The 109,512-nt window shown below is 39.6% G+C and overlaps 2 protein-coding genes across 4 annotated transcripts; one reads left to right on the forward strand and one right to left on the reverse strand.

Annotated features, from left to right (window-relative positions):
• Positions 1-5,752: 5,752 nt before the first annotated feature.
• Positions 5,753-59,459, reverse strand: CRYL1 (crystallin lambda 1). Its single transcript, XM_033052810.2, has 8 exons — positions 59,343-59,459; positions 56,612-56,719; positions 49,500-49,626; positions 37,612-37,773; positions 33,470-33,664; positions 24,660-24,765; positions 10,610-10,716; positions 5,753-7,983 (listed from the first exon to the last, which is right to left on the reverse strand). The coding sequence occupies exons 1-8, from the start codon at positions 59,372-59,374 to the stop codon at positions 7,870-7,872; spliced, it is 951 nt and encodes a 316-aa protein (XP_032908701.1). The 5' UTR covers positions 59,375-59,459; the 3' UTR covers positions 5,753-7,869.
• Positions 59,460-64,054: 4,595 nt separating this feature from the next.
• IFT88 (intraflagellar transport 88) lies at positions 64,055-108,491 on the forward strand. 3 transcript variants are annotated; one of them, XM_033052022.2, is made up of 26 exons: positions 64,055-64,338; positions 65,126-65,219; positions 66,219-66,281; positions 66,407-66,463; positions 67,914-67,967; positions 68,331-68,394; positions 68,472-68,541; positions 69,539-69,629; positions 70,676-70,780; positions 72,877-72,979; positions 73,627-73,741; positions 73,840-74,071; positions 75,604-75,674; positions 76,359-76,445; positions 78,951-79,050; positions 83,134-83,220; positions 83,846-84,032; positions 84,629-84,737; positions 86,023-86,173; positions 87,343-87,458; positions 90,103-90,155; positions 90,679-90,744; positions 92,442-92,548; positions 98,207-98,261; positions 106,734-106,829; positions 107,503-108,491. In XM_033052022.2, exons 2-26 carry the CDS (start codon positions 65,130-65,132, stop codon positions 107,622-107,624), a joined length of 2,451 nt encoding a protein of 816 aa, XP_032907913.1. In that variant the 5' UTR covers positions 64,055-64,338; positions 65,126-65,129; the 3' UTR covers positions 107,625-108,491. The 3 variants fall into 3 exon arrangements, with proteins under 3 accessions (XP_032907913.1, XP_032907912.1, XP_032907914.1); XM_033052021.2 differs by lacking the exon at positions 64,055-64,338 and adding an exon at positions 64,363-64,459; XM_033052023.2 differs by lacking the exon at positions 64,055-64,338 and adding an exon at positions 64,370-64,481.
• Positions 108,492-109,512: the final 1,021 nt, after the last annotated feature.

Consider the following 109,512-nt stretch of genomic DNA (forward strand, 5'->3'; position numbering starts at 1 on the left):
TATCCCATTGCTGGGGAATAGAAAGAAAGAATATGAAGTGAGAGCTGGAGAGAGTGGGGGTTCAGAAAAGCTACATCAGTGAGCGCTGGTACATCCAACACACATAACCTGGGTGGGGTCTCTGCTTCTCAGGAGTTGAAAAGGCAACAAGCAGGATCCAGGGGTTGGAAGAGCTGCCCTGTGAGGCTAAAAAAGGAATATAATGTCCACATTACAGGGACTGTGCTGACTACAAGGGTCTTACTTCTACTGCCCTGTGCCTTCCAGATCCAAACAAAATCTCTGTGAAGGTCTAAAAAGACCTTCTGCCAATAACTCTATTTCAAGGCTCACAGAGCAGTTGATCACCAATGATCTCAGCAAGCATCAAGTTGACAGATAAATACTGAGTCAGACGTAATGTAGAGAGCAACTTCATCTCGGAACCTATAATGAGATTAAATTGGAGAAGTCAAACATTGCTGTCAACAGATAGGATTAGGAAAAGGCTGTGTTTGGCACTCCTGCACCTGCAGCACACAGCACTGTCCTAGGAGGGATGTGAGTCAGAGGAGTTTCTGCCAATGGGCAGCTGGGCTGTGCCTGTGGAACTGCAATGGGGATGGCCAAACACACCCTTGTGTGATATCAGCCATGATGAAATCAGGTCTAGATGGCCAGACCCAGAGTTTGGATCCAATCTACTGAGTGAAAATAATCAGTATTCACCACAGTTTGCTTGTAGAGGCCAGAGTACAGCATCTGGGTAGGAGTTAATCCCCATGTGTAGCTTTGAAATTAAAGATGATCCTCTCACCAGCTGAGAAACATCAGAAATAAAGGATCACCAGAAGAAACTAATGTGGAAAGAGAGGCAGATAGTGAATGGACAATTCAAAAGAAAGCTAAAAAAAAAGACAAAGAAGAAATACAACCAAGTATAGAATGTACCCACATGGCTACATGAGCTTGGAAATCATGCCCACGATCATAAAAAAAAAGAAAAAGGCTAGTAAATACAAGGTTTTGCTTCCCTCAGAGAAACTTCTTGAGGAAATGCACACTAAAACGATGAGAAGCAACCAGAATAACACAATTCCAGTGCCACTATTGAAAATAAGCTCAATGAGTGTTGCCAAAATTAAGAGACAGCTAAGGTGTTAATGCTAAACAAACCACTCTTCCCATGGTAGCTTGGTTTTATTCCGTTCTGGTCTTAGTGCTTTCCTGCTATAAACAAAGTGATCATGTGTTGTCCTAGAAGTGTCTCAACATTGCTTTAATTAGGCAGCTTACAAATGATCTGTTTTTTAAATTACTCATAAATCATGAGCATGGTCATGTTAAAGCCCTCCTTGTAGGCTCTAACATCCGGTGGTGATCACCTCTACCTTTTAACACAAATTTCAGAATCTTTGACACAACCATCAGAGGAGGGTCCTGCAACTACACATTTGGCAAAAGAGTCCTCATGCTGCTGACAGATGAATATTTACCTTATGGGAAGTTCTTCAGCTTTGCTCAGACTATTGAAGTAATGCCATCAGGTAGATGGCAGCTGGCAGTAACCCACATCAGGGAAAATCAGAAAAGCTGCAGCATGGATAACAGAAAAGAGCTTGGACCATCACAGTACAGGGCAGATGGATATCAGCTATCACAGGTAAACCATCTTGGAAGGAAAAAATTGATTTTATAGATGAATAGTCCAAGTTTGCTAGCCTGGACAATGGGTAAATGCAGATGAGCTGTTAATGTCCACTTCCAGCTTTGCAACAGGCTGTGGCTGGCTTCCCAGGAGCTGGGCAGACTGGCCTATACAGGCAGTACAGCCAAAAGCCCTTTGCTACAGAAACAGGGCAGCAAGCCATGCTGGAGGCCAGCACAGACTGACCTAGCCTAAGAAACAGAACAAATCCCAGGACTGTGGGCAAGGCTGCCCACATGGCCTGTTTACTGACCTGCACCAGCATAGCCAGCAGCAGTGTGTCAGAGCAAAGTCCTTTTAGTGACAGACAAGAAACTCACCCACAGCTCACAGGAGAGGTGGCAGCTGGAAATTACACTTTGTTTTGCTCTTCACAGGCATGGGGACAGGACTGCCAACAGGCTAGACATGGCAGTAACTACCCAAGGCCACTGTCAGTGGCCACTGTCTGGACAGTTGTTTACAGGATTTTATGGCTGGACTGTAGATTTTTAAGAGACCTGAAATTGAAAGCTATATTCAGATGCACTAAGCACTGTTTACAAAATACAACAAACATGCACCTACCTCACTTTTACTGATGATTAAATATGTTTGCATTATTCCCTACCAACTGGATCTCCCTTATAACAGACTATTAGGACACTAAGATCAGATTAAATCTGATTTTATTTGTCATAATATAAATAATACCTGCATCTTCATAAGAAAAATTGTATTCTCTATTTTTCTCTCCAGTCATATCCTTATTTTTAATAGCTTTCGTTCTGTAAACAACACACCAGAGTAGTATGAGATGTCTCAGCAGTTGAAACTACATTCAGACTTCTGTATTCACCCTTTACTATGCACTGATACAGATACTGATAGAGAGCAGATGATATTTGTAGTTAACTTTTCTTTCTAAAGAAGGAAAATCAAAAGCAAATGGAAACATTTTTGGTTGTAGAAGTACAAAATGTGACTTCATGCTTCCCCATAAACTTCAGTACAACATGGACAACAGAGGCACCGCTCATTCCATGAAATTATCTAGCTATGCAATTTTCTGTCTCCATTAGCCTGTGTGTTTGAAATGGCACAATTACATCTTTCCATTAATGGCACAATTACATGTTTCCATTACTGCACGGCTTTAAAATGGCATTGCTGAGTAATATCAGAAAATCTGGTTTTGTGGTTGCAGGGTGCTATGGAATGTGGAAAACGACACACTTCTGTGACTGCTGCCTTTGTGTAATACTGGCAATTCCAGAAGTATGTTTTTAACTGCACAGAAATAATTTCTATATTACTATTAAGGACTTAGTATGCACCCCATTAAGTAGGGCTTATTAAAAAAAAAACAACTAAGCTCTACATCAACACAGCTTGCATAAACAACAACCTCATTTTTTTTCAGTAATATCAGAGTTACATTGAAGATTTTCCAGGTTCATCACTTTCTCCTTGGGATGCCAAAAAATGCCTCCATTGTATTCCTTAGGAGCATTACCTATTTAAGCAGACCAAGAACAAGCAACTGTGGCTTGATGTGGAACATAGGTACCGTTATGATATTGGAAAAATTAGTGCAAGACCTGATGTTAAAGTTTAAACACAACGTGAATAGAAAAAAGGGTTGTCATAGTGTTTCAAATTACAGAGCCTTTTTAATGTTTTCTATTGGAAAGCACATCCATTGTGGTGATACAGAGGTGTTGGACCCTTGTGGAGGCCTTGGACAATCTGTTAAAACTACAACAGTGTCATCATCTAGGCTTAAGCTAAACAGGCCCCAATTTAGGGCAAATTTACAGCTCTTATTGTATAGAATCTTCTAAAAAAAGTAAGTTCAGCATAAAGCTTTCCTGTGTCCGCATGAAACTATGGACTCTTAAGTTAACTTTTCCATGTTAGACTATATTCTACCACAGATAAAAGGAAACAAGTTTCTGGATAATTCTGCATCTTAAACATCTTTGCTTCTTGTGAAAACAGACGTGAAATCCAAGTAGCTGGAAGGAGTCTACCAAATCACATGTTAAAATCTCCATTTCACAGCCACATTCAAGGAGAAATTTCATACACACTGAGTACTGTTTTATTCCAAGCATCTCTCCATTTAAATGTCTGGTGAACAGCAATCCATTCTTGCAACCCCATTAAGTATTTCTTTGACTATGTTAAGAAAATAAGTTATACTGCTCCATAGAAAACAAGAACACTGCTAGTTTCTTATGACCTCCCATTTATAAGAGAAGCAAGAGGTTTGTGTAGCCTTTCTAGAGAAGAAATGAACAGCTACCAGTCTATAGGTAACTTCCTTTAAGTGATGTGTTCTAAGCTCTAAGCTGCACCCCTGCTTAGCTCTGCATAACAGGGGAAGAACTTTCTCTTTCTGAAATTACAGAAAAAAACAGAAAGAAATCTTTGGCTGTTGGATTGGTACATACAAAGCTTTATCAAGTCAAATGTGAGTTTTCCCCTGGGGTCAGTTTTTGTCTTTCCACTCTGCAATAGCACCCACACATCCATGCACACAGACACTCACACTGAAGCTTGAGGGAACATAGCAAGAGAGCAGGCAGCTAGAGCAAACATATTCATTTACACTTGTTTGCTCTAACTAGATCCAAATGAATTTGTGAAAAACTCCCTTTGGGCCTGGTAGGCTGCTGAAAACAAAAGTCCGTTTGGTTTTCCTCCAAATACTTCTAGTGTTAGGTTCACATATGCTGGGCTCCTCTTCTCATGGAGAGCTCCTGTCCTCCTTATCTCCATCCCTGCACGGGCACCATAGTTACAGGTTATCAAACACCTTTTTGTAACTCCGTATTATGGCAATGCAATCCTGACGTGGAACTGTACAGGCACTGGCAGCAGATCTCATCTTTCAAGAAACTGAGATTGACAATGACATCACTTTGTCTCAAAAGGATTTTTTCTGTTTTTATACAAGCACCACAATCATTTCTCCTGCTTCCCTAATGAAGCACAGTTCACTCTTCGCCTAAAAGATGGCATAGATAGGAAAACACAGTTTAATACCATTCCAATTGGATAATAGTGCAATCAGAAAAATGCTCACATTTTAACTTCCAGACTTATCATGACTTAACAGAAGAATAGGGAAAAAACTACAGAATAGGGAAAGTAAATTAATAAAGCTGCTTTGCAAGTTGCAAACTACTCCATTACACTCAGAGATTTAGGAAACAGAGGCACTGGAGACTTCCCTCAGTGAAACAATTGAGTGTTTCCCTGCATCTGTCCTTTCTTCCTATCACACATCATAGATGGTTTTATTTTTAATGGCATTAAATCAAAGGCTTTGGTATGAACATATTGGACACTGCTTCCAATAAGCAGCAGTGACTTACAGTAAAATACATGCAATAAGGAAAACAATACATATCAAATTGGTGAAATAGGGAAAAACACAGTGCAACAAAGTTTGCCTTAGAAAATTCTATAGGTGTAACCTGAATAAAAAAATAAAGGCTTTTAAAATATACAATTGCATAAAAACGAAACCACAAGATAAATTATTCCAAAAAATCTCACAGTTTACCATAAAATAGTTACTTCAACATTTAACTACTGCTCATTCTGTTGACAATCAAACAAAATAAATATTTGACTGTGTCTGGAGCAACATTTCTGATGCAAAATTATCCAGAATCAAATAAAACTCAAAATCAGAAAATGCAAACCAGGAGGAAGCTTAGCTGGTCTCTGCTGTAACCTCCTGCTCACAGCAAGACTGAGCTCAGACCAGGCTGTTTAGGGCTTCATCTAGTCAGGACTTGAAAACCTCCAGGTTGGGAAACTACACCACCTCTGTGGACAAGCTGTGCCTCTGCCTGACTAATCCTCATGGGACAAAAAGTGGAACTCCTATGCAAATATCAGCTAAAATACAATTTTTGTCAAGAATTGTTCCCCTCCTCAGCTTACAGACATAAACCTATGTGGGAGCTGATGCTCCAAGGTGAGATCTGCTGTAACCCTGTGGAGCAGTTGCTCACTGTACAGAAATCCTCTGTCTCTAAAGTATCAATCACTCTGGAGCACAAAAGTTAATACCTTCCTCATTAAAATATTTTATTAATAAGCAAATGATAAAGACAGCAGCAAATATTTCATGACATGATCAAGTTTTAAAAAATCTCAGAGTAAACAGAAGTACTGCTAGCTAATTAGTTATGACAATGTTATATGTCCACAAGAAAAACAGGTCAAATCTTGAAAGTAATCAGAACCTTCTTCAGCTTTGTCTGAAATGCAAAACCATACACAAAATGAGGAAATCAACCTCATAATTAATTTACTATTGATTAGTAAGGCCTCAGGAGTGAGGACTGACCGCTCAGATATCTAAATGCAGGTTGGGCCAGTCACTGTGGCATATAAAACAAGAGAAGAAACATGAAAATTTTAAGTATTGGGATAAAGCAATAATTTGAGCGTACAAATTTCCTGTTCACTCCATTTATTGTAAAGAAGCACATGCCAAGCTCTGCACTATGCCTCCCATCCTATGTTTTACATCCAGAGATGTGTTCTTGGCCCACCACTTGTGTCGAGCAATACAAATTATCTTATGTCCCTTTTACTGTGACCTAAGCACATGTAAGTGGGTTTGGTATGTTCATGCAGACATTTCTCCTAAGCTTTAAATGGTGAGTAGTAAAGTTAGAGCTTTACTAAACAACAGCTTGTGTACTGCATCCTCTATTAAAAAAACATATGAGAATTAGCAGAATGACAGCTTAAAACTTTGGCATCTGTACTGCGAAGCTGCATGACCAGCTAGAACAAATTCAGAACTGCATAATTCAAGCAGGGTGGGTGCAATGCACTGTTTCAAGTTATTCCTACTATCTGCATTAAACAGTAATGCCCCAAGGTTCCAGCTAAGACCAAAGTCCAGCTGTATTACAGAGTACAGATGTTCATAATAACACTTTGCAGTGGATCAAAACATGCCACTGCAGCACCTGAGGTTGACCCTACTTCCAGGTGTATCCTGTGTTTTCCTATGTGGAGGTGGTGTGTCTCCTGAGGGAAGGGCAGCCACATCTAAGTCACTGCATCTTTCCTTCTTCCTTTGGGGACCAAAAGAGCAAATCTCGGACTCATCAAATGGCTTGGGTTGGAAGGGACCTTAAACATCATCTAGTTCCAACTTAGATATCTGAGTTCCTTCAGCTACAGCTGTTTCATTCACTACAGCTGAGTCCTAAAGAAGCAGCTCGTGCTTCAACCAGTATATAAAGCAGATGTGGCAGCAGAGAGGTGAACTGGTTTCCCAAGATCATTCAGAAGGTCATGGAGAAAGCCCAGACAGATGCTCTACACCATACTATTTCCCAAACCATCTACTAAATCCAGATCTTTTATTTCTCACAGACAAATCATAAAATCGGGTGCATACTTAGGCAGCGATGCCAAGAGCCAGCATCAAACATCAGTGAGCAAAGCCATGGGCTCTGAAGTGCATGGTCTTGAAGACCAAGTAGGTCTCTGGTAACCAGGGGGAGGGGATGAAGAGGGAATTCTGCTCTATTTACTCACATTTAGATCACCTTACAGGTACAGAAGTGCCAAGGGGAGGGAAAGGAGGAGCAGTTCTTTCCCCTACATTGTGAAACAGTAACAGACACGAACTGAAGTGACCCTTAATTGAGGTCTCAGTTCACCACTGGGTGAATCCAGGCTTTGCTCAATACAACCTTCTCCTATCTGCAGTCGCTGCTTTACAAATTAACCTCACTGTCACAGTGACTGGTGGGGGAGGGCTTATTTTCTCCAGTGACAAACAGCTGATGTTTGCCTGTTTCAGATCCCTGCATTAGCAAATATTGTTCAAGTGCTGAATTCCTAAGCAAGTTGAAAAATGCATTATTTAAAACATGATTGTGTTCCTGCATTGCACAATATTAATGTTGCTAAAGCTACTTAATGCTTACACGTCTGATGCATTTGTATAGTAATTTGATAAATTTTAACTGAACTTTTTAATAACTGTTTCTAGTCATTCATGAATTTGGCAAATTTGGACCAAATGTTTCATTGGTCTCCATGTGCTTATTATCATTGGTTGCCCATTCAGTCTTCTCTTCTGCATGACCAAAAATCTCAGCTTTTTTATGAAGATCTGCTCTTCATTTGGTCTCTCCTGTTAGACAAGGTGCACCTCAGTCAGATTTCATTTGTGTTTTCAGTTTGGCAAGACCGGTGAGACATTCATCTCTCCATTTTCTCCTGGCATCCAGGACTTTTGGAACAACTGGAATTTTTTCAGACAGTGCCTGGAAGAGAAAATTTAAGATGACTAAATTTCACGTTCTGAGTGAAAAGTTCTTCACCAGCATTTTTTTCCTGCTTTCCCTGTGTCAGACCAAGTCACCATCCACACAAATTATAATTTAGGCTATCACAAGAAATGGGTCACTAATTCTTCATGAGTGACTGGAAAGGAACCAACTGGTATGGGAATAAAAATGCTCCCACTTGGATAACGTTATCCTGAATGTGGCAATGAGGATGACTACAGAAACGACAAAGCACCAGCCTCTTCCCTCATTTTGCTCCACACACTGTCTAGTGTCTTTGATAATAATCTTGCATTAAGTAGAAGGGAGACAACCTGGCCATTTATGTTGCTGAAAATAAGTTCTGAACCAGATTCCTGTGTGTGCAGTGACAGATATGTTTATAAAAACATTTTGTGTTAAGAATACCAGTTATAATAAAAATGACAGGGGAAAACACATAGCAAACTCAGGGGAAAGAAGTATTTCTGAGTGCACAATCAAAGTTGTCTTAATAGTGCCAAGGGAAAAAAGTTGTTTTCAGAGTACGGATAGAGACCACAAGGTCACCTTTGCCAAAATAGGACCTGAGGTCTTAGGTTTAAAAGGCAGGTGTTGAGAAACTGGGCAAAACCTGGACCTGCTACCAATGACTGGCAAGCCGCAGTCACTCCAGAAAAAAATCAGAGGGAAGGATGAGGAATAAGATAAGAAATGTTTAATTATTTACTCTAAGAGAGGATCCCTGCAAGCCCATCTTTAGCACTGAAGACTGAAGATAATAAAGAGGCAGAAGCAGATGTTGAAGTGGAATCTAACCTTCTATGAAGAAAGCCAAACCGTTTCATACTGATTAAAAGCTTCTGATGGTGAATGACTCCAAAATTACTATTGATTGTTATTATAAGCAGTCTGTGTTATTTAAGCATAAAATAATATCTTTCATCAAAATGCATTAACTGAATAGGAACACAAAATGGTATCTTCCAGACAAGCTGCCTCTGTATTTGGGGTTAATCTCTGACAGCTGATCAGAAATTACTCATACTCTACACATGTTCTTCAGTGAATCATTTAAAAAGGCACCTTTGAGGAGGCAGAGTTAGAAAATTACAATACTTCAGTTGATTCCTATGGTCATTGAAAATGACTACAGTAATTTCACGAATACAAGCCGCACTGAGTATAAGCCGCATCTCTGGGTGTTGGCAAACATTTCGGTTTTTGTCCATAAATAAGCCGCACCCGAATATAAGCCGCTCTGTCGTTCGCAGCGAGGACCCGCGTGCAATTAGTAACAGAACCGCGGGAGGGCGGGGTTTACTGGCTGAGCTAAGGCTGTGCAGGCTCGGCCTGCTAGGGGCTGCTGACGGGGCCAGGTGGCCCAGCCCGGTGCTGCCGCTCGGGGCCGGCTGCTGCTGCCACTGGGCTCGGTCACCCCGGGTCGGCGCTGCCCCGCGGTGGCAGGCAGGGACGGAGCTTTCCCGCGCCCGTGGCGCCGGCGGCGGGCGTGGACAAAGCACCCCGCCTCCTTCCCGAGCCGCGGCAATGGCTGCGCGGGGCTCCCGTCGGCTCCCCGAGCCGCGGCAATGGCGGCGCGCACTTCCCCCCCCCCTCCCCGGGCCACGGCAATGGCTGCGCAGGGCTCCCGTCGGCTCCCGGAGCCGCGGCAATGGCGGCACCCCCCCCGCCGTCGGCTCCCCGAGCCGCGGCAATGGCGGCGCGCGCCCCCCCCCCCCCCCGGGCTGCGGCAGAGGAGGGAAGAAGAGAGCTCTCCCGCCTCTCTCCCCGCCCCCCGTGCTGCCTGCAGGGAGCCAGGGCAACACAGTAACACTGTAACAATTGCGGAATGCCGGCTTTTACTGGCAGGTGCTTGGCTCGGCACTGTGGCTGGCATGTCTGGGGTTGTAAATGTCAGAAAATTATTCACATATTAGCCGCCCCCGACTATTAGCCGCACTACCGGGTTTCCACCAAAATTTTTGTCAAATTGCTGCGGCTTGTATTCGTGAAATTACTGTACATAGTAAGTATAAAAATATTCTGGGCTTAGAAATGTTAATACATAAACTAGATCCAATCCAGAACAGCATTTAAACACATTTTATCTTTAAACATGCAAATAACCTTACCAGACTGCTCACATGCTTCTCTTAAACACATATTTGCACACATTACAAACTGGAACTCTGATTTGTAAAGTATGAAAAGGACACCCAGAAGGAAAAAGCTACAGGTTTACACAGGAAGATGGAGTAGGAGGAAGACACAGGATGAATGTTCATGTAGGAAAGGAGGCTGAGCATAATATGATAAGAGGAGGGAAGTGGTAAGGAATAGCATGGAGGATTAAATGCCAATAACCCACAGTTGTTAGCAGCTGACTCATTTGTCTACTGGTAAAAATGTGACTGCTAGGTCACTTTCCCATGATGTATTGTCCAAGTCTTTCAAAAGGGACTCACAGGCATGCTGTACTGATCTTTTCCCTTAAAGTACCCATTCACACAATAAATACAGACTACAGATACCTCCAGCAGTAAACTGAAATAACAGAAATGTTAAAATAAAAACTAAAGTTCTTTATTCTGAATGTCACTGTTTTTCTCAACTCCGTATTTACCTGATTGACTTTCTGTGCAGTTTCACCTGAAAATTCTGGAACTGGCCCAAAGGTGTTCAGAACAAGTCTCATTCCTTCGGCGTATCTTTCACAATAATTTGAAACACCTGAAAATGAGAGTGAAAAGTTACATTTCAACAGAAATTCCTAGTTAAAGTCAGTAAGGCTGCCTATGCTTAAGCATTGTCTTAAATCAGAGTCCCAAAAAATGGTCTGCTCTTATGATTAAGAAACCTAACTCTCATCAAGGAAAAATGGATTCTCTCCACCCCATTTCCATTAAGGTTCACAGAAGAATTATTTAGGACACGTCTACATCGCAAAACCAATGTCACACACCAGCAGGCAATGCTGTGTGAGGGTGTAGTGCATGACCACAAATATACCCATGCTGTGTTCCTTGTGACTAGAAAGCTTCCCTGACCGGGGTCCATGAGGAGAGTACTCTCACCTCTCCTCCCGGTCAGTGTGTGTCGGATCTTGAAGCATTCCTGTCATTATTTTTATTTATTAACCTGGAGTGTATCAAGAACAACATGGCACAGGTGGAAAGCATGGAGATACGTGGTGGCCTCCAGTGAAGGAAAAAGGCTGAAGGAGGAACAGACGGATCTTGCAGATCAGTATCTTGCAACCCCTAACTGGGTTAGAGACAGGGATTTGGCTTTTATAACGCTGTCTGATGGTTGAGCACTTCTAGGGGGAGACAGGATTCACCTGACAAAGTGGAGAAAAGGCATCTTAGCCAAAAGCCTGGCCCATCTGGTGAGAAAAACTTTGTATCAGGAGAAACTGAAGTGTGTGGGGATGGCTCACACAACTGGAGAGATACACACTGCAGGAAAGACAAGGAGGGGGTGTGCTGTCTCTGTAACGGGGCAGCTCAGATCTGTGGAGCTATTCCATGGGAAGGATGACTGGCTGAGTGAGAGCCTGTGGACAGGTCAGTAAAGCACAGCATCCTCCAAGGGCAGGAACAGTCCATCCTGACCTTCAGGAAGACAAGTACATGTATCAAGAGATTTGCTTGGGTGAGCTCCAGTGCAAAAAGATGTCATACAGCAGGTGAAAGGAGGGACAGGCTGTAAAGAAGAAATAAAAAAACATCACGTAGGCATGTAGGAATGCTCTCAGGAAAGCCAAAGATCAGCTCCAGTTGAAACTTGCAAGAATGTCAAGGGCAACAAGAAGGACTTTTACTGTTAGTATTAGCCCTTATTGTTACTAGCACACCATTGCAAGTCTGCTTGCTACCATACTTTAAACATTAAGGCAGTCAATGCATCAATGTCATCACGAAATCTTCAGATGACTGAAGGCTAATATTGCACCCATCTTCAAACAAGGTTAAAAAAAATTCTGGGATACTACAGGCCAACCAATCTCTCTTCTGTCCCAGAGAAAATCAAGAAGCAAGTCCTCTTGAAAGAAATTCCTAGACACAGGAATGAGAGTGTGACTGTGACAATCAGCACAGAGTCTCCAATGGGTACACCACGGTGTAAATCATACCTGACATTGTTGCCTTCTGTAATTAAATAATTGTTCGTGAAAAATAGGAAAGAAATTGATAACATTTATCTTAACTTTAGAAAGGCATCTGACATGGTCTTTCATTATATTCTTATATCAAAGTTAGGACATTAGGGTATGTCTGTTTGGACAGTTACAGGGACAAAAATGTGTTGGACACGTAGGCTCAGATGTAGTGGTTAATGGATTGCACTCCACCTGCAGGCCAGAAAAAATGGAGTATTGCAGGAACCTGTCCTGAGACCTGCACTGCTTTACAAACATGCTCATAATGCTTGTGAATAATATCACATTGGGTAGGAGTGACAGCTAGAGGGGTATGGACCAGCTGATACATTGAAGGGCAGGACTGCCATTAGAAAGGCTGGAGGAATAAGTCAATATAAACTTTGACAAGGACACGTGCAAGATCCTGCACCTCAGAAGAAGAGATCCTTTCAACAACACAGGCTTGTGAACTCCAAGAACTCCTGGCAGTGGCAGGCAGCAAGCTGCACATGAACCAACAGTGTGCCCTGGCAGCAAAGAGGGCACACAGCCTAGGCTGTGTTAACAGAATGAAGTTAATTAACAGTAGACTGAAGGAAGTGATTAACACTCTTTACTCAGCACCCATTAGACTGCATCCAGAATACTGCATTCAGTTTGGGACTCCCCAGCACAAAAAAACACTGGTAAAACTGAGCAATTCCGGCAGAAGCCATCTAAACAGTGGTGCCTGGAGCACTTGTCCTGTGAGGAGAGGCTGGGGGATCTGGGTTTGTTCAGCCTGCAGGAGAGATGGCTTTGGGGGAACCTGCCAGCAGCTCCCCAGTGCTGCAGCAGAGCCTGTGGGGAGGTCAGTGAGCACACAGAACCAGGCTCTTTACATTTGTTGGACAGCAGAAGTACAGGGGGTGACAGGCACAGTTTGATGTGAGGGTTTCAGACTGGACACTCAAGCACTGACACAGGTTGCCTACAGAGGTTACGCAGTCTCTGACTCTGGGGGTTTTCAAGACTGTATGAAACCCTGAGAGTTTGGTCTGACTTCAGGACCCTCACTTGGGATGTGTGAAGCTCTTAAACACATAGTCAAAGAACCTGAGAACCAGCTAACTGGCAGTAACAGGTAAAATGGCAGTCAGGTAGACCTTGGCTGAATTACAGAAAGACCCAGCTTCTATCAGTTCCAGTAGGAATCTCTAAACAATTATTGTTGAGGCACCAGAGAGTATGAAATCATACATACACCAAGAAGAGAAATTAGTCACTTAGCCAGATATACATATCTAGCAGAGTTTTTAGTGCAACTAACTACCACATAATCAAGAAAGGATAAGGCAATCAGCCTTATCAGCACGTCAGGAACTGCACCACAGTAAATGAGCACTGCTTGTCTGGCAGTAAGCAAGCTGATACTGATAAAAATCACAGAATCAACTCGGTTGGAAAAGACTTTGAGATCATTGAGTCAACCTATGATATTGATGTGGATTATCCTGATGATCACCCCAGATCTGAGAAGTTCTGGACATCTTCTAAAGGCTTCTGAGAACCATAGAGACTGAAAAATTTGAATACTTAATTCTATTTTTATTAGCTTGTTATCAAAGCAAAGAGGAGAAACATGTAAAGGACAAAGGCAAGCAGTTAGTTACAGTTACCAACTCTTCCATGAAGACTCAGGACATTGTACAGACTGAGAAGTACGAACAAGAACTGCTCATGGTCTTATCAAACCACAAAATGCAGGAAATATAAAGTGGGTAGGCCTGACTATGACACAAAAGAATGCAAGTCAGGTCAAGAGTCATTAAGTGATCTCTTTCCTCAGCAGATCCCTGGAATGCAATACAGTATGATATCAATACCTTAGAAATCACACCTGTCTAAACCTAAAATGGCTAAGGTTGGAATGAATGAATGGAAACCTCTGATTGCTGCCAACTATGTATGATAAATAACACCGCTTAGACAGCTCAACATGCCTGAAATCGCTGAAATACAGGGTTTCTGAAAGGCCTCTGAGGTCAGTAGGAGGATGGAGAACACTCTTTTTTCTGGGTCAAAGAAGAACTTTCAAAGGACAAAGCCTCAAGGAAGTATTAAATTTCCTTCAGCACTCTGAAGTCATGAATGACCATCAGCTGAACAACTGAAAGGACAGGAGAGTATGTCCATTGCATAAGAGCAACGTGGGGAGATTTGAGAGTATTTCACTCTTTTAAAAATGGACTAGAAACATTCTCCAGTATCTGAAGGAAGGAGGAGGCTCTGAGAAAAACAGCAGCCTTGTTAAAGAGCTTGAACCTGTATTTGGTGCCAAGAGTGTGACAATCAGTATTCAGGCTGTTTCCTTGTGTTATCTACCCATGGAGCATGTGCATTCCTAGAATACAACCTGGCACCTTCTGGCTTTCCCCAACACAAGAAGGAATGCCAATTAGTCATACAGGTATATTGGTTTTCTAATTATACAGAAAATTAGCATTTTGCCCAATTTTCTTGACTGACAGACAGACAGAAAGACTGCCTAGTGAGCTTCAAAACATCCCAGGCAGGAAGTGAGATTCAGGAAGAGAAGCATTACTGTGGGATGTGGAAGAGGCTGTGATATCACCCTATCTCTTCATTGGGGGAAGAAACACAGACCACCATCCACTTCCATAACCACTCTGGAAAGGACCACTGGTTATCAGGGATTTTGACCATACCCCGCCTTAAGCATAATTGTTTGCCTATTACATTTTAACAGTTGGGCTCACACACTTTGGCACCTGAAGCCAACCTGGACTGACCTACTATGCTATCCATGTGAGCAATCCTGGGAGCCCAAGACAATGCTGTACGAGACTCATGCACCAGCCACAAGATAGAGATAGTTACATGCAATTTGCTCATGTGAGCTTTGTCTTCTAACAGTGAGGAGTCTGAGTAAAAATGTTCCCACATCATGCAACATCACAGAATGTTCCCAGATGCAGAAGTAGAAATGACTGAGGAAGAAGAGTGCAGATTTATTCTGCCAGCAGCTGTTGCCAGCTGGACAATGACAAAATTTAAAAAGGCAGCTCAGTTGAACGTAGCAATTCAAGCAAATCCCCACGAGCAACTGGCAACAGAAGGAATGGTAAACTGAATAGTGTCAGCTACCAGTTATTCTGGTGTTTACCCAGCTGACACAGGTCTATGACACTTAGACCGAATAGTTTAGATTTGGTACTTTTCCAAAAGTCAATGGGAACCTTTCAAACACCTGGCAAGCTTGTGCAATAATGCCATAGATATGAGTATTTTTAGTTGTGGTAGTCATGCGAAGGTAGAATAGGAGACTGTGCACCAGAAATCTTTTTTACAAGCCTCAAGTGCATTAATATCTTGGGAAAGCTGAATGCTTGGATATGGCTGAACAATTTATCTGCTGAGTATGAACTCCTGAGCTGGACATGGCCTTTAAAGCTCACTCAGCCAGCTAGACCTGGAAATCAAGCTCCTACTGGCAGTTCACCTACTACTTGAATGAATCAGAACAATTTCTGGGTGGGTGTAGCTGATCGATGCAGCAGAGACGTGCCAAATGCAGGCTGGGTAACACAATTCACAATTGCGTGTAACGTCTGAATAAAAAGAAGCCTTACACAACGTCAGCAAAAGAGGAAAAAGTGAAAAAAAAGTTAAGGGTCTAGAGAAGAGCAGCAGCATTAGTACAGCTGACTTCAGCATTGTGGCTGACATGGTAACATGCAGGCACATATGCTGCATGCCAAGCAGGGAGTGGGCACTGCAAAATCTTTCAAGTCCCAGGTGAAGTCAATAGACTAAAAGTTAGAATACGGACAATTTCACTCAAGGATTTAAAAAAATCAACAGCTCAAAATTAATAACTCAAGATAGTTCTCCCAGTGTGAAATGCAATTTTAATTTGATTCCAGTAATCACGATCAACTGATTGAATGCCTTCTTGAAGCTGGCACTTGAGCAATGGGAAATATTGCTGAAAAAATCACTTTGCTTTTCAACTGCAAACTCATGGCAAATATTTGACTCCAGGCCTTTAGACTTAGGAGTCCTTTGGTTCAAGGATGAGGGTTACTGCAAAGGTGGATGAGAAGAGCCCTTGGCTGGAGCATAGGGACAAGAAGGAAAACAAATATGATAGAATCTCTTTAATCCTTGATGATACTACCCAGGGAGCAGCTTAAGCTGGAAGAATTAGCATTGGCAAACAGTGTGAAACAGAAAGGAGCCCCTGGGAGAAGGACAAACAGCAAGATGGTAAATAGGGTTGATAAAAACAACCATCTCTCTCTGCGTGCCACTGCTGTGCCCATGCTGTGCCTCGCTTTCTCCAAGTGGAGAACAAGAATGACACAAGATGCATCTTGGGCAGAGGAAGAGGATCATAGCTTCCTCTGTCTGTGTGGTTTGCTGGCTCTGTCTAAACCTTCACCTTTCTTGTACACACTCACCTTGTCAATGCTGGAGGAAAGACACCATAGGAGGACGCAGTTGTTGCAGCAGGCAACTGAGAACTGAACACAAAACAGAAACACCTCCAGGAGAGGTGGGAATTTTCTGAATTTCCCTTCCACCACTTAATTACAGCTGTGGCAGGGGATGAAAGAAGAGGAATGCGTTACAAGAAGTTCTAAGGGGGCAGTATATGCAGGATTGTAGAGATGAAAAGGAGAATATCTTCCTTGAAAATCTCAAACTCTCTCAGCATTTCTGACTTTTACAGTCTAGTTACAAGAATGTGTTGCCACAAGCTAGACAAAGGTATTGATTCAAGGCTCTTCAGCTGCCCATATGTATCTAGGACACACAAGGCTCCAATAATGGAACAAGTTGATGTTTATTAAGCTTTGATAGAATCCAGGCAGTTTCAAAAATGGCTAATGAACTGTCCCACAAGAATTTGTTCTAATAACCACACTTAAGGTTTGCAGATCCTTACCTGAGAACTTGCACTGGTGCAAACATGATTACTGATGCAATGCCTCTAGTTGCATCACCAAGATGAATACAATATTGATGAAGGAAAAGGAATTCAGGACAGATATTTAGCTTAGAAACATGCACAAAATGCTTCACAGCCCTGAGAGAAGACACAAGTGAAGTTCATAAAGAGGACAATGACTGTAGTAGGAGGGGAAGAGAAGTGAAAATACAACATTATAAAATGTATTATATTCATGCATTATAGTTAGTAAGTATCTTAAAGTATCAGCTTCTTGTATGCTGTCTCATCCCTTCCTCTTCACAAGAAAGACATCAGGCATGAGGGCTGAAGAATACAAGCAAGCAGACTTGGTAAACCAGCATGGCAAGGCACTGAGACACATGTTAGAGAGAATGAGAGTCAGGAGCAAGTGTCACTGGCATGGACAGCGAACATGTCAAAGAGAGGGTGCTCCACCATACTGAGTATTAACTTGATTAACTTGACTTTCAACCTGATAAACAGCATTTTAAGACACTGTAATGACTCAAAGAGAGGAGGCACGATGGTCAAGCCACTGATGCAATAGCATCAACAATTTGAAAAGACTGGGGTGGGGTTGACTTTAGCACATAAAATCTAAGAAGAGGCTGCAGTGAAAGATGAGTATGGATGACAACAGAAAAAAACGGCATATTTTAACAGAGAAAAGGGAACATCATAGAGGAATCTGACATAGTTGGATTACATTCAGAGAAACAAAAGTCCCAAACCTTTTTCATGATAGAGGGATTACATTTCTAGATATTACAGCTCCAAGGGCAACTTTCTAAATGTGATCCTATCTTCATCAAGGGTGTGTCTGAACATAAATGCATGCTCTCAGTTAGGGTGTGAATTGACAGGACATTTTGTACACTACATTAATTGCCATATGAATTCACTTATGGCTTCAGTCACACAAATACTTGGAACGACATTGAAACAGTGGTAGCACCAAAAAAAGTTTTATTTTCATTGTGCCAGTGTTTCCATCTCAACAGCAATGCACAAGTATTTCTGTAGCCCTGCTGTGAGCTGGATCAAGGAATTAAACGGAGTCATAATGAACTTCTTATTTGTTAGATCAGTTTCAAACTTGGGATGAATTCCTCCGTCTGAGCCACTTGGTAATCACACATTCTTTCATTAATGCATCAAGATGTGTTCTTTGGGAACCACCTATAATGACTTGAGGAGTAAGGCATAAAGAATTCCTGCGCAAAGCTATGTGCTCCTTTCAGAAAGCAGAGGGAACTACTTTACACCTAAGAGCCCACAGAAGGAAACTGGTGCACAGCAGCCAGTATCCTGAAAAATTCCTATCTTGACTTATGGAAATTAAACTCATTGATACAGAAAAGCCCTGCAGCTCCACAGAGGCAAACAGCAGTTCTAGAAGGGCTATAAACTGCCTTCTTCAGCCTGTTGGGAAGGGAATTGAATGCATGTAAACATATATGAAATATATGGTGCGTTTATGAAAATTAGAAGGGTTTGTATGATCATATATGACTGTGATACTTCATCTCAGTAGTAGCCTCTTACAAGTATCTGAATTGGGTTGAGATATTTTATTATCCTAAAACATAACACATAGACTGGACAGAAAGAAGGCAATCTTCCCTTTCTTAGATATTACTACCTTAGAGGTACTCACACTCGCTGATTAGTTTGCAGTACAAAAGCTCCTGAACTGGGTTAAAGCTTGGTTTGCTCCGGCTACAGCAGCACTGAAGTAGTGGCCAGAGCAGTGGAAATAATCTCTGCTCTTGAACCAGCCAGCATATCTGTTTAGAGTACAGTAATTTCACGACCATAAGGCGCACCGGACTATAAGGCGCACCCGCCGGGAGTTGGCAAAATTCGCAACTTTGTAGATCAGATAAGGCGCACCGGACTATAGGGCGCACTTTTTTTTTGCAGCGAGGCTCCGCCCCCAGCTCCCTCCGCGCGGTTGCTGGCTGAGGCCCCGCCTCAACCCGGCAGTCATTGGCCCCCGGGCCCGCCTGTACCTGGCAGGGGCGGTGCCGCGGGGCCCCAGGCCCGCCTGCATCCGGCGGGGCCGGGGCATGGCCGCCACCCCTCCGTGCTGCCTCTCCGGGGCCGGGCTATGGCCACCACCCCTCCGTGCTGCCTCTCCGGGGCCGGGCTATGGCCACCACCCCTCCGCGCTGCCTCTCCGGGGCCGGGCTATGGCTGCCGCCCCTCCGTGCTGCCTGCACGGGGCCGGGCTATGGCTGCCGCCCCTCCGTGCTGCCTGCACGGGGCCGGTGGGTGCCTGTGGAGGGGCGGCTCCGCCTCCACGGGGCTGGAGGGTGCCTGTGGAAGGGCGGCTCTGCCTCCACGAGGCCGGTGGGTGCCTGTGGAGGGGCGGCTCCGCCTCCACGGGGCTGGAGGGTGCCTGTGGAGGGGCGGCTCCGCCTGCACGGGGCCGGGGGGTGCCTCTGGACGCGCGGCTTCGCCTGCACGGGGCCCGGGCGTGCCTCTGGACGGGCCGTCCCGCTTGCACGGGGCCGGGGGGTGCCTCTGGAGGGACGGCTCCACCTGCACGGGGCCGGGGCGTGCCTGTGTAGGGGCGGCTCCGCCTGCACGGGGCCGGGGCGTGCCTGTGTAGGGGCGGCTCCGCCTGCACGGGGCCCGGGCGTGCCTCTGGAGGGGCGGCTCCGCCTGCACAGGGCCGGGGCGTGCCCGCCCCTGCTCCGCCCCGCCTCCACCTGGCAGCCATGACCCTGCCGGCTCCCCCCGTGGCTCGCAGCTCGCACTTCCGGGTAGGCAATTTTTTTGAACTTTGTCCATCAGATAAGGCGCACCGGACTATAAGGCGCACTTCCGGGTTCCAGGGAAAATTTTAGTCAAAAGGGTGCGCCTTATAGTCGTGAAATTACTGTAATTCTTAGAAACCAAACTTGGCTATGTCTTGCCCAACAAAACAAGTAAAATTTCCTCCCTTTGAACTATGAGTTATGATTTTCCACTCTTTCCTTTTCATACTTTGTGCTTTTCACACAGCACAATCATTCTGCTCCTATCATCCAAAACCAATTCACCTGGCAGGTGCTTCTAAGATGAGCAAGTATTCCCACTTTCTGTAAGAGAAACACAATTTTGATCATGAAGACTTATTTCTAGCTTACTGGATATGTGTACATGTTTTGTGGGGACCATACATCAGCCCCCATTTCCACATAACTCCAACAGACACCTCAGTGACTGATAGGTAGAATACTATCCTGGAATGGTGCTTATGTAAATGCAGGAGAGAAAACAGCAACAAAGATCTTTCAACCTCTCCCTGCATCCAGCTCTTCTGCTAATACTGGCAATTTAGATCAAGTTCCAATTATAGATCACTAAATAACCTATTAATAAAATAACTGATCTAAGCCAATTGTGAAATATATATGAAGAACATTTGCTGCAAACCTGTAAAACACAGGATATGATCATTTAGCCTCTGCTTCTACACATGATTGCTTGCAAGGGCTTAAAAAACAGAAGAAACGAGATTTCTCAAGAAACAAGAGATTAGGAGATACAGTCTCACTGAGGCTGGGCCTTCTTCACTATATTCACAGTTTGCCCAGTACATGTACAGGTGGGATGTTGTGTCTGATAACATAATCCCACAATAATAAACAAGCAAACTGACTGTAGTGAAGTCTACTGATCTTCCTTGTAAAAGACTTAACAGCATTTGTTGTGATGCTGGCATGTGAAATCACACAAGGACAAACTCAAAATCTGAAACAGATATCAATATTAATTTTATTTGCTGAAATCAACAATCAACTTTATATTATTATGCAATTTGGGTATGCTGTTTTCCTCCCCAAAGCAGTTTCCTTCCTGTCTGTTGCAATTCAGTCCTCAAACTGTTGTTGCTGTCTCTGCTCCTTTTAATGATTTGACGCTGTCATTTTGTTCTATGTTCAAGGCTGTTGGCTCACTGCCATATAGCCAGCATTTCTAATATTCATGCACTGATTAAATAATAACCTAAAGTGGCCTAGATAATAGGTTTGATAGGATCATTTATGAATATGGAGGAAAGGATGCAAGAACTAACAGAGGCAAAAAGTGACATTAGCCCATAGGAAGTTCATGGGAGGATCTTGATGTATGCATCCCATAGGGAAAGAAGAAACACTGATCTCAGAAAAAATAATTGGAATAAATTTATTCAAATCCAAACAACAATATCACATTACCAAAACAAAACAAAACTGAACAGACTCTCCCACAAATAACACTATTTTCTCTCACATGCTTCCTTCATCCTTCCTCACTGATTAACAAAGAGTTTAAGACCATGGTCAACTAATATAGCTGTAAAAAAAGGCAGCTGCTGTGAAGCTGAGAGGCTAATGAAAAGGATAGAGGCAATTTCTTGTATCTACCTCCACTTACTTCCACTAATAAAAACAAGACAATATTAGTACAATGTATAAGAGAAGGTTGCCATAGAATCATAAAGTGGTTTAGGTTGGAAAAGACTTCTCAGATCAAGTCCAACTGTTAACCCAGCACTGCCAAGTTCACCAGCAAACCATGTCCCTGACTGCCACATCCACATGTCTTGTCAATACCTCCAGGGATGGTAACACAACCACTTCCCTGGGCAGCCTGTTCCAATGCTTAACAACCCCCTCCATGAAGAATTTTTTCCTAATATCCAATCTAAACCTTCCTTGGTGCAACTTCATGCCATTTCCTTTTGTCCTATCACTTGTTACCTAGGAGAAGATACCCACCTGACTACACCCTCCTTTCAGGCAGCTGTGGAGTGATGAGGTCCCCCCTGAGCCTTCTTTTCTCCAGGCTGAACACCCCCAGCTCCCTCAGCTGCCCCTCACAGCACTTGTGCCCCAGACCCTTCCCCAGCTCCACTGCCCTTCTCTGGACACGCTCCAGCCCCTCAATGTCTTTCTTGCATTGAGGGGCCCAGAACTGAGCACAGGATTGGAGCTGTGGCCTCAGCAGTGCCCAGCACAGGGGGAGGTCACTGCCCTGCTCCTGCTGGCCACACCACTGCTGATCCAGGCCAGGATGCCATTGGCCTTCTTGGCCACCTGGGCACACCCTGGATCATGTTCAGCTGCTGTTTGCCAGCACCCCCAGGTCCTTGTCTGCCAGGCAGCTTTCCAGCCACTGCTTCCAGTCTGTAGTGCTGCCTGGGGTTGATGTGACCCCAGTGCAGGACCTGGCATGGCCTTGTTGAACCTCACACAATTGGACTTGACCCATCAATCCAGCCTGTCCAGATCCCTCGGCAGTGCCTTCCTGCCCCTCCAGCAAATCAACACTCCCACCCAACTTGGTGTCATCTGCAAATTTACTAAGGCATACTTGATGCCTTCATCCAGATAAGATATTAAACAGGACTGAACCCAACACTGAAGCCTGGGGGACACCACTAGTGACCAGCCCCCAGCTGAATGTAATTCCACTCCCCACCACTATCTGGGCCCAGCCATCCAGACAGTCTTTTACCCACGAAGTAGCCAGTTTCTCTGGGAGAATGCTGTGAGAAAATGGTGTCAAAGGCTTTACTAAAATCCAGGTAGACAATATCTTTTTCCTCATCCACTAAGCAGATCATCTGCTTTAGAAGGAGATCAAGTTAGTCAAGAAAATCCTTGGCAATGAAGAGGAGGTCCATAGTATTCCACATTATGTGAAGCAATACTGGGCAACCAAAGAGAAGTTGGCACTGCATGGAACTATGAACATAAGCCATCACATGTCCTGACATCAGCAATTTTGATTTAAACTGTCTCTGAGAGCAAGAGCCTGAGTCACTCTGTGAGCACATCAACAGGAGCAGCTCTAGACTCAGAGACAATGTACCTGCAAGTACAGAAGTGAAGCAATACTTCTCATAATCCAAGTTACTGAACCAGCCCACAAGGTGCTACTGTGGAAGAGGTTCAGTGCACAAGTGTACTGCAGCATTGCCTAAAAGACCCAGCAGCAGAGCAGGAGCCTACCATGCCAGGGACCATAAAAAAGCAAAATAAAGACACAGCCCATAATATAAAGAGCAAATATTTAGTTGATCATAACTTTTTAAAGTTTTTGTTGTTTGTTAAAGTCTTTGCTCAAACTTTTGTGATGCTGATCTATAATTTTTATCTCATTTTACGCAATTCACTTTTTATTTACCTGGGATTCACATACACTATTCCAAAAAAATCTAAAAATCTGCATTAACAATGCAAGACAGAAGTCAAACTGTTATTTTACTGCTTTGTCAAGTCAGTTTTGTATGCACAGGATTTTGCTGACAAAAGCAATTTTATTTCACTCAGGATATAAGCTCAAAGCACAGCAGCTCTGGGGATATTTGACCATAGCTTTGCTACAAATTCATCAGCAGGGGTGTACTCATCTATGGAAAGTGATTTTCTGTTGATACTGGATTATTAGCTAAACTTTTTCAATAGTTTTTTTACCTGACACTCAGACAGTTCTGAACTATGGCTACAGCAATGTTATCAAAGTATGATGGGATGAATCTTGGAAAAAATTTATTGCACAGCTAGCGTTTTAATAGCTTGTCATCTTACATTTGAGCATTTGTAACAGGATAATCAATACCCATTTCCTTCCACTGACTTCACATTTTAAATAAGTTTTCCTTACCATTACAGTAATTTCACGATTACAAGCCGCACGGACTATAAGCTGCATCTCCAGATGTCGGCAACATTTCATACTTTGTGCATACACAAGCCGCACCTGATTATAAGCCACTCTGTCGTTTGCAGCGAGGACCCGCGTGCAACAAAGTTGCCAAATAGTAACAGAACCGCGGCAGGGCGGGGTTTACTGGCTCAGCTCGGGCCGTGAGGGCTTGGCCCACTTGGGGCTGCTGACACGGCCAGGTGGTCCAGCTCGGTGGCGCCGCTCGGGGCTGGCCGCCGCTGCCGCCGGGCTCGCTCACCCCAGCCTGGCGCTGCCCCGTGGTGGCAGGCAGGGATGGAGCCCGCCGGCACCCACAGCGGCAGCGACAGGAGGGGAAGGAGCCCCCCAACTCCCGCGGTGGCGGCGGCAGGCGGGGACGGAGCCTGCCTGCTCCTGTGGCGGCAGGAGCCCCTGCCTCCCCCCTGGGTCATGGGGATGGCAGCACAGAGCCCCCTGCCTCTCCCCCGGGCTGCGCTGCCTGAAGGAGGGAGCTCCCGCCTCCCTCCCCCCCAGCATTGCCGGCACAGAGGCCGCCTGCACACGCCGCGCAACAGAGTAACCAATTTGTAATAATCGTGCAATCCCAGGTTTTACTGGCAGGTACTGGGCTCAGCACCTCAGCTGCACTTCCGGGGTTGGAAATTTCAGAAAATTTTTCACATATTAGCCGCTCCTGAGTGTAAGCCGCATTTCCAGGGTGGGAGCAAAATTTTAGTCAAAATGGTGCAGCTTATAATCGTGAAATTACTGTACATTAAAAAAAAAAGACAAGTCATAGTTGCAGCAATCCTAACCTGTTTGTTACATAACATTTCCAGAGTCTTGTGCAAAGGAAGCCTTCCCTTCATAACATTTTACACTACCTACCTTCTGCATTAAGGTGCATGGTTTCCAGAGGTCCAATAAATGCGTATCGCATCCCCAATCCATCAGACATCACAAGGTCTAGATCAGTAGGAGATATTACTCCTTCCTAAGCAGCGAAAGAACAACAGGAAGGAAGACTGGTGAATGTTTGCTTTTAATGCAAAATTTCCCTTTTTTTTGGGGTATATAATTATAAAATTAGGAAAGCAATAAAAACTAAGGCTAGAAATAGCAGCTAGGATCGCAAAGAGAAAAGCACAACTGTTTGCCAGAAATATCCATGTATTGTGGAAGCCTTCCTATGGTTCAGCTCTAGCACTGTATTTCATAGTCCCAGAACCGGAGAAGAAAGCAAGCACAACACTGTTAATAGCACATGGCCAAAAGAGTTTATATCAAATCCAAGTACCATACCAACCTTTTTAAATACAGAAATTTTGGCTAAATGTTACATCTCCCTTCATACTCTCTTAGTTCCAGATTTTTGGACAGAGTCCCAATTAACAGAACAGCAGTGCACCAGTGGATACTGCTCCTGACGCCACCTGCAAAAAAGGCCGGGTCCAAACATGCAGGCAATGCAGTTGCCACTCCCTCCCATAAAACTCACCAAACATTCAACATACCCAGCCTCAACCTGCCCAGGGTTCTTGAGTTCGTTGCCAGCCTGACATCTCAAGAGTTGGCAGGATACAGAGCAAGCAAAATGAAGCATTTCTCGTGTTAAAAGTTGAGCATTGCTATTCCACCTACATGTAGCACTTACAAGAAAGCCAATGCCTCCATCAGGTTGGGGCAAGCACAGAAAGGCTTGTAAAAAATTATTCACAGCTCTTTACCTGAACAGACTTACTTGAGAAGAATACAATTTATTACATGAGGTAGTTTTCCACCTACTAGAAAGATAGGAATTAATGAAGACTTGTTGTAACCACTTTCATCAGATGAAGCTTGGTTTCAAGAACTTGTCCTCTTTATTCTCAGAGACATGAAAACATTTCCTTCTGGGTAGGAAGGTGGAAGAGATGCTGAACTGCTTCTAATTATCTTTTCACCCTACTCTGAGGTGCTTGGCCTACTCAGTGCCTCTTCCTTAACAAGCCCCTTTAAGCTTCAGAATATTCATACTCATTTACTTATCTGCTTGGAGAAAACCACATAATTTTCTTTTAAATTTCTCTCTTGCAGGGCCCTGTCTGAATGCCCCTTTGTATCACACAGTCATGGGCTAGAGTTACAGGATGCAGGACAGCTCTTCTGATTTGTAGTAGACATTGACATCTGAGCTAGACATCTAGACTCTCTTTATAATCACCAGGGAGAAAAAGGAAATCAGCATCCTAAAGCAGGTATCTAGAGTAGGTAAGATGAGTTGTGTCCTAGAAGGGCCTAATTCTCCTCACTGATTGAAAGGTGAGTAAGAAGTTCAGATATCACTGCCTACATTTTCGATATCCCATCTTAAATGAACTGAATCTCATCCACAGTGTCTTCCTGTGTCCATCATTTACATCATCTACTTCTACTTTAAAAGAAACTTAAAAGCCACAAATCAACATAACTTCTACAGCTGGCTGCAGACATGGAGTTTCATCATTTCAGGCTTAAACTGAGACTTGGTAAGACAACCTCAAGGCTCAACCTGTTAGTAGGCATTGTTCCTATCAAATCCCAGCCTGTCTGAATCCCTGTTGCAGAACTCTACCTTGAAAAAATTAACATAATTATTAAGATTTATGTACCATATGTGGAACACAGTTCTCCTAATTAGCCATAAAATGGCAGGGACAAGAAAGCATTTTCTTCAAATTAAAGGTAAAGCATAGGCATGGTAAAGTAACTCATCTAGAGGCAGACAGGTCTGCATAAAGACAGGACTCAACAAAACCTCAGACAGAATTCAGATTACAGACCAGCATCAGGGTAACTAACACAGGCACCATACGTTCTGTTAAAGCTTTTTCCCCTGACATGGCAACACAACTTCTCTGAACAACATCAGCAAAGTCAACAAAAGTGTTCTTCTGTTGGGAGTGCTTCATCCAAACAATGAGTTGTGCTGGTAAAGCTGTGCTTGATGAGTGGTCCCCCCCTGCCCCCACCGTTTGACATGGATTTGTGGACAAAAGACTAACCACAAATTCCAGACAAGCATTTGAACTACAGCAGCAGTTCAAAACTGTAAACATAATGTTAAAAGAGTTAACAGGCTCTTGAAACACTTCAGAATCATTGTAAATTAATTTCCAAATTAATAACTTGCTTTCTTTGGATACCACAGTCCTCAGCTATTATACTGATATTTGAAGACCTGGTGCCCTCAGAATCACGAGATGAGTGCTTTGCTCTTGGCCTTTTGACTATAGCTGCAATTTGATGTTTACAGCTGCTGAAGGGCAAAAATTGCTGCTACCAGAAGGAAACCATGACAGATCCCTTCAGCTGAGGGATACAATGTTCTATACAAATGAGCTCAGCTTCTTCCTGTCAAAAAGACCCTCCTGAAAAAAAGCTTTTTACTTCTTCTCTTCATAAATTAAGAACACATAAATGATAAACAAGTTAGACCTTCCTACCCTAGGGAATAATCCTCCTCCCATTTATGATAAGGACATCACAAACTGGTGGAATGATTCACCAGGCTGCAAGGTCAGCAAGGTGTCTTCCACAAGGATTGGTGTTTATGCAAAGAACTAAACAAGAAAGAGCTCCTATCTGGTTTCACTAAGTGTAGGTGTGAATCAATCTTCCCAAGGGGATTTTTCATCCTGGATTACCCTTCTGGTAAACCTCTGCCTCCAACACTTGTCAGAGGGAAGATGAAGCATGTTAAGAGTTTACTAGAAGCTCTGAGAGCTACAGAATTAAGACTTAAAATAAATTCCACCAAAATCCTCAGTGATCTCAATGGCCAGTCAAATTGCAAAACCCAGACTATCTCAGAGTCCTTCACACTTCTTACAACAATATTTATATACCACAATCTCATTTTCCTAGAGATTTTAGCCTCCAGTGATACCACAGAATTATCCTAATGAGCCCTTGGTACTTTATTAGTGCTTCTCCCTCTGTAGGGACACTTTTAACCTTTCCAGAAACCTGTGGTGGTTCTGCAGTCTCCAGCATTAGGCTCTGACCCAACCTGCTTGGTTTTAATTAGCAGTCTTTCTTTGCATCTCTGAGTCACGCCCGCATCGCAACTTCTGTCACGGACTTGGTTTGTAATCATACCAAATGTAATGGCCAAAAAACACCACAATCTTAGTTTTTCTGATTTCACTAATTCACCCTGTTCTCCTACTCACTCTGGTCTGTTACAGAGTTATTTTGGATTTTACTGCCTCCTGGACCACATAATTTCTGTTTCCAAATCTGCTGCTTCATCGTCTGTATTTCCCAAATCCTGTATCCTTTTTTTTTCTGATTGCCACTAATATATGCATTCTGTCTCAGCAGTACTTGTTACACCCTCCTCTTCACTATCACTCCAATCAAGTCCCTTACATCCACACCCTGATGACATCTTTTTCCAGTCCTGTCTTTTTGAGCATATGACTTTTCTCCTATATCCCTCCACATCTTTCCATTTCATAATGTTTCAGAAACTTGTAGCCTACACACTTCACATGTCCTTGCTTTGCTGGCCTTTATCTTCCTTCTTCCATGCCACCCTCATTCAGCTCACTCTATAAGAAACACTTAGTATCAACACTATTTTTCTTCCTGTCCCTTTAAACTTCGTTTTTATGATATTCCCCCTTTTATGGGGCACTGTAACTAAATGCTTAATCCTATACTTTATTTTCAATCTTTTGGAAAAGTCCTCTGAATAACACTGTAATATAATAATTAATAGTAAGGAATTTGGACTTTAAAAGTCTTGCCAGCATTTAAAGTCTGTTAAGCTAGTCACTTGAGAAAGGAGATGTACATGAATTAATGATTGAAGCCGATGCACCTGATTGCCACAAAAACAAACTAAAATGGACACATAGCCAAACCATGACTTTATTTTCCAAAAGGTTAACAAAAAATCAAGAGCTGCCCATTCTTCTCATGTTTTACAATGACTACAACATAAAAGAAAATCCTCTTTTAAAGAAAAAAGACCAAATTAAGACAGTATTAAAATCCTATACAGAGATGAGTAGAGGACTTACACAATCCATCCTGTAACAGTTTTAACATGTTCCTAAAAGCAGCTGAAACTCCTAAATTATATCAAGGTTAAAAAACTGTTATGCTCCACTTGCTATCTCCACTGCTGTATTTTATGCCCTCCTTGCAAATTCCAGTTGATGCTTAGGAAAATATTTCAAAAAGGTAAGATTTCACTCAGTGATCCACAGTTAAATGACAACCATAGCTACTCAGAGTAAGGCTTGAGACTTCTGAACTGAAGCGTTGGTGAAACTGTTTGGTTGTTATTTTCTGGGTAATGTTAACCAAAATTTTACCTTCAGAACAAGATAAAAGTCAAGCTATTTAATTATTACCCTTTGCAATATAATCCTAAACTACTCTAAAGTGTACTGCTACTGGTAAAAACACAAAAGTAATGATATCTACAGTGCACAGTGTGCTTTCCAGGCAAATAAATGCAGTAAACTTCTGCTCCAAGAGTTATGAACAAAATCAGACACACCAGTGACCACTGGTCAGGGAGATGTGAGAAAATAAATAAATGGCAACGAATAATAACAAAGCAGTTTCAGGTATTTTTCCTGTTACTGGCTAAAGGTTATTCTAATGGTTCCAAACTGGTAGTATAAAAATTTAGGGTTGATAAGAGAGGAATAAAGATCTTCAACCTCAACATCTCACAGTACTTCCTTTACTCTCATCATTATCAGCTTTGCAACATTTCTACCAGAGCCCTAACAACTGAATACATAAATAAGAATGCCAGTCTCAGATAGGTTATGACTCTTACAGAAAGTTCTCAGATACATACATGACCTTAAAGAGACAGATAGGACTGCTCCCATTATCTGCTTTATCATGGAATACCTGTGGAACAGGAGGAGATGGAGATAACCGATACAAAAATTTCCTGCCACAAACACCTCCACTGCCCAAATCCTTGTGACTCGTAAGTCAAAGCAATCTTTGAAAAGACACCTTGCTGCAAAAAGACCAATTCAGACCCAAAATAAAACGTCTCTTTGTAGCCCTCTTGCCTCAAAGAGAAGCACTTGCTCAAATTACATCTTTTAGACCCATAAATCCATGGTCTTTGCTTCTATGTTCTTGTAAAGTCAAACTTCTGCATTCTGTAATCTACACTCCTAATTATCCACATAAGTAAAGTTCTCAGCATTCAACTGTACATCTCCAGATGAGTTTTCTTTCTCCTACTGTCCTCCAAATTGGATCTCAACTTGCAAGCCTATTAATTTTTTACCACTTTACTGCCACACTTCCCACTCCCACATTCAGTCCAGTCCTGCATTCACAGCACTCATTTTGTGCCCAGTTGTAAAATCCCAGCCTCCCTGTGAGTGCAACTGGGAATCCCAGCACCTTTGGTAAAGACAAACTGTATCCCAATACTCAGGTTTCTCATTGCTATTTTAATCTCTTTGCCCTGAATTATGGTTCTCTCTGTGCTCTGGCACCCATGCCATGTACAACTGGAGCACCATGTGGAGTCTTGAGCCTGCACCCAACGTGCTGGCAGAGCTTTACGTCAAATTTCTGGCTGTGTTAAAAGTGTATCCTACTCTTGGACCCACATGGCAGAAGTCAGTGAGCCCCATACAACATTGAGCAAGCAGATTCCTTTACCACATTTCATTCTACACAGCTGCATCTTTACTTCCATGCTCTGTATCAGAGCCTTTCTCCCATCACGATTCCTTGCCCATGTCTCATCCATCCCAACACAGCACTGCTAAAGAAAAGACAAAGATTGGCAGGTTGTCCATTTCCCAGATAGATTTGGGAGCTAAAACATATTCTGGAAGCTACTCAGCCTACCTATTATAAAGTTTTCAAGATAAATGCTGTAAGTACAGCTGTACTGCATGTCTGTCTTACCACCAGTGACTTTAACAGGACATTAGCAGGTCTACCGGGGAAACTTCCACTAGTGTCTTTAACAACATGAGCTCAACTGACTGAAAAAACAAAAAACCACAAACAAAAAAAACCCAACCAACCAACAAAAAAAACCAACAAAACAACTCAACAACCCCCCTGTGCTTCTCAGAATAATGAAAACATTTGTTCAAGATGTTACCAATATGAGGAGTCTCTCAAAAAAAGAGTTGGGGAGATTTATGTTTTCAGCATTAAGAATTGGAAAGTGACTTCACTATCAGAAGCAAGAATTATGTTTCCTCATTTGGAAAGTGGAATATACCAAAAGAATATGACTTGCAATAAAAATTAAAAAGTTGGCAGCGCAACAGTAGAAAAACACAAACTGCCCCAGGCCTGCAGTTCTCACCTATCTGCAGTGATTCTCCTCCCATCAAAGGCACTGTGCAGCCTGAAGTCACACAGCTGAAAACTACACACCTTTGACAGCTGCTACTGTTCAGGCTTCTGTAATGGAAATATGGCTACCAAAGTTGTTACTGTTTAAATGTGTATTTGGCTACAACACAATAAAATTATACAAGAACAGAACAACTTGGAAACTTTGATTTACAACAAAACTAACTTTCTTTATCTGGCAATCCTTCAAGCCCTATTTTGTTACTGTTCACATAACCACCACTACCACGAAAGCATCCATACAACAGGTTCATACTAAAGGTTTGCTCAGTACTTCCTTTCCAACAGCAGCCCACAAAGTATTCTTAAATTCCTTCCACAGCAGGACCAAACAGAGAATGATACTTTCAGGGATATGTACTGTACTGCCTCAGCTCCCAGCAGTCCAGTCTTTGAGACTGAAGCTGGAGGTTGCTTCTACACAGTCCAACATGAATGTGTCTAAATGATCTCTGGATCCATTCAAATTTTTAGCACTTTAGGTTACTGTGGCAGTGGCTTCCACTGAGTTTATGCTCTCAGAGATGTGAAAGAATCCTGTCAGATTTCTGAGGCATTACCTGAATGCCTGTGCTGACCAAGGGTGACTAGTCCACAGTTTCCCAACAACTCCCTGAATTCTTATAAAAGAGGTAAGGTGTGCTGACTTCCATTTTTGCAGTATTATGCTAGATAGTGTATAAAAAGGTACTTAAATTAGTATTTAATCAACTTCATATTTTAGTTTTGTGATCCTCGGGTAAGTTCAATTTCTCCTCCACAGTCTGTATTATTCATTTACCTTCACCTCCTTCAAAAATATTGGTTTTAGCATGACTTACTTTATATCAGATCTCTTCCTTTCAAGGAAAGGTTACACTGTTGGAAACTCTTATTAATGAATGTTGAAGCTGAGCTACCTTTTTCCTCATTAACTTAACCTTCCATGCTCACGATTTTTAGTAGTTGTTTTTACACTTTTATTCTCAAAGATAGTTTTTCACCAGTGATCTTATGGTTTCAAAAATAATTTAGAGGCTAATTTGGATAGGGCCAGACTCGTCAGTGGTGCCCAGAAACAGGACAAAGGGCAATAGGCACGAACTATAAACTCAGAAAGTTCCATCTGAATAGGAAGAAAAAAATTCTTTACTATGAGAGCGACAGCATTGGAACAGGCTGCCCAATGAGAATGAATATTCTCCTCTGAAGTTATTCAAAACCCACTGAGACATAATCCTGTGAACCCTGCTGTATTAGGGGGGTGGGATAGATGATCTCCAGAGGTCCCTTCCAACTCAAACTATTCTGTGATTGGATGTTTTGTCTTTTCTATCCTATATTTTCCAACATGACTACAGCTTTCTGAAGGTGTTTTTCTTATCATAAACTTAAGACTCTGTATTAAATGTTTAATGACAGAAGCCATTTTAAACACATCTAAAATGTGTTTAAAACTGTCACAACACTGTTTTACTTATTGTTATTCACCATTTCCTTTATATTGTTGTATTATGTTGCTACTGAAAGCCAGCTACAGGTAAGCAAAGTTAGTTCAGCAACTATGTTTAAACACTTATTTGGAAAGAGTCACTTTGTTTACAGTAATATTCCCTTAGTTTTAAGATCTTTACCTGTATTTATGTGCATGGTTGTTTTAAATAGCTTGAAAAATCAAAACATTCCACAACAAAAAAGTCCTATTAAAACCCAGTTGAAACTCTTCTCAAGAGAATAGCAACAGATTCATAACTCAGCTCCTGCTGATGAAAGATCAGACTTTTCAGCACAGAACAGCCAACTGTGGGAAAAGCTGAAGGCACACAAACAAATGATTCTCAGCTAGAAGTCTGAATGGGCAGGAGGAGGAGAAATCTGTCTTTACCTACAAGTATCAAGTAACAGTTAAACCTGTGAATGCAGTTCCTGAAAGGCCAAAGAGAAAACCATTTAAAATATTTTCATGACCATTGTACAGTAGGCCAAAAATACTAGAAAAAAAACATACTGAAAATTATGAGAAGCCTACAAAAAGAAAAATTAGTATTTTGATTCCTGTGCTTTTAAAATTATTCTTTTGATTGCCCTGAAAATAACAGCATTCTGAAAAAAAAGAAAGCAGGATAAAGAATAGTTTTTACCATTGCATATCACCTTGTTTTTGTAAGTCTTTGTTTTTTATAATTGATGTCAATTCTTACTGGGCTTAATTTATACTTAAATAAACATTTTATGTTTATAAGGGACAGCTGAACAAATTTAAAGGATGTCTAAATATACCATCTCACTTATCACATCTGACCAAGTACTGAAAAAAAAGATATACATACACCCACAAGTCTCCAAGCTTCACTGATCACTGCATACTGTAGCCGATTCAGAACAAACCCTTCGATTTCTCTGTTTAGCTTGACAGGAGACTGACCAATCTTCTTCATCAGGGCATAGGTTCTCTCTGTTGTAGAAGGATCTGTTTCTGGATGAGGAACAATTTCAACCAATGGCACAAAGTAAGGTGGATTTACCTCAAGAAGAAGCACAAAAGAACAACATTAGCCACCAACAGAACAAGTTAATAATAAAGCATCTTTATAGTTGGCACTAGCTTGGGTAATTTCCATGAACACAGCAAGCCTGACATTCAGACCTTGAAAGACTTCACCAATCCAATAAAAGCTGGTGCATTCATTCAAATTAAAATAAATAATTAAACTTGCACTAAATCAAACTCTGTTTAACCCCAGCAAAATTCATGGAGCTACACCAGAGATGACAGTACTCAAACAGTACTGGAAGACTTTATTCTGACTTGAGGAAATGTTTGCTCAATATTCAGGCTGCTTGTTGTTCTAAGACATATGGTCACCACCTGCCTTTCCAAATTAAGCACGGCATTTCCTTTTAGACAGTCAGGAACTTTATAACAAAATTATTGCTAAACACCACCTGTAAGATGCAACACTTAACAGATAAGCAGCTACTGACCCAAGCCGGTAAATATATGCTAAATACAGTAACAGATATCACATAAAACATACTTTGAAAATGTTGCAGAACAGGTTACCTTAAAACACTGTACTTAGAAAAAAATTAATTACCTCTCCCTGTGCCTCTTCCCAAATGTAATTTCTTATCAAGTCAAGACTTTTGTGTTACATATTTTTGAAGTATAAACCAAAAAATCCTAAAGAACATCCCAGAAACAGCTGAAAGTTCTTCAGGTCATAGTGTTATTACAGACAGTAACACTGCATGCATACTCTTTCCAAAGTAGCAGTCCTTCAGCAGCTGTACTCTTAAAGGTGGTAAATTCAGCTCTCCATCTAGTTCCAGGCAATAGAAGGAGCTAACATATAATAAATTACTACCAGAAATAACACTGATATTTAAGGGATGGTAAGTAAGAACAGATTTTTTTTATCATGCTCCCTTATAGTCAACTACTCTTAACATTGCTCCTGTAAATGCAAGTACAGGATTTAGTCACAGGAATGTGCAAGTAGCCTTTCCTCCTTGCCTGTTCTTTCTTTTCAATATTTACATGGTTCTCTCTCCTGCAGAGTCTGGCATCTGCTCTAACTACTGATGTAACACACTTCATTCCTATTAGAGGGCCTTGTGCCCCAACATAGCCTCTCTCACATCAGTGTTTTTGGCAGTGCCACCACCGATGCTGAGAACAGTGCAGTGGATGGACACCATCGCCAGGCAATTGAGCAAGACCCAAAACACTGCAAGCACCAAGAAATTCTCTGAGGATTTTCTAACCCTAAAGTATATTGCAGGTTCCAAACAGAAAGAGGACAAGTTAATTATTGAGAGAGACTAAGGCTATTAAAAATTTCTTCAAAGATAAGTGTTGACAGTGATCTTATTGAAGTATTCAATTTCATGAACTTGGCACAGGGAGCATATGGGTGTGTTCATGAGCACACCGAGGAGACACAGGGAGACAATTTTTCAGGAGTGAGATAATAGATATTGGTAAAAACTGAAATGGTAAAACATAGATGAAATAGGGAATGGGGGAAAGTTTCTAAAAATGAGAAGCATGTCAGGGAACAGAAGGTCACCTTAGTGTAACAAAGTGACAGCTAAGAAAGGAGATGACAAAGAAAACACCAAAAAGAATTAAGTTATACAAAAGCTGTCAATAAACACAAATATTAATTTTAATGGACCAGTAATAAGATGGGAACAAAAATCAGAAGACACAAATAATTTCTAACAGGACTAGTGGAGTTAAAAAAATAATCTGAGAGAGTTTAATGCAGTTTTAAAGTTATTTGATTGCAAGCTTTCCTGCGCAACAGGGGACTTCAGTGTCACAGTCTCCTCTAGCTCCATATTTCTAGTTGTGTGGCCTAGCAGGCATATACAGTACATGAGAAGAGAACCACCCTCAGCAGACATCTACTGATCTACTGCCTGAAGCTTTCAGAGAACAGCTGTACCTGTTTTGTATTGTAAATATTGTGTGCATTTCTATCACACAGCTGTGCTGTGGGGTTTTGTATTTTTTTTCTAATTACTGAACTATGTTAAGCAAAGGGATGAGCTGCTTCTGCCCTTTGGCACTTCATTTCATTTAACCTCAACACCCTCTCCTGTGCCAGAGACTCTACAACTTCAGCTTTTGATTTTTCTGGTATATCAAATTCCACATTTCTTTTCAGTGTCTTGCAGAGCTGCTTGCTTCCTGTAGCCATCAAATCCTACTATTGTGTTCAAGATCTTAGTAAAAAATAAAACAAAATGAAAAAAAAAAGCACCAATTACTACAAAAGCAAGTGTGTTTCTGCAGATGCAGAAAAGCCCCTAGAAAAGTACACTGGTTTACAGCTTCTTTGGTACACTCAGGATAGCTGAGATTACTAAGAAAACAGCCACTCTGGAACAAGTGGACATTTTTAGGTACTCCAGAGCGTTTGCTTTGACAAAATTCAGATCTTTACAACAGAAATAGAGAAAATGTTTATGCAGAGACTAACTACCTTTCCAGATCTGATAAAATCTGTTTTCAGGAGTGGTTCCTACAAAGACTGCAGTTCAGACTAAACAAAGTCAGCTGGTACAGACCAACTTGGGAAAATCAGTAAAATCAGAGACTGACAAACAGTCAGGCAGCCATGAACTGGTTAAAAAAAATTTGTATAGTCACTTAATATAGAAATGTTAAAGAGACATTCTCTCTTCTCTTGCACTAGAGAAAATTACAACCCTGGAAATAAGAGATAAGGAACTACTGAATTTTTAGATTGAGAAAGGCTAGATCTAGGCACAGATAAATATTTTGAATTTTGATTTTTTTTATAATTAAAAGGGATTGAAAACTTATTATACAGAAGCAAACTAAAGCAAGCTTTTTGTTCCTCTTGCCACACAGACAACCCCAGGCACAATGGTGGTGGTGGAGGGGTGTCAGAAAGGCACTGACCAACTGCTTTGACACTACAGCATTAGGCTACAGGTAGCTGTAGAGACACTAGAGTAAAGTAGTGCTGTATTTCTGTACTCTTGAGCAGGCCCAGGGAACTGACATTTACTTTACACTCTGAGGGATGCCCTGGAGAGACATCATACAATTACCAAACTGCAGAGACCAGGGCAGCCCCTTTTTTCATGACAACAGTCCTCTTAACTGATCAGCTGACCAACCAGACTAACATTGGGTTAACAAATTAATTTAATATTATTCTTGAATAATGGAAAACAGAAGAAACACAGTGATGATCAAGATAAAACGCTCTTCCATACTGAGAAGAGATGTGATAAACTGCTGTCTGGCAGTTCCAAACAGACCTCTCAGAAGCTCACAAGTGTCTTTGACCATTTGCTGCTGCAACCTCCAGTCATTCCATCTTTGCATCATTGACCTGTCCCAGCTGGTCATGAAGCATGCAAATTCAGCTCCAAGTCAAATTTGTTCCATTCCATCATTCCTTAATTCCTCTTTCAGGGATTAAGGAACACTGCTTCTGCATCACAAGTCTGAAGAAACTGGAGTCTAAATTTCCCATATTTTATCAATATAGCCCGATAAGCACATGCAGCTCAGTGTTTGGATTCTTACTGTTACCCAACAGAAGCTAAAAAAGGATACTAGAAAGGACTAACATGACACAAGAAGAAAATAGCAATGTTATGAGTTTGTACCCAAAACATAGAATTCCTACATTTTGAAAGCCAGTAGTTTGAGAAACAAACAACAGTATGAGCGTAACAGCTCACACAGAACATATCATGAGCCAACAGTATGCAACATGCTACATCTTCTCAATTTTGTAAATTAGTGCTGCTGCTTTCAGAATAACCAAACTAAAACTTTTTTGAAAAGCTGGCCCTGCACACTAACAATGGCACACAAGATTACCCAAATCTCGTGAGTATAATACCATTCTGAGTCTTTCAGTCTGCAGGAAGGAGCTTGGGATGCAGTTTACACAAAAAGGAAACATGCCATCATACTTACAGGATGTGACACGATGCACTGCTTGACATGTTTAAGGCCAGTGAACAATTTGCTGGGTAAGAGACAAGAGGTCGAGCTGCTCAATATAACATTGTCATCCACAATAAGATCCAACTGACTGAAAATCTTCTTTTTCAGTTCCAGGTTCTCTGGAGTACATTCCTGGAATAAAACCAAAAAACAGTATTAGAAGTCATGTAGTTCAATAGTATCTATCCTTATATCTCAGACTTCACTGATCCTACACTGACACCTAAGAATCCAGCACAAACCATCAACTTTAATCAGCCTAGATATACCACTGAGCCATTAACACAAAAATATCTTCCCACAGTTAAAGAAATGGAAAACCCAAGAGTTTATGTACAGCAGAAGATGGACCACCACATCCTACAGGAGATTCAATGCAAAAGAAAATATTCTGCTTTCTCTAAAATACAGACTTTAACTCTCACAGGGAGAAAACACAATACAGAAGAGTAAGACCTGGTCACTACTTTTTTTTTAAAGAGAATCTCACATGATAGAGGTCAGTATTCTCTCTCAGACAAGATGGAAATGAACAGATGTATCTTAAGAGAAACTTGCAATCTCCAGAATTATGACAGGAGATTCCAAGCTACAGCTCTGCAACCTGTGCATAAACAATTCCTAAAGCTGAAATTAATGAAGATACTTATACATTTCAAGTGTGAGGCTCACTGAGAAAGACTTATGAAGACCATCTGAAGCAGAATGAATGCTATCAAAACTTCTCCCAAAGCTACTGAGCACATTCAGCTCTACATCACTATGTGAAATTTCACATGTGTGAGCCAAGAGCCACAACCTACAGTAACTAGAAGGAGAGCATAGAGCAAAGACCCACTAGTCTGGGAGGAAAAGGACATGGGATAATAACTACAGTGGATCCCACGAGCAACAGAAAAGTCTTCAGCCTATGAGAAGAATGGAGGAAGAAGGCCAGCCTTCTTCGAGGGTTTTTGGAAAAGTTTAAGAAAATCCAAACAGGACCCCAAAGTTGCAAAACCTCAGCCTTCCCCTTAAAATACACAGAAAATACCTGCTCTTTTCCAAGTCTAACCTTGTCTTACCTGTCAGTACTTTATTCTGTCCTTTCTGTTATGCTGAACTACACACAACAAGGTTAGGGGGAAAGGTTACACATTTGACATGATCCAAAATGTACATTTTACATGTGCTGCTTCAGACAGGCTCTGTGGCAAGAATGCCCAGGGCCAGAGTTTTAAACCAAAAAAATGGGTTAGAAGTAATTTGAAGTCTTAAAAAATAAGTTGCATGGAACAGCACTAAAGGTTCTGTGATGAAGAAGAGGTAAATAGGGTCATTTAAGAACTCCAGATAGAGTCCAAAGTATTAGATGGCTTTATCAAAACAAAATGATACTCTGCTCATAGTTCCAGAATCCCTGCTTGTTGGTTAAGTTTAAATAGTTTCTTTTAGAGAAGCCAAAGATGACGAGAACTCTGCAGATACTGTTCAAGCTAATAAAAGAGCTGCTCTGAATAGGTTTGTGAACTTGAAACTCTAAGCCTGCTCTCACATCAGATGATAATCAAAAAGGCAAACTCAAATCTGCTGGAAACTCAAACCTGCCATGGTTACGTAAGGTTTCTGAATGGGCCATTTGCTTGGAGTTTCTTGTATAGTGTCACAATTGTATTCAGGTTGTTGGACCTCTGCAATAAAGTTTCTGTTCTCAAGCATGCAATTATTTTCTCAGAGACACCAATTCCCTGAAGAACAGGGGTAAAATTAAGCTCTAAACAATCCATTAAACAGGAACCTCACTTGCTGTCAGTTATGGAGCCTGGAGAGGTCTGAAGCTATTCTGTTTACCATGAGAAAGAGAAGATCAAACAGAGAGCAGATAAGATATGGGTTTAAAGCTACCACAAAGAATCAGTGCAAAAAAAGGTTAGCATGAACCACTATGCATTTTAAGTGACACTGTATATTTGTGTGCCCTTTTCTTGGCGAAGATCATTCTTCTCATTTGCAGTGAACAGTAAACCTTTATTCCAGGGTCTGGTCACCTAAACAAGGTTGCTACAAATTTGGTTTCCAATTTAAACTTTATTAGATGTCTCTTAAGAGCCTGATCAGAACATGACAGCTGTTAATTTTTAAAACTCATCTCCTGGAAGTGTTGTATTGAATCAAAGGCTAAGATGTAATAGGAATTCCACTATTCAAATACATGTTCAGAGAACACACAGAAGCTACTTGAACCAGTTTATGAACTCTTAAAGAACTACACAAAGATAAACACATGCTAGGCTCCCCCCCTAGCTAACTGATACACCACATGGTGATTGAGGTCTTGGTGCCCCTAATTAAGAAGCTGCACTCACATGACATAACCCCTGAAATGCCAGTACATGGAAAGCCAATCAGTTTTACCTGTTTAAATCAAGTGTCTCTGTGTTTTTGTACAGTCCTTTCTCACCATGCCATCCACCATCTGTGTTTTCACATGTATCCATGCTCATCTAAATTCACAACCTCATTTTCCTGTATTTAAATGCTGGCATCTCCCCAAGTTCTTCTCATCCATTCTCAAATATGCTAAAGTAGCAACTCCTCTCTAACTTCTCTGAAAAACACTCCCCAAAACACTGTCTTGCAAAATATGTTTTCCTTATACTATCAATGAGACTTGCTGCTGAGCAATTTATTAGTACTGGGAAGCAAAAGAAACAGAATATGGCCTGAAGCAAAGCCCTGCAACACAGTGGTATGGTCCTAAATTAAGTAAACATCCTACACAAGCAGTATAAGATGAAAGCCATATATTTAAACTAGCATGCAGAAGGTCAAAGATTAGCAACCACTCAGCAACAAGCAAGCCACTTTCTATAAGATCATCTGGAGATGCTGTCATAAGGAGCAGCATCAAGCCTTCCCAAAAACGAATATGGAGTCTGATGGAGTCAACTGCACTAGGAATTGCTGAATAAAGAAGTCTGCAAGCTACAGCTGCACAACAATGAATTCCTACCTCCTGACTAGATGCTGTCTGCTGCAAATTCAAAATATAAATAAGAAAGTGTTTCTTCCCTGGCAATCTTAATATGAAGGTTTATGATAATACATATATTCCTGAAAGTGAAGATAGATTGGTCTTGAGCTCTCCTAGACCCATCTTCATTGCAGGAGTGTATCCCATACCATGAGATTCTTCCAAGTAGATTTTGGCCCAACAGGCCAAAGTTGTCCCTCTTCAAGTCTAGGGCTGTAATCCCAGTTTTTGTCTTGCTTCTCCTCTCAGGATCCTCAGTTTCACCATCTCATGGTCACTATAGCCAAGACTCCCCCCGACCTTTCCATCTCTGACCAGTTCTTCATTGTTTGTGAGGTCCAGCACAACACACCTTCTCTTCTAGTCCTCAACCACCGTGTTAAAGTTATCATGAATGCATTCCACAATGCTTCTCTATTCTTTGTGCTCTCCTGTGCTATCACTCCAGCAGATACTGATGTGGTTGAAGCCCCACCATGAAGACGTGTGAACATGAGGCTTCTGAAGAAGGTCTTTTCTTCCTGATCAAGTAGTAGCAGACATCTAGCACAGAGTCTCCCATACTGGTGGTCCTGCTAATCTTAACCTGTAAGTTCTCAACTGGCTCCTCAACCAAACCAAGGGAGAGCAAGAAACACACTATGCCCCTTCAACAGCCATTTCCCTCCTACAGCTATTCACCTTTGTCTTGTACCACCTAACCCACATTTCACTGCCATGCTACAGCTGCTACAGCAAGAGCACCCTGTGCCCTTGCCCAACTATAACTGAGGCAGAAAATTGTTTTCTAGAGTTCTGCAACTTCCCCTTTCCCAGTAAATTCAGTAAGGTTTTAAGCAGCAGGTAAATTGTTTAAAAGCCATGACCATTTTGACTGCAACAAGAATGCTCCCCATCTTCTGCAGTCAAGTGAGGATCTCCAATCGTGCCACAAGCCCCTGCTCTGTTTACACACATGTAAAACTCACAGCATTTTAAGGGGCCTCAGCTTGTCAGTGCTGTGATTTAGCTGACATTTTTAAGGTACTGCTGTAGAACAGTTCCCAGAGTCAACTGAGTGACAGCAATCCTCTCCTCTCATAGAAGGAGGCCACAGCAGCAGCTTTCAAAGCACCCAACTATCCCACAAGCTGGACCCAGACTGTCAGCACTCCTGCAACAGGAACCACACTGCGTCCAGCTTTTTGTGGGAAGAAGAACTTCACAGGATTAAGAGACAGAGTTCTGCATGTCAGAAAAGGAGCTTTTCTGAAAGTTTGGTGCCTAATACATTTCTCCAAATACTTCCATTATCTTCTACAGTTCTAAACCACTAGAAAAAGAACTTCACAGAAAAGACAGGCATAATTGTTTTACTTTCAATCTAACAAGTAATTTGAGAATGTCTTATTTCTAAAACAAAGCCTGATTAATATAAACCTACAAAAAGCTTTGCCCTGTGGATTTTTATACACATAACCTGAATGCTGTTTAAGACAGACATCAAAAATACCTGAAAAGGAGACTTGAAAAATTGATGAAATGAAATACAGATTTCAAATCACTGTCTATACAGTCAAATACAATTATTCCACAGAATTTTATATCTAGAAATAATATAATAAAGGATTCTTGTAAAAGCCTCTTTGAAAAAAGTACAGATGCTAAAATAAGCTCTCTGCAAATTAAACCCTGACATTTGACCAGCTGTTTCCCCCAACATCACTGGTAAAGTTGAAATTACTGAAATTATCAAAGCAAAGTTCCATCTCTTTGCTCTATCTTGCATATAGATTGCTGTGTTTTAGTCACTATTTTATTGAATCCAGATCAAATTATATTTTAAGCAAAAGAGTATTTAAAATATTCATTTCTATCATTAGTATTCCAGTCCTAATTATTATCATTTCTATTTAGGCTTTTGTGTTGACATGCTGGTTTGTTCTGCTCCTGCAGGGTTTAAGCATGTATCTCCATTCTGGAAGAGTGAAGATGCACCTTCTGTTAAGGAAACTTAAGCTCTTTTTCTGTTGTATTCCATGTCAGACACTAAAGTGCACTCTAGTCAGTAAACAAGGGTCACACACATGAGCCCAGGGAACTTCACCACCTGCAATTAAAAAATGTGACATTTTGGCTGCAGAGGCTGGGAGTTCAGCTAGTGAAACAAGCAGAGACATAAAACTGTATTTTTAATATAAAAACAAATTATTAAATTGGAGTATCAACTTCGCTTCTGATATTATTAACCAATAGAACTTAAATAAAATATCCATTTTTAAAATACATTGAATAGGTTTGGTGATTCTACGAAACTCTAAATCATTAGATATTTTAAGTGCAAATACTTGACTTTGAGTATTTTGGATTTTTCTATCATGCTCCCTTCAAAAATAGTTTCAGATACATATTTTGAGGCACTTTACAGATGGATAGTATGTGCATCTAACAGTATACCAAGACATAATTAAGACAAGGTGACAAACAAAAATTCATTACTTCAAAGATGGTAAGGGGAAAACATATTTACTTCAGTCTCTTTTTGTGAAGTGTTGCTATCCTCCTTGAGGATAAAGGCAATGCCAGCAGCTGGCTAGGAGCACACACCTTTGCATGGCTTTGGGATGAGACATACACACACATAGCTGTTGTGGAAAGAGGCCCCAGGCTGTTGCACATCTTTCAGTGCAGTGTCTGAATTTCGATCAGTTAAAATGTAGTAGAAGGAGGAAAAAAAACAAAACAAACCACCACAAAAACCCTGAAACACTTGGATGTGAGGCAGAAACCCAGCCCAGTGGGATACACACAGCAGAACAGCAGCTCATCACGCTGTCTGCCCCTTTCCCACAGCAGATACTCAATCCTCTTAGTGGGTGCACAACTTCCTCCAAGACAATCTCAAGCTCATGAACAAAAACCACATCATTAACAAAAATATCGTTTGCAACAAAAGCCTCCTTGGGTGTAAACCAACTCTAGTTGTCCAAAACAAGCCACACAACCTAGGAAACCAAGACTTTTATTCTGAACCTGAACTATCTTACTGCTATCCAGCAAGCCAAGGGTAAGAAGGCATAATAAGGGCAGCAGCTCCCTTAACTGAAAAGCAGACTGGCTGTTTGTTAGGAATGGGAGGGCCACATTATCACCATGTGCCATTATTATACAAAATATGAATAAAGTACAGGCATGCAGGTTTCACATCCCAGGGCTTCAGTTACAGACTTTCTATGGGTTATGTATGCACTGGAGCAAAATGCTAAACATGGGAGAAGAAGGATTCACACCACAAGGGAATTTTAAGAACACGTTAACACATTTCTGACAGACGGTTGTCAAGGTATGATTGATCCTGCCTACCTTTGGTCTCATTCACTAGATGAAGCTTATTGTAAAAGTGGTCATAAAAGATAATGTAAAGCACCAGCACTTTCAGGCTAATCTAATTTTAAACAATTATTTAGGGCTATAAATCACTTTAAAACTAGAGTGATAACTTCTTATTTGTCTTGAACATATGAGCTCATAGGAGCGTGAAATCTGATGCTCCATAAATCACTACCTCTTGAGTGACATGAAAGACTGTAGACTGCAGGATACTGTGCAAGTAAACAACACTGAGGTGAAATCCAGCCCTTGGATGGAAACATTTTGTACTTTCCTACATTTCATAAACATACTCTGTTAAAGAATCTGACCAATAAAAATATCAAGTTACTGCCATTTTATACTGCTCAGAATAAGTGATTGAATTACAAGTGTCCTTTCAACCTTTAGTAGAAAAAACAGGATTTGCAGAGGTACTAGTTTTCAGAACTACGTTTTCTAAAATCAGATTTGTGAATTTGGGAGGGTTTAGGGGTTCTGTGAGGGGCTTTTTGGCTGGTTTTTTGTTTAAAACAAATACAGCAAATGAAGACAAGTTTGCTTCTTCTCCTGTTAGCATCATGGCATGAAAAGATCCATTATTTTCCATGATGTTCACATGCCCTACAAAACTTTCAAAAGATAGACAAGTTGATCAGGCTGTTACAGATGAAGATCCTTTTTGTTCCCTCAGGAAAGGGCAGTAAGATCTCAAACTAGTTGACTGACATCCTCCTCTACCCTGATCTCAGGGTGATGACACCAGTTGTTATATGCACAGAATAGATGGGAAATAAATGTTAGAAAATTTGGAAGGATGTAAGTCCATTCAGCAACAGCACAACTGCAGTGACACTGGCAAGCTCTTTACCTAAACACCATCTTTCAGTTCAACTCAGACACTGACTTCATAAAATGCTTCACAGCAAGTCTAAGATCTGATCATTTCGATCTTTAAAATTAGAAACAATTTTCTCAAAACTTCTACATGGACAGCAAGTCAAGTCTCATGCCTAAAACATGTTCCCTCAAAAGCCAAAACACAACTTCTGGTGCCTCAGGCCAGTGTTTAAGCTCTGTAGGGTAAGATCAGGCCTAAGGTTATATTTGCCCAGCTGAGAGCAAACAGAGCCATGTTTGCTCGTCCAGGGCTCAGTTCAGAAGAAGCCAAGTTACTGCAATGCTTGCACACTCTGCCTGCCAGCAGTTTTGTTTTCACAGAGGTCTGTGACTAACAGAGCCTCTGAAATGGTATGGTCTTCCAGCCTATGAGCTCAGGGCAGCTGAAGATATCTTCACCCACTGTCTCCAGACATTCCCTCATCCCCAGAAGTAAGAAGGTTCTTGAAAGCTGTCAGGAAAGTCAAACAAAAGCTACGAGCAGAAACTGGTAACAAACAGTCAGAAGCTAATTTCTATGACCAAAGAAACAAGACACCTGTTGTCAAAGCTCCAAAGTCAATGTTGGTTTTTCACCCTGAAGGCACCACGAGGCTTTTTGAAAGCTGCTAGCCCTGTTTTTTAAAAATATATCTAACTGGAAAAAATGAAAGAGCCAGCAAGATCTGAAAGATACCAAGTTGAGAATCTATTAGTGTTGTTATCACCCGCTCAACAGTCTGTGCAGATGTAATGCGGGGGAGGAGGAGAGGGGGCAGAACACCCTCTCTTTTTAAAGGTGTGAGCAGGAAATGAAGACACTGCTCTAAAGCTTTTAGGGAGAGTTCTTTCAAAAGTAAAAATGATAAATACTTCAAGAACACAAGGTATAAGTTAAAAGTTTAACTTCATCCCCTTGCCCAGTCTGCTCTGTTAAATGCCACAGCACAACAGATGGGTTCAGAGATCACCTCTAAGTCACCTTTTGTGTCCATCTTCAACCAGCCCAGACAGCCCTCACAACTCACCAAAATACACAGCAGCTCAAGTGTCAAAAGTAAGATCTCAGCAATAGTTAGCTATGTTATCTTCCTCTGACAGCTACTAAGCTTTTTTGTTCAGTTAGTACATTGTTCAATTCAAAACCTTTGGTTTTGTTTTACTAGTGTTGTGGTAAGAGGTCATACAAGTGCTTCACTGACTTCTGTGCAACTTATATTATTTATGAACTAGACACATATCTGCTAAAATCTGGTTTTAATATTCAAAGGAATACTAAGATGTTCAATACCCAATAGCCACATAAAGACAGAAGACAAAAGTCATCATATATTTATGTAGGAAAGCTAAGAGTACAAAAGTAAGAAACATTTAACTCGCCCATGACAGGAACATTATAGTACAAACATATCCATGAATTATCTACATGGAGTTTTTAGCTAATGGAAAAGCTACTTCAGAATTAAAGCTTTTACTGATATAACAATTTGCAGTGTACATTCATCTACATGCTATAGGTTATGCACTTATTCCAAGTAGCATAGGAAGGTTCTGAGAAGTTAACTTGTGTGAATACTCAGGTTGAGAGCAGAACACAGACTGATTTCCTTCTGAAGTTGATGTAAAGCACACTAATCAAGGCAAGTTACTTCATTAAAATGTTCAGGAGAGAGAATATATAACCTTTTAAAAGGTTCAAGACATTACTGAAATTATAAATGTTCTTCTTGGTGCTTCTAATTATCTCTTGCATCATTTTCCCTTTTGTCTTCACTGATACAACTTAAGAAGTTCCATTTTTTACTACTTTATCTCATCTGTTTTCAGTTATGTCCTATGAAAACTACATAGAAAGCAATTGTCTGAAGAAATTTACTCACAGAGGGCAAACATCAAGAAGTTTTTTTAAAGCTTTAAGTGGACTTATTCTACAAAGGTCAGATTTGAAAAGAAGTTAAGATTTAACCATCTGAAATCCAGGCTAAAGAAATGCAGGTCTCATGAAAATTTTGAAATAAGCTAACCAGTAGGTTATATCATTAAGCATGAAAATGGAGTCCTCTATATTCAACCAAGATTAATGCAACCAATATTTTCTTTTTTAAGTAACTGAAAGTCAGAACATTTGTGCTCGTAAGTTACAATTAGTACATTTTATCCTTCCACATTCAAAGCTGCACTAAGCAGCATTTCTTAAATTAAATGTTTCAGTCATAAAGTAGTCTGTTCACTGCTAAAACAAGGTTGTGAGCCTAGATTGTTCCATTCTATTCCACCACTCTCCTTCAAGAGAAAATTAAAGTATCTTTAAAATAAATTGCCTGCCCATTTCCACTGTGCATTTGTTAACACTTTGAATCAAACTAAACTTTAAAGCTAAAGTTTGGAGAGTTGATACAAATAGTGCCAACCATATTTCACACACATGACTTGTTGGCATGGGCATACTGTAGCTATTTAGCCTATTTGTATTGATATACTAAACAACTACACGTTTAGAGACATCAAGAGGGCTAAGGGAACATAAAATAGTGCCAGAAGGCTGGAGTTACCCCAGGCACACTGTTGCTGACTACCAAGACAATACCTTGTCTGGTTTCAGCTGCCTGAAAGGAACACACAGGCTCTCTCAGGTATGGGCTGGTAGGACAGGAGGGAAGAGACTGAAGTTGCAAGAAGAGACTTCCAAATAGACATTAGGGAAAAGTTGCACAATGACAGTAATCAAACATTGTAACAAATTACCCAAAGACACCAGAAGTGTTTATCCAAAAGTCAACTGCACAAACTCTGCCAAGTTGATGCAAGTTGGTCCTGCAATGGATTTGGCCAGATGACATCCACAGGTTCCTTCTAACAGAAAATTACTTTGATTTTGCAACATTTGCCCAACGCCTATTTTGTAAATGAACTGATAGTGGTGGGGAAGGATGCAGCCCTTGATTTAATCTGATGTGGCATGCTAAACTTCATTCAAAAATCTTAAGATTTTGCCGAAGACCCTCTCTTAGGGGTCCAAAAGTATACCAAAACTCAACATCCCTGCCAGAGCAACAAGACCCAAGAACTGCATTACAGATATGTTCAGTTTCAAAAGAAGATGGTAAAATAGAAGTCAGAATGCTAAAGAGATACAAAGTTGGCCCTAAGAAGGATCAGGTCCTTATAGGAAGCATACAGAGAAAGTAAGGATACTATAGGGATATACCAGATCGCAAGAAATGTTTGAAACAGCAAAGGAAAACAAGAAGACATATGAGAATACTTGAAACAAGAAGGCAGAGTTCACAAGCAGAAGGTAGGAAGAACAGTCATTTCTTACTCACTGGAATAGGCTGGCCAGTGCTGTTTCACAGATAGCTGTGCCCTTTGTTACATCCATTCATAAATGAACTGAAAGTTAGCTCATGACATTTAAGTTCGCCATCATTATTACAGTCACAAACATTTGCAGAAGGTCTTTATAAGACTGAGTGATTAGACAATAAATTTGCAAATTAAACTCAGCAGAAGTAGGCAATGCATGCATGAATACAATACTATGAACTAAAAAGTTCCAAGCTCATTAATGATGAAGGAGTAAGATACTGGGGCTGACAAAATATAGTTTCATGCTATGAAGAAAAGGGGCAAACACAAAACAGTGTAACACTGTAAAAATCTAGAGTACATTCGCACCTTGATTCTGCGTGAGGCTTCTCCCTGCCTCCCATTTTCTCCTCCTCACATCACCAAACTGGGAGGAATAAAAGATCTGGAAGTCTGCTCTTTCAGTTCAATTTGTTATTAGGGTTGTGTTGCAGCTGATCAGACTTGGAATTTATAGCCTGAAATAGTGTAAGCTGTAAACTCGAGTGCAGCACAAATAAAGGTAGGGACAGCTAATGGTATAACACTGAAATAATACTGGGGAGCCATATAGGGTAGAAAATGCCAATCCTAATGAAAACTCATGCATACTTTATCCCAGATTATCTTATTCTCTGCACTATGTCCAATCCAGTGAGCATATTAATAATTAAGCAGCCAGAGACTATCAGGTCTAGTAGTTCAGCTTGTTCCTATTCCAATTTTACTTAGCAGCATAGATTCCAAACCTATGTATCAACCTTGGTTTTAATACTCTAACACTCAGGGATAGCTGTGTTTGGCTACAGCACTCCCTCACAGCCAGAATAGTCACCCCACATGTCATACTCCCTGCCTTCACTAGGTGCCTGAAGAGGAAAAAACACATTTTAGACCCAGGTCTAGAATGTGTGGTGTTTCCTGTAAGATAATCTGTCCCCCAAAAATCTCCTGTCAACCTTCACCTCACATTCATCTTTCTAACAGGTACAGTCATTATTACAGACGGAGATCAGCAATTCCCTCTCAGTTTAGCTGCCAGCCTCTCCCCTCATAACTCAGAATAAACTTACAAGGACTCTAGTGTAGGGAATTCTGCAAAGAGGCATGATCTCCCACATCAGGATACCAGGCTAGAAAGAACTTTAACAAGCTTGACTATATCCTTATGGGGTCAGATGTTGAACTCTCCAGTGCCCACTTACTGTGCATCACAGCTTTTAATCATCTTTCTGAACCATTTGCTAGGAATTGGCAAATCTTTGCTTACCTGAATGAAAGTAGCACCCTCTACTGCTGCCTTCAGGTCTGTACAAACGCTAATGAGAGCCAACTGCTGTTCCGCACTCAAAGCTCCTTTCAGGACTCCCAGCTTCTCCATCTCTTTCATTTGTTGGCTGACAGAAACAACATAGACACATTTAAACACTTTATCATTGTTAAGCCACCACCAATTTCTTAAAAAACCTTATTAACAAACCATGTCACTGTACACATCTCTGTACAAAAATATAAAGGTCCATTTCAGTCATTTCTCCTTCCTCCCCATCTTATCAAAGGTTTTTCTTCTCTTCAAGCAGACAGCTCCAAGATTTACAGCTAGATGCAAGATTGTCAACACTTCAAATTTGTTTTAGCTGGTGCACAATCAGCAAGAGGGTTTTTTGCTCATATTTAATGGGAAGCAAGGTGTCTTTAATGTACTTCATCTAGTTTTACAAACACTTCCTTTGCTATAAAGCCTCACTGTAGGAACACCTCTTTTCCAGTATAGAAACAAATAAATACATTCAATACAGGCAAGATTCCTTCCTAAAAACCATGCTACTACATTTTGGGGTTTTTTTAATGACTACAGAACAAGTGTCAAAAAATTCAAATGCTTACTAAACTTGAAATGAATGCTCAAGTACATGCCACAGCTGGGACTGGACATGCCATTTCTTCAGAAAAGTTCTCTACAGCTTGAACATCCAGAACAAGCAATCCATTTTTCAACACCATTATAAGCCACTTAGAGGAACAATTAGGTGGGATTAAACTGTCTGATCACAATCAACCTAAAGCTTTTTGATGCAGTCCTTATCATGGTTAAATCAGTTCCGTTTGCATCAGTTGCATGAAGATATAATTCCTCTGAGCCTTTGGTTATTATTCAGCAAAACCTGCTCATCCTCATGAAGACATGAGGAAATTGACCTAATGAATAGCAGCAGGAAAAAAAAATCCTTTATTCTTCCTGCCAACTTAATTAAGGACACAGCAAATATATGGCTTCTACTTATACTTCTGAAGGAATTTATGGCAAGGAATAGGAAACACAGATCTTCAGCTCCCTTTCCAAAGGCGACAGGGAACATACAGTGTGCTGGGCAGAAACTTCATCCAACACTTAAGGTTTCTAGCATAAAAGGTGGCAGTGCTTCATCTGGAAAGAAACAGGCACCCTAAACAACAGAATCCAAACCCCTGGCTCCCTCACACCTTGTGAGGTAAGATGAATAATTCAAAACATCTTTGATATCTATTCATTAGAAGTTCATTTCCCAGGTGCTCTTACCCAAATCCAGCATACTCTTGCTCACATGCTTAAAAATCCCCAAACCAAATTAAAAACACACACAACACAAAAGTTACATTTGAAGAGATAATATCAGAATTACTTCCTTCTTTGAAGAAGAAGGTGATGCTCTTGTTCACTCTCATTGCAATAAAACATTTGTCTCATACTCCCAGGTTCTCCAAAATCAAGTACATGACTGCTGACTGAGGGATTAAAAAAAAGCTAGAGTCATAGACTAAGAGATGTAGCTTCTATTTTTCTTCTCCAAACTCATACAGAAGCTTGTAGCAGTCATCTCCTGTTTTGTGTCTTTCCTTCTCTGCCAGTGATAACCATCCTGAATTTCTGCTTTTCTGTCATAAACCACTAACAGCACACTGTGCACTCAGAATACCATTTCTTCCTTAACCTTCAAAACTACCATCTTCATCTTTGGGATTTGAGGCTGGATTAATTTTTTTTTTACTCCTAAACAAAAAACATTCTTTTTAACATAACCAATCTTCATGTTAGCCATTATTTAAGTCAATTAACACATGGAATAGGAAATATGTGCATTACTTCAATTTTGGCTTTCCATCTTGGGAAATACTAATTTTTTGCACCCTTTGCCAATCTACTTATTGCCATTCTGGTTGTTTTGTTCCACAAATAAATGTTAGTCATTCAAACACTAAACCATCTTTATATTCCCATGAGGTATTAAATTGCTACAGAACTGTGGGAAACCATTGTTCCCTGATACTTACCATACATTAAGACACAAAGGTTTGTACATACAGCAGTACACCACTGACCTCTACTGGATGGTTTTTTAAAGCCTAAATTTTTAGGAGATCATATCTAGGATGACCCTAGACTGCAATCATTGCAGCCATGTCCATAGCTCCACTCGGTAGCTGTATTGTGCAGGCAGCTCAGAGAATTTCACTCAATACCTGTACTGTCTTTGAAGAATGAAGAATTCACATCCGTAAGAAAATACTACTTCCATTTTGAGCTTATGCTTCATCTACCTCCAGAGTTGCACTGTTGCACCTATCTGCCCATGTTGGCACTATTCTGGGAACTGGGCTAGGATTTGCTTCCAATCTATGGGAATAAGGCATGGATAAAGTATCCAATCTATGGGAACACTCCCATGGTGTTATAGATTGGGAACACTCTCAATCACATAAAATGCCTGGAATGCTTCTGGTTACAAATCCTACTCTAAAAGTCTTTACAGAAGGACCCTGAGAGCAATGCTAACACTTAACTCGTTCACACCCCACTTGCCTCATCTTTATCCACAACCACTACTGGGCAGTTGTATTCAGCACACACTGTTGCAACCAGTAAATCCTTACCAGAATTAAAACTGCTTAATCACAACCATATTGCCCACACTGACAAGAAAGGAGGGAAAAGAAGAAATCTTCACAAGTTCAGGCAGCTGCTGTTGCCCAAAGACTAGAACTATTCACCAGTCAAAGCACTAGAGCTGTCTGATAAATGAGAGGGTAGCTGGCATGGTGAAAACAAACCAACAAACCAAAATATCACCGGTCCATATATTTAGCCTGAGACAGAACAGACCAAGTAGGTTTTGCGTAACTAAGCTTGAAAGCTCTCAGGAAAGAGATTTCTCTGGAAATCTCCTTGGACAACCTGTTACTCAGCATACCAGGCAAATGTGAGCATCGTAACTGTTCTCAGAACACAACTTCAGTAATTACACAAATAACCCTTACTGAAATTCGTATGTACCAGCTGCCCAGGGGACTGACTACCATGCAGGAATGAGGCGGAAAGCCAACATTTCTTTTTGGAGGTATTTTCGACTCAGTCAGACAGAAGAGTCAGACAAAACCTTTGTAAAGGTGGAATCTATTCCCTTCCAAAGCCTATCAATAGGTTCTCCAGTTAGTTCTGCAAGTGAAGCAGTTTTGCCTAGCTAGTTAATGGCACTTTTGTGCATGGTGGGTGGGCAGACAAAATCAAACGGTAGAATCCAGCCTACCTTTTAGCACAAGCTTGATGTGCCAGCATCCGGCACTCAATATCAAAGTGTGTTCTGAAAAGAATCATCTAGTTAGAAGTTCTCCCCTCAAAGGAGATATATAAAACTATCCAAGAAGACCTAAGCTAAGATGCATTTTGCCCTTCATATTTACAGAACCAATACAACAAAGCAATGCATAAGACAGACTGGAACACTAAGCCAGTAAGCGTGGTAATTAATTAATTTTTATCAGCAGAATAATTATGTTTAGAACAATAGCACAGTAATTACTTGGAAAAGTTCACGTTACAAGAGGGGCATGCACTAAAGCATTTCTGCATCCTATGTTTTATGACTGCTTTCAGGAATAGGACACTCCTTGTTCTTCTAATTCTTGCTATTTCAAAATTTATCAATTGTTCATTCAAAGCAGAATCACACCGATGCAGAAAAAAGCATGCTGGATATGAAAAATTACATTTCCCAAGGCAGCCTACTAGAGCATGCAATTCAGTAGGCCCAGTGTGGTATAAGGGTGTTCATTAGTTTGTTTCCTCAGCAGAATAAAAGGTTGTTCCGTTAGAGTAGACCTTGAGATGTTCTGAATTTGTATAAAAGGCAATGAGTTATGGGTCAACAGAATGAAAGGCAACAACATAAAATAATTAAGCATCACTTCTGCCATCAAAGAAGTATCACTGCAAGTGAGTGTTGCTTACTACTCAAATCCCAGTTTTATTTGGAAAAGGGAAACTACAAATAGTCATCTGTACACTTTAGTTTCTCCCTAATATGCAGTACTTCCATACACTAGAAGTTTGTGGACTGCAGATTAGAGTGGAATAAATATGTTCTAATACTAAAACAAAATAAACCACAAAACCCCTAAGCCTAAAAACTTCCCTAAAAGTATTTGATATTTGGAGGGAAAAAGGAAAACAAATTACATCAAGTTCAGAGAACCGGTCACCAGCTGGCTCTATCAGACAGACATTCCCTTGCTGCTCTCCTGTGAACACACATTACCTGCTCAAGCTCCAACTCTTACAGACGTATCACATCAGTAACTCATTGTGATTTACTGCAGGTTGTGTGATATGAAATGCAAAGAAGTTTGACCATGTTTTGATAGATACAATCATTTAAAAAGTGGCTAAAGAAACTGTGTAGCTTGTATTCTTGTCGCAAAAACTATGTTTTCCTGAAACTAGGCTTTTTAACTAGAGTGTTACAACAGCCAAAATACACAAGTTAATTATAAGTTAAGGACATCTTATGTAAAAGGCAAAACCTGCCTTGAACTCAGCTGAACTTGCCTTGAATTTATCAATGACTTGGATGAAGGGGCAGTTGATGGCACTAAACAGGAAGGAGTGGCCAATACCCCAGAGAAGTCTGTGCAGCCCTTCACAAGGACCTAGACAGGTTGGAGAGATGGGCAGAGAGGAACTGGCTGGAATTCAACAAAGGCAAATGCAGAGTTCTGCACCTGGGGAGGAATAACCCCAGGCACCAGTACAGGTTGGGGGTGACCTGCTGGAAAGCAGCTCTGTGGAGAAGGACCTGGGAGTCCTGGTGGACAACAAGTTGTCCATGAACCAGCACTGTCCTCCTGGCCAGGAAGGCCAGTGGGATCCTGGGATGCATTAGGAAGAGCGGTGCCAGCAGGTGGAGGGAGGACATCCTGCTCCTCTACTCTGCCCTGGTGAGGCACATCTGGAGTGCTCTGTCCATTTCTGGGCTCCTCAGCACACAAAGCCACAGAGCTCCTGGAAGAGGTTTGAAGATGATTAAGGTACTGAAGCATCTCTCCTAAAAGGAAGGGCTGATGGAGTTGGGCATGTTCAGCCTTGAGAAGAGACAACACAAGGGACCTCAACAATGCCTATAAGCATCTGAAAGGGGGTGTCAAGAAACAGATCCAAACTCTTCTCAGTGCTGCCAAGCAATAGGACAAGAGGCAATAGGCAGAACCTGGAATACAGGAAATTCCACAAGAGGAAAAGCGTCTTTACCGCAAAGCTAACTAAACACTGGAAGAGCTTGCCCAGAAATATTGTAGGGTCTCCTTCCTGGAGCTATTCAAAAGCTGTCTGGATACAAGGAGCTTTTGAAAACCCTGCTTGAGCAGAAAGGCTGGACTAGATGACCTCCAGTGCTCCCTTCCAACACTACCAATTCAATGATTCTGTGAATTCCTACAGAAGAACACTTTCAGGCATATGACAGTACAGACCCACTCAAATAGCACTCTATCCTGTTACACATAACATTCTATGCTTCGTGTTTTCAAGTTGAAAATCTGGATGGCTAACATCCTCATCTTGGTATTAGAAAAAGGAAAAAAATCTGGGGCAAGTGCTGGTTTTAGTAATGAACACCAAAAAACTGCCACCTAATAATCCAGAATCTCATCATGGCTACCATTATGACAGTAACTCTGAAAAAGTTTGTGTCATCTAGGTGATGCAACAGAGATGCTTGGTCTAACATCTACCTGGAAAGAAAAAAAGAAGAGATGGATTTTCCCACTCTTTTGTTATAAAGCCTTTTTTAGCAGATCCCACTAGACATTACATACTGTTTAACTTCTGAACTCTAACGACTGAACTGATCTACAAGAGGTTCCTGAAGTCACTCTTGTTTGCTTTAAGGCTTGTTACAGAAAGCAATTAGGACGCAACACACCACAACCTTTTCTCAGGTGCACCTTACACCCCATACAGCTGACATTATGTCATCCCAAGGCATCATGAAGGGAGAGCTGATGTGTTTAGGTTGATGCTAATTGTGAAGTCATCTGAAGTACAGCATTAAATGCTGATACAGCAACATAAGGTTGTGCACAGAAACGCTTTATAAATGTACTTTCACCCTCTCTCAGATAAAAGGCAGGAAGATAAAAGCTGTATTTTCAGGCCCAGGAAGAAGAGGATGCATAGGACCAAGCAGACATGTTCCTTCTAACACAAGAACTAGGGGTCAATCAAAGTAACTTAGGAGCCAGGTTCAAAACAAACACAAGGAACAGCTCTTCACACAGCAAGCAGTAAATCTGCATAACACAAAGTCCTTTGGTAAGGAAGCCACAGAAGGATTTATATCAGTTCAAGGGAAGGTTAGAGAAACACTTGGAAGAAATCCAGTTAAGAGTGACTGAACAGATTAACTTGTTGGCACTGAAGGCTGGGGGAGGGGAGCAGACAGGCAAGACTTGAACTTTTAGCACTCACAGTACCAAAAGCACAAGGCTTTAGCCACAATGCCATGGGCAAAAGAAGAGGGCTGGAGGCTTCCTGGACTCAGCTGGTGCAAGTGATATTGTGTTCACATCCTCAAACTGGCACTCCTTCTAAAGATGCTTCCTACTTCAACTCTAACTGATCAATGACACTAGTAACTTGTTCTTCTAACACTCAAAACCACCAGTTTAAGAGTTTAAAAACTAGTTATAAAACGCTAACAATTGTAGCAGGACTTCTCAGCAATCCATCTCAACCTACCTCCACTTCAAAAGGGTCTTCGTTGCCTTTCTGTGCAAAAACTCTTACATTCATATATTTTAAACCTAACCTATAAATAACCTAATGGTGGTAAGCATTATTTAAAAATATTGAGTTTAAACTTAAGATCGTGGATAACTTAAATTTCTCTTCAGAAGTGCCAATGACTCTTGGAAGTATAGATATTCTGATTTTAACCTGTACTTTTAAGTTAAAGCCTTCTTCAAAGCCTAAAATCTATGCTCCCTGAAATAACAAGATATGGCCATTCATAATTACAAAAATCCCACATTTTCATTACAACCCCAGTTATTTCCAGTCAGGTTACCTACCGAATATTTTCCAGGGCACTCATTAGCTGCTGTTGCGCAATATCATAAAGTTTCACTTTGAAGCCTCCAGCAGCAAACACCATGGCCCAGCTGCGACCAATGAGTCCACTGAAAAAAAAAACCAGCCCATTAATAAACCAGCATTTAACAGGAGGAAGGAAATCTTGAAAGCATTGCAAAAACCAAACCAGAGCTTGGATTCTTCAATAGGTGATAAAAAGATCAGTTACATACTGATGAGAAACAACTCTCTTTAACAGAGAAATACCTTTCGCTGGCTGTGTATAGCGGCTCCTCTGAAAGCTTGAATGAAAATAATGGGGAAGAAAAAACCCAAAACAAAACAAAAAGGAGAACAGAATTCAAGTAGGAAGAACCACTGCTTTGGGATAGATACTGGACTCAATCACCAACAGTTTTGTCAGCAACAATCTTAACTTGTAGTTGGTTAAGTGCATTTATATTCAAGAGATAAATAAAAAAAAATTGTTCAGCTCATAGACTGAAGACAGGCAGCAGTCCACTGATCCCAGAATGCAGGATTCTGCTTCAGAGGTGATCAGAAAACCCAAGGCCCAGCTACTGAAGTCACAGGTCCTCAGCAATTCAGAAAGTACCACAAGCACATGAAAAGGGAAAAAAATCTCAACTGAGCATGGGTTGATACTATTTTTCCACCTAGCACTATCTTTATTTTTAGATTAAACACTTTATCATGCTGGATACACACAGGAACAGTCTGCCTACATCTTTTGGTGAAATCATATTACTGAGCAATACAAGGACAAAATCTGTAGTAACTGACAATTTTATTCTCTCTCTTAAACCAATGCAGGTTTTAACTTCATTAGATGCGTAGCAGGCAGCAGTCTTTTCAAATGGAAGCACCATGGCACAGTGTCACAAGTCTAAGTAACCTGAAATTAGAAAAAGATTAGGGGAAAAAAAAATCCATAATAGAGACAAGATCAGAACTCCATATCCATAACTGTTACAGCGGGAGTTTTGATAATTACGTGCATTTCCTCTCACTTCCATGATCATTGTATTTGCAGCATTAAACTTTAGTGATCTCTAGAAATTGAAAAATTCAAGGCCACTAGGGCATCAACAAAAGATTAAAAGGGGAGCAAAAGTCAGAGATAAAGTAATAGTGCAGATGAGAAAAGAAGGAAGAAAAAAACAGGAACATGCTCAGCCTTTGGTTTAACTATATATTTCAAAAAAAGGATCAAAACAGGAAGTTTTAGAAAATAGCAGGAATCAGTGGAAATAACTGGCACCAAAAAAAAAGTGCATTTAGTGTTGTTAATCAGACAGTAAGGTCTCACTCAAAACCTACCATTATAAAGTAAAAAGAAACAACTTCTCTGTAGTAAGCCCAGAGTTCATCAATTCTGAGGCAAGCAACAAAACAGTCTTACAGAATAGGTATGGTCAAGGTTTGTTAGCTATTGTAGCCTCCTGGCTAATGAGTATTTGTAATATAAAAGCATTATTTATATTATAAAAGTATTTCAATCACTTCAATCTGAGTTACCAGCATCTTTACAAAGTAGCATAACCTCTCTAAATTGCACTTGTAAATTAAATTATCCTAAAAACAATTTCTTTCATTTTAATACAGGTTTTTAGGATTGTGGGGTTTTCCTTTTGAGCCACAGAGCACACAAAGCAGTGTAGGTATCAGGCTTGCACCGTTACTGCATTGTGCATGACAGCATCGTTACAGCCTGATGTTAGCATATTTGACCCCAAGACAGTGCTTTTTGATGCTTTGAACTCTATCATTTTGGCACAGGGATATTAACAAGCAGATCTGCTCACACAGCTTCTGCAGGAAGCCACAGCAGGCAAGAGCCCAACCCTCCTGACCCTCCAGACACACCTACAGTGTATTTTACAGTGTAAAATTTCCGTGAGTACCAGCAGTAGGAGCCAGCTCGGTCCGTGTCACACAGCAGCACCGAAACTCCCATCCTGAGGCTTCAGGCAGTCTTGTATTGAGTTTGCTGCAGCCCACACTTGCAGCACCAAGGTACAGCGGTGCACAGGGGCTGTCACTATCTGGCACCTATTTTCTCTTCCCTCCAGACTCTTGCCCAAGTAAAGAACTTTGGGTTCAGCTCAGTGAGAGGATGAAACAACGTATTCCCACGCAAGCCAGAAATACTGTTGACTTTTGTGGCAAGTCAATATTATTTCAAGAGTGTCTAAGACTGTAGGAGTTTGCCGACATAGCTGACGTTAAGTGTGCTTGGATTTCTCCACTCCTCTCGCACTTACACACACACAAGGCATTGCAATGAAAAGGGACAGCACTCCTTCAGACCTAAAGGGTGACTTACTTTGCTAAAGATGTTTGTTTGCCGTTTGCTTTAAAGTAGCACAGAGCTGTCAGGGGCTTAAACAAAGGCACTCTGAGTAGAGCCAAGCAGGTGCATCCCCCACTTCCCGAGATCCAGCAGCAGCGCGCCCAGGAGCTGGGCAAAACCCAGCGCCTGTCCCGAGCCAGCACCTCGCTGACACATCCGACGGCTGCAGCAGTGCGGACAGCTGAGGCAGGGCACGACACTGAGTCCCCAAACCCCCTCCCCGCGGGCCGGGCCGAGCCAGGAGACGGCGCCCGAGCCCCTCCGCATTCCGCCGGCATCCGTCCCACAGGAGCCGCGCCGGGCTGGCACCTCCTCCCGGAGCGCTGCCCCCGCCCGCGGGCGGCGAGAGGCTTTACCTGCCGATGATGGCAACCTGCGAGGGCTCCATGGCTGCGGGGGCCGCGACCGGGAGATGCGGGATGGGCAGCGGGATCAGCCACCTCTGCCCTGTGCGGGTCCGCCCCGCCCGCCGGTCCCGCCATGTCACGGCCGCCCATTGGCTCCGTGGCCAGCACCTCCCCGGGGCCGGGGCCGGGGAAGGGCCGGGGCGGGACCGAGACCGGGGAAGGGCCGGAGCGGCTCCCACGCCCACAGTCCCCGGGTCCCGCCCCCGACGCTCCCCCGGCACAGAGAGAAAACCTAACACTTAAAATGCTTACTTAATATCGAAGATTATATTAATGTGCTCTTAATATATCCAATAAATACTTTTAAGTTCCTAGAACATAAGTGTAATTTTGCCTGGGCTTGAGAAAAATGGTCTTCAGAAAAACTTCACCATCGCTTCCATTTAGAAGCACTTCTCAGATATTTTAATAGTCTTTGACCTCCTGAGATGTGTATTTATACCTTGTCATCAGCAATAGGCCATTGCAGATCTACAAATGGATTCAGGGAATTAAAAGCTCAATTCAGGGTTTGAGAGCTAATCACAGCTGTTACAGGGAATTTTAGTTCTGGGAGTGAACAGAAAATCAAATCAATGGCAATGAAATCTGAACTATATTATTATTGGTAGTGGTGGTATTGTTTTTGTTGTTTTTATTATTAGTAGTATCTGTCTATCAGTGACAAAGCCCCATAGCTCTGCATTACTTAATCAAAATTAGGGTATGCAGCTATACTCCCCAGCACTTGCAATGATCAGACACACAGATAAGTCCAAACTAAATCAAAAGAGGAGAGAGAAGTTTGCAAGAAGAAAGGAAAATATAGATCATTAAATTCTGAGAAGTGTAAGTCAAGGGAAAAATTATTATTTAAAAAACAAAGTAGAAGTTTAATTTTTGTGTAACAGCATAAGAGTTCTAGGCCCAGTTCTTGCACTCTCCACAAGTTAGGGACAGTGATTCTCCTCTCTCTTCTGCAATTCACATGGGAAGGACAGAAGGTGCTGTTAGCCTGGAAACATCAAAAACCATAACCAACCAATAACATGGTGAAAGGATTTGGGCTCCATTAAGGAATGAAAAGTAAGGCTTGTACAGGCAGCAGGAGAGGCCCAAGTGGAGCAAATAAGCACTCGCCAGCATATGTATTCTTTCTTCAATGCCAAATAGGCATAGAGGCAGATTTGACTTGTGTTGGGAGCTGCACAGCTGATCCCTCTATGTGTTTAGTTTCTTTCTGTGGAGTGTGCTCCTCTGCTGCCCCGTAAGTGGAGCTGAAATCCGCTACTGGCCACAGAGGAGTGAATTTACTGCTGGAGAGAAGCAGGATGATATAAAAGGGTTGTGTAACAAGCAAGGGGAAATAACTCTCTCTAACTCTGAGCTATGGGGACATGGAATATGAAGGAGATGTGAATTCCCTCTTGGAGAAAATAAAGGAATGGTAAAATACAGAGAGTTCTACCCCAAGCTTTTAGTGTGGAATAAAAACAGAGGCATAGTTCACATTGGTTAAGTATTAGATCTGTTTAATATATCACTTGTTCGCCAGAGCAATCAGAAAGTACATTTATTTGGTAATGGACTATGGACTGTTGCTACTACATTCCTAAAGGTTCATGAAGTATAACTCCCTAAAAAGATAGTTTTAATTAATAACTTTATTGCTGTTCCATAGAGTTCTAACTAATGATTTGCATACTGTGTTATAACTAGCGGTTATATTGAACTGATGTTATAGTTAAATCTATAATTTCAATTATTGTTAGTAGTTTGTGCTGTTAATTTGGGTGGATTTTCAAAGTGCAGATGGCCTGATGCAAATACTACCAATATTGTTAAAAATACTACCAATTGTTAAAGTGCTGATTCTTAAAGAAGTAATCTGAAGGGATAAGAAAGTAAACAGTGGAAAAGTACTATTAGATACTATTAAAGCACAATTCAGCAAATCTAGATAGAATTATTTGGTTCAGTAGTAAAAATACCTGTTAAGAAGACGATTTTCCTGTTGCAAATGCATTTTAAACCCAAACTACAAGATCTGGAACAACACAGAAAGGCACATGGTGTGATCCTTGGGGTGTCCTGTGCAGGGCCAGGAGCTGGACTTTGATGATCCTTGTGGATCCTTTCCAATTCACATATTCTATGGTTTTATATACATTATGTGTAACATATGTATCATTCATAATGAAGTTCTTCCATTCATTTTGTTTTCAAAATGTATGTTGCATTAGTTCCCCAAGGAGCAGTTAAATGCAGCTTCACTGTTTGTGGCAGTCGAGCTACTTGAATGGTTTCTGCATGATAGCAGGAAATCCCATAAACCTAGTTAGTCCAGATTTCAGTACTAGAAAATTGCTTTTTAAAAGATTACAGTGGGAGAATTACAATTCAGAAAAACACCAGTTAGTGCTTGATCAGATGAACAGTTCAACTGGCAGAGCAAGGGTAAGGTATACGCTAACAGCAATTATAAAAGGTACACACTAACAGTGATTATAAAAGGTACACACTAACAGCAATTATAAAAGGTACATACTAATAGCAATTATAAAAGGTACATACTAATAGCAATTATAATAGGCAGACCATGGCCAGTAACCCCTGAACCCAAATTAGTAGGTCCTGGAACAGTTTGTCTGAGTCCTTATTTACAAAGCTACCACTGGAAAAAGACAGAAACACCATGTATTGAAAAGCAAATAAATTCCTATTTTAGAGTATAGCTTCATGGTCTCTTTAATCTGTTCTAAATTTTCACTGAATTCACTGGATCAGGTACTTGATATCTTGAATAGTGACTGAAGGAAAACATCAGATTAGCAGTTTACTTCAGCTGCACAAGTATGTAACTTGATGCCAGTCAGAGGGCATTTAGTGACAGTCATGGTTTAATCCAATCAAAATTATCAGGAATGTAAAGCATACAATGCTACTTGGACTGTATACTAAATATACTTTTTTTTTTTTTTTTTTTTTTTTTTTTGGTGGGGGCAATTTCACTTTCTAGGTTGCCCTCTAGATTTAGCCAATAAAGACAATTACATCATCTTATACCATTACAGTGTTTCTTATTGTAGCATCATCTTGTTAGAGGATGTCTTAAAGGCCCTGTGTTGCCACAAAGGATCCTGAGATTTTGAGTGTTTGTGTGAAATCTTCATGTATTGAGGTGTATCTATACTTCACAGCACCAGAAAAAAAAACAACCCTGTTGATTGACACAGCTCTTAGAAACATGAACAAAGTCATTGAGACTGGGTAAGTCAAAAGTAGCAGCTGGAATGCAAGGTCTCAGGACTGGGCCTGGATATGTCAGAGTCCATACAGGCCAGGGGCCACTTAAATCTGAGTGTATACACCCAATTTTGGAAGGTAAGGAAGTTTGGCAATAGGAACATAGTCAGATTCCAGGGCTGCCTTGGCACCACCTCATTTACAAACTAGGTGCACTACCTCCTTGACACAGTGCCTTCTTTTCACTGCTCTAGATATTTGGGCTGAAGCACTGGTATGCCCAGGTCCTCAGTACAGACAAGCTGGATAGCAGAGCTAGGTCTCTTACCACACAATCTACCTATCGCTCAGGTACATATTAATGCATCTGGGGAAAATGAGAAGAATCTAAAAACCACAGGTTCAATTATATATGATCAGTCACAGGCAGGAAAAGAGGGGCTAAAAATGTGTATATATTTCTTATGCTGAAGTTTATGGTTTGTGACAAGTATTGCAGCTGAAAACTTTTCCCACCCCAAGTCTGTTATTCTGCAAACTACTTGTACTCCAGAAAATTCAGGTATGAAGATTCTCATGTCCAAAGGTCTCCGGTCTCAAATTTATGTGGGAAAGTGGTTCATGCATGGAATGTGAACAGGTTAATGCAGCAAGTGATAATATCTTAATAATTCCTTATGTTATCTTTGTTTCTCTTGTTGGGAGCCAGAGTAGAAAGACCTTTCATTCATATCCTCTGCACTTATCTCTTCAGAAAGGACTTTGAGGCTGAAAGGTGAGCAGCAGAAGATCCTGACATTGCATAATGCGCACAAACCCTGACCCTAAAAAGGGTGTTCTGACTTCGCTGTATATCGTCTTTGCAGCTTTCTTATGCTATTGGCATAAGGCAGTGGGGTTTCAATTAGTCTCATGAAATGTTTTCTCTGTCAAAAACACTGTAGGTGTGTTCAGAGATCCCTTCTCTATTCTGTTTTGTATTTAGGCATAGGAAACTTTCTCTAGAGTATAATGATTTGCCGTGGGCAAATCAAAACACTTGTCAGGGTTTCCAAAACACCAAGAGAAAGCAGTAAAGATGGCAGGGAGAATCGTCTTTTTATAAGACATTAGAGATTTTTTAAAATGAAGGTTTCTCAGCTCATTGGAAGAAATGCTGACGTTATGTATAGCTACTGGATTGGAAAAGAAGCGTGTGCCCAGGCGTTTGACAGCGCTTTCCCGTCGCTCCCTTCGCAGGAGACAGCAGAGCGGCTCCCCCGAGCCCCGAGGCCCAGCCCGCCCCTCACGGCCGCACCGCCCGCCCCTCACGGCCGCACCGCCCGCCCCTCACGGCAGCACCGCCCGCCCCTCACGGCAGCACCGCCTACCCGGGGCAGCGCACGCCCCGCCCGCGGCTCGCCCCGCCCGGCCGCGGTGCATGCGGGGAGCGCCGCCGTGTCCCGGGCAACACCGCCCGGCCCCGAGCGCCGAGCGGGCCGAGCTGAGGGCGGGAGTGCTGCCCGTGCCTTGAGCCGCCCCCGCTACGGGGCACTTCGCCGGGACCCCGCTGAAGGAACCCCCGCCGGGAGCGGCACGGCCGCGGGGCACGGCCGGGAAGCGACGGGGAGCATCCTTCTCAACCTCCCCATCTTCTTTATCATCCTCATCTTGGTCATCCTCCCGCTGCCGCTGCAGAGGAACCGTGCGCTCCGTCCTGGCTGAGCTTACTTGCTGAAGGGCATGTACTTCATGTTATCCATGAACGCAAATGTTGCCTTCTTGAGGTTTTTATGGAAACAGGTAGCCAGGCACAGTGACACACCCTTAGTGTCTGCCCTCCGTGAGGGAAAGGCCACCAGGTGAACGCACCGTATTAGACAGGTGGAATAAATAAAAATATTGGTGTATATAAATATAAATAATGTAATAATAATATAAATATAATATACATATTGGAATATATAAAAGTATTGGTGGAGAAAGACTTTGGAGCGCGGGCCTCTTTAATGCTAACTTTTAAAACCCGTTTTAATTGAAATGCCTTTGTAACTGTAGCTGTGTTGATGTTAGAATGCAGAAGGAAAAGGAAAGGAAAGGGAAAGGAAAGGAAAGGAAAGGTTCAAAGCAAGTTGAAATACTTTTCATTAGACTTACTACTACAGTTGGCCTGTAAAGACGAACTTGAGAATATTTAAAAATATTGTCTTAAACATGAGTTAACTGACAGTGGAAAGATACCCTTCTAGAAGTAGTAATGCAGTTACTTGTTATCATTTTGTTTTAATGATAAATATCTTAAGCAATTTTCATAACAGGAATTAAGTATAAACAAAAATAAAAATGAGCAATAATGAATAATTAATAAACAAAAATAATTAATAAAAATGAAATGATGCTATTTAATATTGTTTATAGGCAAGTCCTAGTTTTTATGACTAAACAAACTACTACTATTTATATTTTGCATTTTAAAATATTTATTTAAAGCCACCCAGATAACATTTGGCATGTTAAATGTTTCACAGAAAAATGATGCAAAATGTGCATCCAGCTCCTGAGAATAATGAAGATGATCTCTATTCTGGCTACAATGATTATAATCCCATGTTTGACACAGAGGTAAAATATTTGCTGCTTCCCACCTTTCCCATACATAGAATTTTAACTTAAAAGTAAGACAAGAATTTATAAGTGCAATAACATACAAGTTTACAACTGCTTTGAAGTGAAATTTACATTATTTAGCAAGAAACATCTGAAGTTTCTCAGGGACCTTCTTGAATAGTTAATTCTTCAATAGCTTTCTATTCCAACTAAACACTCGTGCAGATCTCAACAGATCTAAGATGCTTAATGGTTAGAATTTTTAAAGTATAAACTCATAATTATTTGTAGGCACATTCAGTGTGGTGTTTCCCAGGCTGTGTGCAGCAGCAAGTTTTCTGACAAAAGAGGCTCCTGAGTGGTCAATAGGTCATTAATTTCCTGCTGTGCTGCTGCTGGAGGAGCTCACAGTAGAATGGAATCCTGCAGGTCTCTGTGCAATTGGGTAGAACATCCGGGGTGTCTTAAAGTAACCCTCCAGACCACTTTTGGTCTGCTGGTGTGGTGGAGTTGGGACAACAGTGGTGTTATTTGGTCCAAACCTACTAGCAAGACTTGGCATCTTGTGTGAAATCCCAGTGCCCAATTCATTGCTGCAGGACCTCAGAGACATGAGATGTTTTAGTGTCTTGCGTTACAGTTGTTAATGTCAAAATTCAGAAACAGCATAAGTAATAGGCATTTGGAGGAAAAAGAAATTAATGTTATATTTTATGTTACATTATATTTCATGTTGTATTTTATTTAAGCTCTGCTTCCTCTGTGGTTTTAGAAAATAAGTTTTTACATTTCCTAATCTAAAATACAAAAAAAGATAGACAAATAATATAATTGTAGTTTGTTGTGAGTAAATCCTGTTGTTCAGTTATCTTCAAGTACTTTCTGAAGAATTATTGATTTTTTACCAATCTACTTTCAGTAGTCTGAAGGTTGTGGAATTGTGAGGTTGGGTGTTGTCATTTTAAAGGGTTAATATTTTGTTGGGTTGTTTTTGTTTTTTTCTGTTTTCCTTAGGATTTAGAAAATGATGTAGCTTTTCAACAGGCAGCAAGAACAAGTCATGGAAGAAGACCCCCTGTAAGTACCTTTAAAACACTTTGCATTAATGTAGATCTTACTATGTGGAAACATTAATAATTGACACATACAGGTTTTAATTGACGGGGGGTTTTTTTGTTTGGTTCTTTTTTTTCCCCACCCAGGTGACAGCCAAAATTCCTGGTACATCAAGTCCAAGACCTCTAGCTACTGGATTTGGTGTAGGTTTTTGTTCTGTTGTATCCTTAATGAAAATGTAATTTACAAAATATAAATGTACCCTTTAATTCCATGCACAAAGTGAGCCCTTCTAAATTAAGAATTTCATTCCAGTGAACTGCATCTATTCATTAGTTTTAATTCACTTGGTCAAGACATGGTTTACTGCTTGTATTTCTTTTCTCCTGAACCATGCTGCAAAACTTCTGTACTGCATAAGGCATTAGAGTCCAAGGTATTAATTGGATTCACTTGCAGGGGGAGCTGAATAGGTTGTTATTTGGGGTTGGGAAAGTTTTCTGGAAGTTATGGTGAAATCAAGTCTTGAAGAATATGGGCTCTGAAACATTTCTAGCTGAATCAGGAAAATCAGGTTGTGTTCTTTGGTATACTGTAATTTCACGACTATAAGGTGCACCCTTTTGACTAAAATTTTGGCCCAAACCCGGAAGTGCGCCTTCTAGTCCGGATGCGCCTTATATATGGACAAAGTTTGGAAATTTACCAACAAGGAAGTGCAAGCCGTGAGCTGAGCTGGGACCCGTGGGAGCTGTGGCTGCATGGGGGGAGCCGGGAATTGCGGGAGCCGCGGCTGCCGGGCGGGGGCATGCTGGGACGCGGCGTGGCTGCCGGCCGGGGAGAAGCGGGGAGACGCGGTGCGGCCATGAGCCAGGGGGATGCCGGGACACAGCACGGCCGCGTGGTGGGAGCTGTGAGCCGTGCCAGCCGGTGCCAGGGGTGGGCGGGAGTGCCGGGGCACGCGGCATGGGGAGGGCGCCTGGGGCTATGTTTAAAGGCTACACCAATCTGTGAAAAATGTTTGCAAATTGAGCACCTGCCTGTAATTCGTTACTTTGTTGCGTGCGGCGCAGCTCCTCACTGCAAAAATAGGGTGCGCCTTATAGTCCAGTGCGCCTCATATAATGTACGAAGTTGCGAAATTTGCCAACTCCCAGAGGTGCGCCTTATAATCCGGTGTGCCTTATAGTCGTGAAATTATTGTACTTAGATGTATTGATAAAATAAATCTGCATGAAAATATAACTTAAGAGATTAATACAGTGACAGATTTTATCAGCACTGTACAGAATTTTACCGAAGTATTTTGTGTGAATTACTTCTTCAATTTCAAGGTAGCAATTTCAATAATTTAATAAAGGAAAGTATGCTGCCTCAGATAATTGTCTATGTACTTCTTTTAAGAAGAGCTGATGGAAGTATCCAAATACATAAAAAACATTTACTGTGAATTTGTGCTAACTGAATTATTCAACATCTTTAAGTCTGCCAGGCACTGTCAGTATATTGCATATGAGTAACATAAATGGGAACTTTGCTATGAATTTATGTAAGAGTTAGCTCAACTTCTAAAATTTAGCGTTGAGAAGACCATGCATAGGGCTTCTTATGCTTCGTGAATGACAATTTCAAACAACTTACTTATTTTTGTAGTCAAAGACAACTTTAACTTCATCTATGGGAAGACCCATGACAGGAGCTTTACAGGTAAAATTTCCAATATTTTATATTCATTTGGAACAATAAATTTTTCTGGTAAGTGTTAGATACGAGTATTTAGAAGTTCATAGAATTAATACAAATTACTACACTTTTAACTTGTCCTTTTTTGAACATAGTACTGTCAGAAAGCATAAGGGTAGTGATGTGTGTTTTATTTGAGCACAGATTTGGAAGCAGTAACAGTGTTGTACTTTATAACACTTACTGACATGCAATGAACAATATGTCATTAAAATAATATATATAGAATATATAAAAATTATATATGGAAATACAAAATTATGTCTGTATTGTCTACAACATAATTTTTAGTGAGATTATTTTGAACTATCTTCTTCTTTATTTGAGGATGGGGTTTCTCGACCAATGACAGCAGTGCAAGCTGCAGGTTACACTAAAGCAGCTGTGAGAGGTATGGTTCGTAGAAATCACCAGCTGCCACAGGGAAATGTTGTTTTACACTTTTTCAGTACTCTGTTAATTTTTCAGGTTCTTCATTTGATCCTCTTGGCCAAGCAAAAGGTCCTGCTTCACCTCTGGAAAAGAAAACTTCAGACAGGTTTGTTCAGTTCTGCATTACATTCCTTCAAAGCATTGACAGTGGCAGAAAACCAACCATACACAGAGTTTAAGAAGGTCCAGGCAGTTACAAAAACCTTGAGGGGCCAAACTCTGAACTTGGTGGAATAATGCCACGAACATTTGTGCATGTGGTTGGCTGACTTTCATGAACATCTGATTTCAGTGATTCCTGGTTCTGACTAGCTCAGCAGCCTGGATTTAGCTGTTCTCACATGAATGCTTTGATACCTACGCAGAACTGTGCAGGACCATGAAAGTGTGTGTGACAGGCAAGGAATACCATGATTCTTGCAGCTCTTTGGGAATAACTTGGGGGAAGTTGCCTGTTCTTTCTCCCTGTTCACTCCGACCTTAGCACTTGAGCTGAAACTTGCAGGCTGGTGTGAACTTGCAGGCTGGGGAGTTCACTCAGAAAATCATTGGGCTTTCCAATACCAAAGTTCTGTTCCCCAAGTGTAGCTGTACAGGAATAGGGAATCCTGCTGAAATGTTTGGTTATTTAGCAGCAGAAAACGTCTATAAGAACCACAACTTTTTTGTTATAATCTGCGTTTTCAAGCAATGCTTTTGAGTTATATAGGCAAATGAAAGTTCATTTAATTACATTTAATGTGGTATTTAATTTCATTAGTGTTTGATATGAAAGCTCATCTGTTGTTTTGCTGTTACTGCTCCTAAACAAATGTGGTTTGTGAAATTTGCCTGTCTGTACTGTTCTTGTAGGAGGATTTATGTTTTCTTAGGTCTCTGTTCTCAAATTTAGAATGTGAATGTGATATCTTTGGACAATCTTCTGTAGGCGTAGTTTTTTGATAGTTTCTTCTGTAGATACTTTCTTTGATGGGAAAACCATTCAGTTGTGACATGTGATATGTTATCGTGTTGTTTTATTGAGAATATAATGTGTAAAAGCTTAGGGTTTGCAGTTACATTACTTTAGTGTTAATCCTTTTGTTGTTTTTTTTTAATTTTAGTTTAGAAGAGAAGATGAGGCAGTTGGAAAAAAAAGTGAATGATTTGGTTGAAGAAAGCTGTATTGCCAATAGCTGTGGAGACTTGAAATTGGTAGTTTTTCTGAATTTCACTTCATTTCTGCTGTAATTTGTATAGATAGATGTTTCAAAATTACTTGTGGTCAAATCTTTAAAATTATGAAACTCATTTTAATTCTAAATTTACTAAGACTCTTCTAGTCTAGTGATACCTTGCTTTGCTGAAAAAAAAAGGTAAGAGCTGTATTTCTGGCATGCATATTTGTGAAGATTTCAGTGTTATAAAAATTCCCTTCCCCTTGTGTCCATTGTCCTCTTCAGATGGGCCTGATGAATTAGTTGTACTGGCACAGTTGTGGCCCAGGCTAGCTAGCATTTAACAGTTACTAGGTATGATCAAAGGTTACCATGGATAAGGAACTATTTCCAGCAGTCAGTTTGCATGTATTTGTTCTGTTAAAGAGGATACTGGAGCGTTGTTGTACCACTGAGTAGTGGCTAATTAACCAATGTATTTTGTTTTCCTGAGCCTCTCATGTATGGTGCAGAAATGTCCCTGATGTGAAAGGGTTATTCTTATGTAGCTTGTATCAGACAGTTCCAAGGGTCCTATAGGATGTTTGTTTCTGACAAGTCCAGCAGAAAATCCATTTTCCTGCAAAAATCATCAAAGTGAGCTCATTATCTGTAAAACAGCCAAATTGTATTTGCCTTCTATCATAAGTACTAGGAATCAAGCTGTATCTTGAAGTACTTCTTTCATCACTGGCTTCCAAATAGCCTCCTTGACTAGTAGCCATTACTTTCTTAATCATTGCACCCTTGTGGAGGCCCACAGGACTGCTGGACCTGAAGCATGACTTGTACAAAGAATATTGACAACAATCTGCAGAGAATTATATCTGGGTACATAATTACACAGACTTAGATAACTGTATGTCTGCTTATTGCTAATTAAAACTTTTTGGTGAGTTATAGTGCCTTTTTCAGGCATTTGGTGCAGTCAGTAAACCAAAGAGAATAGACATGAGTATATTCTGTTTATATTTGTTTTGAATGTATTTTCATCTTGAGTTAGTAAGATTCAAGAGGTTATTAAATTCTTGTATTTTGTTTAAGGCTCTGGACAGGGCAAAAGAGGCTGGAAGACAGGAAAGAGAATTGTTGAGACAACGTGAACAAATCACTCCTCCAGAAAGCATCAACTTAGACCTCACTTACACAGTAAGTGCTTAGAAATCCTAAGTGACTGACATGTTGCTAAAATACCTCCTGAGCAGAAATGTCAGTGTTTCCTGAAGAGTGTGTGTGTCTGTGTTGTAATGCTCCTGGCAGAGGAGATCCATTCATGTAATCAAGTCCATTCCCGTGCAATCTCAAATACCAGAGAAGCCACATAGTCTACATTAAGTTGAGAACAATTTCCATGAATATGTATTCCAGGTGTTTACTCACATGTAAAACCTGCTTATTAAAATATAGCAGATTCAGGCTCTGTATTTCAGAAATAAATAGCCTAGAGAGTGTAATATGCTGAGAGGAGAAAACAAAACAGGAAAGATCAGATGCTGCCTTTAAATTGAATCATAAAGTGACCAAGAATGTGTTACTGGAATAGGATATAGTAATACTCCTGAATCTTAAAGCAGGTATCTAGATTTACATTCTGGTTTTCTAGTAGTACAGTAGTTTCACGAATACAAGCCGCACGGACTATAAGCCGCACCCCCGGTGCCTCGACAATGTTGCTGTCTTTGTCAATAGATAAGCCGCACCCCGAATATTAGCCGCACTTTCGTTCGTAGCGAGAATCCGTGCGCAGCTTTCACAAATTGGCCAATTAGTAACAGGATCGCGGCATAGCGGGCTTTACTGGCTCGGGGCGGGGCCAGGAAGGCTCGGCCCGCTCATGGTTGCCGACGGGGCCGGCCGGGTGGTGCTGCAGCCGCCGCCGGGCTCACTGGCCCCCCTCTCCCGTCAGCACCGCCTCGCTGCCGGGTTTGCTCGCCCTGCCAGCGGGCCGGCCGCCGCCGCCGCTGTGAGGCACGCCGGCCGCCCTGCTGCTGCGGTTACTCGCCCTGCCGGCGGGCCGGCCCCCGCCGCCGCTGCCAGGCATGCCGGCCGCCCCGCGCCATGTTTGCTCGCCCCGCCGGCAGGGCTGCCGCCGCTGCCAGGCTCTGCTGGCGGGGCGGCCGCCACCAGGCTCGCCGGCCGCCCCCTCCCGTCTGCACCACCGCCGCGTTTGCTCGCCCTGGCCGGCACTGTAGGCCCCCGCACCGCCGGGCACCCCCACGCTGCTGGCCCCGATTATGCTGGGCTTCCCCCGCTGCCAGGCAGCCCCACCCGCCGGCCTTCCTGCTTCTGCCATGCTCCCCTGCACTGCTAGCCCCAGTTCTCCCGGGCTTCCCCGCCCTGCTGGCCCGGGCTCTGCCGCCCCCCCTGCCCCGCCCTGCTGGCTCAGGCTCAGCCGCCTGCCCCCCACACTGCTGGCCCCGCCTCTGCCAGGCTTTCCCACCTCAGCCGGGGCCGGCCGGGCTCCAGCTTGGCTTGGGGCTGCCGCGGGCTCTCACTTCCGTGTTGGCAGCTTTTAGAATTTTGTTAATGTATTAGCCGCCCTCGAATATTAGCCGCACTTCCGGGTTTCCACCAAACTTTTGGTCAAATTGGTGCGGCTTGTATTCGTGAAATTACTGTAATTTAAAAAAAAAAAGGTACAGTACAACATGCATAAAAATACTTGAGGGGTATTTAAATTCATAGGTAGTGCTGTAGAGACAATTATTAACAATAAAAATATTGAATTAGGCAGACCTGGTAATTTATTTTACCATGAAGGTCAGAGTAAGGCTGTAGAAAAAATGCAGAACTATTTTACCTGACACCAACTTCTGTTGTGAAACAGCAGTTTGGAAAAATTCTTCCCTTCTAAACTGAGTGACCACAGGAATTAGGATGATTTTCCACATGTTGGGAGTCATAAATTACACACAGTTTCTGAGAATTATCTTGTGTTAATATTTTTTAATAACCTTGCATTATAGCACTGTGTTTACTTAGGTCTAAGGCCCATGTAGCATAACTTTGAATGCTAGTAATTCATATACAAAAATAAAATAATTACCTAGAGTAAGTAGCTTTTAAACTTGCTTCCTCTGTATCGATTTGCAAGAACAAAGGAACATTGAAGATGGGAAGCTTCCTAGTGGTAAAGACATTAGTTCCAAGATAAAAGTAACTTGAAATTATCACTATGAATTCAAGTTTATTACTGTTGAGAGGACAATATATTTTCTTGTACCTGTAATTCCAATTTTTTATAGGTTCTCCTCAATCTGGCCAGTCAGTATGTTGCTAATGAAATGTATGCTGAAGCGCTGACTACTTACCAAGTTATAGTGAAGAATAAGATGTTCAGCAATGGAGGTAGGTTGTATCCCAAAGTGGATTAAAACTGGTAATCAGGCATTCAAAGTGAGGACTGCATCTGCATGGTGCTGATACTCAGAGAAATCAGCCCTCGGGTCTGCCACTCTGAGTGGTTGACAGATATAGTGTCTGACTTGGAGAGACAAACCACATTAAATTAATTATACTGACTTATGAAGTCTTTTCTTCCACAGACTAAGCTAAACATAAAGACAAATACATAATTTTCTCATGCCACACATGCTATGTGGTCTTCTCTAGTACTAATTTTTTCTCTTTTGACTTGACCTTTCCCTCCTGAAAGCTTCTTTTAGTATTTTGCATATATCTGAGACGCCTACAGAGTGTTTTTTTCCGAGGTGCTTATTTGCAGCTGTCTTCCTGGAGAGCACTATAAATAATCTCCATTTCATCCCTCAATTCAAAATCAGAATGCATCTTACATGATAGTTCTGTTCTAGGTTTCATCAGTACTTTATGTTTTCTCATCTTCTCTTGAGTTAAATTCATAGAAGGCAGTTCTGTGCAGTGGTGCTTTAAAGGGACGTTGCTATGTTATAATGAAGACAAATTTATTAAGAAGTTCTACTCTGTTACTTTGAAACACTTTTAAAATGTTGTAACTCATTGACTCTTTTTCATAGGCGTACTGAAGGTAAATATGGGAAATATATATTTAAAACAACGGAACTATTCCAAAGCTATCAAATTCTACCGTATGGCTCTAGACCAGATTACTAGTTCCCACAAACAGATGAGGTGAGTTTCCTCTAGGAGGCATGATAATGAAATACAAGTTTTGGATACAGTATGATTTAGTAGTTAAAAATATAATCTAAACCTGACTTCTTACTTAGGATAAAAATAATGGAAAATATTGGAGTTGCGTTTATTAAAACTGGCCAATATGTTGATGCCATTTCTTCATTTGAAGAAATAATGAGCATATCACCAAACCTGAAGGCAGGCTTCAACCTGATCCTATGTTACTTTGCTATTGGAAATGGTGAGCAAATGAAGAAAGCCTTCAAAAACCTCATCGAAGTTCCCTTGGAAGTGAATTATGAAGAAAAATACATTTCATTAAATGTAAGTTTTAAAAAACTAAACCGTGTCTTTATATAGTGCATCAGGAGAAAGAGGGAGAGATACTGAATGCTTGGACTGTACTGAATATGGAAGTTGATCTGTATTTAAATACCTGAAATAACTTTTTTACCGACATGAATTTAGTGTGGTAATACTGCTTGGATGTGTAAAATAATGAGAGAACATTTAAATCTTTTTTTCCTCGAAAGAGATGATGTGCATAAAACCCACACCACAAGATTGTCTTTGTAATGATTTTGTTGAAATTCATTTGGGCTTACTTACATAGCTCACTTACTACTTTACCATCTTCGTTTATATAAAATTTTAATAAAATATTTATAAGGTAGAATAAAGGGGGCTAAACAATGAGTGCATTTATACAAGTTTCCTCAAGTGAGTGCTAATAAAACTTGTGATACTGTAATGTTGTTTTACAGAAGAAAACTATAGTAACACTCACAGATGTTATTTTAGTTCATTAGACTTTGCTGGAAACTGGACTTTCTTTGACTTTCCATGATGCTACAGAGAGGAAAAAATAGTTAATAGGTTTACAGTCCCTCTTAGAAAAATCCTCTATAGAAAGATCAAGCATTTTATCTTCTCCCACCAGTCTTTTTTTCAGTGATGCAAATCTTTCAGTCCTAAAGATCAAATATGTAACTTATCTTTAAACTGTTTGCAGCTTATGAGTAGCTGTTTCCTATTGTCATAGCATAAGGAAATGAAGTCTAATGTATGAAGCAAACAGATATCTTTATTGATACCTACATATATATTTTAATCCATTTTATATAATTTCTTATATTAGAAATTATATAAGCGTCAGGATTATTAAGCCTCTAAATTAATTTAGGACTATGTAAGATCATTTATTGGAAGAAAGCCTTGAGACTGAAGAAGTTATTTCTAAGGGTAGGCAAACTGTGGTTTTAATAGACATTCCAAGTTCTCTGTATTCTTATGAAGAGGTCAGAGAAAAGATCACAATTTCCTTCTGGTCTTTGTTTTGTATAAAGATCAGATTTTGACGGATCTGTGATCTGTCCCCAAGAAACGAGGAAGAGGTGGCCACTTTGCACACCCTGCATAACTTCTTTTAGCGCTAACAGAGATGCGTGATAGAAACCATAAGATGATCACGCAAGTTATTGTAATGAGGAGGTAGCACAAGTCCTCACCTGCTGAATACCACAGCGGTTCAGCAAATACTTATTTTTAAGCATGAGAATATTCTCAGCCTTCCTGGTCTGATACACATGACATGAGCTACATCTGTTAACAGCCTTGATGTGAGCTGTGACAACACACAAGTGGAAAAACAGTATTGAAGTAGTTGTAATGCCAAATTTGAGAGTATACAGTTAGAAAACTACTTTAAACTGAAGCTAGCTTTTTCCAATGTGGAAAGTAAGTGACATTATAGCCTATATATTTTACATCAATTTATGTTTGCAGTCATATTGTCTATAAAATAATTAAAATGTTTGTATGCTGGTATAATTTGCAGTTGTTTTGCCCCCCTCCAGGAGGATCTACATACGAATCTACTTATTGAAGCCATTAAAAACGACAGTTTAAGTCAAATAGAACGTGAGAGGTAATGGTGTACTCTGTTCTTTCTTGACTTTGGTGCCTTGATTTTTAACACCTGGAAGGATTGTCAGTCTTGTCACCTGTCCACAGCTCTTGTTACAGAAGTGTCCTTCCAATTCTTAGGAAAGAACATGCTCAGAGGAACTGGTTGGATCACTCAGTTTAGTGTGCTGCCCTGAAGTAGAATATCTACCCCAAATGTTACATGGTACACTACTTAAAACTTGCAAAACTTGAGTTTAAAAAAAAATGCAACTAGTGTGCAGTGAAAGGAAAACAGAAAAAAATATTACCTTGATCAAGATACAGGGGAGTAATGGTAGTGGGGAGCTGGTTACGTTGATTTCTGAGATTTGTACTGAGTGCAGGAAGAAGCCAGAACAGATTTTGGTTTGTTTTTTTCTATACATTTTATTGAAATGATGACATAGAATTGTATTTAAGTATAGAATGGTTTGGTTTGGAAGGAACTTTAGAGATGATCTGGTTCCAGCCCCCCTGCCATGAGCAGGGACACTTTTCTCTAGATTAGGTTGCTCAGAGCCCCATCCAACCTGGCCTTCCATGCTTCCAGGGATGGGGCATCCACAGCTTATCTGGGCAACCTGTTCCAGTGCCTCACCACCCAGACAGTGAAGAATTTATTTCATATTTTTGTAATGTGTTTTTGTGGGTTTTTTTCCTTTAGGAAGTCCTTGGCAGAGGAATACATCATGACAGCTGCTAAACTCATTGCACCTGCAATCGAGACATCTTTTGCAGTAGGCTATGACTGGTAAGAGTCAATTGGGGCTTCTTTTTGACTAAACTATTTCAACTCTTGTGCTGATTATGAAACCAGTTCACAGATGGAAGCAGCCTGGGAAACAACAGTTCTCTGTGCATCTCATACACAGCAACCAGGCTATTTTCAGTTTGCCTCCTAATAAAGCATTAGAGTGTGTTCTGTATTAAAAAGTAACTTATCATCAAAAGTCAGCTCTTAATTACACATTTTGTAGTGTTCTGAATTCACACAAATAGTTCAATTGAATTTGAAAATTCAATTTCAAAATGGAAAAGCTTTTAAAAGTCTCAGCAGACAAACGCTATATGGAAGGCAGTGACTGCTAGTCTTTAAGGTTGAAGATAGCATAATAAACACTTGGGGTGCTTAAGAAGTTTGATCACTTCATAGAGTCATTATATAAAACACTGGTACCTAAATTTTAAGAAAGGTTTGTTTGAATTTCATTTATGCACTACATGTTTATAAATATAAACTTAATCTACCATTTCTATAAAAGTGTGCAGAGAGATAGGCTACTCACACAGTTGGACTTTATTTTTCAATGTACAGCTTAGCTTTTGCTTTCTGTGGTATTTTCTGCAGCAGAATACTCTTTTTAAAACAAATTTAATTAGACACACTTCCTATAATGACAGTATAAAAATTGATAGCATAACTTTTCCAAAATTTATTTTCATTTTTTTTATTATAAGTGCTTACTTTGATGTTTTTTGTATTTTAATAGCATTGGAAAATAATATGTATGCAAATGAATGTTATGTATTGAAGGCACAATATTACTAACATGTATGTTAGAGTTTGGATAATGAATAATGTTTGATGGGAAAAGAGGACTGTCCTTTGCCTGGAGTTTATGGCCTGTTAGGATTATTCTCAAATTTTGCAGGTCCTATAATTATAATTCACTAGGAAAGCTGTTTCTACTAATAGAAAACAATCTCTCACACAAACATGTATTGTCTGCTAGAGTCCACAAGGTGGTGTTTGATGGTTTAGTAATAATCATAATCTTACAATTTCCCTACTTCTGCCATTCTGAATCATCAGGACTTAAATAATATGTCCTCTTGTGAAAAATTAGGTTGTTGTTTTCTAATTTGTTAGCATGAGCAAATCAGATTTGTTAGCTCTGTGTCTTGTTTTATGTTCAGAAAAACTAGAAAAGATTGTCAGATACTCAGTTTTTGTATTGCTATCCACAGAATACTTGTCATGGAGTAATACATTCTCAAATCTGTTCTGGCTAATTGAACAGCTTTTGCTGAGAACTGTGGGATTGTTTTTTGTGTATCAGGACAGATTTGCTCTGTCATTTTATGCTGAGATATTTAAGCCCAATGAAGAAGTTTAACTGGCAGCTTGAGCTTAGTTTTTCTAATTATAAACTTTATTATGCGTCCTCTGAGTATTAAATGTATTTTCAATCAAATTAATTTTATTTAGAGAAATAAAGGGGGGAAAAATATTCTTCAGAGTTCGTAATTTCTTACTTAAAATGTGACATAATATTGGGACTATTCTATCATATTGCATAAAGAAGAGTTGGATTGTTACATCTCACTGCATTTTATGGTTAAAAGATGTTAAAACTAACAGTTGAAAATCCTTTTTTGAGGTTGCAAAGACATCCGCAATAAAAGAAGAAATTACCAATTTTTATTACAACTTTTCCTGTAACATAAAAGACATTTTTCTAAATGCCTGTCCACGTGCCAAACCAATTATAACAGCAGGCAGTTTGTTGAATTAAACTTCTGTTGGCAAAATAGCCAACAATTAAAAGGAAAGAAGGTGGCTTTCCACCAGTTAAAAAAATAGTGGAAGGGGTTAAGGAAGTATCCCACAAGTTGTTGATTTACTATGCCTATTTTCCGAGTGCTTGAGAGAACAGGATACACATACAATAAGTAAAAGCCTTACTTAAAATTCTCAGGCAGCTGGAAGTAGATCACACCAAACTGTGGAAGACGGTGTCTGTGAGTGAACATCTGAGCTGTCTGCTGCCTTCTGTTCTGCACTCTTTTTGCAGAAGACTCTAAGCCACAAATAGTTGGGGATGACCAGGAAGAGACTTATTATTATGATTTTATTATTATGTAGCTCGGGGACAAAGTCTGTAGTCTCTGGCATTGTTCACTAATATTTTTATAGGTTTGGTAATATATGCATCAGGAGATGAAATTTGAAAAGCCACATTATAGAATGTAGCTAAAGAAAATGGCTTGAAAAATTATTTTTGACATAAAGTATTGCTCAGCAATAAAGTGATATCTAGGCAGCTGACTTAAAAAAACCACAGGTAATTAGGGTAGGTTAGAGGACTGAAATATTCGTACAAGTATTTTTAATCAGAGTACTCTTTGCCACTGTGAAGAAAGATTAGTTAATTAAATTCAGTTTGGAAAGTAAATTATCTGAAAAAAATATTTAACTTGTAGGCATTTGCACAGATGCATTTTGTTTACCTTCATGGCTTACTTTCTGTTGCAGGTGTGTTGATGCAGTGAAAGCTTCCCACTATGTAGAGTTAGCCAATGATCTGGAAATAAACAAAGCCACTACTTACCTAAGGCAACAGAATTTTAACCAGGTATAGTAACTTTTCACATTAGTACTTTTTAATACTGTATTTGCAAAGACACCTTTGTTAGCCACAGCATATTTTTTGGCAAAGGAAAATGTGATTTATGCAAACAATAATTATTTTTATGCTGATCAGTAAAGTAAGTTTATAAAAACACTGGCAAGAGACAAGTTTTATCTAAATGAAATTTCTGCCATGGAAGTTAGCGTGAATGCAGTATATTTCAAAATCGAAGCACCTAAGTGTAGTTTTTTTTCACTGGGTGTCCAAGCTGTCATTGCAGTTAATGGAAGTGAGGTCAACACAGTCAATAGAGCCTAGAAAGCCTGTTGCTAATCAGCCTGGGGGTGCTTTCATTAATAGGAGCTTAGTCTTTCTCTCAATTAGGTTCATTGTAGTACCAGAATACATGCAGCTGCACCTGCTATGTATAGTTACCATTTATGCTCTGGTATTCTTGCCATTCCCCACATACTACAGCATTCCCTAAAATACTAAAAATTATCCTTATACTTTAGTAGGCTCCTCTGTCATTCCATTACATACAAGGCTTGGTTTGGAATGTGGGTTAGAAAAAAACTTCATCTGAGCAAAAACCAGGTTAGATATCTGACAGGATTTGATGGGTTTTCTTCTAAGATGCACTGGCCAGTACATTCAGTGATAGGAACACTTGATAAATTAGAAGGACTAGAGCAATCCCCAGCTGTGCATGGAGAACATATGCAGCAAAATTGGAGCAGAAGCTGTGGATACCTGTCATCTTCTAAGGTCATTCACATTCCCACATATTGGAGGGATGCACACAGCCACACGCTTAACTTCAGCCTGCTTTTACTTCTCATATTTAAGCTTTTCTGGTTTTCTTAGCAGCTCTTACTCTTCCCATCTGTCTTGTCCTCTTTTCCTTCCCTGTAGGTACAGCAAGAGAGTTATTCTGTATTATCCTGTGTGTCTGACTGTTGTGGTTTAACCCCAGCTGGCAGCTAAGCACCACTCACTCATTTACTCACTCGCTCCCTGCCCTGCTGGGATGGGGGATAGAATCAGAAGAGTACAGGGGAGAAAACTCATGGGCTAAGATAAAGACAGTATAGTAGGTAAAGCAAAAGCTGTGCACACAAGCTGAGTGAAACCAAGGAATTCATTCACCACTTGTCATGGGCAAGCAGGTGTTCAGCCATCCCCAGGAGAGCAGGGCTCCACCATGCATAATAGTGTCTTGGAGAGACAAACAGCATCGCTCCAAACATCTCCTCTTCCTACTTCTTCCCTCAGCTTTATACACTGGGCTTGACACCTTATGGTCTGGGACATTCCTTTGATCAGCTGGGGCTGGCTGTCATGGCTGTGTCCTGTCCCAGTTCCTTGTGCACCCCCAGTCCACTTGCTGGTGGGGTGAAGGGCGGAAAAGCCCTTGGCTTTTTGTGAGCCCTGCTTAGCTGTAACTGTGTTATCAAAAGTTCCCAGTACAAACACAAAACAGAGCCCCATGCAAGTTTTTATGAAAAGAATTAACTATCTCAGCCAAAACCAGCACATTGAAACCTTTTCTGAGATCAGGAAGCAGTTTGAGTGTTTGCAAAGTTTTGGGCAAATCTGGTAGCTTTAGTGATGATAGCTTTTGAAGAATGAGAGTCTTACAGGTAGGTGAAAAGTCATATGAGCTCGAGAATTTATTGTTTCAATGGTAATTTTTTGTGATTTACCGTTAGTGTTCAGTATAGGTTAAAAAAATGAAAATCAGTTCTCAGAGGTAAAATGACATGCAGAGGTTGTTGGTGATGTTTGTGAAGTACTTCCAATAGAGAGAGAGGGAAGTGTGTTGGAAGTTAGGAATAAGGGGAGAAGAACCTTTTTTTACTTGGATTATGTGACAGAAGACCTTTAACCTGCACTGGAGCCACTTAACAGTAGAGTGGGGCTGCAGAATGGTGATTGCAGAGCATCTTTGTATTTATTTTGTTCTAATAAAACTGCAGCTGACAATTGCATTCATCCTGTCTGTCTGTTGTTCATATACTTCCTAACTCCTCAACTGCTCAACACACCTGTGACTGAATGACAAGAATAGAAGCTTTTTGAAATACTCAGTTCCAAGGCTGAAGTTTTATGGTGGGGGTTTTTTTGTGGCTTTTTTTTGTTTCTCCTGTTGCAACAATGGGCTTACATATGGGTTCATCATAATGAATATATTATTTAAAAACAGTCCTTGCATATAAAATATAAGATTCAAGGGAAAATTACCATGTTATGTTTATTGTGTAAAATATTTTTATTTTTTTTTTATATCAAAGAAAAACTTTGAAAATTAATTTTAAAACAAATTCTGCAGGTTAACCATGCATCTTCTTAACATCTCTGGCACATCCTGCTAGAGCCAGACAAGCTGCTTTGAAGTTCAACTTCTATAAGCAAATAATTTGGATACACTGGAAGCAAGTCACAACTAATAGTTTGGATAATCTGCATTTTGATTGTTGAACCCCAGTAATTGTTACTGTTGGGATTAAAAGTTTAGAAGTTCTTTAGAAATCTTTAAATGTAACTGATGATCTAGTGCTACTTTACAAGGACAAAAGGAATATTGCCTATGGATTTTCATAATTGCTGAAATGATTCAAGAGACCCTCAACATAATTTGCCAGTAAATGAATTGAATTCAGAGTCATTATCATCCAAGGTGCCATTTAGCAGTAAAAGCAAAGGTAAATAAATCACATACAATCAGAAATAGCTTTTCAGAAAGTAAGTAAAGCTCTAAAATCACCAGAAGTTAATTCCATGAAGAAGCAAATCTTTGCTTTGGAGTACCTCGGATATAGGATATAGTAGTGGTACATCTGGAAATATTTAGCATCCTTCTATATTTAGAGAAAGTCACAAATATATATATATATATATATATATATAAATATATATATGAAGTTTAAAAGTATTGTAATTACAATTCTTATATTTCTAAGACCACAAAATCTGGAGCCTAACTTTTGAAATGCTTTTCTTGAATTACATTTAACTGTATATATTTTGTTGTTTTGTGCATCATTAATACAGTTGTGTTTTTTGTATAGACTAACTGTGAAAACTATGTATGACAGACAATTGAAACTTCTCTTTATGTTTGTTTGGCATTTGGCATATAGTATCATTCCTTTGCTTTGATATGTAAATAGCAGCTTAAAGATTTCATGGAAAGGAGGAAGGAAACATTTGAATTGCTAATGTTGATGGTTAAATTGTGGTTGCCACATCTGTATTGTAATAGATGATGGAACTGGGCTCACTGTGATATTCTAACAGTTTGTGTTGTTAATATAAATATTTAACATAAGGGACACAGATTTATTTAATAATTTAATCTGCAGTTACAAATGTTATTCCATAGTCAATGAAGAGGCTGCCTTTTATATCAGAGGGATTTTTGTAGTTTACTTGCTATAAGTATGATCTTTTTTTTGTTTGTAAACATCTTTATTTTGAACTTTATGAAATTCAGTTTTCATGTTAAAGTTTTTTAAAAAATCTTCTGGCTTCAGACTTCACATTTGAGTACTTCCTAAACTTAGACGATTGTCATCATCTTAATACACAAAACAAAGAGGCATTGAAATCCAGTTCTACTCTGTGGTGTGTATTTTTTTAATGTAGTGTGTTCTTTTTTTTGCTTTTTAATAAGTGTTTTATATCAATTCATTTGTGTTCACTTAAAGAACTAGAAAAATAGGTATGAGAATTTTTATTAGTGGACTAGATTAAAAGCAAATCATCTAACATTGTGTTATGTATGTACCTGTCAGATACCTGTAGTTCAGAGTGACCTTATCTAATCTGAATTTTGGATAGGTAGTAAATAGCCAATATTATTGAAATTTTGTGATGAAAGTTAATATTGTATAAATACAGATACACTTTTGTGTGTACGTGCTCACAAGTGTGTGATACAAGCTCTAGTAATTATCATATGTGTGAGTATATGAGTTGATAATTTCAGCTGTTTGTTACTGTGATGTTTATCAATGCTTTCTGAAAGGATTTTTGAATAACTTTGCTTCAGTGTGAAGCAAGTTGTTTCCAAATTATTTCTAGGCACTGGAGACTTTGAAAATGTTTGAAAAAAAGGATAGCAGAGTAAAGAGTGCAGCTGCAACAAACCTTTCATTCCTTTATTATTTGGTAAGTGCTTCAACAAAACTAGTTTTAAAATGCAGTTTATGTAGCAACCTCTGTATTTTTGTAGCAATTTTTGTGTCTACCTAAATAATCACTGTAAACAAGAGGAAACTGCACCTTAGAGTAGTTATTCTGCAACACCAGTTGACATTTGTATCAGATCCCTTTGTGTACTATTGATGGGAAGAAGAGTGAGATTGAGCCCCAGGCCACAGAAACATGCCTACAGCTGGATTTGTGCAGAAGCTCAGTGGCTGGATTTAAAATATTGGCCCTGGGGACCCTGGCTGAAATTCAGGAACATGTGAAATACATAGCTTAGCCAGGTGTGTTTGTGTATGAAGTTTGTAAGGTATGGGTTTTGAATTTTTAAATTTTTTTTTAATAAATGCTACTTTATTACAACAAAGAAAGCTTGCAAACTGAATGGGGCAGAGTGGCAAGACGTGTCTCAAGTTTTACCTGCAACTTGAAAGCGATGATCTACCTTATGCAAATATAGAAGAAATATTTTAGGACAGAATAGTGGGGTTGTTTTTCATCCTCAATCCTCTGAAACTCCTGTAAGAGGCCACAGTTGTAAGAAAATTACCAAATGACTAATACAATGTTTGTTTTGTTCATGTAGGGGAATGAATTGGAACAAGCAACTAACTATGCAGATTTAGCTGTAAGTTCTGATAGGTACAATCCAGCGGCTCTAACCAACAAAGGAAATACTGTTTTTGCAAATGGAGACTGTGAAAAAGCAGCTGAATTTTATAAGGAAGCTCTCAGGAATGATTCCTTTTGCACTGAAGCAATTTATAATCTTGGTAAGTCACAGGTGCTATTGTGATTTAGCTTTTGACTGAAGGTAACTGTAGTGTTTCTGAGAATCTGTCTGTGAAAGTTTTCTTGCAGAAAACTTGTGTGAATTATTATTATTTTAATACCTTGCCATAACATAAATTACTCAATAACTTGTGCTACCGGTCTTTTCTGAAAAAAAAAAAAAAATCCCAGTCTTAACATCAATTAGTAATTGCAGATGAATATGTTACTTTGAAGATTAAGAAATTCATACTGAAAGGAAAAAATATCTACTAAAAGGATACCAGTTTCAGCATTATTAAACTATCAGACATTTTCCTCTACGAGCCTTGCCTTTCCCTCATTAATTTCGCTCAAAAAATGAGATTACGTAAATTCTTGATCTTTGGGTTCACATTCCTTGTGTTTATCAGTTTGGTAGGTCATGCTGGCTGATAAGAATTTTGTGCATGGCTCTCACAGAGAGTTCTTTAAAGTCAAGGCAGGTGCACTGCCTCCAAGTACTGTGTTCCTATTTTGCTTTTCTTGGTTATTCTTTCAGTTAATATGCTGAAGTAATTTCTTTCTCATATTAATATCATAACCTTTATTTTTTTAGGTTTAGCTTACAAGAAGTTAAACAGGATAGATGAAGCTTTGGATTGTTTTCTGAAACTCCATGCACTCCTTCCAAATAGTGCCCAAGTCCTTTACCAGCTAGCAAGCATGTATCTTTTTCTGGGTTATGAAATAAGGAATGGTGGTTTTAGTAAACTCATTTAATATGAAATACATGTTTCCATTGTGTCAAGGAGATTTAGAAATTTACTATGGTGTCCATTATAGTAAGAATAATTTATTATCTGATGTTTGTGAGAAAAATGAGACCAGAACTTAACCCTTATTGAATATTTCCAGTGGAGCAAGTGAAGAACATTAAGACTATTCACATTGCAGGGATTAGATTTACACTCAGCATTAAATTGTGTCATGGAATATTTAAAATCCTGCCGGTTTTACTGTGAAAATAATGTGGCAGATAGAAGCACAATTGAATAAAATATTTAAGAAAAAATTATTTAGCTAATAGATGTGAAGTTCCGTTCTGTTTTCAGGTTAGTGAGTGTATCTGTAAGAAAATAATTGTCTCCCAGCACTGCAAAAACTCAATAGATTGAAAACCTGAGGGAAGAGATTGGCTTTGCACATCACCAGTGATATTCCAAACTATGAACTTCTTTAACAATGTTTCTGAGGATGTCCAAACTGTAATTAAATCCTCCCCAAGGCAGACCAGATTCCAGTTGATGTACTACACTTTTAAGAATAGTGTAGGTAATAAAAATATATTCTTGTCCAAAAATACCATATATAGCCCCTTTAAAGCAGCATAAATGGACCAACAGCTCTGAGTGTCCATCTGGGGAAGAGTTTCTCTGCTCCACTGCTATATGAAATTGCTTTCCACCAATTCTCAGAAGCTTCCTCCATGTCAGGTAGGATGAAGCAGAAACTGAAAAAACCAGGCTGGGCAGTAGCTCCAGCTGACACTGCTGCAGAGCTCTGAGCCATTATGCCGTACAGGAGGGAAGAGCACACTGCAGGCTGAGTTACAGATAAAACTGCTGTTCCCTGGACCAGAATAGTCAGTGCTGTGTGCTCCTCAGATGTACTGCAGAAAAACCCCCTGCTAGCAAAAGGCTGTTCTTGGGAATAGCAGTTTTACCTAATCACTTTAGAACAAACTAGCCAGGTTGTAAAGGCTGCAAATAAATGGCCTGATTCTCACACTTCATTCTTATAAATGAGGAAGTCAAAGTAAGATCGGTGTCAGAGAGAGACAGAGAGGACAACTGAGCCCAAAGTTCCATTGAGTCCAACGTGGTTCTAAGCTGAAAGAGCAGAAAAAGTCCGAATACTTTCTTCTTCTATGGATTGCATTAGGTAAAGTAGTAGTGATTCTGAGTAAATCAAACTACCACTGGCATCAGTCCTTGACTGAGGAAATCTCAGATACCAGATCATGGAAGATCCCAATCAAGCCATAGAGTGGCTGCTGCAGCTGATCAGTGTAGTACCAACTGATCCACATGTGCTTTCAAGGCTAGGGAATTTATATGATACTGAAGGTGATAAATCCCAAGCTTTTCATTATTACTGTGAGGTACTTGCTCTTATATTGTTTTTTTAATGCATTTTATCTTAAGTAAAGAAAATTTTGCCATAGGGTCCTATATCAAATTAATAATTGATTAATTTTACCTTACGAAATGTCATCCAAAAAGAGGATAAAAAAGAGATATTGGGGAAAGTTAACAAAATCTGATTTTTTGTAGTCAGATCCTAAGGAAATACATAGGATATGTTTCCATGCAGATATTGGCCTCAGACTTTCCTTTTTTTAATGTAGTCATTGTTTACACTAACCTGTAATAATATTAATTTAAAATATAGCCTGGGACAAAATAAAATCAGGATATAATAGAACTAATTTTAGAGGTGAGTAACATGACTGAGTTGATTGGAAACTGTGTCTGTATAATACGTATTGAGATAAATAAATATTGTGTTTTGCTTATGTTTGGAAGTTTTTATATCTGTATTTTAACAGTATAGCTATACATTATGTATACACAGGTGCCTAAAGATAGGCACCTTCTTTCATTTCAAACCAACTGTGCTACTGTCCAGTTTGTTAGATTCATCTGTGTTAGAAACAAGAATAAGACAGGAAGTGTCTGGTGCAATCTGAGAGTTCTCTATCTGTACAAAGTAAAGATGACCGAAGGCTGTGTTGCAGTCTGAATTATCAGTTGATTTGTGCTTGATGATAATTTTGCTGCCTATTTGAGAGGGAATTTCTAAAAGGCTGAAAATGCTATTCGTGTAGTTATGTATAGAAAGGAATGCTTTAGGGTGAGTTTTCCAGCAGACTGATGTGAACATGGAATTGTACACTGATTAATTAGCACTGTTTAACATTTTAGGTAAGTTATTAATACATAGATATGATTTAAGTAATTGTTTTTGCTGTTGCAAGCTATTTAAAATAGTATTTCAAATAAGGCTAAATGGAAAATGTGACAGACTCATCTTGGGTAGCTTCTAAAAAGCATTCTAAAAATTATTCTAAAAAGCAATTAGAAAACTTGGTATGCTTTTTTTTTTCCTCCCACCAGGATCACTTAGTGTAGCACACTACTTCCATTCATTTATATTATATGTTTTGGGCATCTGGAGAATTAAACACTTGAGTAAGATATTCCAAGAGCAGCATAAAGATGTTGTTTATCACTAAAGTTGTGCGGTTTTTCACCTTTCCTATTTTGTCAGTCATACCGGTATTTCCCTTCCAACATTGAGGTCATTGAGTGGCTTGGAGCGTATTACATTGACACCCAGTTCTGTGAAAAAGCCATTGAGTACTTTGAAAGGGCAGCACTTATCCTGTAAGTAGTTATTATTTTATGCCTTCTCAGATTTCTGGTTAGACATCCATTAGTATACCAAGAGATAAATCAGTTGGATAACTTTAATACTATAAACAAAAAGCAGGGTTAAGAATATTTGTGATATTTTTTAAATTTTCTCAACTTTCTGTTCATTTACAGCATGTTTTCGCTCTTATTGTGCATTTTCAGTGTTAAATAGCATCCTCCATTGGGCCTAAGATAGTGTTAGGTATTAGAACCTGTTTTTCTCTATTATCTACCACTAAACACAACTATGGAGTGGTGAAGAGTTTTCCAAAGCCACCAAGACCTTTCTCTCTGGCTTTGCTTGAAATATTTACTTTCTATTGTTTTATTATGCAGTGAGGATTTTGTGGTTTAGATAAGTACATGTTTTATCTGTCCTTGCTGCATTTCCTCTTTTCACGTAGCTTCTATTGTCCATCAAATAAGGCATGTAAGGAAGCAAAAATGTTCAGTGTGTACTACCAGTAGTCAGTGAAAATAAATGGACAGGCTAAACTGATCCTGATAAAGATGTTTGAATTATACTGAGTTCAGTTCAACAGCTTAATTGCTGAAATTTGTTGTTTAGCAGAATATGAAGCACTTAACTAAGTGCATAAATATACTTTATTTTAGTTCAGAAAGAGACCTGACTAGAGAATGGTTTATAAATAAAATTTGGTAAAATTTAAATTTGTAATCCAGAGTTCAAAGAGAATTCTAAAAATACATGCACACGGTCTTTTTATGTGGAAACAAATATTTGTTTATAGATTCATGAAGAATTTTGTGTTAATAGATGAACTAAAATTCACTCCCTACAAGTGTGAGTTCATTTATTTTGTGTTTTAGGAAAACTATGAAAAGTTAGACTAAGCAAAACTCTGTTACTGCTTCTCTTGTGATGATTTAAAATTTGACACTCTTTTTGTTCTGTGAATCTGAATGACATGTATGTACAAGACAGCATGTGAACAAGAAAATTGTACAGTATAGAAATAAAGAAATAGAGAACTTGATTAGATAAAAATACACAGGAGAGAGTTGACAGAAATCACAGTTCACAAGTTTGCCGATGTTCTTTTCCCTACAAACGCTGACCGCCTTAAAAAATAGTATTTTAGTCAAACTATGAGATTGCATGTGCTGGCATTCATGGCCTTCTTAGAAAATTTGGAAAGAAACAGCTGAGAATAAAAAGAATTATTTCATAATTTTGTTTTGGCAAAGATTTAATTTTTTTTTGCTTCATGTCGCACTCGCTCCATGCATGAAGTATGTGGATTGAAAAATACTTATGAAGAATATTAAATTCTTCAATATTACTTGTAATCTATCTATAATACAGAAATTTTTTTTCTCTGTGGGAGGAGATTTTTAATAGTAGATAACAGAGCATAAATATTTTGCTCTTTATTTGGTATTAAAAATGGAGACTAGATATGTTAATTGGTAAATATGAATGTAAATATAAATTGCTACTAACTTTAGATAAAGTTGCATTTTAAAATTATATCCTTATTTTAACTGTGAACAGCATTTTATAATTTAATTGTTTAGTGCATTCAGTGTTTTAATCACAGTAACTACTTTTTAAATTGCATTCTAAGGTAACATGTTAGACAATGAATTTGGAAACAGTTTCTCACTATTTTATTTTTCCTAGCGTGCTCAAATCTAACATTAATAAAAGGAGTTAGTGCAGTTAGTACTTGCTGCTGACAGTTTAATAAATTCTGCATAATAAATTCTGTTGTGGTGTGGGTTTGGCTGCCTTTGTTTGCAGGAGACACATTCAGCTGGAACTAAAAAGGCACAGCATTTGTGTTTCATGAACTTGCTTGACAACTACCAGGCAAACAAATTGCTTAGAGTTAAAAATGGCCCATGCTATGATTAGAGAGAAAAACTGAAGAGGATAAGTTTGAAATTATTCTGAAAATGTTAACTTACAGTAACTTTTGGATATGGTGCTTTTCAATTGTAAGCCACATGTGCAAAGTGCTTTGGCTTATAGAGGATACTTGCACTGTTAATGTGAAAATTTCCTAATTTTCACATTATCTTTGCAAAAATGAGGAGAGAGTCCACAGTTTTATTGTACATGCTCAAGCATCTCAGATATTTTCTCTGGCCATACTGCCACCATTATGTGCTAAAAAGAGAAGGACAGGCAGCAACTAGGACATCGAGTCAATAGCACAAAGGAGGAGACAGAGTTCAAAGCTGTAAGTAGGGACTGTGGTTCCTGGCAGTAATACATTGGGAATGTATTGGACCCTGGTGGTGGGACCTCCTCAGAATACAATTTAGTGCTTTGTTCTTCCCCCATTGCGTGGTTCTATATCTCTGACAAAGATTAGTGGTTCACATGTCAGGTCTGCTAATTGTGTCTGGGCACAGAATCATGAGCCTGAGAAAAACGCTTAAGACAGGGCTAAAAATGAGTGACATGGAGTCCTGGAAACAGGTGCACGATGCAGCAGTGAATTGTGTGTGAGCTGAGCAGGCTACATTCTTTCTAGGTGAAAATATTGATTAGTAGTTAAATAGTAGGTCTTTACTAGTGCTATGCAGATTATTTTGCTCATTCATTGTTGGGCAGTGTACATGATTTTGTTTTATTTATATCCAGGCCAACACAAGTGAAGTGGCAGCTGATGGTTGCCAGTTGCTACAGGAGAAGCGGTAAGTTCTGTAACTTTTTTGTAATTGCTTTCAGGTTTGTAACTTTTTTTTTTTTTTTTTGTAATTCACTGGGGTTATTCAGCTGGGAGAATAATGAGAGGATTTTATAGGAAGGATGGAGACAGACTGGGTTCTGCAGTTCCAGGTCATGAAGAAATGGTTTTAAACTGAAAAAGAGTAGACTTACACTGGGCATAAGGGAGAAAATCTTTATTGTGAGTATGGTGAGACACTGGAACAATGATGTCATAGAGGAAGGTCAAAAAAAAAAAGGCAAAAATCGAAATATCAGGAACCTCCTCCTCATTAATTCTGTTATTTACAGAGTAGGTTGGACTGTTTTCAGATGCTATTAATTTTTACATTAATAAAGAATGCTAAGTTTGGTCTTATCAAATTTGGTCCTACAATATGAAATCATTTAAATAAAAAGATGAATTGATGTTAAAGTGTTCAAATTTCTCATCAGATATTATTTTTTGCGTATGAATATGTGGATAGGAGATGTTTGTTTTGTTTGCAGGCAACTACCAGAAAGCTCTGGAGAAATACAAAGTCATTCACAGAAAATTCCCAGAGAATGTTGAATGTAAGTTGTTTCATTCCGTGGGGTAACTATCAAAGGAAACTTTGTTCCATTGAATACGTGTGTTAGTAATCATATGATGTATTTTCATATGAAAATACTTCCATTAACTACCATTTTTATTCATGCATAATGCTGTGTGTTTTTTGTGACAACCCTGATGGGTGATGTAAGAGCTATGAGGGTAATGCTGAAGAAGAGCAATGAAAATTAACTGAGTTGTATTGGATGAGTTCTTTCTCATACATACATCCTAGATTTTATAACTATGTTACTTATTTAATCTTTCTTATTAAAAGTATTTGTATTTGTTCTAGCTCCTGCTAGTTGAAACTCCTGCTGTAATTTTCTAGGTATGAGAAAATCTTATTGCTAAGTTTTATCAAAGTCAGGGTTTCCAAAAAAATGTAGAGGGTGAGATTTGCTGGTCTTTTAACTATAGTTGGTCATCCAGTCTCTGGAAAATCCATGGAGGATTTCAAACTAAACTATGGGAAACATGACTTTGAAGAGTAAGACATTTTGCAAAATCAGTCACACCTGTACTCATAAATAAAAAAGCCCTGTAGAAAATAAGGGTTGTCAGTGGCTGTGTAAACATCCTCTTCCATCCCACACTGTGCCTCACTAATTCCAAAATACAAGGTTGTCGCCAACAAGTCTGTGCTTTCAGATGCAATGTGGGAAGAGCATTAATTGTATTTTATTTTAAAATCGTATTGTTCTGCTTTAACAAATTTATTGCTTTTTTAAAGAGGAATCACAGCTCTCTTGTACAAGTGAAATTCAGTACTGTAACTCCTCAAAGTTATAAGCAAAATATCATGTTCATGTTGGTCACACATATTTCAGAGGGGCATTTAGTAAACCTTTTAAAATGCAAATATGTTTCTGAATGTAGTATCTACAAATTTCACAGATGGAGGCAGGAGTTGGATAAGACAATTTAGGTTAAATTTATTTAAGTTTTCTACTGCTGAAACAATGGTTCTTCCCTCATCCCTCCCTGATCATGGGCTTCTTAAACCAGCAGAAAACTAACTTTGCACAAAATGAAGTAACACATTTGTGAAAGTAGTCTGGAGAGAATGGATCATGTTCTGTTTGTTTCTGCTTCAGTTCTTTGAAAAGAATGTTGAAAAACACCAGGAATACCAGCAGCATTTTCAGAATTTGGTAGTGTCTCAGGAGAATGTTTTTTATGGATACTTTTAGTTCAATCATACAGTTACAGCTGATTTTCATGTCAGCTTTGTTGGGGTTTTTTAAATTTTATAAATATTGCTCTTTTCAAAATCAACTACAGCCAGAAGAAAAAAACATTTTTATTCACTTGGCATTTGCAAAATTGTTTTCAACGAAATTCTCTTGATTGCAGCTGCTCAGTAATATCTTAGTATCATTTCTATGCTTTCCAGCTTCCAAAATATTTTGCAAATGTTGAGTTCTTAGCCAAATTAATTAGTATGCCTCTTGCCTTCCACATATACCAATGGTATTTGTATTGTTCATGGATACAGACAGAGAAAATGTTGAATTACTTGCAAAATATCACAATTTGTGTAGTGATACTGGACTGGAGTCACCTTGTTTGCAGCTATTTGCACTGTTTGTCATTCTGCATGTCCAGTTCTGGCAGGGTGCACTTGTAGTTTGACCTGCTTAAGTCTTTTTTTAACAATTCTTTGCTTTCCAATTAGGCCTCCGATTTTTAGTTCGTCTCTGCACAGACATGGGGCTGAAAGAAGTCCAGGAATATATAGCAAAGCTCAAGAAAGCAGAAAAACTAAAAGAAATTAGGGAGCAGGTAATTTTGTTTCTCTGTGTATTATACAGTTTTGCTACAGATGTAGATGAAGCTAAGTAGTGTTTATGATACTTCAAGATAAAATGCGTTGTTAACTTCTTGTTTTACAGAGGCTTATGTTTTGGATTTGGGAAGTTTAGTTTTGAGTTACTGATCAGTCTTACATCTGTCTGAATAGTTTCTGAGCACCAGATTTTCTGTGCTTTTTAAATACTAGTGAAAGATGGACTGTGTGGACATGGTGGGAATGCCGAAGCCATTTGTATAATTCAATGTCTGTGGAATGTCGTCTTTCCTACTTACTTGCCAGATTTTATTTAATACTTTAGTGTATGTATGAGCCAAGTAATAGTACTATAAACTATAGGGAGAGATGGGAAGCCTAAGAATTTGTCCATGTAGAACTTCTTTTTTGTTATATACAAAACTGCAGCATTGACATATTATATAGGTAGAAGTAGACTATTCGTGTGAGTGCCAATTTCTAAACTAAAAAAAAAAATTCCATGGAAAAGTAACAGGCTGTGAAAGGTATGATATCATAACTTGTGTTCTGTTCAGAAGAGTGAGCTCACGTTTGTGTGTGTGTGCACTCAAGCATTGTTTTCTTGGTGATAAAATAAGATGTTAAAATTGAAAACAGCTGCTTGTTTGAAAAGCATTATCCATCCTGTTGAGCTGCAAAATATTCAGGCTTGCTTTGCCTGTCCAGAGAATTGCCTCAAAGCTACATAGTCACATTAGGACACATTAAGTCTGAACTAATTTACTCTGCTCTTAGTAACACTTACTGGTCCCTTTTGATGCCAGATGATGTGCATATGCATCCTTAGCTGCTTCTGCTTAAGTTCCAGGGAGCCTGAGTATGCACATGAATACTAGGACACGTTAAAAATGAAACTCACAAGGGGAAACACTGACTGAAGGATTCCAGCTTCATGCTAAAACCATACTTTGGTGGGCTAGCTGAGGTATACTGACTGGATTTTTCAGTAAATATAAAATTCAAGGCACTTGGGAAAATGGACAAAAGAAAGCAGTCCACAGCTGTACTGGGATTGATGCTCGTCCATGTCTCCCCATAAATGTATTAAGCAAAACAGATGGGCAGGTAAAATGTTGCTATTCTGCAGAACCCACAATTAAGAGATTCACTGAAGTGTAAACAGGCTTTGCTCGGTTTCTAATCAATTTAATGTCAGGGATATACATAATTCATTGCAATAACTTTCAATACCTCAGTGCTTTATTTGAGAAAGCTCACCAGCAAACCCAGTTACAACTGATTTATTTTATAGTTGATTATAGAGAGAGAGAGGTCCCTGGAGAAGGAAAGGCTATTTCCTTGCATGTAATTCTGGCCTTTTTTTTACATGAAAGCATTAATTATAGATGGGCAAATGTCAAGGACTTTAAAGAAAATGCCCTTTTTTCTTTAAGAAAGTTAATATTTGAATGCAATTTTAAAAACCCCTAAAAATTGTCATATCTCTTTCTGTTTATTTCATATGGGAAGCAGGAGCTTTCCCAAATATATTTCTGTACTTTCTGGTGAGGCAAAAGCTACTAATAGAATATTTAAAAGAATCCTTTAAGTAACTTAAGATCTTAGTAACAGAAAAATTATGTTTAAATTATGGGGTTTTTTTTCATTCTGATTTCATTGTGTTATAGGAATTCATTAAGTCATACCTGAATGACAGAGGTGTCAGTGGGATCCAATGTTCATGGTTGCACAAATTATTGCATAGTTGTTTTAGACTGTTCAGGCTGTAACAGTGAACATAATTCAGCCATGATGTGTCTTGTGTTTCAATATTCCTGTTTAAGAGTGTGTCAGCTCTATCCTGTCACAACACTAACATTGCAAAGCAGGATCACAGAGTGGTTTAGGTAGAAAGGAACATTTAAAGATTTTCTAGTTTAACCCCCTGCTGTGGGCAGGAACACCGTCCACTATCAGGTTGCTCAAAGCTCCATCGAATCTGTCTTTGAACATTTCCAGGGATGGGCATCCACAGCTTCTTTGGGCAACCTGCTCCAGTGTCCCACCATCCTCGATGTATTTTTTTCTCTTCTCTACCCTTTCTCAGTTTAAAGCCATTACTCTTTGTCCTATCACCACAGGCCTCAGTAAAACATCTGTCCCCCTCTTTCTTTTAAGACCCCTTTAAGTATTGAAAGGCCACAACAATATTTCCCCAGAGTCTTCTCTTCTCCAGACTGAACAACTTCAGCCCTCTCAGCCTGTCTTCACTGGAGAAGTGCTTCAGCTCTTTTTTCATCTCCATAGCCCTCCTCTGGGCCCTCTCCAACAGGTCCATGTCCTTACACTGGATGCCCTCAAACTGACACAGCTCTGGGGTCTCAGAAGAACAGAGTAGAGCAGATCTGTCTAGAACAGATGAGGTGTCTATGATGGCACTTTTAATTAGTCAAAGCTTTAAAGGTAGATCTGCTTAAATATTTCCTCTACTATGTTACCCAGAAAAGAAAAAAAATAATTCAGCCTTTTGAATAAGCCTGGTTGTATTGTAATTTAAACTAAACCAATTTTCATTTAAGCAGGTGAAATGAAATTAAATGTAGTAGGTTTACAAAACCCGAACAAACCCCAGACCAACATTCCTCTTGCCTTTGTGCCCCCTAAAAACCACCACCAATATTAAAAATAGAACAGGTTTCTTGTAATTTCTGTCAAATTCATTCCTACAGACAGGCCAGTGTTTCCAGCCTGAGTAAGCTCTGAATGGGAGCAAAATTCTGCCCCTGTGGTTCCAAGTATACTCTCTTCAGAACCTCTGAAGTCTGATGAGTTGCTTTCTGCTCCTTCTTGCAGCAACTTGTCTTGCCAGGACATGCTCCCATCTCCTTCTTCTGGCTTTCTCCTCTGCCACACTCTGAAGACTTTCCAAGTACCTCCCAAAGGAAGGGAGCAACTTCTGCTCCCAAGGAACCCACTGACACAGTTTTCTTAAAAATGAACACTGTTGTAGTTGGTAAAGGAGAAAAGACTCCAAGAAAAGATGTTCCAGGACACACTGCAGTTCAGTATGCAGCTGTCCTGCATTAGTAGTGGAGTATCTTTCTGTGACAATCTCTTCATCAGTCCTGTGTTGCAAACAATAGCCCTGCAGTTTCTTCTTTTGCTATTGATGCTACACCTGGGTTCCTATCCTCTGATTCTGGGTTTGGGAAGAGGTTTTTTTTGTTTGTTTCTTGGTTGGGGGTGTGTATGTGATTTTTAGTCCTCTCTCTGCCATCTGGCTTTGGAAATTACTAGGGTTTTTTTTTTTTTCCTAAGTTCCTTCTGTCATCCATGACCATACAGTCATAAACTATACTTTCTAGTTCTAAAATTACCAAATTTTAATATTTCACCACCTATGTTTCCAATAGTTTCCAAACTGAAACCAATACTGGTGTCAGTTAGCAGTACCAGATACAGTTCAGTTCCTGCTCCCAATATTAGACTAACCCTTGACTTCTCAATTGCACCCAGTAAAGACAAAAAAGGTAAAATGCTAGTGTAGTGTACCTGCATTTCACTGTCTGCACACACTTGACACCTGTAGAAATCTATCAAAATTTTGTATTTTGGCATTGTTTTTCCAGAATAAGTATATCCACATGGAGTTTATACCAGAATAAATATTCTGGAGTACTTATTTCCCTCAGTTCTCAAATATGGACATGTTGTTAAATACTTCCAGCCAAGAATCTGGGAACATCTGTGGAGTTCATTCCCTGTAGAAATTTTTCTCCCCGCTTCTCACAGCATTTAATTTTTACTGCAACCTTCGTAGATTGGAACGTTTTGGGGTGGGGGGTGGGTGAGGGGAGCTGGGTGTTTTGGTTTTGTTTGTTTGATTTTTTTTTTTTTTTTTAACTGCATTAGTCGTTTTTCATGTTTCACTCTCAAAAAGACAGGTAATAGTGTAAAAGTTCACAGAGTCTCCTTGGCACTGCTGTGTACACACATTACTATTTATTTCCGTTAAGTGAGCTTAATGACTGAGAATGGGCTGATGGGGTGTGGTGAGAAGCAGTGATGAGAGGTGCAAATGCTGGAGAGGCCTTACTGCCTTTGCCTTCAGGCATCCACATCTGGGCTAACCATCCTAAATGTCTTTCACAGTCATGGGAGAAATAGGCATTTTTAGGGTGGAAACCTATTTTGAATGTCTGCTTTTAGTGTGGGATTACTTACAGATACTCGCTTGGAATTTTAAAGGAGTTATTCATATGTTTAAGCTGTTGTTCTTATGTAATATTTTGGGAGGAAAGTCCTAGGATGTAAATGCCAAGAGGGCGCTATGACATAGAGACTGCTTCCCTTGGGCAGACAGAAGCTGAGCTTCTGCTGTCAGAGTTGCTGTCAGTCATTCAACAGTTGGAGAGTCTGGACAGGCTTCCTGAAGGATTGATGTATGCTACTTCACTGGTGTGTGAAAAGGATATTTAATCCAAAATTCAGAGAACATATTTTAGACTTGAGGATTTCCCAAAACAAATAAAGAAGTGTGAGAAATTCTGGTCCCAGGCTGAATTGCTCCAAGACCAGTCCTGGTTTCACACTAGGCTCAATGCTTTCCTGTCTGACTTCTGTGGGTTTTGATTTAAGAGTTCTTCCTTTTTCTGTTGGCATGAGCCTTGAATGTTCTTTCATTTCTTTGGTATAATTCCAACTTTGCCAGACTTCATTATATTTTTCTGGTGAAAAATGAATGAAGAAGTTATAGTAATTGACCTGAAGACATGATGTGTGTTTTAATCAGATCCTGAATTCATAATTTGAAATAAGATGCAGAGATGCTTTGTTAATAGCTGAATGCTTTAAACATCAAGTTTTTGAACCTATCTATCAAAAAGTCCCTCACTGAGGTGTCCCTTCTTATAATTGACAAGATGTATGCATAAGAAATTTGGTGTTTTGCCAGATCTAAGTCTGCCATGTTATACAAAGGTATTGCTTTGAGAAACTGTTAAAGTTTTCAAATAACACTCAAAAGAACACAGCTGGGAGATGTTTATGGTGCCTTCCCCTATGCAAGAGAGCTGACTTTTTAAACACAGCTTTTAAAGTATTTACCTTCACCTTTATCTTGCATTTAGCACTCAACAGCAAATTAAATTTTGCTGTGAAATACAGTTCTGTGCCAAAAATTTAAAATCCAAGATCCTTAGAGTGAATAGTTCTTTTTATAGATTCCCCCACTTCTCCCTTTTGAGTCTTTACAATAATAAAATGCTTGTGGGATTTACAAGACGTTAATGGGCAGAGGCTACTTTGAACTCATGCAAGGAGGGCTGTTTTGCCTGTTTTTTCAGCTGTATTTTACAAAGGAACATCTGAACTGTTTTTATGCACATTCCTTATATAAATTTTATCTGAAGAAAAATAATTATTTTATATATTCTAGTTGAATTTCACAGAACTCTTGTTATATATAAACATTGGATTTAACCCTGATTTTAAGGACAATTTTGTCTGTTGAAAAACAAGGTTTAGTAGTTACAGTGCAGTAAGTCCAGTTTAACATTCTTCTACTGTTTTATTATTAAGCTGAGTTGAATTTTCAATAATTTTCTCTGATATATATTACTAAATGAGTTTTTTTGTTCTGTTCTTTTTGAATTTTTTCCACTGTTCTGCAGCGCGTTAAATCTGGCAGAGATGGGAGTGCACGTAGCCGCAAAGAAGGAAGTAGTGGTAAGTAGTCAAGGCCTCTGCTTAAACATCAGTTTTGACAGGATCCTGAAGAAAACAGGCTTTCTGAAAGTGTTTGTAAAGCCTCCTTTCATCACAAATATGCACTGAGTAATATGTAAGCATTTCAGAAATTTTGTTTCATACTTTTTTATTTTCTCATTGATGTATGAAATCACAGCTGGTATGGTATCATGGATTTGGTCTAACATTTGTGTTTTATATACAGATCTTAGTGTGTTCCTAAAGGTAAATTTCTGATTGCTTTCAGTACTGTGGATCTCTATGTTTTTATCCCATTAACTTGGGATTTGAACATTTTTAACTTTGGAGTATTTACTAAAAAGAATCATTTATTACAAGGAAGCAGAACACATAAACCACAGAAAATAGGAATTCATTGTTTATTTATTTAACACAAAGGGAATTTTGTGCCCACTGCATAATCTGCTATGTTAGGTGTTTGTTACAAGTTCATCAGATTGTTCTGTGCACCTAGCTCTGTTACAAGGTTGACATACCCTTTACTATCTTTCAGCTCATCCTTCCCCTTTTCTCTGTATAGCAGAAGTGAAGTTCTGTAGTCTTCCCTAGAAGAAAGCTTCCTCTCTGGCTACTCAGTCTCCCTGCTTCTATAGATTTGCAGTGCTGATTTCCATAAATATAAAACTCTTGCAATGTAAGTCAGGAAACTGCTCTGTTTTGTCTTTTCTGCACTAGGTAGGCCTGCATATTGCAGGGCTAATGATTTTGCCCTGCCATTATTAAATCAATGAAATTAGTAACATAAACCTAACAGTTCCCCACTGCTGCTCTAAGGAAACTAGCAGACTTCAGGCTACTTCAGCCACCTGCAAAAAAAAAAATAAATCTGTATCCAAAAAGGAAATGGCTTCTTTGTATCCTGCTTTTGGTTTATCTTGATATCAATGGGTTTCATTAGAAGATGTCCCCTACAAATTCTTGCCTCTCTTCCATTCCTTTTACAGAGAAATAATTTTTTTTTCTTATTTGGTAATTTTATTTCTCCACCAACATAGCAGATATTTTACTGCACTTATGAAATTCTCTAGGGTCATGAAAAGTCATGGCAATTACTAATATAATCTGAAGATGACCTTAGAATGCTGTTACATTTATTAAGACTGCTTCCCTGGATTTTCTGAGGGTTAAGGGGGAGTTTAGGTGCTTGAGAGAGATCTCATTCCTTTTTCAGCTCAGTAGTTTCACTAGAGGAGCTTTTAAAAAATTTCTTGATATATGGAAGAACCAGCCATTCACCTAGGATTGAATTTTACCTGTTCTAGGCCTCAGGCCAAAGTAATTCTTTATTTAAGTAACAGAGAGGGATGGATGAAAAGATGCTAAGACAACATAAATCCCCCAAACTGCTAGTTCGTCAATATTTCTTTTAAAGACAGAAGTATCTATGAAAAATTGTCTTCTAAAAAAAAAAAACAAGGAAGAGGATTAGAGGTTAAGAGGGATCAGAATTGACCTAGAATTTGGCCTATCAATAATTCGTAGATTATCGCGTTCAAGATATGTCAAACAGATGAAAGAGTAGAAAAAACAGAGTTTGGGAATTGGGAACAAGTTTGTATAAGAGTGTGTTTGAGAAGTCTTCATTATACAAATTCAGTGCCAGAGATCCAGCCTTTCTGGAAATGACTTGGCAAACAAGCAGAGGTACAAAGAAGGTCCTGTACTGAGCCTAGAGTTAACTTCCTGCTGGGTTTCTTAATTAAAAGTTGTGTTGAGCTGTACTACTTAGATGTATTTTTAGAATGAGTCAAAGGCACTGGGCACATTTTAACTGGTAAAGTTGTCTCTGGGGAGCCTTATCAGTAAAGAAACTGGACACTCACAGCATCACATGTTTAAGGACTGTGTTGTATTTTGTCTACATTGTGCTGAGGATGACTAAGAGAAACCTGAATACCCAAACATTTTATTTTGTCCAATGCTTGGCTTTGTTCACTTGGGTTATGAGCTGTAATTTGCAGTTTCATAAATTTCTGTGCCTGGCCTGTGGGAAGGCATGTATGAAATATAAACATGGGTTATTTTATTTCAAAATATTAGTATACTTTTGATAAATTAATGACTTCAAAAGGAGAGGAAAAAAAAGAAACATTTGTATACATTTTAAGGTAAGTCTTTTCCAGTGGTGTTGCCAAGACCAAAAGGTATCATTTTCCTAAACTGTATGAGGGAATTGCCAGCATTACTGAACCTAGTGAAGCATGGAATCCTCCTTAGTTTAGTACTTACTACCTAAATTAATGTACTTACTAGCTAACTGAAGTCTTATGCCTTCCAAATATTTTAGGTATGATGCCTGTTTTCTCTTTCTTTCTTTCTTTCTTTCTTTCTTTCTTTCTTTCTTTCTTTCTTTCTTTCTTTCTTTCTTCTTTCTTTCTTTCTTTCTTTCTTTCTTTCTTTCTTTCTTTCTTTCTTTCTTTCTTTCTTTCTTTCTTTCTTTCTTTCTTTCTTTCTTTCTTTCTTTCTTTCTTTCTTCCTTTCTTCCTTTCTTTCTTTCTTCCTTTCTTCCTTTCTTCCTTTCTTCCTTCCTTCCTTCCTTCCTTCCTTTTTTCTTTCTTTCTTCCTTTTTTCTTTCTTCCTTTTTTCTTTCTTCCTTTTTTCTTTCTTCCTTTTTTCTTTCTTCCTTTTTTCTTTCTTCCTTTTTTCTTTCTTCCTTTTTTCTTTCTTCCTTTTTTCTTCCTTTCTTTCTCCCTTTCTTTCTCTCTTTCTTTCTCCCTTTTTCTCCCTTTCTTTCTCCCTTTCTTTCTCCCTTTCTTTCTCCCTTTCTTTCTCCCTTTCTTTCTCCCTTTCTTTCTCCCTTTCTTTCTCCCTTTCTTTCTCCCTTTCTTTCTCCCTTTCTTTCTCCCTTTCTTTCTCCCTTTCTTTCTTTCTTTCCTTTTACCAGCTCACTGTCCCCATACTTGTTAGCATTCTTAAGAGATTTCCCCCCCACCAAGTATTTTGTCCCTATGTGGTTATTTATATTAAGAGTATTAATAATTCAGGTTTCCTTGTTTTAGGCAATATGATCTAAAATTGCTTTTAAAAAGAAAGCTATGAAGAAAGGACTAAGCTAGCAAGGTTTGTACTTCATAGGGCATCCAGTACTTAGACATTATAAATTAAAACAGAAGGTGTACAAGATGCACCAAAGCACAGTTTCAGCAATATGATTGGTGTGTGCATAGATGGTAGACAGAATGGAAATGGAGAGACCAAGAGTCTCTCTTGAGAGAAAGATAAGCATTAAATCTAAAATCCCTGCCCAAAACTGAACACATTTGTCACTCACTATAAAAAGTGAAATTTTCTTATCCCCACAGTTTTCAGATTTATGGTTTCCAGTCTTACGTGGGTTATGCTGGAAGCAAATGACATTGATACAGTCCTGTTAAAATTATTCTTTTTAATTTAAAAAGGGGGAAAAAACCCAAAACCACAATACCATGAAACCTTGAAGGGAGCTAACAGTACATCTGAGTTTAGGCAGTTATCAAATACTCTCTTTCCAATAATATTTTCCTGTTTTCATACTCACTTTTTTTGTGTTTGCAGATATATGATTGTAACATCCAGAACTTAGCAGTTGTGGTTTTTACTGCCATAAGGGATTTTTCCTGTTTAATAGCATAATGCCTTTCTGTATGTAGATAATGCAAAGTATGGCATTCAGGAATCCATTCCTGTGGCAGTGTTTACTTGGTCTTTGCATTGCCCAGCTCTCTGAATGGGGAGTTTTGTGCAGAATGAGAGGAGCCATGCAGTCTCGGACAGGAGCCCAAAGAAGCAGCGATGAATTCAGAAGATGAAAGGCTGAGTACTTTGCATTCTCGTTGTTACCTAGGTCTGTGAGGATTAATTTGGAAAATAAACCACATGGGAATAATTAAGGTGTCTTTTCCCTTTTGCATTTTCCTGGTGACTGTGTCAGTTTGTCCATCCCCAAAGATTTCCCATGTTCAAACACCCTTTACCATCCCAGAGTCATCTCCTTATATATTATGGAAGTATGTTTTAGATGTTAAAGCTGTAGGCATCCCAGATAATCCTGACTGTGATAAAGACAAGAGATTTTCTTGTTACCCTGCAGCCAGGACATGACAATCACTTATATTTGCTAGGCTTTGTGTGCCTGTTGATGCCTCATTAATTACAAGTCATTGTGGGATGGCTCCATTGTCTGTGTGTGCAAAATAGAAAAAAGTTTTCTTAATTAGTGGAGAAGGGAAAATCTGTTGAAATGAGGAGAGCATCTTAATCTGTTTTCTGCTCTGAACTCACCTAAGGAGTTAGCTGAACTGACACACCACAAACAATTTTCATTCAACAGAATTTCAAGTCAAAATGAACAGCAGCAAAGTTACGAATTGCATCTACTTCTCACGCTGTTTCACTGTTTTAATATATTACTCTGCCTTCTGCACTGAACTTAACTCCTCTCTTTTGTCAAACCAATGCCCATTCTTCTCCAAAGATGGTGTCTTCATCCCAAATATGAAAGATACATAGAGCTGCACTTAAACATTCTGGATTTAGTGGAGAGTTAGTCCACTGTGCTCTTTGTTACATAAACATTTTACAGAGGAGGTAGATTACCAAACAATCTTACCCTTTGATGTCTTTTCTTGATGAGTAAAATAGTACTAAAAAGTCTAATTTATGTCCTTTGTGATACTGGAGGAATTTCCAATGCAGTGGTCTCATCACTGTAATTGCAACTAGTTAGATTCCTCTAAAAAATAAATACAAATACAATGGATTTTTTGGCTTGAAGTACACCCAGGTATCATGTGACACAGGAAGTACAGAAACACATAAAAAGATTGAGAATCTTTTTTCTAGGTATCACTATTTAAATGGGACTATTACGATGTAGGATTGCTTTTGCAGTATATTTCTTTATTCATTGTTCTGCCATACAAAATAGGCCATTTTTAAAAATTGAATTTTATATTTTGATTTTTCTTTTTATTCCCATCCGAATTCTATATGAAGGAATTCATTTAAATCAGGTTTTGTAAAATATTGTACAAATCTAAATGAATGAAACAATTCTAATAGAATAATTTAAAGATCCTAAATATAATAATATAGCCATGACTTTTAAACAGGTGAGAGGAAGGAATGAACCATGAAAGATACCAGCATACAGAGTGTATTATTTATATCTTTGTATGCATAATCTGCAGTAAAGGCTGTTGAACACAGACTGTAAGGGGAAGGTAATGTCAGCATGATAATCCAAATCTCAAGTATAATGGTTTTACAGAGTAAATGTATTTATAAATCAGATTTTTAAAATATATTGATCAGCTCTGCTTAATTGGTTCCTGTTGCTTTTTCAACTGAAATCTGGAGCCATGTTCCTGCAGTCCATTCATGTGTAGGTGTCCACATTGTCACCACAAAGTGAGTACAGTGGGGATGGCCTCCACGTGAACTACAGTAATAACTTATTTAATAAGGTTTCAATAAGATAATAAATAAGAACTGGGTATTGTTGCAGTGAAAGTTTCCTTAGATACAGAGAGCAATTTAGTTCAGCAGTGGTCTTCCATTATTCAAAAGCTGCTTTGAATTACAAGCAGGTGTTTGTACAGTTAATATAGTACTACAGATAGAATTAATTTGCAGTTTCAGAACTAGCTAACTCTAGTCCTCTGATTGTTGGTGCAGTCAGACAGATGTTAACACTCAAAGCTGTACTCTTAGTAGAGAAAAACTACAAATAAAGCTTTTCATCCACAGTCACACTGTTAGCTTTGGTTTTTTCTGTGTGTTACTTTAGTGATTCCAAATGTAAATACATGTATATAAAATCTTTTTCCTAGGTGGGGTGAGAGCAGCAGGGAATGATGAGTAGAAATTGTAAAACTTGCCTCCCAAAAGTGTGCATAAAAGTCTGTGATAAAATGCTTTAAAAACAACTCTTCCCTGAAGTTTTCTTCACTCTAGGATACCAAAATCCTGATGTCTATATTGCAAACTTACATTCCTTAACATTGCCAAATTATGTGTGGATGTATACTGAATAAAAACATGTAGGTGATTCTGCAAACAGAACTACAGAAAGTAATTTCAATATGAGGTTCAGACTTCTGTCAGATCATATTATATGGTCAACAGACTTTTAAATTTTTAATAGCTGCCATGTTGGCAGCCAAATCCTGTATCCCATGGCAAGAGTGTAGAGAAAAGCCTCCCCCAAATGGCTCAACAGCCGGGACATTCCTTCTGAAAGCTGGAGCTGTGGGTTTGAACTCCCTCAGGTGAAAGAAAGCACTGAAGCCAGTCAGACCTGTCGCTTCCTGAGCTGCTGTCTGATATCTCCATGTTGTCAAGCACCTCTTGAGCATACTGCAGTCCCCAGAGACTTGATGTGGTTTTGCATATTAGCCTAATTTAAACTAAATGTGAAGAACTAACCAGAAGGGTTGTTAACCTTCCCTTCACTCTTGCTAGATATAATGCTCATAAAGAAGTAAGGGTTACTTTGCTGACCTACCTGAGAAAGTTTTCAAGTTACTTTTAGATGTACCTAGTTAAACTTAAGAACTAGAACATCTAAAGAAGCTTCTGTTTTCAAATGTATTTTTTAGGGCAGTAAAAGTTGCAGGTAACTAGTGGGTATTATGTTGATCCCACCTAGTTTGGTTTGTCTACCATCCTTTTCTTCCTTCTTTCACTTAATTTCTTCACCTTCCTCTGGTAGCATCACTAATACCCATGTGTTTTCCTCCTTCACAGTTGCAAACATCTGTTATGCCATTTTCCTCCTCTTTTATTTTCATTACATGCAATTCTTCGTTTCTGGGACCAACCAATTAAACCTGTGGAGTTTCTTTGACTAGGTCAGTCTTTCCTAGTGTAGTCTGCTGTATTGTTCCTGTCTTTGCATCTCTTTACTGCTCCTTGCAACTTTGTTTGTTGTCTTAAAAATTACTTGTTTTCCATTATGCAGGACTGTGCCTACTTCTGTCCTACTCTTTTTCTCATTGATTATTTGTATTTTCCTCAAAACATTTTCATCCACACCATCTTTGAAGCCCAGCTCTCACCTCCTTGTTGCACAGGCCTGTCCAGAGCCCACTGAAATCAAGGGGAGGCCCTTTTGTAATTTCACAGCCTTTGGTTGAGTTCCTTTCCAGGCAAATGCATTTTCTTCCTGTTTCTTCAAATCCTTTAACTATTCACTTCTTTCATTAAACCTGTCAGTGAGAATTGGTCCAAGGGAAGTAGGTGTATGTTAAAATCCATATTCCTTGCTTTAAAATTTCAACTGTAATCTGTGTCTTGTGAACTTATTAACTGTTTGACATGTGACTGTATTAGATCTTTCTTGAAGCAGAGAGGTCTTCCAATTTGGGCTGAGCAAATAGAAGTCTATGGTAGTATTTATGGAGAGATAAAGGTTTGTTGTATTTGTAGAAGTTTGGGGCGCTGAGGTTTTTTTCTTTTAATTATAACAATATCTATTAAAACAACATTTGTAGTAAATATGACAGTTGAAATGTGTTGCCAGGTTCAGACTTTGTAATTAATGTTTGTTGAATGAAACCCATTTTTCCTCTTTACAGATAGAAGACTTTTAATACCTACATTGTTTGGTGTTGTAAATGAGCATATCTTTATTTGGCTGCACATCCTGCCTTGTAAATACACCAAGTCAAACTCAAAATGTTTTCTCCTTGGAGAAAAAATATTGCATAAAAATTTGTTGTAGCTGATGAGATTGAAAGCTTGCCATGAATGTGAAAAAGAGATTCAGAGGTGAACAGAATATTTAAAGTGTCTGGAATACTGCTGTGGCAGGAGAATGTTAATCTGATGTTGTCTGGGCAGGAGGCAGCCCTCGGAGCCGACACATTCCTTGGGGCCCTGCTGCAAGCTGAGCTGCCAGCGCAGTGTTTACAGCGAGGTGCAGGGCCAGCAGGGTCTGTACACATGAGCTGTGACTGCCTGCCACGCACACAGCACATGGCAAATATACTCTTCTAATTAAAAGCAAACTTAGTGTTGCATTTAACCTTGACAGTGTTGAGCAGGTGGATCACACTGATGCATTAGTAAGCACACAAACATAGGAAATGTCCTGTGTACATTGTGACAGTGTTTATATTTATCATGCTTATTTTAACTCCAAAATGTGACTGTAATTTATAAGCAACTGAAAAGTCAGCATTCGAAGCAGAAATATTTTAATGTGTTTACTCCAAAGTCATAAGGCTGTATATATCTTTTAAAAAACATTAACACACACATGTGGACACAGTGTCCACTGTGTTTAAAGACCAGTATTACAAATGAGTACTGTGTCTGTCATGAAAAGATTGTTTCATCCAAGTCTAGTTTGACAGATAGTAGTAGCTGAATTTATGTTATTCTTGTATCATGGTTTTACAGAACATAACAGAATGCTATTTGTCTTTTCTTTTTTTTTCTGTTCCCCAGATACTGGTGGTACCAAAGGGGAAAGACTGAGTGCCAAACTGAAATCTCTGCCTGGAACAAGTGAACCCTATGAAAGTAGCGGCAGTAAAGAAATAGGCAAGTGGACATCTTATACCTTTTTTACTTTCATGGTTCTCAGGGAGAGGAAAAATAAGAAGAGAGGGAAAAAGAAGTTGTTGGAAGAGCATGTAAAATTAGATAATTGGGGAAATATTTTCCCATGAAAATGAGGCTTTCGCTTCATTGTTCAGACCTCACTATAAAGTAATTGTAAATATTAAGAAATGTTGCACATGTTAATATTACTTTCAATATCTGCCTGCTGCATCCTTTAAGTCAGTTCTCGCCATTCTGCAGTCATAGCTTCTTCAATAAGACTGAATTTTCAAAGGGTGTTAAAAAACCCATATCCATGTGGAATGTGGTATTTCCTAAAAAGCCATTCCTCAAACAAGTCATCAGTCTTGCTGTTCCTTGCATGTTTCCAATGTCTTTTTTTCACTGTAGTGTAATAAGAGAAATTTATTTTTTAAAAAACCAAAAAGCTTCCATCAGTAGAACTCAGGAACTTTGCCCTTGTGACCTACCTCAGTTCCTGAATGCAGTGTTTTGTTCTCCTTCAGCATTCATATACTCTTTCTGATTTGCATTTCAAAGACACAAATGTGTAGTGCTAAATTCTAATGTTTGATTTTGTATGTTTAAAACCAGCTAAAGTTAAAGCTAAAATAGTTTGTAACTGTTTCACATGTATTTATTTAAACCCTAGATGCCTCCTACGTGGATCCACTTGGCCCACAACCAGAAAGACCAAAAACAGCAGCAAGAAAAAGAACAGAGGAAGATGATTTTGCTGATGAAGAGCTAGGAGAGGATCTGCTTCCAGAATAGCATATGGACCACTCATCATTTTTTTAATCCTTGTAAAAATTTTAGCTGAAAAACTTATAATTCATAATGATTTTGTAGTAGATTTTTATAAACTATTTGTGAAATACTTTGAACATCTGGTACCTTATGTTAAAAATATGGATTTGTAATTGCAGTGTCTTCTGTGATTGATTAAAAAAAATAATGGTGAGGTTATTTTACTCATGCATAAGATCTACACAAATACTCAAACACATTGCAAGCTGTATTAAATGTGTGAAGCTTTTGCTTTCAGAGATAAATATGATGGTATGAAACAGAGAAGCCTCTAAAATTTCATCTTTCAGTGCAGAATACCTCGAAGCAATGCTTGTAAGGTTGAAAATCCTGTATCCTTTATCCAAAGCCAGAATTTATTGCTGTGAACTGACCTGAAAATGCTGAGTATGACTTTGGTCTTCCTTAAGAAGACCCAATTCAGCAAATCATTTTGCACCAATACCAAAGATAATATCTTAATTTTAGTCTAAACTTACATGAACCAGGACCATTTTGCAGTCTTTTGGCAAAATGTCCTTATTTTTGTTTTTTTATTTTGAGTGGTCAAGAGTTGTCAGGATTTCAGCCTAGTTTGTTCAGAATTGCTGATTAGATTACAGCTCTTGAGTTTTATGTTGGAGACTGTGGCCCCGACCATGCAATGGTAGTTTTCTACAGCCTAAGCTGAGTATGGGCAAAGAAGTTAGTTACAGAAATCACCATTTTACTTATGAACTGAACAAGTTTGATTACTGAGACATGTTAAATTCCTGTAGTAGGAATCACTTTGGGGAGATGAAAAATATTAGTCAGGTGTTCAGAATTTCCTAATAAATACTTGCAAAACTAGTCCACTGAGATGGCTTGTTTTTGGAACCCTGGCATGAGTTTGGTTTAATAGTTAGACTTTGGTTATTGCACTTTGAAATGCAAGAATTCAGTCTTCTAGAATTTTCAGTGCTCCTTCTCAGTGTTGGTGCTCAGACTGTTTCCCAGTGACAGTGGAGAAGTCTCTGTATCTTCATGAAATGTTTTTTCAGGTTTTAAAAACACTGCCCAGTTTTATAGGATGTCTGCAAGTGGTCAGAAGTCTCCTGTGGGATGTATGAGCTGCTTTGTGTGTAGCATGTTTCCCCTGGGACTGGAGCAGCGTTCCATCTGGGATTGCAGCGCTTCTGCCTGATGGTACACAGAGCACGTTCAGTGATGTTTATGGAACACCCGAGGGGCTCACCAAAGAAGAAAGACACAGTAAGCTCTGGGGTCTGATCTTTCTAAGGACGAGAGCATGAGAAGGAAGTGGATGTCAGCTGCCTTATTTCTGCAAGTCTCTCTTGCCTGTTCCTCAGTCCTGCAGTATATACTGCTCTGGTTGTAGAATGACATATTCCTAGATGTCATGGTAGTTCTTTCTGTCAGGCTTAGTCTTGGAAGACCCAGGCCACCAGGATGCAATGTGTCATGCAGGAGGGAGCATTTTCAGCTACAGACTGCTGTGGCATGAGATATCTGAGTTAATCACAGTAAGAGTAAATATATGGGCCCATGGCAGGGAGCATTGATAAACCTGTGGAACAGTGCAGAAGAGAAAGCAGGCAAGATATTGCCATGGTCTTCTAACACAAAGACATTTGTGTTAGAGTAGACTCCAGTGGGTTGACCCGGCTGGATGCCTGGCACCCACTGAAGCCTATCACCCCTCTGCAGCTGGGCAGGGGAGAGAATGGGTAAAGGACCAGGGCAGATCACTCACCATATACCATCACAGGCAAAACGGATTTAAATTAGAGATATTAATGGAGTTTATTGTTAACAAAATCAGAGCAGGATAATGAGCAGTAAAATAAACCTTCAAAACAAAACTCCCTTC

The sequence above is a fragment of the Catharus ustulatus genome, chromosome 2 (genome assembly GCF_009819885.2).
Source record: "Catharus ustulatus isolate bCatUst1 chromosome 2, bCatUst1.pri.v2, whole genome shotgun sequence".
NCBI lineage: Eukaryota > Metazoa > Chordata > Aves > Passeriformes > Turdidae > Catharus > Catharus ustulatus.

Coding starts and splice junctions, on each gene's coding strand:
- CRYL1 (XM_033052810.2), bottom strand. CDS start 59,374: ATGGAGCCCTCGCAGGTTGCCATCATCGGCAG. Junction 56,720..59,342: donor CAGGTTGCCATCATCGGCAG/GTAAAGCCTCTC, acceptor TTTTTTTTTCAG/TGGACTCATTGGTCGCAGCT. Junction 37,774..49,499: donor AGGGTGCTACTTTCATTCAG/GTAAGCAAAGAT, acceptor GTTTTATTCCAG/GAATGTACTCCAGAGAACCT.
- IFT88 (XM_033052022.2), top strand. CDS start 65,130: ATGATGCAAAATGTGCATCCAGCTCCTGAGAATAATGAAGATGATCTC. Junction 75,675..76,358: donor AGTCAAATAGAACGTGAGAG/GTAATGGTGTAC, acceptor TTTTTCCTTTAG/GAAGTCCTTGGCAGAGGAAT. Junction 84,738..86,022: donor CTTTACCAGCTAGCAAGCAT/GTATCTTTTTCT, acceptor AGGAAATCTCAG/ATACCAGATCATGGAAGATC.